The 139946-nt window shown below is 39.7% G+C and overlaps 13 protein-coding genes and 1 long non-coding RNA gene across 20 annotated transcripts in view; 8 read left to right on the top strand and 6 right to left on the bottom strand.

The window, feature by feature from the left end:
* Nucleotides 1-18752, top strand: part of dennd4a (DENN/MADD domain containing 4A) — a 28176-nt gene extending 9424 nt beyond the window's left edge. The window contains exons 10-30 of the mRNA XM_034686697.1: nucleotides 765-940; nucleotides 1274-1374; nucleotides 2978-3196; nucleotides 3615-3760; nucleotides 5788-5921; nucleotides 6196-6328; nucleotides 6732-6938; nucleotides 7041-7169; nucleotides 7282-7423; nucleotides 9702-9824; nucleotides 10776-10886; nucleotides 12339-12413; nucleotides 12525-13339; nucleotides 13424-13640; nucleotides 14169-14260; nucleotides 14342-14517; nucleotides 14747-15152; nucleotides 16096-16213; nucleotides 16510-16672; nucleotides 16761-16825; nucleotides 16935-18752. Coding sequence (XP_034542588.1) covers nucleotides 765-940; nucleotides 1274-1374; nucleotides 2978-3196; nucleotides 3615-3760; nucleotides 5788-5921; nucleotides 6196-6328; nucleotides 6732-6938; nucleotides 7041-7169; nucleotides 7282-7423; nucleotides 9702-9824; nucleotides 10776-10886; nucleotides 12339-12413; nucleotides 12525-13339; nucleotides 13424-13640; nucleotides 14169-14260; nucleotides 14342-14517; nucleotides 14747-15152; nucleotides 16096-16213; nucleotides 16510-16672; nucleotides 16761-16825; nucleotides 16935-17071 — 3885 coding nt within the window. The 3' untranslated portion in view covers nucleotides 17072-18752. The remainder of the gene's footprint in view (nucleotides 1-764; nucleotides 941-1273; nucleotides 1375-2977; nucleotides 3197-3614; nucleotides 3761-5787; nucleotides 5922-6195; nucleotides 6329-6731; nucleotides 6939-7040; nucleotides 7170-7281; nucleotides 7424-9701; nucleotides 9825-10775; nucleotides 10887-12338; nucleotides 12414-12524; nucleotides 13340-13423; nucleotides 13641-14168; nucleotides 14261-14341; nucleotides 14518-14746; nucleotides 15153-16095; nucleotides 16214-16509; nucleotides 16673-16760; nucleotides 16826-16934) is intronic.
* A 593-nt stretch (nucleotides 18753-19345) lies between these two features.
* slc24a1 (solute carrier family 24 member 1) lies at nucleotides 19346-26044 on the bottom strand. Its single transcript, XM_034686096.1, has 8 exons — nucleotides 25189-26044; nucleotides 23292-23400; nucleotides 23045-23125; nucleotides 21003-21091; nucleotides 20592-20837; nucleotides 20407-20496; nucleotides 20078-20244; nucleotides 19346-19966 (listed from the first exon to the last, which is right to left on the bottom strand). The coding sequence occupies exons 1-8, from the start codon at nucleotides 25972-25974 to the stop codon at nucleotides 19717-19719; spliced, it is 1818 nt and encodes a 605-aa protein (XP_034541987.1). The 5' UTR covers nucleotides 25975-26044; the 3' UTR covers nucleotides 19346-19716.
* A 2932-nt stretch (nucleotides 26045-28976) lies between these two features.
* LOC117814027 (sodium/potassium/calcium exchanger 1) lies at nucleotides 28977-32865 on the bottom strand. The gene is made up of 6 exons (XM_034685135.1): nucleotides 32857-32865; nucleotides 31438-31467; nucleotides 29934-30188; nucleotides 29751-29840; nucleotides 29370-29530; nucleotides 28977-29272 (listed from the first exon to the last, which is right to left on the bottom strand). The coding sequence occupies exons 1-6, from the start codon at nucleotides 32863-32865 to the stop codon at nucleotides 29029-29031; spliced, it is 789 nt and encodes a 262-aa protein (XP_034541026.1). The 3' UTR covers nucleotides 28977-29028.
* Nucleotides 32866-33370: 505 nt separating this feature from the next.
* Nucleotides 33371-38191, top strand: ints14 (integrator complex subunit 14). Its single transcript, XM_034685245.1, has 12 exons — nucleotides 33371-33460; nucleotides 33990-34276; nucleotides 34428-34535; nucleotides 34698-34853; nucleotides 35155-35273; nucleotides 35376-35518; nucleotides 35612-35704; nucleotides 35957-36101; nucleotides 36217-36350; nucleotides 36650-36768; nucleotides 37581-37646; nucleotides 37730-38191. The coding sequence occupies exons 2-12, from the start codon at nucleotides 34055-34057 to the stop codon at nucleotides 37961-37963; spliced, it is 1539 nt and encodes a 512-aa protein (XP_034541136.1). The 5' UTR covers nucleotides 33371-33460; nucleotides 33990-34054; the 3' UTR covers nucleotides 37964-38191.
* Nucleotides 38192-38277: 86 nt separating this feature from the next.
* On the bottom strand, nucleotides 38278-44921 carry hacd3 (3-hydroxyacyl-CoA dehydratase 3). Its single transcript, XM_034685246.1, has 11 exons — nucleotides 44684-44921; nucleotides 42026-42068; nucleotides 41865-41938; nucleotides 41595-41759; nucleotides 41412-41457; nucleotides 41158-41268; nucleotides 40932-41059; nucleotides 40705-40817; nucleotides 39144-39250; nucleotides 38927-39058; nucleotides 38278-38819 (listed from the first exon to the last, which is right to left on the bottom strand). Exons 1-11 carry the CDS (start codon nucleotides 44759-44761, stop codon nucleotides 38746-38748), a joined length of 1071 nt encoding a protein of 356 aa, XP_034541137.1. The 5' UTR covers nucleotides 44762-44921; the 3' UTR covers nucleotides 38278-38745.
* Nucleotides 44922-44939: 18 nt separating this feature from the next.
* On the top strand, nucleotides 44940-49670 carry ppcdc (phosphopantothenoylcysteine decarboxylase). The gene is made up of 5 exons (XM_034685247.1): nucleotides 44940-45201; nucleotides 46854-46949; nucleotides 47391-47519; nucleotides 47610-47778; nucleotides 49463-49670. Exons 1-5 carry the CDS (start codon nucleotides 45058-45060, stop codon nucleotides 49585-49587), a joined length of 663 nt encoding a protein of 220 aa, XP_034541138.1. The 5' UTR covers nucleotides 44940-45057; the 3' UTR covers nucleotides 49588-49670.
* A 15363-nt stretch (nucleotides 49671-65033) lies between these two features.
* On the top strand, nucleotides 65034-77985 carry c6h15orf39 (chromosome 6 C15orf39 homolog). Its single transcript, XM_034685473.1, has 3 exons — nucleotides 65034-65284; nucleotides 67306-70498; nucleotides 76255-77985. Exons 2-3 carry the CDS (start codon nucleotides 67348-67350, stop codon nucleotides 77277-77279), a joined length of 4176 nt encoding a protein of 1391 aa, XP_034541364.1. The 5' UTR covers nucleotides 65034-65284; nucleotides 67306-67347; the 3' UTR covers nucleotides 77280-77985.
* A 1085-nt stretch (nucleotides 77986-79070) lies between these two features.
* arih1 (ariadne ubiquitin-conjugating enzyme E2 binding protein homolog 1 (Drosophila)) lies at nucleotides 79071-96805 on the bottom strand. The gene is made up of 14 exons (XM_034685476.1): nucleotides 96167-96805; nucleotides 91978-92045; nucleotides 91690-91837; nucleotides 87071-87163; nucleotides 86165-86220; nucleotides 84437-84503; nucleotides 84153-84259; nucleotides 83990-84032; nucleotides 83113-83184; nucleotides 82843-82973; nucleotides 82588-82645; nucleotides 82037-82297; nucleotides 81073-81185; nucleotides 79071-80983 (listed from the first exon to the last, which is right to left on the bottom strand). The coding sequence occupies exons 1-14, from the start codon at nucleotides 96449-96451 to the stop codon at nucleotides 80899-80901; spliced, it is 1587 nt and encodes a 528-aa protein (XP_034541367.1). The 5' UTR covers nucleotides 96452-96805; the 3' UTR covers nucleotides 79071-80898.
* A 755-nt stretch (nucleotides 96806-97560) lies between these two features.
* hexa (hexosaminidase A (alpha polypeptide)) lies at nucleotides 97561-105439 on the top strand. 3 transcript variants are annotated; one of them, XM_034685474.1, is made up of 14 exons: nucleotides 97571-97943; nucleotides 98486-98590; nucleotides 98698-98763; nucleotides 99471-99517; nucleotides 99635-99745; nucleotides 99841-99942; nucleotides 100168-100300; nucleotides 100565-100745; nucleotides 101088-101174; nucleotides 101271-101343; nucleotides 103631-103811; nucleotides 104054-104144; nucleotides 104262-104369; nucleotides 104490-105439. In XM_034685474.1, the coding sequence occupies exons 1-14, from the start codon at nucleotides 97682-97684 to the stop codon at nucleotides 104551-104553; spliced, it is 1611 nt and encodes a 536-aa protein (XP_034541365.1). In that variant the 5' UTR covers nucleotides 97571-97681; the 3' UTR covers nucleotides 104554-105439. The 3 variants fall into 3 exon arrangements, 2 of the variants coding, with proteins under 2 accessions (XP_034541366.1, XP_034541365.1); XR_004631542.1 differs by lacking the exon at nucleotides 104490-105439 and having other exon boundaries at nucleotides 97566-97943; nucleotides 103631-103740; XM_034685475.1 differs by lacking the exons at nucleotides 104054-104144; nucleotides 104262-104369; nucleotides 104490-105439 and adding an exon at nucleotides 101812-101986 and having other exon boundaries at nucleotides 97561-97943; nucleotides 103631-103748.
* Nucleotides 105440-105581: 142 nt separating this feature from the next.
* nr2e3 (nuclear receptor subfamily 2, group E, member 3) lies at nucleotides 105582-117277 on the top strand. Of its 5 annotated transcripts, XM_034686036.1 has the most exons (13): nucleotides 105582-105672; nucleotides 107327-107463; nucleotides 111057-111103; nucleotides 111189-111306; nucleotides 113715-114033; nucleotides 114112-114140; nucleotides 114342-114492; nucleotides 114613-114716; nucleotides 115714-115965; nucleotides 116197-116384; nucleotides 116476-116716; nucleotides 116793-116898; nucleotides 117003-117277. In XM_034686036.1, the coding sequence occupies exons 7-13, from the start codon at nucleotides 114380-114382 to the stop codon at nucleotides 117133-117135; spliced, it is 1137 nt and encodes a 378-aa protein (XP_034541927.1). In that variant the 5' UTR covers nucleotides 105582-105672; nucleotides 107327-107463; nucleotides 111057-111103; nucleotides 111189-111306; nucleotides 113715-114033; nucleotides 114112-114140; nucleotides 114342-114379; the 3' UTR covers nucleotides 117136-117277. The 5 variants fall into 5 exon arrangements, with proteins under 5 accessions (XP_034541927.1, XP_034541922.1, XP_034541925.1 ...); XM_034686031.1 differs by having other exon boundaries at nucleotides 113715-114140; XM_034686033.1 differs by having other exon boundaries at nucleotides 105650-105667; nucleotides 113715-114140.
* LOC117814598 lies at nucleotides 114602-118821 on the bottom strand. Its single transcript, XR_004631597.1, has 4 exons — nucleotides 118780-118821; nucleotides 118008-118073; nucleotides 115817-115956; nucleotides 114602-114638 (listed from the first exon to the last, which is right to left on the bottom strand). It is a non-coding gene; the product is annotated as an uncharacterized LOC117814598 (long non-coding RNA).
* Nucleotides 118822-119706: 885 nt separating this feature from the next.
* On the top strand, nucleotides 119707-123961 carry stoml1 (stomatin (EPB72)-like 1). Its single transcript, XM_034685622.1, has 7 exons — nucleotides 119707-120091; nucleotides 121063-121169; nucleotides 121259-121408; nucleotides 122762-122965; nucleotides 123049-123259; nucleotides 123348-123548; nucleotides 123648-123961. The coding sequence occupies exons 1-7, from the start codon at nucleotides 119935-119937 to the stop codon at nucleotides 123842-123844; spliced, it is 1227 nt and encodes a 408-aa protein (XP_034541513.1). The 5' UTR covers nucleotides 119707-119934; the 3' UTR covers nucleotides 123845-123961.
* A 1508-nt stretch (nucleotides 123962-125469) lies between these two features.
* Nucleotides 125470-128541, top strand: LOC117814795 (cholesterol side-chain cleavage enzyme, mitochondrial). The gene is made up of 9 exons (XM_034686306.1): nucleotides 125470-125811; nucleotides 126077-126232; nucleotides 126344-126543; nucleotides 126666-126869; nucleotides 126982-127142; nucleotides 127236-127402; nucleotides 127581-127659; nucleotides 127761-127952; nucleotides 128040-128541. Exons 1-9 carry the CDS (start codon nucleotides 125537-125539, stop codon nucleotides 128160-128162), a joined length of 1557 nt encoding a protein of 518 aa, XP_034542197.1. The 5' UTR covers nucleotides 125470-125536; the 3' UTR covers nucleotides 128163-128541.
* Nucleotides 128542-129831: 1290 nt separating this feature from the next.
* Nucleotides 129832-136750, bottom strand: ccdc33 (coiled-coil domain containing 33). Its single transcript, XM_034686308.1, has 11 exons — nucleotides 136660-136750; nucleotides 135528-135727; nucleotides 135351-135414; nucleotides 132350-132545; nucleotides 131565-131653; nucleotides 131342-131473; nucleotides 131152-131245; nucleotides 130960-131084; nucleotides 130294-130368; nucleotides 130066-130182; nucleotides 129832-129984 (listed from the first exon to the last, which is right to left on the bottom strand). Exons 1-11 carry the CDS (start codon nucleotides 136708-136710, stop codon nucleotides 129940-129942), a joined length of 1188 nt encoding a protein of 395 aa, XP_034542199.1. The 5' UTR covers nucleotides 136711-136750; the 3' UTR covers nucleotides 129832-129939.
* Between the last annotated feature and the right edge of the window lie 3196 nt (nucleotides 136751-139946).

Here is a 139946-nt window from a genome sequence, read left to right as displayed (position 1 = left end):
CCTAACATTACACTAACTAGGAGTTTACACCTTCTCTAATGTATTGTGCCGAACATAGTGGTAACTTTCAGCCACATCCAAGCAAGCTGAATGTTTGCTAGTTAGTGGCTAAATGCTAACTTTAGTTGTTGCCTGACTGTAGCTTACTGGTTTTCAAATGTGTTGTTTTAGCTTGAAATATAAACAGATTTCCCTCTTTTTTGTTAGATACCCCATATGTATATGTCTTAAGACCTGGAACATAGCATTTTTGACGTTTTAACATTTTAAGGTGCATTTCGACCAAGAGTTCAGGGGTCTTTTAGCCCCAGAACTACTTTCCCCAGAACTAAAAGGTTCCTGTGCCCCCATTGTTGTCTGCATTTCGACCGCAGGCTGAAGTCCTGGGTAGATTGTGCAAATCAGGCCAGTGACATATGGAGAAAAAAAAATTATATTAAATAACATTTTGAAATCTTAATAAAAAACTAAGCTAGTATGCATTCCCAGGAACTCCCTCTGTGTTTCAACAACTGTGTAAACTCCACAAACACCGTTACGTTCAACCGAAAGTCCCAGGACCTTTGAAAAGTACTACCCCCTGAATTAAATTTAGACCCTGGTTCCTCCAGTCAAAACACACCTAGTTCAGGTGTGAAGTCCCTAATTCCGGGGTAAAGTTCCTGCGGTTGAAAAATGCCTTTAGATCTCCACCCTCAGCAAGAGGAATGGTTGCTCTGTGTACGTGCTCAATTTCACTAATAAAAATGTCTCTTCTCTATCAGATGATCTTCCCTTTCCACTGGCCATGTCCCTACATCCCTCTGTGCCCGCTGGCGCTGGCTGATGTGCTCAGTGCACCGTGTCCTTTTATCGTGGGTGTTGACTCCAGATACTTTGACCTCTACGTGCCCCCAGCTGACATTAGCTGTGTGGATCTGGACACCAACACCATCTCCCAGTAAGTGACCTCTAACCGCAACCGCCCTGTGATAGATGGCCACCTTCAACTCTGAGACAGGCAGCCTAAAATCATCGCTACTCAGTTAAGGTTTTTATAGGCTCCCCCCAATGTTATCTGCATCTTATGTAATGATACGAGCTGGAATGTGAAATGTTCTTACAGCAAAAGCACATTTGGGGTACTGCTGGAGTCCCACATCCATTTAGAAGCTTTTTGTGGAGATTAAACTGTCAGTCCTTGTTTTTGCGAATCCATCTTCCTTCTTATATCACTTTGCAGTATTTCATGATTATCTTCCCATGTAACAAAAACCACATGGTGTACTTTCAGAAAAGACGACAAGAAGGCTTTAACATGGAAAATCTTGCCCAGGAGAGCCTGCAAACATCTTCTGAACGCCCTGAATAAGATTCACCAGCAGCTGACCGAAGGTGAGTCCAGTCCGATGCTGCATCGTCGTGGTTTCATGCATAATTTAGGTTCACTTCTTGAGTCTGTTGAGTCAGCCAGTACAGTCAATTTTACAGGAAAACTCAATAGATGCTAACATTGTACTATAAAACCAGTCTATGATGTTGAGAGCATCCTGAGAGATTTACTGGATGAGGAGTAAATTGGTCTTACCGGTATATCCACTTCTTCTCAATTTACATTATCTGCATCGACAAAAACTTGTCATTTACTCTGATTTCCTGAATTCAAGACTCTAATTTAATGTTTTCGGCTTTCGTAAATTATCTCCCCAAGCAAAGATGAACTCATCTGCCTCCTCTACCATAGATTCATTTCTCTGTGATGTTTAAATATTGATGCAAATGATTATCAGCCTGGAAAATAAGCTCTTTGATTGTGACTCATTCACGTTTGCCTCTGATGGTGTTTGCTATCTCACTCCATGTTGGTTGACCTGAAAAAATAATGATGTAATATCAGGTGGTCTATTTTAGGCTTGTGAGGGAACCTTTAATTCAAAAACTATATCAAGAAATGAAACACAGTCGTTGTTTTCATTAGTGTTAGACAGGTTTTATAGTCATGCTAGCTGTGCAGCTTTATGTTTTATGTAAAGACACTGGATTAAGATGTTGAACGTGATAGGCGCTTAACTCGCTAATCACCAGCGTGTTAGCATAATCCTTGTAGCATGCTAGCTTGGTGAGTTTAGCTCTTAGCTGTAGCTCTGAATAAGCTCTGATGTGGCTAAGCTCTATGCTAGCTGTCTTTTGTTTATACTCGTTACATGTGCATTAATGTCAGGGTATACAGGTGCTGTTTAAGTATTATGTAGCTGGAAGTATGTGCAGGCTGAAAAGCTTTCTTAGCACAATAAATACTTTATTTTCTGCTCTGCATGTCCTTCTCCAAATATTTTGTGATAAATGCACTTTTGTGGTTTTTCACAAGAATTCTTTCCAGACAAGTTCTGGTAACACTTTACAATAATGTCACAGTTTTCTTAGTGAAATAATGCTAAAGTGATATTGAAGTAATGCATGACTCATGATGAATTTCAGTATGAATTAATTATTAATTCCTCTTGTTCACCATGAACTAATGATCCTGTCACTATGACTTCATGTAATGACAACATGTTTAATACATCATTAGTTAAGGTATGGTAATTAACAGTTACTTCATACATCAGTTCATATATGACCAACTTTGCTGGACATAGCCTACAAATATTTTTTTTAGGATAATTGCATATGAACAGTCTCGCAAGCAGATTTTTTAAACATCATATTTCTGAGAACAAACTGAATGGTGTGTATATATCTACAGTATATAAACACACGCACACACACACACACACACACACACACACACACACACACACACACACACACACACACACACACACACACACACACACACACACTAACACACACACACACACACTAACACACACACACACTAACACACATACAACATGACTTAAGCATTATTTCGCTAAGAAAACTGTTCCATTATTGTAAAGTGTTACCCAAGTTCTTTAAGTGCCTTGTTGTGAATTTATCTTTCTTGTGCTCTTAGGTGGTCAGCTTAACCGTGAAGACCTGCAGATGGAGCACACAGTGACTGACAGCGAGCTGAACGGTGGGAAGAGCCTCCACACTCTGGAGCTGGAGATCCAGGAAGCCTTCCTGCGCTTCATGGCCGCCATCCTACGAGGCTACCGCTCCTACCTGCTGCCCATCACACAGGCCCCCTCTGAGAAGACTACCGATGCCAGCTCCCTCTTTGACAGTCAAGGTACACTCAAGCCTCAGTCTGAGATATTGTGCTGTATTAAATCACAAAAGCCAGCTGGCAAGCTTTTGTTGCAGCACCTCAATGTAAAACATTGCTGTAGTTGGTCAGGTGGTTTTAAGGTCAAAGTTTGGCCTAAATCTCTGCTAGTGATGGCTGGTGACTTAGCTTAAGCCTCAGTGGAAATTAGGCTTTGATGACAAGGCGGAGGAGTCACCGTGGTTAATAGCACTTTGTCCCTGCACATCTGTGTGCTCTTATGCAAGCAGGGCAGTGGAGAACAACTTGTTTTATATCACAGTAATCATTTCCTTAAAATCTGCCTTCTGAAACAGCTTGATGAGTGAATGCAGAGTTTTGTAATCTCATATTAATGTCCTCTTGTCATGTTCGTCATTACATAATGTGTTTTGCTTCACAGGCTTCCTAAAGAGCCGCGACCGTTCTAATCAGAGGTTTTACTCCCTCATGACCAAAACTCAGATGTTCAGCCGGTTCATCGAGGAGTGCTCCTTTGTCAGTGATAAAGACGCCAGCCTGGCTTTCTTCGACGAGTGTGTTGATAAGGTGAGGTTTGCAGCTAATCTCTATTATGGATTTTCTGTGTCACAGACAATTCATCAGAAGAAGTGCACTGCTCTGCTGTGTGGGAACAAATTCTAAAATTACATTATTTAGTCTGAACTCCAACCGCCTGCAGAAAACAAAGCTTGGGCTTTAGAAAGAAGATGAATCACACGCTGTCCTCTTAAGACAGATGTCTTATTTAGGACCTGGATTAATTTGCAAGAGCTAATAAGCAAATAACAAGAACTAATAGAAGTAAACAAGGTGTAATTAACACCCCAACATCTCCCTGAAGCCTCTTTTTAATAGCACTTAGCTGTTCTCATCTTTAATTTTCTTTTCCTTTCAGTCTTTTTAGAGTCTTTCTCTGTTGTTTGTTGGTCTTTCCACTTCTTCTTCTGTTTATCTGCCTTTTCCTCTCTTTTCTGCTGCTCTCTTTTCATCATGGCTTCTGTCTCGTAGCTATTCACCACTGGAGGCAAGGTAAGATCCCAAAGCTTGTGTTGTAATCTTCTATCCCCCCCCCCCCTCCTCCTTTTTTTTAGCAGTATTATCATCAGATATGATCAAAATCAGAGTATTTCCCATTGCTATCAGAGCATGACTCAGCTCAGAGTTCCTGTGTGTATGTGTGCAGAATATAGCCGGCTACTTTGAAGTGAAGCTTAAAGTGCAGGAAAGCAAAGGGCTGGAATGTGAGGATGTGCTGTTAGCTGTCAGTGTCAGCAATCTGCATTATTGAACCCGGTGCCATTAAAATTAACCACACAGAGATGTTATGCAGAACAGTAAGAGACTCTAAAGTGACTCTTAGACAGTCAGATCAATTTTTTAAGCTTGCCATTCTTTGACTATGCTCACTTTTCTAGCTCCAAAAGCTCGTCTGAAATGTAAAAGAATGTCGTAGAAAGACAGCAAGAGATGATAACACCTGTCTGTCATTGAAGTCTAATCAAAGTGGACCAGTCCTACTCATGTAGATTGAATCATTTGGGGATCTAGCAGCTTTCATTAACATAACCCGCCCACTCACATTTTGTAACACGAAAACATCCTTCTCCCCTCCAAAAAAAAACCCTTTGTGCTTGCAAACTTGTGAAATCAGGATGTCAGATTTGCAGAGCTCCTGTATGAGTGCTCATTGTGGTCATTATTATAAGGAAGTGGAAGCATGGATCCGTTGTGGTGCTGAGGTTGACAACAAGTGCGTGATTGAGAAAGGCCTCATGGGTGTAAGAGGAAGGGCAGCAAGCGGAGAAACCCGGAGCAGAATGGAAGCAGGGGCAAATAGGTCAGAGGGAGTCAGTTGACTTAATCATCCACTCGACTGAGTGGAACAAACCCTATAACACAGCAGCACTTGGGAGTTATTCAGACGCTGCTATGATATTAATGTTTTAGTGAAGCTCATGTCTGAGATAAGCTGGTAATCGATTTAGATAAGCTGAGTCACTGTACGTCAACACTTCAGACTCTTAATGATCACCCAGACAGCTATTCTGCAGTGATTTCTCCCAAAAAGAAACATGTTGGCTTTACTGTGCACCACAAAGGAGTGATACCTCTGCTGTTCTGCTAAAGGCAGAGGCGCTTTGTAGCCTTTTCTCCCTACATCAGATCAGTCAAGAGTTCTGAGCTGGAGTAAATGTGGCAGTTTAATATCAAGCATTTCTGCCAAAGTGGTGCAGTTTAATGGTTTCATGTCCCTGGGGCAACATGGCTTTCATTTTGTCCAGGTCACTGCAGCCTAGATTAATGTAGTCCTGGAGGATTCACAGGATCAAGCTTCTTCCTTGGCAGCACCCTTATGATAACTAGAGTGGGGGCACAGCCACATCTTTGATGTAAACTGACTCATTACTGGCATCTGTTTGTCCTCACTGACCCTCAAATCAGATCCGAGGGCTCGTACAGCATCAGAAAGCCTATGAGCCTTCAGGCAGCATTAGCGCCTATAGATATGTGTTCACAGTAAAGCTCAGAGGCAACATGAGGGATGATGACTGTGTGTTTGTCTTGCAAACCAGGTGGACAGTGAACGCCCAGAGGAAACCCGACTGATCGAACTGGATGAGTCACATCGCAGTGAGCACACAGTCTATGTCAACCCTCCAGAGCTGCCTCCACTTCCTGAGGGAGAGGAGCATCCTCTGTGCTATAGGTAACACACTATAGATCCGTCTCTTACATAGACAAACAGTTCAAGTGCACTTCAATGATTTAATGCCACTCCCAAAGGAGAGACGTATCACACATTTTGCAGAATTTGCCACAGCTAAGGCTTTTATTCATTCTGAACCACAACACATCACTTTTAGATTACTTCATGCTTCAAGGCTGACTATTGTGCTTTTCTTTTAGCTTAGCTGTGCTTATGCTGCATTGGTGTCTTTTATTCTACTTTACATATTGTAATGGGTATATTTTCTCTGCAGCTACTCTGGGTTCCCCGTGCTGAAAGTTGAGCTTCTGGAGCCACTTGAGGGACCAAATCCTTCATCGGGAGGCATGGCCTCACGCCACAGTAGCCCAGCCAGCCCCACGGCCATCTTTAGACGCTCTAAACAGGTCAGCTGCATGCTTTGAATATCTCGCAAATCACCCTTACTTTTTATACTTCTTGAACATCTTGAATTAATGTTTAACAAATAACATACTTGGAAAATCATGATTTTTCACTCATGAGAGATAAGACATGAGATAACTTCAATAGTCCCAAAGGAAGTCCTAGATTGAACTTATTGCACATAGTAATGACCATAAAACATTCCACAGTGATTTTTTTTTACCATTTTCCTTTTTAGAACCATTTCATATTAAAAATATTAAATGTACATTTGCAATGTTGGAATGTCAGGTCTTTTAACTTACTCACCTATTAGCCATAAAGATAAATAAAGGTATAGCTGTGAATATCTGGTTGCCAAAGGGTGTTCAATCATCTCTACGTGATCTTTTTTTTTTATCTTAGGAGATCAAGTCAGCTCAAAGGATGGCCAAAACCCATTCATCTATGCCTCAGATGTGGTCCAAGTGTCTGCTGCGCCACTGCTATGGCCTTTGGTTCATCTGCCTCCCAGGGTTCGTTGGGAGCAGCCACTCTAAGGTGCGAGCTCTGCGCACAGCATACGACGTGCTGAGGAAGATGCAGGACAAGAAGTTACAGGCTCCAGATGAGGTAAGACAAACACATAGGTTTCTACATATCTGAATTGTTTGCTTAAAATTTGTAAGAGTGCAAAGTCCTGATTCTAAAAATCTTCGTTGTTTTTCGTCCAAGGTGTGCTACCGTGTGTTGTTGCAGCTGTGTGGACAGTACAGCCAGCCAGTCCTGGCAGTCAGGGTGTTGTTTGAGATGAAGAAAGCTGGAGTTCAGCCCAATGCCATCACATATGGGTACTACAACAAGGTAGGTGTCATTTGTGTACACAGCACCTGGCTATTAGAACTCTAAATTTGAACAGTTACATTGCAATCCAACCATATGTGACTGCTTATACTGGATATGTTCATTGTTTCAGGCGGTGTTAGAGAGCACCTGGCCCTCCACCACCAGAGGAGGCTACTTTTTGTGGGGGAAGCTGAGGAATGTGGTGTTAGGTGTGCTTCAGTTCAAGCAAGCAGGAAGGAAACTGACTCCACTCAGAGATCCTCAGCTGTCAGGTAAGAAAACTGAAGTCCTGACTCCAAAGCCTTTAGTTCAATGAAAAACACTGCTATATAAGGGATCATGTGTCGTGAACAAGTGGTAACCTCCGGTCTAAAAATATGAGTCCAATGCGAAAGTGCTAAAAACTGCAGTTCATCAAGGATCCGCTTGAGGCTGGCTCCGAAAGTACCGGAAACCACATACACACCAATTCAAAAAAGCCGATCTTTACAGCAGAAATAAACATGTTTACAGCCTGGTACAAAAGACGAGTGTAGTCTGGATAGCTCATTTCTCGATCGGCACACACTGTACAGGGGGGTGAATTTTTTTCTAACGCTGCAATTTCGAAGATACTGAGATTACGAGTCCTCCAATGAGAGGCACAGCTGACTTGAATGACAGGCATGGACCACTGTAGCTGTTGGCTAGGAAGTTCAAAGCCCGCCTCTTTACGTCACAATCACTCGACAGCAGCAATATGGCTCCAGACGCCGATTGGCCTCAAAACAGCACTTCAGAAACAGATGGGTGACGTCACGGATCCTACGTCCATATTTTAAACAGTCTATGGTTGTGAGCAGGTGGTTATGCAGATTGAAATTCAGACAGGGTGGGTAGGACCCTGATGCAAAGAGGATTGATTTGATATGACGTGGCTGATCAGGTTGTCCCTAGCATTATATTTACTTCAATTCTTATCAAACATTGTTGACTGTCATACTGTTGCCTTCAGTGAAAACAGCTTTTTATGAATATTAAAAAGAATCAAGATGTAAGGTTTTTAGATGTGCAAAACATTAGATATAAACCCAAACTTACACAACTGAAGTTTGCCAATCATACATCATCCAACGCAGTGGCGTAAAATTGTGTATGGACCATAGGGACGTGTCCCTACCAATCTCAACTAATGGCTGAAATGTCCCCACCAATATTAAGGTTGATGGGGGGAAAAAAAGCGCTTCATGCGACACATAAAGGGTTAAATCCGTTCCCACTTTGGCACTGCCTCCCAAATATGTCTTTGAGACCTGTCTGTTTTGGTTGGCTTAGCTCCCTGTAGGCCAGTGCTTCTCAAACTGTGGGGCATGATCGATAATATCGATGGCTGTAGCTGTGACTCGAGGCAAGATGAAGTAATATAAATAATATAACTCATGAAGGCCAGCGCTAATTGTAGTAAGATACTTCAATGAAAAACATTTAATTTCTGAAAAAAATTCACAATAAAAGTCCCCTCATGTCACATAGTCCCAAAAACTTTACTTTGAAATTGCTGTAACAGGAAGCAGCATGTTGTCAGCTGCAATTATTTGATAGAACTCAAAGAGTAAAATAAAGTACCTGTAGATATCAAAATTATATTAAAAGGGGAGGAGGAAAGGGAAATTCTTATAATACAGTTTTAGTAAGAAGCTACAAAGTCCTGAATCCTTTGGGGGGGGGGGGGGGGGGGGGGGGGGTTATACCTGGTATACCTAAGTCTAATCGGGTCTTCACTTATTTGAGATTCTTCATCTGTAGTTACTTCTCAGTGTTGCACAAAGTCAGTAAGTGATAGGCTCAAAGAAGAGGGTTTTTCTTTCCTCCTGTGATCCTTAATGAATAGAAATATAAACGAACAGGACCCTGTTGGAGCAGATGTTTCTTCAAGGCTTCTCTCCCGGTCTCATAACAAGGTTTATCCCGACTCCAGCCTCCGACAGCACATGCGGCTCCCAACCCGCTGTCCTTTAATGACACTAATTAAACAGAGAGAAGAGGTTTTCCTCCCCTGCAAGTCTCAGCTGACAGGTCAATCATGGTGTCAGTCCCTTATTCCCACAATGGCCCAGTGAGAGTCTGTTTAACATAACGGTGTGTGTCTGATGATGCTTTGCACCATGCTCTGTAAACTGTGAAGATGGCTTAACAGAGTTTATTTGCCCATGAGGACGAGTTAACACAGAAACTCATGAAATGAAAAAAAAAAAGATATGGACCAGCGTGACACTTGTTGAACTTTACCTAATCTAAACAACTGTGCAGTCAACAGTCATCTTTCAGAGCTCACAGCTACGAGTTCAAGATAAGACAGAGGAGTGAAATGTTGCTGTCTTTTGGCACACTCTCATCCTTTTATATTCATTCTGTGGCATTCAAAGCATGCCAGTAGCTTCTAAGCGATGATAAGGATTACAGCTCTGTGTTTATGTAGTGATTTTACACCAGCTGGTCTTATGATCCTGTTGGTACTCAGTCTTTTGTTTCCACATCTCATCCTCTCTCCTCTCTGTTATCTCACTTCAGACGGGAGTGATCTTGACACAGTCAGTCATGGTAGCTTGGACAGCACCAATGACTCTGCGGAGCGCACCTCCATCGACACTGACTTCACTAAAATGGACTCCAGTGATGATGGATTCAGCACAGGTAAGGAGCCAGAGCCAGAACTTCAGACTGTTTTACTCTCACACTTTGATTTTGTCACCGCTGCTGCGCTGTAGCTTACCTCTGGGGAATCTTATTTAACATTTGGTCTGATTTAATTTCCCAACTTTAAAGCAGTGAAACAGCATGATTCATAAACCTTTTCATTTATCTGGAAAAATGTCACAGCAGCAAAAACATTATGATTTGACAATATTGTGATCCACACATTGTGGCAAGGCAAGTTTATTCATAAAGCAGCATTCATAGGAAGTGCTTTGCAGAGTTTAAAAAAACAAAACAGTAACATAACAACATTAAAATAAAAATGACTTTAATCAATCAATCAATCAATTAGACTTTATTTATAAAGCGTTTTTCAGAACACAAAGACAAGCATTACTTTAATTTTGCAAAAATGTTTAAATGCATTGAGAAAAAGGACTGTTTGCCTCTGAGAAATGCTGCCAGATTCTTTACATTTTCTATAATGCACTGCAGATGAAGGAACGTTGAATCTACAGGGATTAAAGTTATCTATCACAAGCTTTAACACCAGCGATATCATGAATTTATACTCATCTCCCAGATTGTTTTATCCCTCCATGGCAAACAATTGAACAGAGCAGAAATTCTGTGAGAACAGAATAAATCACAGTGAAGGAGTTTTGTACTTTTTTCCTGCAGTGTGACCTTGCAAATATAATGCATTCAAAGACTGTTCCTCGCTCGCTACTCCTGCCTTTCTATTCTGGGAGTGTTGCGTGTTGTAAGCTGTGGGGAATGTCACCACGCTCGGCTGAAGAACAACTCTGAGATCAGTTGTTTCTTACAAAGCATGCGTGGAGACTAAATACCTGTATTTTTATTCACTCAGCTCCCTCTGGGATGGTAAAGTAAAAAAAAACAACTGACTGTTTATTTCTGAAGGATAAAACTTCTTATCTGTTCTAGGTGGACAGTCAGACCAAGGCTATGACTCACTGTCAAAAGAGGAGGAGAGGATGTGTGGCAGAGAGAGTGACAACACACCGCCGGTGGAGGACAAAGGGCCAAGACAGTCGAGTGAGTTAGAGCTCAGCTTCTATATCTCTAATCTTTGACACCAGGTTTCTTTTCTGCAGGAGTAAATCACAGCTCACAGGCAGCGAACCGAACACTCTCTCTTTAAAAGCCGGGGTATCACATCACGGTGTGGGTGTGCTGTTTTGGGCTCTCTACACGTCCATTTGCTGTTATAATTAGATGTTTTTTGGAAACAGATTCTGTTGATGGATGAATGTATTATGTAAGCAGGTCGTTTGCATGACAGGATCTGTCCTAAATTGGGTTGCAGATAACAACATGCCGTGTCTGGACCGAGCTCTGATCCAGCTGTTATTATAAGTAGTCCTCAGTACAAAGTTAGGGAGTTTCATCAGAGGACAAGTCTGCTTTAATATTTCAAGATTTACAAAAGAGCCTTAAGAAGCCACACAGCTGCCAACGTTACCTTTTTCTTCCTCACTGAAACTTTTATGTAGACATAAAATCCAACAATACCCTGTCCAAATATTTCTACACTGCAAGAAATGTTCGTCTCATTACTTGTCCAAATATCTCAATCTCATTACACTTGATAAACGCCTAAGTGAGATGTCAGGTTCAGATAAAAATCGTATTTCTTTTTTTTTAACTTTCTTTTTATTTCAATTTCAGGTTTACAAAAGGGAAAAAAGTAATACAATTAAATACAATTAAATATAAATAATAAAATAAAGGGAGGTTGTTCCAGGCCATTCAATAGTACAAAACAATATATATCATATACACAGATGAAAGATTTCAAACTCTGGTGTATGAGTTCCGTTTTTTCAAGTATTTCACACAGTCATCCGCTCATAGTCTTAAGGAGAAGGTGAGTTTTTCCATGGAATAAATTTCCTTAACAATTACAGTCCAGTCGTCATTTGTTGGTAGGTTTGTCTGCATCCACTTTTGTGTGATGGCTTTTTTGCTTGCAGCCAAGATGATTTTGTAAAGATACCTGTCCTGAGACTTAAGACCATTCGGCAATTTACAAAGATACAAAGTGACAAAGCAGGAAACAACTTCAATTCCAAATATTATCCTAATTTCTTTTGCCAGCTCTTCCCAGTAAGAATGGAGGAGAGGGCAGGCCCAAAACACATGAAAATGATCTGCCATAGCTGTACCACACTTAAAAATCTTATTTCAAGATATAAGAAAAATGAGCTGAATTTAGTTACAAGACTTTTTTTTAGCTTGTAATAAGATTGACTTTGCATCTGGACTTGTCAGATGAATTTTAATGAGATGTTTTGATTTATCTAATGAGACAAATCCACTTTGAGGGTTTTTTGCAGTGTTGTAGAAATCAGAAGAAACTTTTGGAATTACAAAATCTATAATCTTCTTCATATTACATACAGATTTTTTTGTAAATTAATTACTGCTAGACATCTTTATAGTCTGACCAAATCTCCCTAACACTTTGTCACATTTTAATCTCTATAGCACCTGAGATTGAGGTTCCAATCAGCAGCATCTCCACATCAATCAGAAGCTACAAATCAACAGATGGCAATGCAGGTAAGTTCAGTTTCTAAGATAGATCACAAACAAGCCACTATAGTTGTTTATACAGAGCTCTGACTCACTGTATTGGAGCTGAGTCTCTTATCCCCCTTGTTTTTGTCACAGGCAGCGACAGCAGGTCGGTTTCCAGCCCCCCGAGTGATGCGATTCTGTGTGAAGTTCTGCCAAAGTCAGAGAGGCCAAAGTCTCTGGATTTGTCAGGTGGAGCTGGAAGTCTGAGGCTCACCGTCCCTCAACTTGCTGCAACAAAGCAGCCTCACCTGCACGGAGTGGAAGAAGAGGAGACAGAGACAGAGAAACAGAAATGTAAGGAGGAGGGCAGCTGTGAGTTAGAGAGTCAGACTGTGCCCAGAGAGAGGAGTGTCAGCTGCAGTGCTGGGACTGTGAGGAGGACAGGTATAGAGAGAGGGTTTGATCCCCTGTCGCTGATGGCAACCGGTGCAGTTCAGCAGTGTGATCAGGAGAACAGTGGCACACCCACGGCCCGCCGGGACCTCGCTGAGGAGATCGAGACGTACATGAACAATGGCAATAGCCCCCTGAGCAGCCGCGCACCCAGCATGGACCTGCAGAACCCCTCAAGCCCTTCGTTACGCTCCTCCTCGTCTCCTCACGCCTCCCCGCGACCTCCCCCCCTGCTGCGATCCAACACACTCCTTCCTCTGCCTGTCAAACCCAAGGAGAGGCTGAGGCCATCACCGTCTCTCCCTCTTGGTGTCTCTGCCAGAGACAGAGAAAGGCCTTCCTCCTTGGTGTCACCCTCGTCACCTACTCCCTCTAACTCATCGTTCTCCATGGACTCTCTGTTCACTCCGACTCTGGACATCTTCAAGAGCAGCGTCATCTCAGCTGGGAAGGGTGTAGCTGAGAAAGCCAGCCGCTTCTACTCTCGTTTGTCCTCTCAGACTTCATTAACACAGGTTTGTGTTGCAAAATTTCTCACTTCACTAGTACTATAAAAAAAACTCATGATAGAACAAACAATGATTATTCCTCTTGTGCAGGATATAAACTGTGACCGGATCAGTGTGTCTTCACTGACCTCTGGAGAGGCAGACTGCTCCTCCCTGCTGGATAATGACTCCTGTCTGGACCCAGATGGCTTTACATCCCCTCAGCACAGCAGCGTGTCCCGGCTCAGGAGGAGCCCTGTTGTTGGTCACGCCAACCTGGGCAGCCCCAGCACCCCCAACAGAGTGTTCAGACACAACTCCTTCTCTGGTTAGTTGCACATCTTGTAATCCATCTGCATTACAAACACTGTTTCAACACAGTTTTAAGTTTTTATTTTTAATGTCATATATGGAAATGTGTAGTCCAAAGGAACATTTATCTTAAGTACTTTGCTATCTTTAAAAAAAAAATCTCCATGGCTTACAGGGGTGCTCATTAAAGTGCTGCTGTAACCGCAGCACTGTTTTATTTCCCATCTAAACAGTTCTTGAGAGTCTAAATATAGAGAGCTCAGTAATGAAGAGAGTCGGGTGTTACTCTGTGTGAAACTAGGCCAGGAGGCATGAGGGCTGATTCAGTGAGTAGGCTTCTCTGCACTTAGCCACACTAAGGCCCTGCGCTAAACACAAACATGTGAACACACACGCACATGTGCACGCATGCTCAAAGAGTGCAAAACAAACACCTGTGCCGAAAAAACATCCACTGATACATCAGATATTGATAGCTTTGATAGTTGTGTCTAATATTGGCTTGGACTTGTGTGTTAATTGTGTAATCCTCTATTGTATCCAGGTGGTTTGGCACTCCCATCAAAAACTCCTCACACTCCTGATTCCTCCCCTGACACCAAACGCTTTCAACCAACTCCTAATTACACCATAGAGGTAAGATACTTATGAACAGAACCCCCTTATGAGGTAGACTGAATCGAGCTATCATGATTAGATGTGTTAATTCCTTTTTAGGTGCAGATGTCCAGCTGCTCCCTCTGTAAGACGTGTGACTGCCTGGTGTATGACGAGGAGGTCATGGCCGGCTGGACAGCCAACGACTCTAACCTAAACAGCACATGTCCATTCTGCGGTACAGCCTTCTTGCCTTTCCTCAATGTGGAGATCAAAGACCTGAGACCACAGAGGAGGTAAAAGCTCCCTCCACTCAGACCATCACTGTATGAACCAAGTGTATACTCATATATGATAATCTTAACATGTTATTTCAAAAGGAATTCAGTTACAATATCGGATATAATGTCTTGAATTCTTATGCAACATTATCTATTTTTATTTTGCTAACAAAAGCCCGCTCAGACGGGAAATCTTTCATCCCTGTGGCCTCATTAAAGAGATCCACCTTGTGTCTCCCTTCAGGTCTTCTGAGGAAACTAATCCTGTTACAGAGGAGGTCACGTCAGCGGAACTCAATCCAGAGGCCAAAATGTCTACTGCGGCGGACTGCACAGCTGAATCATCGTCGGCCCGCCTGCAGGAGCAGCAGAGCAGTGGGAGTGCTGGGCAGAGAGATCAAGCATCAGCCTCAGCCCCAGTCTCAGTGCCAGCTCCAGTGACGGTGCCCTACATAAGCCCACTGGTGCTGTGGAAGGAGCTGGAGAGCCTCCTCGTTAATGAGGGTGATCAGGCCATCTCCTCCCCAAGCATTGTGGACCAACACCCAATCGTCTTCTGGAACCTGTTGTGGTACTTCAGGAGGCTGGAAATGCCGAGTAACCTTCCGGCTCTTATCCTGGCCTCTCATCACTGCAGCAATGGAGACCAGGTGAAGATCAGCCTGTTGATCATAAGACTTCCTTCATATAACTTTTTGTTAAAGGATAATTACACCTTTTTTTTTTTTATTTTGGCTTTTTCATGCCTTCATTAAGACATACACATTTTTGTTCTGAGTATGTGAACAGAACAACTTCATGTTGACACTAAGAGAGTCGTACTGATTTACTCATTTCATTGTCTGCAATAAATCAAACATGCATAGTTCCATGGATATGGATTATTCCTTTAAACCTTTTACTTCTTTGGTTGAAAAATAATTGGACTTTGGTGACCCCCAGTGGTCGTTTAAAAAACATACTGCAACAACAATTTATGCACGAAGAATCTCATTGATGAAACCTAAAGTGATTGGGAACATATTTATTTTTTCATACACTTGAACTTTCTACTTTCATTTATATACAGGTATTAAAACCTCCAGAGTCATTGGTATTCATATTGTTAATGTATGTTATATCGCCAGTATTGTGTATATTATTATCACCATCATTATTATCACAATTTTCATTTATTATATTAATCTTGTTGTATTTTTATTTTACTTTATTTATTTTATTTACTTATATTATTTATTTACTTTTCTTCTGGTCCTGTCTCTTGGCTTATATGGCTGTTCCCTAAAGTGCAATTTTAAAGAAGGGCCAGTTGACTTATATAACTGAAAAAAGAAAAGTGATTTTAGAATTGAGGTATTTGGATGTATATTTTCATAAAAGTAAATTCTCACCAGATGTGTAAACGACATCCTATTATCAGGTTGTTTTTTCGTTTTATTGTTTTTACTTTATTAGAAAAGAAAGAAAATGTCATGTTTTTAAGATGTATTGAAACGTGTTATAATGACAAGATATCTCAATAAAAAGAGAATTACAAAATGAAAAAAACCTCCAGAGTTAGAAGTTAATCTTCCTTTTGTTTCCACCTTGCAGACTCCTCAGAGCGTCACCTCCGAGGACAGTAAGCATGTGCTTGTGAGGATTATGTGGGACAACTTGAAGCTGCACCAAGACAAAGTCCAACCCTGCTATGTCTTGTGGAACACACACTGTAAGTTTATTATGTTTTTACCTGAACAGATAAAGGGTATAATTTGTTTGAACAAGAAAAATGACTTTCATAAAAAAAGTTCTGCTGGCAGCACTACTAAGTTTGATCAAGGTCAGAAATTTACATGCAAATTAAATAATGCATATAAAGTAACTAAGAGGATCATGCATAATTCAGTTCAGGATTCCTTTTAGTCATGCCACTGCTAATCAGGGTAAAACCTTCAGAGTTGATTTTCAGTCATGGAGATGAATGAGTCTTTGATCAGGGTGACTTTTATCTCTTGCTCTTTGCAGGTGCTAACTCACTGGTACGCTCGGGGCTCTGTGAAGAAGGGCAGCTTTTCACTGTGGAGCTGCTGCAGAGTTTTGTGAGGAGCATTAAGAAGAGTGATGTTTATCAACCCATGAGCCAAATCATCCAGCTGCTGGGGCCAGAGCTGGGTTTTAAAAGACAGAGGTAAGGGAACAAAGATGTCAGTATAACACCACGTGTGAAAGATGATGATGTGAATGGAAGGTCTGACAGTTTTCTTCTTTCTGTTAAGGAGTCTGTATCGGGATCTATTGTTCCTTGCTCTGGTGGCTTTGGGAAAACACAACATTAATATCAGTAAGTACAAAAGAATGAAAAAGACAGACGATAGACTGTTAAAAAAAAAATGGACAGCTAAAGGTGACACATTGTCTACACTGTTAACCTCCCTTTGTTCTTCTTTCAGATGCTTTCGATCGGGAGTACAAGCTCGCATACGATCGCCTCACCCCCAACCTGGTGAAACTGACACACAACTGTGATCGACCCCCTGGAGCAGGGGTCATGGAGTGCAGGAGAACTTTTAGAGAGCCCAGTCTATGAACTACTTCTTCTTTTTCATCCCACCTTGATATTCTGTCAGCCACAGACACTGCTGCTGTTTTCTTTGGACTCTGACTCCTCACACTCAGGACCAGCTCACCTGACCAGAGCACACAGCTATGAAGCACAATGGGAAAATGACACTTCATGTAAAGTTACTGCCATGAGTTTCTTGTATACTGTTAGAGATGAGAGGCGTGAAGTGATAGGCCTTGCATTTGTACATATGATAATATTCACTGTATTTTCAGTATAATTATAGTATATTGTTTGTACAGTTATTATACAGTCTATTTTATGACTTTGTTTCTGTCGAAGCTGTGAGTCAAGTATGTACAATAAGTGTGTGACACATGTTGAAATTCCTAAGTGGTCCTGGTGACCTTATTAAGACTGTTGTTGAGCGTGTGTGTGTGTGTGTGTGTGTGTGTGTGTGTGTGTGTGTGTGTGTGTGTGTGTGTGTGTGTGTGTGTGTGTGTGTGTGTAAGACAAGTACTAGCTTTTAGAGCCTCATGTTTTTACAAAGCACTTTGGCAGGATGAGTTCCTGCCATTCACCCTCATTGACATAATGCTGTAGCCTAGCAGGCTATACTTAAGTGACTTTTTATTTGACAGCTGCAGGACTAACTGTCCTGTCTAATATTTCCATTACATGCAGTGAAGGAAAGCAAGGACATTCCTCCTCATCTGAACCCTATGCACCTGGCTGCATAATTCAGATATGCTGGAATACACTAAACTGGATCAAAAAAATTGTAAACATAACATTTTTTTTCCAAATTAACATGAGTACTCAATTAATCTAATTTGCACAAATTTACATTTACCTTTTTTTGTATGAAATTACCTAAAGAACTCAAAGGGAATACTACTCTTGTGATATATATTTCCATTATTTTAACAATGCCTGTTTTTTTAAATGTAGGAGTGAATTACATATGTGTTATATGGGACCACTAAGGATGGATTTCCTTAAGAACAGTACAATCAAATTAATGATAGATCAATAAACACAAAACAAAAAATAACTTTTTGTTAGATTAACACATTTTAAATACAGAAATGAATTTATTGACACAGTTATGGAGATTAATAATGTACAGGGTATTTGACTCTACTGTTTTTGTATAATTCCTTTAATCTCACTTTATTGTGTAGATGTCGGCTTTAGACATTTGGACAACAGTGAACTGTTAAATGTGACACAGAGCAGAAAAAGAACAAGTTTGAAATGGGACTGCACTGAATTAAAATCACTGTCAAAGGTGTTAAGTTAGTAAAACGGCTCCAACCTGCCCTAATTCAAAACCACTTCCAAAAACTGATCGTGATGGTTCACTTTGTTAAGATTGTCTTTCACTATTAACTGACAGAAAGCTGCCTCATGTGATGAAGCTCCACAGATTATTTCTGGAGTTCCTCAGTGACTCGTGTTGATAGGAAGCTGGGGGGAAAAAACAAGGCTGGACTAAACTCCAGACTCACAGCATGTACATCTGCATTTTATTCACCTTGTGGATTGTTTTTTAAAAAAAGCACTGATGACCAAAACATCACTTGATGTCTACCTGTTATTTACTCAATGTGTCAACTCTAACAATGTTTATGATGTGTTATTTATCATTTGTAACACAGAAACTTATTTGTATGATTTTTATATATAAAAAAATAATTCCTGATTTCCTCCTGAGTCCATGGTTTGCTTTTATTTATGAATAAACACATTTATTCTATTGAAGTCACTTCACATTTTCTTCAAGCTGAGTGCTTTTGCTGCTATGATATTTTTTACAAAACTGTAATGGGTTCGAATGAAGCGTAAGTTCCCTGTAATTATAATAAATCAGTTCTTTGTGCCATTGTAGTCTAGTGCAGGGGCTCCCAAACTTTTCAGCCCGTGGCCCCCAATATATAGATGCCAAGGACTTGCGACCCCCTGTCCATCAAAGTGATTTAATGTGGCTTCATTTAACTGGTCTGCAGAAAACCACCCTACTTATATGAGCATGTGGCTGTGTTTCCTGTGCCTTTATGAATTCACCTGCTGCTACTGATGCTTTTGATAATTAACTGTTCACTAACCCTAAACTTAGGAGTCAGCTTGCAAAAAGAAAGGCAAAAAAAAACTCATCACATTTTCTATTTTCAAGGTTTTATTTCAAGTTTAGCTACTATTTTTGTCGATATTCTTTACTAAGATGGGTAAAATTTACTATTTTTAGATAACTTTAAAAAAATAAACATTATTGAAGACATCTCACAACCCCCCATTTGTGTCTCACGACCCCCCAGGGGGTCGGGACCCACACTTTGGGAACCCCTGGTCTAGTGTATTATACAAAATTCCCATTTATGAATTTCATAATTCCTATAAAATTCTACACATCCTAGATTTCTAATGCCTTTTTGTTTTGTAAACAGTGTAAAATATGTTTGCATCACTGTTGGTGTTCATGTTATTACACTTTTTTGAGAGAGGTTTTGCATCATTGGGTGTGATCTAAAAAAAAATATGTAAAAGCTGTGATTTTTGCTAAAAGTAGTTCTTCCACTGACAGAAATAAAGAGCAACTATAGCTGCTTTGACCAGGGTCATCACCTCTGCTTCAGGTCAAAGTAACAAGAAGTCCTCTGCTCACACGATCAGATGGACACGGGGCAGACAATGATGCGATCCTCCAGCATCACACTGAGCACCAGGAAGATAAAGTATAGCAGGAACATAGTGGAACCCAGAGTCTTATTCATGCTCCACTTGCAGGATGCGATGGAGATGATGACAATGAGGAGCATGATGAAGAGAAGCACGATGGCACAGAAGAGTCCGTTGCTGCTCACTGCCACTGGAGCAAAACCGTGGAAGACCGAGTACAGGAGCCATGGGACTGGAAGACTGTTAAAACAAAGGGACACAGCAAGGACTAGACAAACTGAACCACAGAGAAATCTACAAACTAAGCATTTGTTCAGCATTTCTTTTCTTATCTTGAAGCATCAAACTCACCCTACAGTGATGTCAAATATGTTACTGCCCACAGAGCTGGACACTGCCATGTCCCCAAGGCCTTTACGTGCCACAATTACACTGGTAATGAGGTCAGGTATGGATGTCCCAGCAGCCAGAATCGTCAGGCCCATAATCTCCTCAGAGATGCCGATGGTCTCACCAACCTACAAAGGAAAATCACAGCTTAGATTAGGAAGCGAATACAAAAATGGAAAGTTTTCTTAGCCTGACTAATTCAGGACACATTCTTTTTATTGTTTAAAAAACCCAAACAGGATTTAAAGAAAAGCATTTCAAATTCCATCTCCTGTGATCCTTAAACCGACCTGATGGGCCCACCACACCATGAGGTAGGAGAAGACAGCAATCCACAGGATAGAGCCAAGGAAAGTGACTGCGAAGAACTTTCTGGATTTCTGTTTGACAAAGTGAGAGTCATTTAATCGAAAACACACTATCTAGGCCCTATAAGACACCACAGCTGGTCACAGAGATGTGTCTGGTTCTCCACCTGGTTGCGGACATCAGGAACTGTGAGCCACAGAGGGAAGATGATGGGCAGCAGGAAGAGGTAGGTGGCTTGTTTAGGTAGTGTGTCAGGCCAGGCTAAAGACAGAGGTTCCTCCTCTTTCTCATCCTCTTCTTCCTCATCCTCACTGGACTCATCACTGTCTTCATCACTGTCATCATCATCATCACTATCAGAGTCCTCTGAGCCTCCTTTGTCATCCTCTCCTTCTCCTCCTGGTACATCCTCCTGAAGATACCAACATTGATGACAGTAGAGGCAGAAAAAGCAAAGCAACACAGAAGAGGACATTAGTCTGAGAATGTGTCTCTGTTCATGGACTCTTACATAGACAGGTATCAAAGACTGACTCCTGGGCTTTCTGATAACCACAACGATGTGGTTGGAGAGTACCTTCTTGTCCTCTGGCTGTTTCTCTTTCTCTGCTTGTGTAGCCGGGGTGGCCTCTGGCTCTTTGGTCTGCTCGCTTTTCCCCCCTGCATCTATGAAAGGAATCTAAGAGTGTTACATTTTCCTCAATATTTATCTACTAACTGCAGCAACTGCAATGCCAGATGTATAACTAATAATTCCAAATTCATGCATCAGACTACAGTAATAACAATAAGGAGAAATGTCGCACATTTTTATAGACCATCTTGAATAATATCTGTACACTACTCCCCTCGATACATTATTTGAAACCGTGTGCTGGAACTGTTCAGTGTGTTCTTCTGTATCCACTACTACTCTGTACACCTTATACTTTAACACAGGTCACAAACCTCCAGTACAGCATAAAGTGACTTTTACCATTTTGTTGGAGGCCCTGAAGTCCTCGTATTTTTCTTGCGTTTTTTGAAACTTTTGGAATAAGTTGTTTTGGGAAGCATAAGCGCTAGTGTACAGTCTATATGTGTGATGAACAAGGCAGAAATGAAGAGTTCGTTTGCAAAAACACATAACTCCGTTTTTATAAATTTTCAAAAAACATATTCTTTTTTGGTATAGATTCCTAATAAAGTTACATTTTCAAGATACCTCTGATTAGTAAAGTCATTTTGACTTAGTCAAAGCCACCCAACCCTCAGTTCATTGATAATACCAAAAGCTAGTAATAGAAAAAATGTGTTTTTTGAAACATTTTTTAAATTTTTTAATAGTGAGTTAACTGTTTTTGCAAATTAACTCTTCACTTTTGGCTCAAACATGCCATTCATTCTGGTAAAAAAAACAAAACAGGTGCCCATTTTGGTCTCTCACAGCCACATTTAAAGTAGTAGTAGTAGTTCTGAGAAAATACTTGAACACAAAGCAGTAATTTATTTAACTGGACTGCACCCCGAAGATGAATGATATAGCTAGTAAAGTAGCCAGCTAGTGTGAGCCAGAGCCGCAGTTACACTTAACTCTCCTGTTATGTTGCGGGTCAAATTGACCCTTTTTAAAGTCTATTTTAGGCAATATATGTCTTCAAAAGCAGCTAAATGCAGCATAAAAAATATGGGCTGCATGTGACAGAAGAGGTGACTTGTGTTAATTTATCAAAATCACTTCTTAAAAAAAAAAAAAATCAAATGCAAAATGAAATAAACAAAAATCTTTGTCATGTAAAACTATTGTATTTTTATTTAGGGCTTTCCAATGTACATTAAAAAAAGCTTTAACATTAATTTTAATGAAAAACGAGTGAGTTATCCTCATTGATCAATGATCTGTGAAAGAACACCAATGGACTACATCTTGATTTAAATGGTTAGTAATGGAGTTAAAAATTAGATTAAAAAAATGTGTATTGGGATTTGTTTGGGGTTACAACACTTTTGGATAATTGAATATGCCCAGGGTCAAATTGACCCAGGAACTTTATTGCTGTTTCAGAGAAAGGAACATGACAGGAGGGTTAAGCAATCCCATATCTTTACAATGGTAGCCTATTTGTAGTTATCAGTTCCACTTCTACGCTCATAAGAATACATTACAAAAAGTATTTACATGATCAAAAACTCTAATTACTGTAAAATAATTACATTTAATGGCAAATAATGGCAAGTGGAATTATTACCACTGTTACTCAATTGTGTGCACTAGCAAACAACTTATGTCCCCACAAGATAACCTGCTGTGCACATTAACTAATTAGCAGGTGGGCACAAGATACTCGACTTTGGAGCAACAGGGTTATCATTTAATTAGGCTTCAGGGGCTCGGTGGTTGTAATATAAGTTATAAGCTTGTATCACCATAATGAAAGGCATAGCATGGACACCTACTCTTCCTGCTTCAAGAGATTGACTAATTTGGTTCACTTGATTAAATATTTCATATTTGATGTGATTGAGAGCTTTGCCGCATAGAGCAGCACTTCAGCTTTCACAATCTGTTCATGGGCAGACTATGAAAGCTCTATTAAAGCTCCCTGATCAGTGGATGACCATCACATCCTTCAAATTTACCTTCACTTTTGTCCTGAGTTTTTCTCTCTTCTGTCCGTCTAGCCACATTATTCAGAGACACAGCCTTATCCTTAAATTTCCCTATGAATAATCAAACAAGCAGAAATCAACTTAGAATCAGTGGTTGGTACTCAGTCATGTTAATGTTCATCCATTCTACTGTGAGAAGGACTCCCATCATAAGAGCAGCATTAAAAGCAGACAATTATCAGTCAATCAGCCAGCCTTTCATTGTTTTGGTACTTACCTTCTCCTAGGGGGTCTAAAGTGTGGATCATAAGCTGAAAGATGGTGTTTCTCATGGTGCTGTTGTGTAAAGAAGCTGAGCTCCCCCCTCGCTGCAGGGAAGGCTTCAACTGGGGAAAGTCACGACAATCACTTTCAATAACAGACAGGGAAACATCAAATGTGTCTTAATGGAGGTCAAGCTTGAATCTGTCTTCTCAGGGAGGCTTGAGGTCATATAGAGATCAACAAGACATCAAATATCATCTTTAAAAATTGACACTCCGATGGCCTCTGGTTTAAAAATGTTTCTGTTTTTTACTTTGATCTTTTTTTTTTTTTTTTTACCTTTAACCGATTCTTGTCCTCAGGAGAAGGAGAGGCACTATCTTCAGCATCCCCAATTGTCTGCGTGCAACAATGTTTTTTCAGTTACAATCATCAGTTGGCAGAGATAGATGGAAGTACTGTGATTTTGGTAGTGCTTCATTTGTGAAATAAACATGGAACAATACTCTCTGTACATTAACATGTAGATATACAATGTAACAATTTTCCAAGTAGAATTCACATATATTTATTTATTTTAATATTTAACTATCACCTACATATAATTTTTTTTAGTAAAACTACCTCACGCTCATGTCAGCATCTTTGCCCTAGTCACCGCTGCACTATTATCATATATTATATTTGGCCTGTACATATTAGTCATGCCTATTTTTTATTCTTTTGTGTTTATAGTTGATGTTATTATATTTATATTTATATTTATATTTATATTTGTATGCCTTACTCTTATGCCTTGTACAAAGAGAGCACAGTTTACCAAAGACAAATTCCTTGTGTGTTCAAGCATACCTGGCCAATAAAGCTGATTCTGATTCTGATTCTTAGAATAAACTGTACTCTCTAGTCTTGTATATTGCTATTTAACACATTGCACACTCTGGGGTCTGATCAGTCTCTCATGTCAGTAAAAAGAATCTGCAGCACATGAACAGGATTATAATTTAGTTGAAGAAGACTGTAATGTGAATAATTATGCACATATTTGACTAAGGGTTATGAACAGTTGAGAAATACATTATGCATAATGTAGCAAATACCTTCAGTGTGCACCAAACTGCAGCTGTACTCTGTGTATATGAAGCCTCAGTCACAGTTACCAGGGTTAAATACTGTATATGTCGATGATACAGTTTGTACAGAGCCATGGCTTCTTGAGGGATTAGTTTGTTGCACCTGATCAGCTTTGGTAACTCAAGGTCTGTGTCATTTTACTCTTAGACACGCCATAATAATTAGTAATGCTGGTTTCTGTTCAAGTACGCAACCACTCTGCTTTTCATGTGTAAAATATAGAGAGAATAAAATGTCAATTTGCAAATATAAATGAAACAGTTGGTTTTACTTTTATGAATGTGCATCTGTGTAAAGTACCATTAATCTGACAGAACTTCTTCCACTAGTAACTTGTAAAGTAACTCTAATTAAGAGTTAAAGCTTCTGTGTGGAACTTTTGTTTTGTGTCACTTTCAGCGCTCCCTTGTGGACAAGGTATCTTTGCTTAGCCTGCCCTCTATATGCTTAAGTAGTGTCCTCTGACAAAAAGTATAATCCTGCTGGTTTTACAATCAAATGTGTCATTCATTGACAACATTTAATGAGGAAAATGTAAAATAAGGGCTGTGTCTTCAGCTGCCTGACTCACACCTACCCCCTCACACTGCTTTCAGGCTTTAAATACCAACATATAGGAATTGTCAGTCTTGTCACTGATGACCTTTTCTGCTTTTGTAGGTCATAAAGAGGCATCAGTATTAATTTCAGTCTTTTTCATTATTGTCAAAAAACCTCTCAGGAGCTTTAAGCTCAGAATTTGAACCAGGGTTTTGCTCTTTTATAGAAGTGCTTACCTTTTCCTCTTCCTCCACAGCGATAATTTTGACAATGTTCTTGTGTTTGTGGAGTTGTGTCTTGAAGGCTCGCTCTAATTGCACATTAAACTTCATGAAAATCACATAGACGGTATAACTGGTCACCAGCATCATGCTCTCCCACCACATTATGACATTATCCAAGAAGAACAGGATTAGTAAGATGAGGTCAAATATGTAGAAGGATACGTCTCTGAAAAGTGGCCACCAGGTTAGACGAAGAACCTCCCGTGAAAACAAAGCGCACATTCCTATCACAAACAAAATGTTGAAGACTGCTGATCCAACGATCGTGCCAATACCCACGTTACTGTGGGCGATGAACACTCCTATCAAAGAGGTGAAAAGCTCAGGGGCAGAGCCTCCAGCGGCCATGAAGGTGGCTCCTGCCACATCATCAGAGATGGCTAACTTGTCTGTGATTACGCCAAGAGCAGGAACGAAGAACTCATCACACACAATTGCAAGTGAAATGAACATGTACATCATCCCGATGATGTGGAGGACCACCCAGCCTTGTCTTCGGTCTTCTACAGAAAATATATCTTTAGGGTATTCGCCTTTAATGTGGGGAGCATCTCCAGGTGAAGCAGGAGTGATAGTTGTTACTGGAGGGGCTGGAGGGGCTGTGGGGGTCTCCTGCTCAGGCTCTGGGGCCACAAAGATGCATTGCACAAAAGTCCGGTTTGTGGTTGGAGATGGAGACTCAGTGGTGGTGGATTCTTTAAAATCTGAGGGAGAGCTCAGAGTATGTACCACATGCATCTTTTGTGTTGTTGGACCTGTGTTCTCGAATCCATGTGTCACAGTAAGGGGTTCATGTTGCCCCTGAGTCTCTGCTGGAGTCACCTCAACCTCCTCTGTTGAACCTTCATCCAAATCCTCTCCAACCTGAGGCAAGGACAAAGGCCCATACAGTCTGGCACTGATGGTAAGCTGGTAGAGGGTGCAGAGAAAAACCGCAGTGAGAAGAAACAAAACCCTGCTCAGCTGCAGTCGCTTTCGTCTTGTACAATACATTGTCCTCCAAAGCAGTGATGCCAGCTATACAGAATCAAGCAGCATAAATTTGTTTTGGGGGAGCAAAGGTCCAGCTCTCTCCCCAGCAGACAGTGGGGTCAAAGGATCCAAAACTTCAGCAGGGTGACTCATGTTACATCCTCAACTTCTGTGGAAAACCCAGCCTGTTGTGATAAAAGGAGACATCAGAAATGTGGAGGTAGCAAACTAGTCATGAAACGTAACTATTCATGCTCTACATACATAGTTGTCTGAAAAATTGTAATATTTATCAGCTCATTAACAGGTGGTTATGACTACTTTCTTTCCTTTTAAAAAACCTGACTGAACAAAATGTGGGACAGCAAAACAGCACAGTCGGACACAAGCACATACAAACCATTCATAAATACACATCAAGAGGAAAACTGTACAACTACTAAATATATATTATGGGGGCCAAGTAAATTCTACACAAGTTCTAAGAAAAAACAATGCAGAGATTTTACTTACAAGGATGCAAAACTCTGTTCAAGCTGAAATCCACAGCTGGGTACTGTAGCACAAGATGAAGTCCAAACTGATGTCAATGACCAAAGGGTTATGTAGGACACAGGACGAGTGTTCACAATGGATCAGCATAATACCTGAAGTCTTCTAAGAGGATTATGTGCATGTCTCGCTCTTACTTTATCATGACCCTAACATAGAAATATTTAATCTAATGTAAGACAATAAAAGTGGCTCTTTGGTCTAGTGCTGTTAAGTGGCATAACTATAGGAAAACAAACTGGTAATAGTCTCACACTCTTAAATTATGCATTGGTTATGCAACTGTGTAATGAATCATAATAATTAAGACAGGAACAGCAACAGGAACTTCCACTCCCATCCAAAATGCATATACACAACTAACCTTAAAGAACAGGAATGCAAAATTCTCCGTTGCAGGATTGTATCCCAGAGTTCACTTTTGTTTTAAGTTACACCACTTTACCTAGACAGACGTTAATGTGCACACAAATAAAACATAAGGAGTCTCTCAAAGACATTATTTTAGCAGAGCTAGCCTACTTTATCTGCATGATGGTAATGCTATTAAAGCCAATTTGGCTAACCTAATCTATTTTATCCATCTTTCTTCAATTCTATGTAAACATTATGTGCACAGCGCCCAGAGGTCTGTATTTGTTGTCTTTGAGGTAACGTTTAATGGTATGATAATGCAACTAGAATGAGCAATCCTTGCAGTATAAGAGCTAGCCCGGTGTGCTGCAGCTGCTGCAATCACTGCTGCCTATGCAACCTGAAAATTGCTGCTGCAGTTTTTAAATTTATCTTGCAATACATTATGGTACATCAAAAGCATGGTCCAAACTGCAGTGGACAAATCATTTGAACTCCACATGTGAAAGCATAATATCATAGTTTCTATTTATCGTTTCTGTCTGAAATATAAAATATATTTTTTCATATTACAGAGGAAATTGAAGTCTATAGAAGTATTCTTGTACCCTAGAAAAGAAAACATTGCCCAGATTAAATGTTATATTTATGTTTTTTATTTCAATGATTACAAAAATTAAAAAAAATTAAAAAATATGCAGAAAATATGAGCATGTTTTCAAGAAAGAAAATGTGCTTGGATACTATGTGTGTATAAACTATTCATAAACAAATACATATTGTAAAACAATAATACAACAATCCAATCCTGTCCCAACAATCCAAAGTAGACACATTGACTATTCAAGGTTGTCAGAAATAGTTCGCCATCTCTCAAAATTGTGGGTGTGGCAGACTGTCAAATTTAGAATTTTTTCTAGGCAATCTGCCAAAATTTTAAATCCTAATAATTCTCACATGCAATGTTGGATCAGGACCAGGGCAGTCATGCATGACAACTGCCCCAGCCTGAACGCCTCTATAAGCAAATATTCACCTATATCGTATAGCGCCCCCTGGCCACAGCAAGTCACATCTTACTTTGTGGTGTATAGCTCCTCCTCTATTTCTGTGACCTGTCGTTGAAAGGTGTGTCTGGCGATGCCTCAAACTCTGATGTCTCGCCATGAAACAGGAAATACTTATAGCTCCTTCATACAGAGTTCAATCTGTTTCAAATTACATACACATGATCAGGGTCCATCCCTCAACACGCCTATGTGTTCATTTCTCTCCAACAGTCATAGCGCTACCCACAGGAAATATATGGTACTGGCCTTTACATATAATATCCAATCTCCTCCAAATTTGACGTTTCATCATGGACCCAGCCTGAACTCATCTATGTACACATGTTGGTCATAGGAATAGCGCCACCTAATGGACACAATGGGTATTTACTCCCAGAACATGTTTTTAACATGCTTGTGATCACAACTCTTTCTATAATGATCTGTGATGAACAATCCTTCAGAACATATTAAAGTCACAGCACCACCTACTGGTGACAGGCAGTACTGCAATGTACATTATGCTGATAACTGCAATAGTATGCTCACAGTTTCAGCCTAGGCCTCATAAAACGCAGCAAAGTAACACCTGCTGAACAACAGGCGGTGGCGTACATCAGGCGGTGCTTGTGCGAGGGCCTGCTCATATCCGCTTGCGGTTTTAATTATAGATTTTACAGTTTAAATGTTCATGCTTTGTTTTCTGATTACACACTGTGATCAGATTAAAGTATAAGAAACCAAGAGAATACTTAATAATCAAAGGCAAATACATCAACACATAAAAAAGCACAAGAATATTAGAAAGATTTGTAATGATGGATAGTGTATTTTATAGTATATAGTGTATATACGATAATATACATTATACAGGGCATACGATTATTCTATACTGAAACATCACTCTAGTTAACTGGAAGATCATGTAAAACAGTAACATGGTGAAACCCAGCACCTTATTCATCTTCCACTTACAGAACGCAATAGAGATGACGGCATAGAGCAGAGGGAGAAGGAGCAACCCGATGACACAGAAGAACCCACTGTTGTTCACAGGCACTGGATCGAAACCCTGAAATGCAGAGTTGAGGAGCCATGGGACTGGAAGGCTTGGATGACAAAGACAAAGAAACAGAGAAGACAAGCATACCGTAAATTAATCCGAATTTTCTTTCAATTAAGACACAATAGGCTCTCTTAACTCACCACACTGTGATGCTAAAGATGTTACGGCCCATGGAGCTGGACACTGTCATGTCCCCCAGGCCTTTACGCACCACAATTACACTGGTAATGAGGTCGGGGATGGACGTCTCTGCAGCCACAACGGCCATGATCCAATGTGAGATGCCAAAAGTCTCACCAACCTACAAGTGCAAACCAGTGTTCAGAGTTTAAAGAAGCAACAGAATCAATCTTGTGTTTTGCCAAACTAAAATGAACACCCTTTCTGTGAGCCAAAATAGCAGTGTTTGTTTTTTGTTTTTTTTATCTCTGCTTTTGACGTGTTCTTTTTAAATCCTGAAATCCATCCACAAAAATAAAGCATCTCAAATTCCATCTCAAAATGTGACTAGATTGACCGACCTGATGGGCCCACCACAACATGAAGTAGGAGAAAACAGCTATCCACAGAATAGAGACCAGGAAGGTGATCACAAAGAACTTTCTGGATTTCTGTTTGAGAAAGTGCACAACGAAACAGTAAACCACTATGCTGATATATATGAGACACATCAGCTGATCATGGGGATGTCTCTGGGTTTTTACCTGCTTGCGGACATCAGGAACTGTAAGCCACAGGGGGAAGTTGATGGGCAGCAGGAAGAGGAAGGTGGCTTGTTTAAGACGTGTGTCAGGCCAGTCTAAAGACAGAGGTCTATCCCTTTTCTCTTCCTCTTTCTTTTTATTTACATTGTCACAGTCATTTTTGACACAAACCTTGAGGTCACGATCACTGCCATCTTCACCAATTATAGCATTTGTAGAGCCTTCTGGGCAATCCAGATCTTCACTCACACATTTCTGGGAGAAAAAAAAATTTCTGTTTCAATCATAAGACCATCATTTTCATTTTGTATTCATTAAATAGAAAACTGCATGTTTTTCTCAAAGATTTGTGATCAAATATTCACTCCACTGAATCCAAAGATTGTGCTACTAAGCAAATATGCTTGAATAAGAGACAATGTTGAATATTGCCTTAGGAGTCTTTACCTTTTCCTCTTCCTCGATAGAAATAATTTCCACATTGACCTTGTGTTTTTGGGGTTGGGTTTTGAAGGCTTGCTGTATTTGCATGTAAAACTTGATGTAAATCCCATAGAGCACATAGCAGGTCACCAGAGTCAAGCTCTCCCACCACTCTATGACACTATCCAAGAAGAAGATTATAACCAAGATGATGCAGAACATGTAGAAGGATACATCTCTGAAAAGTGGCCGCCAGGTTAGACGAAGAACCTCCCGTGAAAACAAAGCACATATTCCTATCACAAACAAAATGTTGAAGACTGCTGAACAAACCACAGTGCCAAAGAAAACATTTCTGTGGGAAACAAAGACTCCGATCAGGATGGCAAAAAACTTAGGAAGAGAGACTCCAACAGCCATGAAGGTGGCTCCTGTTAAATCATCAGGAATGGCTAACTTGTCTGTGATTACGCCAAGAGCAGGGACGAAGAACTCATCACACAGAATTACAAGTGAAATGAACATGTAAACCATCCCAAAAATGTGGAGGATAACCCAGCCTCGTCTTCGGTCTTCAACAGAAAAGAGATCTTCTGGGTATTCCCCCCTAATGTGGGGATTTCCTCTCAGAGAAGCAGGAGTGGTGTTGTTAAAAGACTCAGGGGCCACAGATGTACAATGAACATCAGTTACTTTTGGTAAAGTGAGGTTGGATGCTTCGTAATCTGCGGTATCCTGTCGATGTACCAAATGCATCTCCGTCATCAGTTGATCTGTGGACTTGAATGTATGTGTTGCAGTAAGAGGATCCTCCAGTTCCTGAGCCCCTCTTGTAGTCTCCTCAACTTCCCCTGCTGAATCTTCTTCCAAATCCTTCCCAACCTGAGTCAAGGGAAGAGGTGCATCCAGTCTGGCACTGATAATTGGTTGGTAGAGGGAACAGAGAACAACAGAGAAGAGAAACAGGACCCAACTCAGCTGCAGCCGCCTTCTTCTTGCACAGGCCATGTTGCTCTAAAGAAAACAAAAAACACAGTACCATAAATGAGTAACAGCAATGGGCAGTTTTGGCTTTCTTCACCTGAAGACAATGGAAGGACGGGATCTGCAACTTAAGAAGTGTACTTCATGAAACATCCTTTGCCTCTTGCCTGTTGTAAAAAAAATATGAAATGACATTAAGCATCAGGTTGAGTACCGGTACTTGAAGGCATTCAGTTTTAATCCTAAAAAAAAGCATAGTTAGGCCTATTTTTTATTATAATAATGAGGCTAACACACATATGTACATATGCATCTTATATTCATGTAAGATAAATCTGTAGCGTAGTGCCACATATTAAATTTTTAACCGAACAGCAACGCAGTAACAAGAGCTTTAGGACATTACCTTCACAGACGACTCTTCGTCAAAAGTTTCTGTAACGAAAACTCTCCATCAAGTAATCCTCATCCAGGGTTATAACTACTTCCCTCAGATAGGAGACTCCAACTGTTTACTCTGGGTAAAGACTTGCCCCTCGAAGTCCACGAGCCTTTTCAAAAAATGTTTTGTACAGTTCACTGCATAAAAACAACTACTGAGCTACAGACGCTCGGTTCGCGCGACGGTATTCATCCCAGCCTGCATTGCGCATCGAAGAGGGCGGTGTGTCAAAGATGCAGGCCGCGGGCCAAAACCGGCCCGCCAGGGGGGTTCCAATCCGGCCCGATGAACGACTTTGCAAAGTGAAAAAAATTACAGAGAAGACATTAACTGCAAATTTTCAATAAAAGTAACTACTATTTTAAATGTGTCCTCTGGAGGTTGAGGTATCTCACATGAAGTTATACAATACATTTTTACTGCTTGGAGTGGTCACAGAAAGTTCAGATAGAGACACCTTTACTGTTCTGTAAATTACGGTGACAATTAGCACGCTTACATCAAGGGTTGGAGCCCAGCATTAGCGTAATTGCGGTGGCAGTTAGCATGATTATATCAACACAGTTGAAGTCCACAACTAGATGTAAACCAGATGTTAAGAGAAATGTGTGTGCATCGTGGACATCACTTAAACCTATATAAAGGACGTGTTTAGTGGCCTTGGGGAGGAGAGACACAATCTGGCTGAGTCGTCTTCCCAAGCAGTCCGGAATGCTTGTTCGATACTTGTGTTGTTTTCTTGTAATAAACCTATTACTCTAAAAGCAAGCCAGTGTCACGAAGTTCCTTCTGCATCTACACATCACGGGCTGTCAATATATGACAGGGTCGCATACAATCATAGTGCTGAAGGAGTGCACCTGAATGGCACTTTTTTTCCTGGACTTTTTTTCTCAATGTGAGAAAATAGATGACTTGCTGTTTGCATAATCCAGTTGAGATTCATAAAGACTTTTTAGAGCACTATAAGATGATCCACTAACTACCAACACTAGCACTAAACCTGCATACAACACTGTCCGGCAAGCAAACTGTTCATGCTGGACCTAAGGGGTCCAGAATAATCAACTTTACCTTCTTCATACTGTGTTTGAATTAAGTATGTAGTATGACTGTTCTGTTCGATCTGTGTTGCATTATGCTATTGTTGTTTTTATGTATGTATGTATGTATGCACCAACGGAGCAGCGCTCCTAATTTCATCGTTTGCAAGTCACCCAATGACTATAAAGGCATTCTATTATAACCTACTTTTTTGCACTAAAACAAAGGGACAAATTCCCACTTCAGATCAACTTGGGCTGTATGTGGCCCCTGAACTGAAATTAATTTGTACAGTCTATTGTTGCCACACACAGGACGAACTTTCAACCGCCTCTGTTCGCTTTCGATAGGTATGGGCCGCCTCGAGCGAATTCACCGAATTCAGGTTGAATGAGACCAACAAAAACAAAACAACCTGAAACATGTAATGTGAATGAGCCAATATGAACATTAAAAGCCGAATTTTCCCGTTGACTCCTATGCTGATGTTTTTTTTTCTGCTCAGAAGTATAAAAAAATATCAAGTTAGGAACCTTTAGTTCTACCGCGCACTGTTGCCACCCGGACTGAAGTGGTGATGCACCGTACAACCCAGCACAATACAAACACTGGATGGCGAGTAAAACGTTGAATGGCACGTATAAATTTAATGTTTATAAAAGTATGAAATCACTTTATGAGGTGAACTCTTGGATACTTTATTTTTACGTTTGTGTGACAGTGTACAAGACGCGTATCTCGTTTAATATTTAGCGCTACCTTTCAGAAAGCTAGCATTAGCTAGCTGAACTACTAGCACACATTAGCTTAGAGTAACCTTCTGTGACATGACATATCTTTAAAGCTTGGAACATGATTAATGATCATTGTTTTATCTAAACTAACCTCACTATGACACCCAATAAAATAGGGTATACTAACAGGCTTAACTCCTGATAAAATATGTTTCATTTCCATAACAGGAAGAAGCGATAAAGACCAGATAATAGCTAATGGGGAAATACATGAAGTATTACATTGGCAGGGTTTCGAAAGTAGGAAAATACTTTCGCATGAGAAAAACTGTAACAAGAAGTGATTTATGCAACTCCACAAAACTTATTTATGCAACACAGTATTTCACTCCTGTCCTTACAACTGTCATCTTCTTCCTTTTCATTTAGAGGGAGCACACTGGAGGATAATTGAAGTCTGTTGAAATATCGGGTATCTCTATACGCAGTAAGCCATGCCCACCGTGGTCTTAATGGACGTGTCTCTGTCCATGACACGTCCTGTGTCAGTGGATGGCAGCGAGGAGTTTCAGAGGAAGAATCTGGCAGTCCACGGATTAAACATGTTGTTCGAACACATGGCTTCAAACTACCGCCTTGAGTTCACTACACTGATGGCCTTCTCTTCCCTCTGGGAGCTCCTGGTGCCTTTCACCAGAGATTACAATGCATTACAGGTAATGTGTGCCTTACATCTGAAGCTGCTTCATTAAAATGAAGCAGGTTTGCAGGTGTGTCTGAGTAACTACTGGAGTCTGATCTCACAGAAGTTGTCTGATTTATTAGATATATATATATATATATATATTTTTTTTTTTTTCTGTGCAGGAGGCTCTGAGCAACTTGGAAGATTATGACAAGACTTGTGTGGAAGTAGCTCTTCAAGGAGTTAGCAACGTGGTTGTGCAGGAGTGGGGCAGTGCCTGTCCCTGTCAGGTAGATTGGTCCTTTAAACAATATTTACACAACAGTGAAATAAAAATTGATTAATTATGACCCTATGTGGGCTAAACCAATATTCCACAATGGTTGCAGCCCCATACTCCCATGCATTGTTCCACTGGATGATGTTTATGCACTCCTTCCTTTGTCCTGCAGATGGTGCTGGTTACAGATGGATCTCTTGGTATTGGGAAGGGTTCCCTACGTCACTCCCTTCAAACATTAAAGCAACGTGGGGACGACAAGAAGTTCCCTTTGCCTTTCCCTTTCCCTACCAAACTTTACATTATGTGTGTAGCAAATGCTGAAGAGGTACTGAAACATCTTTGCTAGTGCATGTTTTTTTTCTCAGCAATTTCAGTGTAACTGCATCTTAATCTGAATATATTGAGTATGAACAACTGGAGAATGTGTAACTGGCTGCCATGCAACAAAAAGCCTCTTGGCATGTATGGAACCCAAAGCTGGACCCTAAACTAGGTCTAAATACCATAGATACCGTTGTTGGAAATACTCAAGGCAGGGATTTAAACACACAATTCAGAAAATTAGTGCTAGAGTTTTACCTGTTGAAAAAAAAAGAACCCCCTTAATTTATTTTTTTAAATTTCAGTTACAGATGACTGATGCCATGGACAACTTGGAGGAGCTACTTCATCTGAGTGGAGGGGATGGACAGATCTTCACTATGGAAGGAGCACTTTGCATGAAGAGTGTGCAGGCCATGTTTGGGTATGACTATTACTTTAAAGTAATCTTTAAAAAAAAACCTTTTCATGTTTTTTATGTTTTCTCAATATTCTTTGGCCTTTGTTTGTCTTTGTGTGTCTTTAGGAGGCTGATTGATTACGCATACTCTCCCTTCCATGCTGTCCTGCATTGTGGGAACTTGTCTTCAGATGTTCAGGTTTTCCCTCGACCTGAGCCTGTTGTATTAGATGAAGAGGTGGATCCCATGCCAAAATCAGTCAATACAGGTATTGGCTTCAAATTTGACACATCTGAAAATGATCAAGTTTATGTTTAGTTTTTTTGAAATAATAACCTCCTATTTTTTGTGTGTATTCCAGATTTGGAAATTGTGGGCTTCATTGAAATTGCAGATATTTCCAGCCCCCCTGTTATATCCAGACACTTGGTTCTGCCTATTGCTGTGAACAAAGGTTGGTGTTGTTAAAAAAAAAAAAAATCAACATTCACAGATAAATTGCCACACTAATTCTTACCTACAGTGTCAAAAAATGTAAGAAGTTGGTGAGCACTTGCACAAAAATCCTCTGTTTTGAAGGTCAACTGTGCCTTGAACAACTCACATTGTTCAAGTAATGCAAATTTAAGTTCAAAGTGAGCAAAAAATGTAAACAAGCGTGTCATTAATGATGGAATTGTTAATACGTTTTTTGTTCTTATTTCAGAGGTGGATGACGTTGGTACTGGAGCCACAGATGAGCTCGAGGAGGAACCCTCAGCCAGTCAAATGGCGGGCAAAAGTCCAAACTTTTGTGTTCTTTTACATGGCAGTCTCAAAGTCGAGGGCATGGTGGCTCTGGTCCAGCTGGGGTGAGATGCAACAACATTGTTCATATTTAGCACATTTGATTATAGGCTAGTCTTATTAAGTGTTGCTAAGTTTTATTCTTGAATGGGCTCGAACCGGTCTTGCTTGTTTTCTCAGGCCTGAGTGGTACGGCATGTTGTACTCCCAAGCGGACAGCAAGAAGAAGTCAAACCTCATGATGTCTCTGTTTGAGCCTGGTCCAGATCCTCTGCCTTGGCTTGGCAAGATCTCACATTTAGGACCAATATCAGGTAACTCCTCCTCACCCCTTTATGACACATGGTCGCTATGTTTGTATGTCATTTCCATGTGAAATTTACTAAGCAAACTGCAAATTAAATCGTTGCTGGACTTATTTGGGACATTGTAAAACCTTGCATTTGGGTTTAACTTATGACACACTAACCCATGGATATGTGAACGATAATTACTAAAGAGCAAAGTCTCCCTGATTGTGTAAATAATAAATCAGTTAATGATTTGCAGTTTTATTACCAAGGTAGACTTCTTTGATCTTGATCCTGACTTCACCCTGTCTCTCATATTTCAGAGGCTGCTGAAAATCCTTATGGAGAGGACGACAGTAAAAGTCCTTTCCCAGTGCAGCCAGGGGCCAAACGAAGCTATGCTCAGAATGTCACTGTGTGGATTAAAGCCAGTGGACTACAGGTATGCGACCTCAGTGTTAAAGCAGCATTGTTTGTTCAAGTCATTGGAGAATCAATGGTTGTTTTTAATTTGTGCGAGTCATTTTTATGAGGCTAGATGTTCCCGTGCAATGGTAAAAATGGGGTCATGTTTCCCCATAATGCAGTGCAGCAAAGACCTTTGAAATATCATACATTAGGTTTAAATGAGAGATAAGGCTGGAGTGGACTGATTAGCCAGCTAACAAATAAACTATATAGTACAATTACGATGTTATTACTTTGCCAATATTGTATACTGTTACTCTGAGATTACATAGGATATAAGATAAGATAAGATATTACTTTATTGATCCCCCGGGGGGGAAATTCAGTTGTTACAGCAACCCAGACATAAGTACAATCAAGAAAGAAGTTTCAAGAAGTACAAAATAAGTAAAAAATAAAATAAAAATAAAAATAAGTAAATTAAAATAGATAAATAAAGCTATAATATAATTTAGATATATACAATGTTACAAATGGAATTTAAATTAAATAGCAGTAATTACAGGCAGTATTAAAATGTTTCAGTAGTGACAGGTTGACATGGTGTGATTATGGTTGGTAATGACAAATTAAGCAATAAATAGAAATAATATTTGTATGTAATATGACCATGGGTTGTAGTTAGAATAGTAATTTAATATGTAATATGGTAATATTGATGCATGGTTTGAACCTAAACAATGTGTTTAAGTTAAAGACATTATTGAACAGTGACCATATCAAGTTGAAAAATTTAAGGAACATTTCTGGTGCTAATTGATTCATATTAATGCTGTCATTCTACAGACTGATGTCCAGAAGATCCTGAGAAATGCCAGGAAATTACCAGATAAAACTCAAACTTTCTACAAGGTAAGTTAAGCTAAACATGCTTTGAACTTCGACTTGTTTTTGGAAATATAAAATAAATACTCATTATTTATTTGATCTGTCAGGAGCTGAACCGTCTTCGGAAAGCAGCCTTGGCTTTTGGTTTCTGGGAGCTCTTAAAGGGGGTGGCGGATCTGCTGGAGAGAGAGTGCACCCTGCTGCCTGACTCTGCCCATCCAGACGCCGCTTTCCAGCTCTCACACGCCGCACAGCAACTCAAACTGGCCAGCACCGGCGACTCCCAGTATGCAGCTTTCGATCACAACATTGTTCCAATGCAGACTGACTTCTCAAGCTGAATGGTGGAATTAGTGAGAATGAACTTAAATACAGCAGCATCTGCTTCAAGGACCTTTATGTGAAATGTAAAGAAGTCAGATTCAACACGACTTACTTTCCTTTTGAAAGGCCTAAAAATGTCAAATAATGCATAATGATGTTTGTAAAAAATATTCACGTGTACAGATTTTATCAATGTCCCTTTGTAGGTCCTTTTCAAGAATGACCAGATTAAAACTTTGTTATTATTCAGTGTCACATAATTGCTTAGGAAAGACTTTTAAAGCTGGCATTAAAAGTGTATGTGACATAAAATAATAGAAAAAAAGAGACATTAAATTCTTCCAACATTTTTTTTAGAGCTTAGGGAACACATAATGTCCAGTACAAATTTCCTTGAGGTTTGTGGAACAATGAAATACAATAGGTGTAAAGAAAGTTGTCATTTTTTTCATTCGTACACAAATTACTGACTATCAAACGACAACAGCACAGTTTGTAATCCAAACAGCCAAAACAACTTCCAGGATAAGAACAACTACAACACAGGATCTGGATAGGCTTTCTAAAGGTCCTCACTCCTCAACAAAACTACTGACTTACATCTACGAGAACTCAATCACATGTCAGCTGACAGTACTGCACTGATGAAACATTACACCATAATTTAGATTTTCGTCCATTTCTTAACAAAAACTCGAACTGACTGAATGGGAACGTGGTGAATGAGGACAGTTTCAAAAATTTCTCCAGGAATAAGCAGGCAGCAAAGGTGTTTGAGAAATGTCGTTGAGGCTGAATCTCAATGTGCTTTTCTCTTGGTACGGAAACGCTTCTTCCTCTGTTTGTAGAGATGGCGGAAGTTGATAAAGAGCCCTGAAAGAGGTGTGGGTGGTGATGTTAAAACTTGACACCAGAACAAATTAGATAACACTAGATAAAAAAAAGTTTTTGAATATCTGCTTTTTTATCCGGAGACTTACCCAGAAACATGAGAACAAGATAAACGTAGAGGAAGTACGAGAAGCTAACTGAGGTCCCGATGGCTTTTGGAAGAGGAATCCTGAGGAGTTTAGTCTCATCAAAGATAGGAATGGCTTGTACCACAGCAACAGCTACATGGAGTTAAGAGATAAGATATACTTAAGCACTTGTGAGTTCATATTAATGATTAAATCAAAGAGAAGTAAACAAACTCACCTTCAGCTATGACACCTAAGGGGTACAGTGGAATCCAGATGGTGTAGCGCAGCCATGTCAGAGTTTTCCACTCTGTGTTGAAACAGCCCAGCATGTAAAATGGATACCTGGAATGTAGCATCATGTTAGTATTAGAGCAGAGAACAATGTAGGTTTCTATCAATCAGTTAGCTTGAGGCAAGATCAGAGCGAGACCGTCCTCATGACAATGAAGTGTAAACAGCAACTGTTACGTGGAGCCTTGTAACACGAAGTGCAGCATCAGATCCTTGGTAGTCTTTCTGTCCAATTGAGACTAGTTACTCTGAAAGTGATGCTGATGAACTAAGCAGATTGGCACTGTGCTGTTAGCTGACCGCATGTTGCATGAGTGGCTAATTCCCTATATGCCTTACTTCAACAGTTTTTCAATTTGACTTAAGGCGTTTTTCGACCGCAGGAACTTTACCCCGGAACTAGGGACTTTTCCCCTGAACCGGAGGAACCAGGAAATTTAGTTCAGGGGTAGATAATCTCCCCCCTGAAAAGCCCCTGCTTTGGGGGTAGTACTTTTCAATGGTCCTGGGACTTTCGGCTGAACGTAACGGTGTTTGTGGAATTTACACACTTGTTGAAACACAGAGGGAGTTCCTGGGAATGCATACTAGTTTAGTTTTTTATTAAGATTTCAAAATATTATTTAATATAATTTTTTTTTCTCCATACGTCACTGGCCTGATTTGCACAATCTACCCGGGACTTCAGCCCGTGATCAAAACACAGACAACAATGGGGGCACAGGAACCTTTTGGTTCCAGGGAAAGTAGTTCTGGGGGCTAAAAGACCCCGGAACTCTTGGTCAAAATGCACCTTTATGCACCTTTTTTCTGTTTGTTTGGTGCATATTTTTTGGTTCAATTGTCCAAAACCTACACAACTAGACTAAAGGTGATGTTAGACTAAAACGAAAGACACAAAGTCTCCCTTTTGTGAAGCTGGGACAATCTGATGCTTCCCAATCTTAGACATAATATAACAGATATAATAAATACAGCTATAAATCTTATGTCAAGAAAATGTTCCATTTAGAGAATGGTTTGTGTGATTTAAAAATATTTGCTGAACATGGCACATTGTGTTCACCCTCCTGTTATGTTGCGGGTCAATTTCACCCATTTTAAAGTTCAAAAATCTTAAGAAAAATGTAAAAAGTATTTTTTCTGTATGAAACTTCTTCTGCTTGGCTTAATTAGCGCAATCAACATATAGAATAATATATCAACATCACTTCATTAAAAATAAAAAAATAAAAAATCTATGTCACGTAAAACTATTATTAAGATTGAAAAATATTTATTGGGACTTTTTGGGGGTTCTGACACTTTTGGATATTTAAATATGTCCCGGGTCAAACTGACCCAGGAACATTATTGCTGTCCCTAAGAAACAAATATAACAGGAGGGTTAAGATTTAAAAGGTGATCATCATTTTTTACAAAGTGACATTACCATGCTGTTAACTACCAACAGTAATGTAAGGGGCATCAATGTTGACATCAATGACAGGCAGATGCATACTTACCTAAAGATCTCAATAGCGCTCCACAGATAGAAAACAAAGAACACCACTGGCTGATTGTGCATTTCCTCCAAACTACCAAAAATGATGAAGAGGATAAAGTTCCGCCCGACCACCTTAAAAAAAGAGCAAAACCCACAAAAAATATAACACATGATAAGTACTGGCTTACTGTTAAATGCATGTTTTCATCTTGCAAAGCATGTGGCGCCACAAATCCCAACCTGTACCTGTATTAGAGTTGGAATAACACCTGTCCGGACTACTCCAAAAGCTGCGTTCAAGACCTCTACTGCTGCAAGGATCTGGCAGAAGAACATTACATCCGATATGGTGTGAAATGTGTCATAGAGAGAATCTGAAAAGAGAGAAGTGTTACAATTAATTTAGTTAGTTTGGTGAAGAAGAGGACCTGAAATGAGAGAAACTTTAAGCCACACCAGTGTTTGTCTTTACCTCGGCCAAAGATAAAGAGTCGCACTGTCATGTTGACAAAGATCCATGAAAAGCCAAGAAACTGCACAAGGTTGTACATGAACAAGAATGCTGTTTTTAGGCTGACAAACCCTGAAACATTTAAGAGGAGAAATTATTGAAGCAACTAATAAACACAGCATGCTTTAACCAAGATAACCACACATCTTTCCCAAATATTACCCTCCAAAAAGCTTTAAAGTGTTGGGTTTGCATCCAACTACATTTGTTCGTACCCTCCTCTTTATGTCTGGAAGCCTTCAGCCTGTTCCTCTTCTCCTCCTTTAAAAGTAAAAAATACATGAAAGCATGTTATCTTCAGTCTTTGCCATCATAAAAAATGTAAAACCTTTTGAAAATATTGACCTTTCATTGTATTTATGCAGAAGTAAAATGCATAGCCCTGAATTAGCCCTCACCTTTTCCCGGATCTCCATCTCAGCGTCTGACTCGTCCAGCCAGCGGTCAAAGTCAGGTGCCAGAAAGACTGGTTTGCGCTCCTGCACTGTCAGTCTTTCCCACCAGCCTCGCTGCTCTTTTTGCACTGTAATATTCACCTGTCGCTGGGTGGACCTGTGGCTCACCTGAAATACAGGTTCAAGGTACAAGCACAACAAAAACAAAGTCAACAAAACAAAAACACTCCAGGGAAGTAGATATCTAGAAGTGAATTTAAAACAGATAAATACCTCTGGCTTTATTGGTAAATGAAACTCCAAGCTGAACTCATATTCATTTTGTCCTTTTGCACCGTGGCCCTGAGCTACACAGAAGATAATGTAAACAATGTTACAAATCATAAGGCTTTAAAATTATACTCACAATAAACTGATCATAAAGTGTACATCACCTCTGAACTGAAGCACTTTTTCATCGACATGGACATAGGTATTCTGTAAAACCAGATAAGATACAGATCATGAGCTTACTTCCTCTTACAGGAAAAGAATTCAAGCACCATATGACTAACTTATGTTTTATACTGCTGAACGGGCAGAAACACAACAAAAACCAACAAGTCTGAGCAGAACTGAAAATAAAGTTAAAGCTAACAACACGAACTTTGATACATGGTTAATGGTGAATTTGGATAACAGGCTATAAATAATTTCCCTGTTTGAAGAAACCAGAGGAAATGAGCTGTTTCACACTACCTCCTCCCTGATCGGCATGTGTTCATGTTACAGCCAACCTTATGATGCACTGAAGAATTAAACATTGGTTGTAAACTATTTCACCATAATGCCAAGACTTTTATCTCTCCTGTCTTATTGTTAATGTGCTGCTAAGGCTCCTCCCTACAGCTTCAAGTTTGGGATAAAGTGATATTATCGTTTGTTATCATTTGTTTTTGTCTCTTTTAATGGCACCTAATGAGGACTGCACCTTTCAATTACATTGTACTTGTTGCAATGACAATAAAGGCATTCTATTCTATTCTATTCTACATTAGGTGGGGCAACACCTCTCCTGCACCTGTCAACCAACCTCAACTGTGGGGGGTGAGGTGATGTTAGAGATGTCACACTCTGCCTCGTGTTTGTGGTCGTGTGTGATGAGGTAGATGCATTGTTATGAGCATGTTTGACTGCCTGAACTCACACACACTGGAAAAATGCCCCTCCGAAAACAAGAAAAAAAAGACTTATTTCAAGGTACTTTTACCTTGAAATAAGCAAAAAAAATCTATTTAGGAAACTGTGATCTTAAAATTAGCAGGGAGAACTTCTTTTAAGCAATATTTTAGCGGTATTTTAATGCTTAGTGTCTCAGAATAAGTCAGGAATGCTAACAATTTTGCACTAATACATTTCCTGTGAACTTCTTCATTTGAGATATATTCACCTTAATTTGAGTTGTATTATAGCTGCACTTCTCTGGGTTTAAGACCATCTTGAAACTTGAAAAAAAGATTATAAAGTTTAATTTGAGCATTTTGAGATATAATGTCTTCTCATAGTGAGCTGGATATACTAATATTCAGTCATGTTGTCTTCTAGGATAAGCCAGCTATGCTCTAAAGTAGGTGTTTCATTGTGTGCATGTAGTTTCAGGATGTATACTTTTGACTGATTTAGAAGAAACAGTGCCTGAAAACTGTGACGCACCCTTAATAAAAACAACTTTTCTTTCTTTCTTTTATCAGTGGAGCTGTTTCTGATAGATTCTCCAATAAAATGTGTTTACTTACATCAAGTAAAGGGTTTGTCTTAAATCAAGGTCTTCTACAAATAAGATCTCAGCTTAAAAAATGTATGAAATGTAAAATAAACCTTAGGTGCATTTCGACCAAAAGATCTGTGCACCAAACAAACAGAAAAAAGGTGCATTTTGACCAAGAGTTCTGGGGTCTTTTAGCCCCCAGAACTACTTTCCCTGGAACTAAAAGGTTCCTCTGCCCCCATTGTTGTCTGCGTTTCGATCGCAGACTGAAGTCCCGGGTAGATTGTGCAAATCAGACCAGTGACGTATGGAGAAAAAAAAATTATATTAAATAATATTTTGAAATCTTAATAAAAAACTAAACTAGTATGCATTCCCAGGAACTTCTTCTGTGTTTCAACAACTGTGTAAACTCCACAAACACCATTACGTTCAACCGAAAGTCCCAGGACCTCAGGTGGGAGATTATCTACCCCTGAACTAAATTTAGACCCTGGTTCCTCTGGTCAAAATGCATGTAGTTCAGGGGTAAAGTTCCTGCGGTCGAAAAACGCCTCTTGTTTCTTCTAAATTCCAACTCAAAACAAAATAGTTTCAAGATTGTTTGACTTAACAAGATATTTAAGATGTCTTAAAACAAGTCCATCTATCTTGCTAAAATGTTACTTGTTAAGTAAATGTATCTTAAAGCTGCTGTGAGGAACTTTTGATTTATATCAATTTTGGTGCCCCATTGTGGACAAAGTGATACCTCTTATCTCTTGTTCTGTACATGCAAAAGTTTTCAACAAAAACCTCACCCCGCTGTCTTTTAACAGCCAGATGTATCACTCAATGTGATTATTTGCAATGAAAACAGCCGAAAAAGGGTGTTTTTAAAGCCAAATGTCAATCATGTGGTCTGACACCTACCCCCTCTGAGCGGTTTAAGGCATTAAACATGACAACAGAGAAGATATCAGTGTTGTTGTTTATGATTTTGTTTGCTTTTGAAGGTCATAAAGAGGCATCAGTGTCGGTTTCAGTCTGTTTCTCAGCTGGTGAAAAACTCCTCATAGTGCCTTTAAATTAAGTGGGATGAGATATTTTGACTAAAAATGAGTTGATTTCACTTGGTAAGATTTTGAGTTTTTGCAGTGCACGTTTAAAAGTGCATGGTGAACAAGTATGGTGGAGTAAGATCAGACAGAGTGCTACAACCTAAAATGATCTATGTTTATTATCCAGTATGCAAAGTAAGTATGCAGTTACCAGAACACGTAACTCCTAAACTCCTAAAACCAGCAGCACGGCTTGGTCAGCAAATCTAGATTTCATAGTGACAAGTGTCTGCAGGTAGACTCACCCGAGCGTCTGTCAGCTCCACACGCAGGTAGATTTCCTCGTGGCGCTGAGCCCAGTAAACGAGGGGAGTCAGTGGCATTTCACCGTTTCTTATACACAGCCTTGTTTCATCAAATCATCCCATTCGGCAGATCCTGAATCCAGCCTCTCTGCTTCATGCTAATCCTGCTAAAGGCACATACTGAGAATATTCTGCGGACATGCGCCCTCACCATCTGTCAGCGTAGCTACGTGCTCGTTCATGAGACTTCGGGTGTGCTCTCCTCTGATTGGCTGGCGGAGAATGTTTACGGAAGTCACTTGTCAATTCAATTGAAGACATTTACAAACGCACGAAACGGTTTCTCTTCGACCCAATCTTGGTGATATGCTAATATGCAGGCAGAGGACTATGTTTCCTCACTGAAAACTGGTTTGTTGAAATCTAGTGGGACATTTTGTGTTCTTGTGGGCGTGACGGGAAGTGTTGCAGCCTTGAAACTGCCTCTTTTGGTTACCGAACTTCTTCAACTCCCTGAGGTGAGCTGTGTGGCATTTGTTTGAGAGTTTGTTTATTTTGTAACCCCAGCCTGCCTTTATTGACCACTCTGTCTCTTTTGGGTACATCAAATATTGGCCCATTCATCTACTCATCACTCTGCCTTCCTATGTGCGCACAAGCTCACTCAAACCACAAGATGGAGATGTGGCTTCTGGAAAAACCCCATTGTACTAATCATAGTCTTGTCATTCTATTCTTTCTTTAGTCGATTTTATACAAAGCTTCTCAAAGCACCAAATAAATATGTCTACAGACTATCTAAAGGTGCCTCAAATTTACTCAGAATTGTCAAAAAATGCATGCCAGTAAGCTGTCAAGAGAAAAGAAGACTTCTTAAGAAAGTGGTTCATATGTGATGTTTTGTGATACATGAAGTAGAGACACTACAAAGACTGTGTTGTCGTGATAAATTGGTATGAGAGGAAACTAGGCCTGCTACGAATCCTATGAATTGCAAGGTGTTCTGGTATTTATTACACAATATAATACGTGTGTTTGAATAGTATCCTAGAGGACAGAGTAATAAAGTTGTTTCAAAGTTCACAGCTTATTTGAGATCATATTTTCCAGAAGGAGAAATATAGAAAAATACAACATGCCCGGCATTATCATGTAAACATATGCCTTCAATTCTTGGAAATTTGCTGAGGCATACTGAAGTGTATAGGAGCACAGGAGCTGCATGAGGACCTAAGACTGAGATAACAGGGATTTCAGGGAATTCAATCACTTTCTGGCTTCTATGAGATACACTGTCAATGAAGACATGAGAAGAGAAGGACTCTCTAGACTTTTATCCCCATAAGACTTTCCCAAGAGCATGATAGTAAACATTTTCTTTGATTAGTTAACCTTCCTGTTATCTTCGTTTCCCAGGAACAGCAATAATGTGGCAGGGTCAACTTGATCTGGGGTATATTTAAGTATCCAAAAGTGTCAAAACCCCAAAACAATCCCAATAAACATTATTTTAGTATCATTACTAACTCCATTACTAACCATTTAAATCAACATTTAGTGCAATGGACGGTGTTCTTTAATTCTCACAGATCAAAGTTCAATGAGGATAACTTACTCGTTTTTTCTAAAAAAAAATAATGTTAAAACTTTTTTATATATACATTGGAAAGAACTAAACATAAATGCATTATTTTTTACATGACATAGTTTTGTTTATTTTATTTTACATTTTGAATTTCTTTCATTTTATTATTTTTTTTTAGAATTTTGAAATTTAAAATGGGTCAATTTGACCCGCAACAAAACAGGAGAGTTAATTACTTTTTAAAAAATATTTATCAATTTGTATGTTTGACCAGACCTGCCATCATAATGTGTATTAGTCTAGTGCTGGGTGTACATACAGTGCAGGAATGTGGTTGCATTTTTAAAAAAGCTGTCAGCTGACGAAGACCACTCAGCCAAAATCTTGTTATCTGTAAACTTTTTGTGACACTGATGAGGTGTTTGGGCTTATCATCTATTTGATACTGAATGCTAACCTGTTACATGTTTTAAAACATGAAGATACATTTCTTGCCCTTTAGGTGTATCTTCTTATTTTTCAATCTATTTAGCACCTGAGCAATATTAAAAAATGTTAATATCAAAGTCATGTTTTTCTCTTCAGGTGGATGTTAAAGTGGTCACCACAGAGCATGCCAAGCACTTCTACAATCCTGAAGAGGTTTCAGTAAAAATCTACAGCGACAAGGATGAGTGGGAGGTAACAAAAGACATATCCAACATTCCACTTGTATTACACTCATAGCTGGCAGTCTTTGTAACTTGTGCCACCTACAAACTGACTGGATTGAAAAATGTTTCCAAAAATTGATACGTAGACAATTTGCTAGATTTTTTTCCATTAAAGCAGCAATAGATATGGAGTGTGTCATAGGTTTCATGCAGTGTGTTTGGCTCCCCTTTGATACTCTAGAAATTAAAAAATGAAAGGATACTTTTAAAAGAGAAATGAATGTGCGGCATGGGTTATGAAGTAGTCACAAGTTGACACTTGCTGAGGTCATGAAAATGTCTAAATATAAAAACTTGTTAAGTCTTAGAAAAAAAGAGAAACCCTGGTCATAAGTGTCTGCATTGTCCAAATGAGAGAGGAAGTGGGCGTGTCACTGGATGCAAGCCTAAAGGCATTTCTTTGTTGTAGCTGTGGACTCAGAGATCAGACCCAGTGCTGCACATTGACCTACGGCGTTGGGCAGACCTACTCGTCATCGCCCCTCTGGATGCCAACACTCTTGGGAAGATTGCTAATGGCATTTGTGACAATCTGCTGGTAAAAATGTGAAATCATAATCATAATCTTCTTTTCATGATTTCTATCAAATCATTTGTAAGTTGACTAGTTTTTTTTTTATCTTGGTAGACATGTGTGGTCAGAGCCTGGGATACCAGTCGCCCTCTTCTTTTCTGCCCTGCCATGAACACAGCCATGTGGCAGCATCCTGTCACGGCCCAGCAGGTATCCAGGCTCACAGAGTTTGGATATGTGGAAATCCCCTGCATTGCTAAGAAGCTAGTGTGTGGAGATGAAGGTAGGTTATAAAACCAGGGGGGAAAAGCAGAATCAGCACCAGTATTAACTTCCTTGTTTTGAAAACCGAGAATGCAAACCCTTTGTCTAACCAACCCAATAACAATACAAGAAAACATTAAAAGTACTAAAAGAACACCTGTATGCTTAGTGTTGCAAAAGCAGCTTCAAAACAGCGTGTATCCTGGAATCCCCTGAAATCATTAGAGGGGAGTAGACTTGGGTTTAAACTTTGATTGAATCCAGAAAACAAGGGGTGCTGAAGTTGAAGCTCATATTTGGAGTGGGTTGAACCAGTTGGCCATTTGTACACAGTGTCCACCTTACAGAGACAGCAGAGGAACCTCCCTTGTTTGAATGTCTGGCAGTATAATTGTTGTGTTGTAACAGTAATAAAATGCACTTGATAACTAGTTTTGTATGGGTCTGTATACGTACTACAGAATATGGTTGCCCATGTGTCTTCTTCACTTCTTCTACTCACTTTCCATGTCATAGAAATGCTCTGTTTTGATCATTTCTCTGCCTGTGCTTTGTCAAACATTCATCTTTACACACTAGAATAAAACCGATCTTCAGATGCCTTGATAGCGATGACATATCAACCCAAAATTGTTATTTCATGATTTATCAAACTTCTAATAATTCATCATTTTTTAAGTGCATCTACCTACATAATATATATTCCAAGAAATGTATCATCCCTAAGAATTATCCACTACAGTTGTCTTACTTCAGTCAAGAGTCAGCTACTGTTGTCATTTCTTCACCTCCTTTTTTTTAAAAATGAGTTAAGCTAGGGTTAAACTGAAAAACCCTTTCACAGTACTTCACATCCATTAGCAGGATTTTTTGTCCAAGGACTGGAAGTACTTGTGGGTTTTAAATAATTATTTCGGGAGATTAAAGCAGAGGATACACTGGTGTCAGAGGGTCGCCTGAGGAGAGGGGCACACTTTTGTGAAAGGGGTTCTTCAGGATGCAGGCTGCACATTTTCTCTGTAACTCATAGACCTCATAAACTGCTGTCATGTGACTTGTATTAAAAAAACAGCATCCTTCTCACAGTAAATCCTCCACATTGAGACAGTGATTGACTCTTTATTTACTAATTCTTTGATTCATTTGATATTTTTTCCACAGATCTTGCTATGCTTGTTAAGACTTAACATTGCTCTTTTGAGAACTGTATTTTTCTCAAGAGCATCGTTCACAAAGTCAGTAAACCTTTTAAAGAAACCTTTTAAGTCATAAAACTAAAGTTGCAAAACTGTGCAGATCAAAGAAAGAAAGTTCTTATGTAGGTTAAATAAACCACAGATTAGCAATCTAATACCCTTTTTATCAGTCACTTCCCTGTCACGGCCTCCAACCAAAACATTGATCTGTAAGATCTTTACTTGGAATCTGTTATAGCTGGAATTGTTTATTTTGCCTCAACAGCATAGGATCAGTTCAGGCAAGCTATCTAAACAACATACTTCGAAAGGTCGAAAGGTCTATGTATGGATACCCTGTGAGTTCAGATGAGAGCATGTTTAACTAAGTGTTTATGGGTACAAGATTGCCAAAATGGGCATAAAAAGTGTCAATTTGTTGTGTTTTGTGTTTCCAAGCAGCTGTCTTCTTGTTCCTTCCATAAATAAGATGTTTTTCTAACTCTGCATATCTTTGCTTTGTTGCAGGTAAAGGGGCTATGGCAGAGGTTTCAACTATTGTCAGTGTAGTCAAACAGTATCTTCTGAAAGCAGATGAGTCATCCCAGATTACTCACACACCACATCCTTGTGTAGAGTCACCTGGCACCTGAGACAAATAGAGAAAGAACCCTGACTTTTAAATTCCTCCATACCTATGGTGTAAACGACTGTAATAAAGAACACACAAACAAGACTGTGTCTGTCTTGGTTTTGTTCTTGAAAATGCAAAAACACTCCTCAGTGAAAACTTAGAGGATTGTCTTGAGGGTAACATGTCACATAATGATGTGATCATGTCTACACAGACAGTTGATATATACAGATATTTTTTTGAGAGTTAAGCTCTCTTTCATTTTTTACTGTGCTCGTTTAGCTTAGTCATAAGTTAGTCATAACACATTTATTTATCCCTGGAATCTCCCTTGATAAGTACAGTGTGAGAGAACGCCAGCTCATCAGGTCACGCAGCATTTATGACTATATTTTGACAGGTCATTCTAAGTTAACTCTTCCATGCTTCCCTGTATTTATGGCACTGACTGTATTTTTGCCTCAACACACCCCTGATTAACTCTCCCACGGTTGTTTTCACAAAGTTATTGTTTTAAACAACCTTGTTTGGTTTGTATGGGTGTTTACAGACCATTATTTATTGGCATCTTCCTGACTCTTCTGTAAGTTGTTATTGTACCTGTTGTAGCAGGACGGCATGTGCATACACCCTTCTTTCTATTATAAGGTCACCCCATATACATTTCTGAAATTGCTCAATCAAAATAATCAGACAGATTAAAAAAAACTCCTTTAGATTTATAGCTTTTAAAAGCAACACTTGCAGCTAAAAACTGTTTGAGCTGCTTGCTGTAGAAAACATAACCATCAGCCAAACTTGTTGCTTAAATTCCTTCTGTTTTCGGACAGACTGTTAATCCCAGAAAAACACTTTTTTTCTTTACTGAAGATTCTAACTCGCAGCTCACATTATAATTCTAAAAAATTCTACAAAAGGAAATTGGCAAAGAAACAGAGCCAGCATTGTGGTAACTGTTTGACAAACCTGTTTATGCTACTGCTTTACTTGGCTCTTCAGATTTAAGGCTAGGTACCTCTGAATTTCCCTAACTGCTTGTTCTTTTAAATACAGCTTTTCCACGGCCTTTCAGCAAAAATATGTCAGGTATGGGGGAAGTTCTGTGATTTGACAAACTTCTCTAAGTAAATACAAGAAACTTATTCAAGGGTGAGGATGTTCCTGCTTGCCAAACTAGATATGTTTACTCCAAGGCTATAAGTCTTGACATGCTTGATTTGCCATGTGATGGTTTAATAGGTTCTGTGCGTGTCAAAGTTAGAAGGTAAAAGATTACTGTGTTTGTATTTTTCTTTTTTTCTTGATTTACTTTTCTGAATAGCATAAAGCCTTGCAAAATTATTGAAACTGAAATATTTGACTGTTTTAGGATAAATATATGCTCATTTAAATTTAATGCTCGCAACATGTTTCATAATAGTTCAGAAGAGGGACAACAAACACTGAAAATGTTGCATCATGCCAAAAAAGACACACCTTAAGGAACATCTCCCAACTAATTAGGTTGAGTTGGAACAGGTTTGTAACATGACTGGGTACAAAAGGGCATACCAGTGAGGCGGAGTTTCTCTGTTGTTAAGAGGGCACCAGGTCCACCACTCTGTGAGAGACTGCATGAGAAAATAATTCAACAATGTCAGAATAACGTTCCTGAGCAAAAAAAAAGGAAAGAATTTGGGGATTTCATCATCAATAGCTCATTATATCAATAAAAGACTCAAAGAATCAGGATAAATCTCTGTACAAAAAGGGCAAGGCGGAAAACATATACTGATTGGCTTGATCTCCAGGCCCTCAGGCGACAATACATCATAAACAGACATGACTCTGTGGTGAAAATCACTGCATGGGCTCCAAACAAAATCACTTCCAAAAAACATTGTCTTTAAACACAAAGAAGGCGACTTTAATGCTTAACTAACAGGTTTTGGAGCAACCTATTCTGCCATCCATACAATCCCATTTTTCAGAGAAGACCTTGCATATTCCAGCAAGACAATGCCAGACCACACTCACATATTACAACAGCATGGCTCTGTACTAGAAAAGTCTGGGTGCTAAACTGTACTGCCTGCGTCCTGACTTGTCACCCAGTGAAAACATTTGGCACATCATTAAACAAAATGCGTCAATAGAAACCCTGAACTGTACAGCAGCTCAAATCCTACGCTAGGCAAGAATAGGACATTTCACTTTCAAGCTCCAGAAACTGTTCTCACCACTTCACAAACATTTGCAGTGTTGATAAAGGCAGATGTGATGCAACACAATGGTAAACATACCCGTGGCCCAATTTTTTAAAATGTGTTACTGGCATCAAATTTAAAACCTGTGTATATTTTCCATAAAACGATAAAAAATGTTCAGTTTCAACTTTGTACATGTTTTCTTTGCACTATTACACTTTACACTTTTTTCAAAACATGTAGGGTTTGAATGATTTCCTCTTTTTTTTATAACATTTTGCACAGTGTCCAATCTTTTTTGGAATTAGTTTTTTTTAAATAAACTGGATTTGTGACAAGGGGAGGTGACTTAAGGGAGATGTACTTGAGAAAACTCAATATTTGGCACTTGAAAATCTGTAAATGCATGTTTTATGAAGTCACCCATCATAGTGTGAACAACATTTCTCCTATTTGAGTCTGTGGAAGCTGTCATGGCTCCTCAGGGGTTAATTATGAGATTCAATGTCGTGGAAATTCTTCCCGCAAGGCATGTTAACAGACTGGCCTTACTGCAGGATTCATAACACAAAAACTGTCAGCTGACGTATTGACTGCACATGCTCAATAGCTCTATGTTATATCATCATTGACTTATTTTACCAAACATCAATTCTTATTTTTATCACAACAGACACTATTTCTTGTCACCTCAGTTTAGCTTGAATGTTCTAAAAGATAAAGCCTACTAAGGAGACTTGGAGATATTTAAGAACATGCTTTTTAACCATGACTCTATGAGCCAAAGGTCTCTTAGTGATGAAAGCCACAGTTCGCACCCTGTCAGACATGTTTATCTTTGTGAAAAGTTTCCATCTTCTCCCTGCGTAAAAAGTAACCATCTGGATTGTGTCAAGAGAAGACAGACAAGAGAATGTCAACCTAAACCTGCCAATGGTTTGTTTATTCTAATGAGAGGGTGCAAACCCTGAAAAGTGTCTTAGCTGTAACAAACTGACAGGGACAGAGTTTAGGCAATAGGCGATGATGTTGGATTAACGTCTCTTATGTAATATTACAAAGTTGGACAAAGAGTACACAGCACACAGCACTTTGTCCTTTGTAAGAGGTCAGAGTGGATACACAAACATTATCCAGACAGTTTAAAATGTTAGGCTTGTGAAACGGGGTCAGACTATCTACGGCACTGTTGGTATAAAGCTGCTAATTAAATTTCTCTTGGCAGGAACACACCTTTTGTTGTTTTGTTGCACTCTTAAAATACACAGATGACATTCTGATCACATGCATCACTGGTGAATCAGTCATTAGTTTCTCTTTGTCATTAAACTGTAATTTATTACCACATACTAACTAATTCAATAAAAGAGCAAACCCTTCCTCCATCATTATCATCTCACAGATCAACCTTTTTTGTTTTATTTTCTCTCCTGTTAGTTATTTTTTAACTTGGTTTATCTCCTTTTTCACCATATCCAAGGCAAATGGGAATGGGGAAAAAGGGAAATTTGGTTTGCAAATAATTGAGGGCATTGCTACTGTTGATCCATCGAGGTTGCAGCACATGGAGTCATTTGAATGGCTGTCTAAGGGAAAAGCATCCCTCCCTGAACCATAACTTGTCCTACTGCTATTGGCTGCCATGTGATTCTGTTAATGATACCACAGGAACATTTCATCAGCCAGAGAACAGAGGGGAGTGTCAACTTGGCCTTGACAGCTTGGTGCAAGAGTGTGCAGCCTGCCGGTGCCCTCAGTGGGATTAAACATGTTCTGAAAGCAACTATGGACCAACCAGCCAAACTGCAGACAGAACATAGCCACATTCAAACTGATATAATGAGAGGTGCACTTAAAAGACCAAACATAAGACTATTTTATTACAGTTTGATAAAAAAATGTTTACTTTAAGATCTTTCTGTAAAGTTTCCCAAAAACGTTATGACACTCTCAGCTTTATTGAACTTCTTTGCTTTGTGATGTGCAGAACAAAACTGTGAATCCTAACCATCCTCATATTATTTCTGTTGCTAATACAAAAACCCAAGAGACTCACCCAGCAGCTTCACAGCTCACTCACCATTCCTGCCGTTAAACCGTCCTTCATTGTCACTCGCGTTAAACCACTAATTATTAGTTTGGCATTCATCTTTTCAAACTTGCACGATACAAACTAGTATCCCCACTTTAAAACCGATTAGAAGCAATAGCTCAAAGTTTGAAATCCAACGCTGCTTAATGCTCAGACCTCTCAGTTAATATTGACTCTTTTTAATCAAGTAGTGAAATTGAAATCAGACGTCATAAGGAGAGATAGATTTAAAGTCAAATACACAACCAACATACAAAAATATACAATCTTAACATCAAAATAGGATGGATGAAACTCTATAACAGGAGACTTGTTGGATGTGCTGTAAAGTTGAGGGCCTCTTGGCTTGAGTGTGAGTGTTGCATTAAAGGATAGTTTTAGTGTATCTGTTAATGGCATGGAGAGCTGCAGCTGAGGGACCTAAAAGAACTGCATGAACCTCTGAATTGAATGTTTACAAAAAAGAAACAGACTTTACCTGTTAGACATCCACATTGCACGCTGCAGTCTTACCTTAGTACATGGAACGTCATCAATGAATTACGTTCACATCATATATTGTTCTCTGTGGCAGTATGTTGGCATATTCAGGTGCAGGTGCTTGTGTGTTGCAGCTTGAGCATTTTGTCTCCAGGCTCCACATGTTGTTTGTGACCTCTGGGAATGTTTAGCACTGTTTCATCAGATAGTACAAGCCGTTCTGCTCCCTGTGTCACCACAGCTCACCTTACTGACAATTAGGGGTTTAAGAAACTTAAACATTTCACTGATCTGCTCAGGAGGGAGTAAAGATATGTACGCTATACCATAGGTTACGCAAAAAAAGGATTATGGAATGTTTAATTTGTCATTTCAGTTGTAAATAACTAAAAGCATATTGTTAAAGTCATCTGCAACAGATATAACACTAAGAAACATAAAAGAAATAACAGCCAAACTACTTGTGCTGGGGGAATATACCACAAAGCGAGTTCAAGATACCCAAGCTTTTTTTGAGAAAGCTGACTCCACTGAGCCCAAATCTCCAATTAGAAATAACAGGTATCACAAAGCTATTATCAACTTTCTCAGTTAACTCAAGCTGTTTGCTTCATGTTCTGTGTGTACTGAGGTATCTCACATGAAGTTATACAATACATACAGTTTTTACTGCTTGGAGTGGTCACAGAAAGTTCAGACAGAGACACCTTTACTGTTCTGTAAATTACGCTGACAATTAGCACGCTTACATCAAGGATTGGAGCCCAGCATTGGCATAAATTACGGTGACAGTTAGCATGCATAACAACAGAGTTGAAGTCCACTACTGGATTTAAACCAGATGTTAAGAGAAATGTGTGTGCGCCGTGGACCTCACTTAAACCTATATAAAGGACGTGTCTAACAGCCTTCGAGGAGAGACACAATCTGGCTGAGTCGTCTTCCCGAGCAGTCCAGAATGCTTGTTCGATGCTGGTGTTGTTTTCCTGTAATAAACCTATTACTCTCAAAGCAAGCCAGTGTCACGAAGTTCCTTCTGCATCTACACATCACGGGCTGTCAATATACGACAGTACTCATTTCATTTTGATTCTTTTTGTGTGAAATCTGGACCCAGTCCGGGGCCAGACATGGACTAAGTCCGGGTCCTGAAGGCTACAACACTTAAATATTTCTAATCTATCTGTGTTTTTCTGTTTCCAGTTGAGTCCAGCAGAGTTGAATCAGAGAACTGTATTTCTTCTTAACAGAGTCATAAAGCAATGAGCAGTTCTTCAGAAGAACTGAACCATTACAAATGGAAGAGGATTTTATATCTTTAGTCGTGGGCGTAGAAAGATGCCTCTCTCTGCACTCTCTCCCCCATTAGTAACAATCCCTTTTTAATGGAGTCCGCATTCAGTTAGAGGAACCCCTGCTTTTGTGATCAATGGTGTCCAGTTACAGGCTAATTTCTCATTAGCGTGGCCACATTTCCTGTTAAAACCACAAATAGCTCACTACACATTTTCCAGTCAGTGAGGCAGATTTGGCCTCTGCCCATGTTGATCTTTCCTCTTAATACAGTTATTCTAATTCAATATAGCTTTTAATGACTAACATAATGGTGCTCCGATTAGTAACATATGGTGCTGATTATTTGAATTCAATCAATTTTTAAATGAGTGATAAATGAGTTACATATAGCATTTAACTTTCAAGTTGGAACATGTTAAATGTAGGTTTCACAGACACCACATTCATTCACATACTGCCAGTGGTGGACGGGAACAAAGTAAATGTACTTGAGTACTGTACTTAAGTTCATTTTTGAGTATCTGTACTTTACTTGAGTATTATTTTTTGGGGGAACTTATTACTTTTACTCCACTACATTCAGAAGACAGTTATTGTACTTTTTACTCCACTACATTTATATCAGTGCTCTAGTTACTCACTACTTTAGCTTTGAAGTCAGCTCATGAATTTCTGAAATCTGATCCCTAAGACAGTAAAATGTGTTTGTGTAGTTCTGTTTGTCTCAGTGGTTTAGTCGTACCTGTATACACAGAGCAAATTTCACCCAGATCAGGCATATCATTCAGAGGTGGTGATGATGGTTATAATTCTCCACCTTAGCGCCCATGACCATATCTTCAGCCCGTGTTAGAGATTTTTGAAATGATACGTATCATTTGAAATGTTCTCCCTGTTTCCCACTCTGCCCAAAAATACAAAAAGTCACTGTCCAACCTGAGAAAGCGTGTTGAGCTACTTAACGTTTGTTTCATTTCAGATGAACATTTCAAACTAAGTTGTCTGTGCTTGGAGTAACTTAGTTTCTGTTTTTATTCCATGGTATAGTTTTTAGAGATTTCAGGTAATGTTTTCTAGATAAACAGAATGTAACAGAATGTACTCCTATGTAGTCTTGACTGCATTTATGTATTTTGAAAATACAACGTTTTAAGATTCTTTAAGAAGTACTTTGAATACTTAAATATTTTTAAAAGCAGGTACTCAAGTAATAATCTGACAGAGCAACTTTCACAGGTACTCAAGTAATAATCTGACAGAGCAACTTTCACTTGTATCGGAGTAATATTTGACATGGAGTGTCTATACTTTGACTTAAGTAATGAAGCTGTGTACTTTGTCCACCACTGCATACTGCTGAAATCTAGTCGTGATACTTTACTCCAGTCCCCATAAAGTACACCTGCTCTCTAAACACAGCCGCTTTCCCCACCCTTTCATTCTGCTGCTAACTGTCCTCATCAGCACTAGGTCAACTCACAAAAGTTCTCTCTCTCTCTCTCTCGTTCTCTCTCTCTCTCGTTCTCTCTCTCTCTCTCTCTCTCTCTCTCTCTCTCTCTCTCTCTCTCTCTCTCTCTCTCTCTCTCTCTCTCTAAAGTTTTCAAGTTTACACACCAGGTGAGCCGCGTGCAGGAAAGGTTGTTGATAATGACATCGCTTATCTAAACTCCAGCATTTCATCAAGGTTGATATGAAAAGCAAATGCAGCTGGTCAAGAATGAAGCGGCACGTGAAGCTCTTTCATGTGGGGTCAAGATCAAACGTTAGCAAAATGCACGAGAGCCTCTCAGTTTGAAGTTATAAGTCTACAAAGTTTGTTAACATACATTGCAAAGACAGAAAATGACACTAAACAACAATTTATTCAATATTACGTTAAAGAGTTTTAAATACATTACCTTTGAAGACTCAGACGTTGCTTGAAGTTGCTTTCTTTGCAAACATGCTTTCTACCCTTTTTGTGCAAGATGAAGTCACAACATTTAGAATGTCCTCACTTATTGAGCGGGTATTTATTTCTTTCAGTTAAGTTTAGTTTGCAGTAGATGTAAGGGAAGGTTGTTAAAGGGTTTTGAATCATGAGAAATGGGGTTATGTGCAATTTTGTCACTATGTAAAATGTGGAATCCAGGATTGGCTGCTTCCTGGATTTGACTGTGTTGAAGCCAAACGTCAACCTCTGGTCTAAAAATATGAGTCCAATGCGGAAGTGTTAAAATCTGCAGTTAATCGAGGATCCGCTTGAGGCTGGCTCCGGAAGTACCAGAAACCACATACACACCAATTAAAAAAAGCTGATCCTTACAGCAGAAATAAACATGTTTACAGCCTGGTACAAAAGATGAGTGTAGTCTGGATCGCTCATTTCTCGATCGGCACACACCGTAGGGGGGAATTTTTTTCTAACGCTGCAATTTCGAAGATGAGAGATTACAAGTCTTCCAATGAGAGGCACAGCTGCCTGTGGGAACGCTGCAGCTGTTGGTGAAGTATCTGATAGGAAATAAGTAACGGACGTAAAACAAGTCAAAGAGAAACCTATGTTGCCCCAAACATTCAAGGAATTTGGTTGAGACCCGCTTCCAATTTAGTGACATGCATGGACAAGGTTTGTAATCCTTAGGCTAGCAGAGCCCAGGAGGGTATAGTAGATAACTAGAGATCAAGATAAGTTTGGGCTTTGTAGTAGGCTATGTTATTGGTTCGCAGACCTATAAAAGGTGCTTGTCAACAGCATTCTGGGAGTCAGCAGATTTGCAGAGCTGTCTTTCAGGCATTCCGCTGTGCTTGTCCGATACTGGTATTGTTTTCTTGTAATAAATGCATTACTAAACAAGCAAGCCAGTGTCACGAAGATTCCTTCTGCATCTACACATCACGGGCGGTCCAGATACGACATTGGTTAGGAAACTCAAACTCCGCCTCATTACGTCACACTGGCTCGACAGCAGCAATATGGCTGCCACCGCCGATTGGTCTCAAAACAGCTCTTCAGAAACAGATGGGTGACGTCATGGATACTACGTCCATATTTTATAGTCTATGGTTGAAGCAGAGAAGCATTAGGTTCAAATAAACATATAATTAAACAGACAAGGTGCAGTAGACTATGACACATTTTACAAGCTTTAAAATAATAATAAATCTCCTCGCAGCAGGTAGAAAGCGAGGGCAGAGTGTCCTCTGTATAAAAAAAATGTTAAAGCCAGGTAACATTGTGTCATGTGCTTTATCATGTTTACACAGCTGCTGTTGACAGACATCTAATTGTTGACGTATGAGGTTAGTGGCCACGACAGAGTGCAATTCACCAGTAGTGTTTTTTTCTACAATTTAATTTGTCAGATGAAAATAAAAAACGTGTTGTCATGACAAAATTTAGTATATGAACGTAACATTCTGAGGTGGAGGAGAGAATAACCTTTGAATGTACTGAGTATGCTCCATGTCAATAATTGCCAAAGGATCAGGAGATAAAAGGGAAGAGATCAAAGAAAAATCAAATAGTCTTTTAATCTATGTAATCATTCACTACATTGGTCCTAGAAGTTGTGTTTGGTTATAGATTTCTGTCTTAGAAAGCTGTACTATCATAACTATGTGTTTACTTGTCTTTCCATTTTAGAAACACATTTCAAACAGAGCTCCCTATGTGTGTAGTGCATCCCTTTTTCAGTATACTACTGAAGATTTGTGTTGCTGTACCCATATGGCACCCTGTCAGCCCCCTGATGCTTTTTGTTGGTTAGCCTTAAGCGATAATGCCATAGTAACTGGAAACGGAGAAGACGCAAAAGTGCTCCACAGAGACATTTCACTGCCTTGAGTCAAACCCCCCTGACAAGCGCTTCTCTACCTGCGAGGCCACAGGGACGGATGGAAGTCACTAACTTGTCTAGACTAAACGGTGGCGGTCCCATGAGATGTGCAAATTAGCCTTCAACTCTCAGGTGGAGAGGGACATGTATGATGCAAGTGGAACAAGAGATGAACTCATTTAAAGAGCAAATGAAGCCAGTGGAAGAATTTAGGTTAATAATAGTGCTGATGTGCTTCTGCATTATGTTCTGTATTTATGTCTTTTGAATCGATGCTGTAAGGAAATGCTACCTGGCTGAAAATCAACTTGATTACAATACATTCAAAGAATGTTCTTGTTTTACAGGAATTTACTGGGAATTGTTCTTGGCTGAGCATCTTGGGTTGCCTAAGAAAAAGTACAGGAACTGAGATTTGAAATGTAACTGATACAACACAACTGCATTTTATTATTGCTCATTTCTTACTTTTAGAGTACAACTGGCAGTCTGTCCTCTCACCACAAATGGCTGAAATGACACCTGCACAATCTTTAGTCAAAAGATTCAGATATTCTTAACCTTACATTTCATAAAATAATATCCAAAGCTTCCTCAAGGAGATTTTATTTTACGTTCAAAACTGAGCAGCAACCATAGACTGTATAAAATAAGGATGTAGTATCCGTGACGTCACCCATCTGTTTCTGAAGAGCTGTTTTGAGGCCAATCGGCGGTGGCAGCCATATTGCTGCTGTCGAGCCAGTGTGGCGTAAAGAGACAGAGTTTGAGCCTCCTAGCCAACAGCTGCAGCGTTCCCACAGGCAGCTGTGCCTCTCATTGGAAGCTCTCAATATCTTCGAAATTGCAGCGTTATTCGAGAAATGAGCTATCCAGACGACACTCGTCTTTTGTACCAGGCTGTAAACATGTTTATTTCTGCTGTAAAGATCGGCTTTTCCCATTCATGTGTATGTGACTTCCGGTACTTCCGGAGCCAAGCTCAAGCGGATCCTCAATGAACTGCAGTTTTTAGCACTTCCGCATTGGACTCATATTTTTAGACTGGAGATTGCTGCTGGGCAGCAACCTCTGGTCTTCGGAGATAAAACCAAGTTGGAATTGCTAAAAACTCCAGTTCCTCTAGTGTCCACTTGAGGCTGGCTCCAAAAGCTCCAGAAGCCACATACATACCCATTCTAAAAAGCTCATCTTTACAGAAAAAAATAAAAAAATGTTTACAGCCTTATAAAGATGATTTGGTCTGAGTAGCTTATTTCTCTGTTTTTGGGGTGACATTTTTTATAGAGCTGACTTAACTGACAGGCAGGCACACTGTAGCTGTTAGCAAGGAGGCTAGAGGCCTGCCTCAACTCTGCCCCTTTGCCACATGTTAGGTCCCCTGAAAGTTAGGTTGAGGCAGCATTTCCAATATGGCAACCACCACCACTGGGGTTCAAATCTCAGTTTCAGAAACCAATGAGTGATGTCACTGAAACTACATCATGTTTTAGACAGTCTATGTTAGAAAGGTGGTTACACAAAGCTTATTAATTTGTGTGTTCACTTTGTGTGCCAACTTTAACACATTGAAATTTTGTCTGTGTCCACATTTATCAACCTAAAGCAGCAGTATTGTTCAATGTTAACCAAAACTAAGTTTTAAAAAGTCTGTTGCATAGTCCTGACATTGAAAGTGTTATTTTGAAAAGATCAGAAGCTGGTTTTAGCTAGCTAGATTGTATCATATTCATAGACTGTATAAATAATGGACGTCACTCATCTGTTTCTGAAACCCTGTTTTGAAGCTAATGAGATGGGAAAATACAGACATTATAGTGTTAGTGTATAGAGTGTTATTCCTGTGTTGATTACAAGGTTAGAAAGACACACACACACCAGACCTTCTGTGATTTGCATATTCTTATCTGTTCGCATGGCTGAGGAGCCAACCAGGGGGTGAGAAGTCACGAAGCTGACCAGGAAGCAAGAGGTCGTAAAAAGCTCTCTGCTTTGTCTCACAGATCGTTGAATTGGTTTAACAATTTGGTCATCTTATACTCTGAAGAGAAGAAATACCATGCTGGATCTTCACTCTTTGGTGAGCTTTGCAAAGCTCACCGAAGGCCGGAATAAAGCTCACAAAGACGTACAAAGTTAATGTTGTTTCAGAATGCCAGGAATGTTATGATAAGTTTGTGTGACCCCTAGGTCAATAGAGCTGGGGGCCAGTGCTAAAGAAGATCTGATGTTAAGACAAGTTTGTGATGTGTGTGTGTAGTATGTCACCAGCACTCATACTTATACTGTATAAGGCTGTTTTGAACAGCCATCAGGGAAACAACAGATCTGTACATCTACACATCACGGACGGTCAAGATACGACACTTTAAAGGTAACAAGCATTACAAAATTAATCCCCCCGTACAGTGTGTGCCGATAGACAAATTAGCTATTCAGATCTAAATAGTTTTTTGAAACAGGCTGTAAAAATGTTTATTCTTGCTGCAAAGAACGTCTTTTTTTGAATGGGCGTGTATTTCGTTTACACAGTTTCTGCAGCCAGCCTCAAGCTGATGCTCGATGAACTGCAGTTTGTAACTCTTCCGCATTGGCTTCATATTTTAAGACCGGAGGTTGCCGTTGGATTATTCTCCATTCAAAAGTAAAAAAGTCTTACGGGGTGCTGGTGGCCTAGCAGTCTAAGCGCCCCACATACAGAGGCTATAGTCCTCGTCGCAGAGGTTGCCTGTTCGACTCCTGACCACTACCATGTACTGCATGTCTGACCCCCTCCCCACATTTCCTGTCTCTCTTCAGCTGTCCTATCATAAAGACCAAAAGCCCAAAATATATAACTTTAAAATAAATGAATAAATAAAATAGTCCATCTGATTTCCTGCTGTTGTATGATATATTTGACATTTTTCAGGTCCAACATAGAAAACATGCATGGATGATGAAATGAAAATAGAGATTCTATGTGAAACACAGTCCTCTATGCTTTGGCTAATAGTCTTCTTCTCCTTCTATAACTTGAACTGTGGCATGCAACCTAGAATTCATTCAGAGGAAGTCTATCTTTCACACTCTGTTCATGTCTATTAGTGGTAATGACTGGTGCCTCTGACAGTACCACAAACAACCCTGTCTCTCCTACTAACCTAGGCTATTGTTGTAGCTAATATGATGTGGTAGTAAGAGTAGTGGTAATAAAAATGAACTGCTATTTCAGAGTGATTTAACAATGTTATAAAGTGGTGTTGTGTAAAAACTGAATTGTGGGACGTGATACTGGATAAGTGAGAAGGCTAAACACTGTTTCACCCTTTCCTTACGTTCTGAGGTAATGGCTAACCTTATTTTAATTTTAGTCGACTGAAGTCAACCATTAACTACATTAAGATGAGGTCAATGCATTGTGGTCTGAGCTGGATACTTCCTCCCCAGGAACTGAGCCATTTGAATATATGTCATGTTGTGCTTGTATTCATATTAAATAATCATTTATGCAATTGTATGTCACACCTGTACTCTGAGGTATTACAGAGATTTGACTTTTCAAGGAATGCATCCATAACAGTGTGGATACTGCATCATGCTGCCATGCTAGACCTCGTCTTATGGCAAACCCAACCATCCCGTCTGTCAACGGAACCGAAGCAATGTTTGCTGTTGTCAGAAGTTATCTATTTATTTATTATTTTATTGTATAGGGTTAGATAGCTGAAAAACCTCTATTTTAGACTCATGGGAGGAGTTTTGAGGTGGTCATATAACAAGCTAAAATGATTACTGATTCATCTATATAACCCAAAACCATCAGCAGTCAGATTGGTTGTTTCCATAAAGCGATTTTAAATGCTTGTAACCATTGCAGTGGGTACTAAGTGTCAGATAAAGTGGGCTACAACCAAGCGGCAACCTCTATGAAGCCCATGCAGAAGTGTTTTTAACTGCAATTCATCGAGAATCCGCTTGAGGCTGGCTGCAGAAACACTGGAAAACACATAGGCATGAATGGGAAAAGGACGATCTTTGCAGCATTAATAAACATGTTTACAGCCTGGTTCAAAAAACGGCTTGGCTCTACATAGCTAATCTCTCTATCAGCACACACTGTACAGGGGTGAATTTGTTTCTAACGCGACGGTTCAGAAGATATTAAGATTATGAGTTTTTGCCCAAATAAGGACATGACTGACTTGACTCCCGGACAGGAACACATGTCTGTTGGCTAGGAGGCTCAAACCCCGCCTCTATAGGTCACAGTCTGCCTGGTTGAGTTCTGCATTTCCAATATGGCTGCCGCCGTCGATTGGCTTCAAAACAGCGCTCAGGAACAGATAGGTGACGTCATGGATACTACGTCCGTATTTTATACAGTCTAAGGCTGCAACACACCTGCCAAAGCAGCCTCTGTTGAACTATTTTTAAAAGAAAGATTTACAATGAGTGATATGTTGGTTAAAATAAAATAATATACATTTTTTCATTAAAAAAATATTATTACACATACAAGAAAAGATCTGCAAAGAGACTAAACAAAGGCCTTTGCTGTTTTGTCCACATGGGGCACCAAAATCAGCACAAACAGAAAGTTTACCACAGAAGCTTTTAAAGCAACTAAATGAGCCTATGCATGATGCTTTTTTGTCTCGTTTATTTTGTTGGAAAATTACATTTTGAAATCTTAATCCCTTATTGACCATCCTGTCATGTTAATTTCTCAGGAACAGCAATAATGTTCCTGGGTCAATTTGACCAGGGGCAAATTCAATTATCCAAAAGTGTCAGAACCCCAAAAAATCCCAGTACACATTTTTTTTTAACTCCATTACTAACCATTTAAATCAAGATTTGGTCCGTTGGTGTTTTTTAATTCTCACAGTTAGAACTGTTTTAATGTACATTGGAAAGCCCTAAATATAAATACAATAGTTCTGCATGACATAGATTTTTGTTTATTTTATTTTACTTTTTTTTTTTTATGAAATGATGTTAAGCTTACATGATGTTGATAAATTAACACCTCTTCTGTCACATGCTGCCCGGATTTTTATGCTGCATTTTGAAGGCATATATTACCTAAAATAGACTTTAAAAAGGGTCAATTTGACCCGCAACATAACAGGAGGGTTAAGAAACTCCAGAACTGCTATTTAAATGAAACAGCAATTTAAAAAAGCAACTATAGCCTTTAAAAAAATATATAAATAGGCTAGTCCTAAAGTAAAATGTCACACATACTTGTCAAAGAAAAAAAAACCTTTATCTTCAACGGAGAGAAATAATTAAACAGTCGATTAGTCTGTCTCAATTATAACTTACAGAGAGTATCTTAGAGGAAAGGGACTAAAAGTCCTGTTTTTCGGGACAAAAGAGAAAGACATGAGAAGCCAGGAAAGAGAACCTGCCAGAAAAACAGGCTGAGTCTGTGTTCTATGTCTATGAACCAATCGAAAACGACACTATGTTCACTTAAGGTGGCATCAGCAGCCTGCAGGCCTGGCATCAGGACAAAGCCAATAAAAGTGAGGATGAGAGCAGCGGGAAAACATCACATGTGCGTTGAAAACAAATCGTGGATTGACAGAGCGTGAGACTCCGCCTATTGATCAAAGACCGTCCTCCTCCCTTTTGTCTTTTCTTCAGTTTGTTAACTTCACCCAAAGCCGCGTTGACTGCGCACGAGACGCTCCTACGTCTTGGGAAGGCACTCTTTTTTCATTTCGTGGGAATTTTGGTAACACATAGTTCTGACAGTGTCCTAGCAGGAGAAGAAGAGACTTTACGCAGTGTTTTCTTAAAGTTTTGCTGCATGGATTCTTCGTTGAAATCATTAAAGGTCATCACATCAGTGAGGTAAGAACATTTAACGCCTAATCGTTCAGTGATAGGTCAGTCTAGATTGCGACACATAGTTAAAGTGTAGCAAACACACATTAATGGTGCCATCTAAGACAGCATGACAGCATGACATATTATGAACCTCCACCCCATTGTAACTTGTGCAACGCATCATTGTGTGAAAGTGTGTGTTTTAAGCCCACAGTGTGGTTTTGATCTCACCGTGGTTCACGGCGCGTTCACTGCCTGTATGGAAATGACTCGCAATATGATCGAGCTCTCGCGCGTGTAATATTTCCATATTATTTGCGCCTTATTTATTTGGGAATATTCATAAAGGCAACACAAAGAGATAAACTGTTTTCATTCAACCCCCAGTGAGGAAAAGTTTCATAACTCTTGGACCTGTCGAATATATATAGTTCTCTAATTTCCCTTTTTATGTCGAAACGTGAATCCTTATCGCTTCTATTGACACCAAGGTGCCATAAAGAGCTTTTTTTCCTGATGTCACTGAGGACTTTATGGAACTTGATTCATAACCTTTACATTAGTTTAGAGTGACGTGCCTAATCAGACTTTTCTCGCGTGCTTTAGAGTGTTTGGCTGACGGTTTGGACGGTTAAAAACATCACACTTAACCCACAAAGAGGAAGGAGAGTGTGGATTCACACACACACATACACACATACACACATACACACACACACACACACACACACACACACACACACACACACACACACACACACACACACACACACACACACACACACACACACAACCCACTGCAGCTATCAGCACTGCACAGTTTCCTCCACTCACAAAAACCACACATCTCATCTCTATTTGCAGATATAGGCATCGTTTTGTACATAAAGGTGTAAACAGGATGCACTGATCACATCTGGTAAGCACGCATGGACTTGGGTGTCTGAGAGCCTGGATCAGGTGTTAAAGTGGTTTCTGTGGTGCTTATTTCACACCATCTTTATCACAGACTTAAGATGTGTATCAAAGGTGATCTCTTAGTCTTTTTAAATTCAGCTTGCCCGAAGCTCTCCATTTGAACACCAGTGAAAAAGGCATCAGGGGGGTGTTTTGCATTATGGTCTGGTAGGTATAGGGAAATGGACTGGTTTCTCCTACAGTAAGCTGAGTGTCACACTGATGTTAGCCACAAGCTGTGTCATTATGGTGCCTTCAAGTATCTATTGGAGAAGTGCATGAACAAAAACTAAAAAGGAAGTATGGTATGACTGAGAGTTTGGTGTTAAAATAAATGCAGAATAGAAACCATACAGTCCACTTTCGTATCTGGTGAATGGACAGAGACAAGACAAAATAGGACAAGTTAGATCAGGTTTGATCTGATCTGATTTCAAGGGAGACTGAAGCTCTTCTGTGGAATGGTGATGACACATTCTGGCATATCCTGAACTAAATACTACATGAATTCAATCCCACTTTTTTCAAGATAATCCTTGCATTTGACTTCTCCTTTGGTAGAACATCTGAAGTGAGTCAGGCAATGCGGGCAGGAAATAGCTGGGATGACATGCAACAAATGTTCATAGTTTGGAATTGGTTCTAGTGGCCAGTGTGTCCAGGACTTTTCCTCAGCACATAAGAACCCTGGACTCAGTATTTTTTAAGTGCAGTGGGATATTTTATCAAACCGATGATCAGGAATGTTAGAGTCAGGAAAGTGAGCTTTGACTTGTTTAGGCGTTAAGTTGTGAATCACCCCCTCACATCCGCCACCCACACACACACACAAACACAGACTCACACAACTTTAGGACACTTGTTGAATTTAGCTTCCTCCACTGTGCGTCAGCTGATATGACTGTATATGATATACATGTGATTAGCCACAAAATTAGTAGCGGTTCAAAATAATGCCTTTGAGCTAGGTTGCTATCCAGTAACTCTGTAGTTTATTGAAGCGTATTAAAATGACTGATCCCTTGAAGTAGTTCTGGACATTGAATAATGAACACGAGTGTCTAATTTTCGTTTTGTTCTCTTCACAGGTCTGGAACCATTTCAACACATCATCAAAGCAAGGTTTCGACATGATGAGCAGCCAGTCCGTTCAGAGCCCTATAGGTCCTTTTTTAGGAAGAAAGATGCCTTTGTATGATGGGACAAGACTGGCAAAAGCCAAAATGATGTCTGATTTACAGGGTATCCCGACGCTGCAGTACAGTGGGGCTTATTTTACTTATGACCCGAAAGGAAAGGAAGCAGTAGGGTTCACTCCTCCGTGGAGCAACTCAAAGACCTCTCTGCTCGTTGACAGAAATCCTGTGAGTCACCTCTCTGGCATGGAAGGACAAAACCATATATTTTACAGGCAAGACAGCAAATCTTCAGATGAAGGCCATTCTTCCCCCCTGCATCATGCTGCAGTAAAACAGGGGTTTAAACAATATGCTAAAAGTCCTGGGTTGAGCAGCCCTGTAACTGCCACAGCAAAGGCTGGTAGGAAACAAAAGAGTGGGGGTGAGACTTTATCTCCACCGGCTGAAAACCCTGTTTACCTTGCAATTCCTAAGCCAGTTTATGGACTTAACCCTTGTTGTAATGAGCTGGGTTGTGTGATAGGACATCGGTACAGTATGGAACATGGTCCTCTGAGGATACCAAACCCTGTTTATGAGCATGAGTTGATGCAAACTGATGCTCACCATGCTGAAAGAGGGAAAGCACAAGATGCACTGCTGCAGCAGAGAGGCCTGCAGCTTGAGCCTGGTGCAGAAGCACTGAAGAGGATGACAGTGGGACCATACAGCCCAAGCAGAGTAAGGACCCTTCCTGCTATGATGGATCCAAACTGCCACAGCTACCCCTGCACCCTGCCCCACACTGTGTTTGGTTCTTTAAGTGAGCAGAGCCAGCGCTTACAGACTTCTCCCAGAGTCTTCCCCAGTTTCTACCCCTCCCATCCTACATACGAGCATATGACCTCAGAGGTTTATCAGGAACATTCTCCCATGTCCAAATATGGCCAGCTAACACAGCACCCAATGTTTTACTACCCCCAGGCAAATGTGGAGGTAGAAAACAGGACACCGTGTAAAGACATTGGCAGTAAGCAGAGGGAAGGAGTCCCTGTGATTGTTAAACACAAAATCTCCAACCACAGAGAGCATTACATGGTGCCCCAGTTGTTTCATGGTGAAATTCCTCTGCGTTTGTCGGATGAAACTTTGCATCACCATGCCTTCATGAGGAGTTTGGAGCAGCCACCTTATGCAGCTTCTAGATTTCACCCGAATCCCAGCCACTTAAGAGAGATCTTGAACTCTAACCGTGGAAATGGTTCCCAGCCAAGTCATTACTTAGATCTCACGATGCAACCTGCACCCAGCGTACACAAGGACAAACCCAGTCCAAGCCTATCACAGACCAATTTGCCATTCTTACATGTGGATCAAAACAGCCCCCCTAGGCATATAAGCCAACCCAGCATCTCACCGAACAATCATGTAAACAGATTTTTCCCCCCGCCACTCACAAGCCTGCACTTAAACCGACCTGTCCTCCCTGCCACTAGCTTGAACATGGACAGACTCCAGGACTATTCCTCTTTTGAAGCCCAGGTTAGAAGTCCTATGCAAGCAGAAGGCCTTCCTGTGTCCCCAGGGGCATGGCTGCCACACTCACTCTACCACAAATCAGGTCAAATCCACTCAGCATTACCAGGTGGTGCAAGTGTCCCAATACTGATTTCTTCCCCTGCTGTTGCACCAGGAAAGAATGACAGCCCCATGCCTAGATCAGGCTCCGCCTCCTCTAAAGGGTGTTTAAAAAGAAGCATCTCCCACTCCTCTTCCCCTGAGAAAATAAAAGTAGAGGATAGAGAATTATATGAGGTGGAACATTTCAAGAAAAGACAGAAGATGAAAATGGAGAGTGTAATACAAAAAGATAAAACTGACTCTCCTCCTATGCCGGTTATTGACAATGTCTTCAGTCTGGCACCTTACCAAGCATACCTGCAGGCCCCTGGACTGTTATTTCCCGGCAGAGTGTCTCAGAGGACTGCCCAGTCGTCTGAGCTCAGGGAGGTCAAAAGCAAGCCAGACATCAAAGAGAAAAAGCCGTGTCGGGATGAACAGCAGCCTGTTGTCTGTCTAGTTTCCAAAGAAATCGATTCAGATACTCCAGCAGACAGACATCACCCAGAAACCTCTGAACTAAAAAATGTTAAAGTGGAAAAAGTAGATCCATCAAACACAGACCACTCTGGCAAGACTTGCATTATCCCAAAAGACTTCAGTGCTGTAAAGATCAAGAAAGAGTATGAAGATAATGTCTCATCCAACAGAGTGCCTATGTTGGTAATAAAGAAAGTCGATCCTGATGAATTTGAATCTAAACCCTTAAGGGAAGTGCAAAATGAGACTTCTAATGAGCCTAAACTTTGTAAAGAGACGGCAAAGGTGGATGCTTCTCCTCTGAGTGATACATCAGTCCGGCAACCTACACCAAGTACTCCACCTCAAACCCCTGAGAACAGACTGAAATTTAAAAATATCCCTCCCCAGTGTCTGAAACTTTCCAAATACAACATCATCTTCAATGGTACAAACCACTCTCGCCCTGTTCTGCCTCCAGAACAAACATCTGTGATACTAAAAACTGAGTTTGTACCAGCACTTGAGCCCCTAACACCAGTCCGCCAGCACTTCTTTGAGTTGCACCAGTCTCTCTGCAAGCTCTTATCCAAATCTGTGCTGGCCTCTTCAGAGCAGGACCTCAAAACCTGGCTGTCTCATCTGGAACTGACTGAACCAGCATCTCCCACAACCAAAGTGAAGAAGGTGTCCTGTCTGTTGGGGATTGAAGCCAGAGAAGTCTGGCTCAATGAGGAATTGAAGTTGGCTCTCCAAAAGCTACAAGAAAGGTTACGAGAGTACACGGCTCAGGAACGCTGTCCTTTCCCACACGTCATGCGGACCGGTGCGGTGTTCCTCCCCATGCTGGTGGTGAAGGAACTGCTGTTCCCGACAGTCCAGGGCAGCCTCATCGACCAGGTCCTGCAGGAGCATAAAGTGAAGCTGAGACCCACCACACTGTCTGAGGAAAAAATCCTCATCCAGCTCCACAAACGGGCCTGTTCCTCGAGACTCAGGAGGCTGATGTCTCTGAAACACCTGCCTGACATCTACGCAGATGTGGTCAACCTGATGTACTACACCTGTGTCTGCAAACACCTGGGTGAGTGCATGCTTGTACCACCATGTATGTAGAGCATTGAATGAAAGAAGTGAAGGATATTTTTTTAGTCCATTAAAGATATTTCCATCTGTTTGCCTCATGACCGTTGCTCTGAGATGTTACTACAGAGTTTTACCCTTTGGTGATGTCAAGCCAAACAAATAAGGGTAACAGTTTTCATAATTAACCCTTATGGAGAGACGATGGACACAACTTCTTACTGCATCATCAGTGAAGTAAATCCATGTCTGAGAAAGAGAAAATAAACACATTACAGACTTTTGTTTCACATATTTGGGCTGTGCCTCTACATGTCATAACTTTTTGAACATTTTAACCCTCCTGTTATGTTGCGGGTCAAATTGCCCCTTTTTAAAGTCTATTTTAGGTAATATATGCCTTCCAAACCAGCTAAATGCAGCATAAAATCTGGGAAAGATGTGACAGAAAAAAAAAAAAAAAAAAAAAAAAGTAAAATAAAATAAACAAAAATCTATGTCATGTAAAACTATTGTATTTATATTTAGGGCTTTCCAATGTACATTTAAAAAAAGTTTAACATTAACTTCAATGAAAAACGAGTGAGTTATCCTCATTGAACCATTATCTGTGAGAATTACAGAACACCAATGGACTAAATCTTGATTTAAATGGTTAGTAATGGAGTTAAAAAAAGTATTTAGAAAATGTGTATTGGGATTTTTTGGGGTTCTGACACTTTTGGATGATTGAATATGCCCTGGGTCACTATTGCCGTTCCAGAGAAACAGACATAACAGGAGGGTTAATCAAAATTAACTGATATCAGGTTATTTTGTACTGAATACAATCTTTTTTTTCCCCCTCCCAAAAAAAAATAAAGGAAAGTTAGCTTAGTCTGTCATTTCCATGGCTCTGCTGTAACAGCTACAACAAATATTCCACAGTGTTGGTTCGTAAAAAAGATCCAGAAAGACCATGTGGAAGAAAATGAGTGGCGTTAAAATGTTAGGCAACTGAAGTATTCCATTCAAATACAAAGTGGTAAATAAAGGTATCAAAATGTGTTCTGGTTTTGTGAATATTCATATCCATCAAATCGAACCAATCTAGCTGGATCCCATTTTAGAACCCACAGTACCAGGTCTTCAGCAGTAGGGAAGTAGTCTGTTTTTGTCAGCTCATTGAAGTTTTATTTATTTATTTGGTTGTCAAGCCAAACGAAATGTTGCTTTTAACCTTGGTCATGCAAAAGGAAGTGTAGTCACCTTTTATTTCGAAAGACTTGCTGATATTATTCATTTGTGCAGTTATGTAGAAATTCCTCAGAACTACTTCTGCTTATTTACCCAATATTTCTGTTTCATAATACTTTGGAATAATTTTCTTAACATCCATTTGAATCTTGCATCATGAATGCTGAAGCATCAGCCCCCCACAGATCTTCCGGATTTTATTTTACAGGTTCATTTTTTGACTGTCACATGTTCTGTGTTGTGTGAAACCTCAAACATCCTTCGTTGTCCTTCTGTCTCTATTATTTGCCCCTTTTTTGAAATGAACAGAATAAAAGGGATGGCAAATAAACATACATTTTCAATATAAAATCCATTTATTTTTTACAGAATCAACTTCATCTGATGGCCTAAAGAAAGTCCAGGTATATGTACTTTTTATCTTGACCCCCAATCTCCCTCCTCTGCTCTTCTGATTAGACAGTGGAACACTTCTGCTAATTTCAGCAACTAATCACAATAATTTGCATGATTGCATTGTAATTGTCATGGGATGGTTGAGGTGAAAGATCTGCCAAGCTGAGCTCTTTGCAGAAACATCAAAGTCGCCTTCATGTGAGTCGATTGCAGTAATGAATCTTAAAAGACAGTGAAGCAGGCTGTTGGATCACATTTCCAGAGGGAGGAAGTGACAGCCCTACACTTTAAATGTGTGAGAAACCATTATCTTGAGAGAAGTTCTTTTTCTCAGAAAATGATCATCACTTTTCGACCTGACCACTTCCCTCCAAAGCATCGTTTCTGTTTAGTCACAGAGGGAAGTGGACCTTGAGAAGTAACACTGTGAGAAAATGGTGGCATATCAAGAAGTAGACTTGAAATATTCTGTATTACTGTTGTCAACAAATTCCATGAAAAGAAAAGAGCTGATAATGTTTTTCTTTGTTTCTAAATATTTTCTCCTGAACATACGGTTTCCCTTTCTAAAAGCTCATGATTTCTGGAAACAGACGGACACATTTAAACTAATTTTGCTAAAAAAAAGCGGTTTAAGTGGCATATTTGGTAGGGCAATGAAAAAATATCTATGTAGCAAAGTGTTGCGGTATTAGTTTTCATGATAAGATATTGATTTTCCTGCCCCTCACAATATTAAAAAGGTCTAATTATTTAAATGGATTACAAAATGTATTATCTTCCCATCATACGCCTGTAATCACAAAGACCTCCGTGCCTGTAGGTGTCACTGTTTGGCCTGTAGGGTGGCTCCTATAGCCGCTGCAAGCAAGAGAGAGAGCAATTGTGGTCAAGAGATAGAAGGGGAAGTTAAGGCAAAGGGTTCCCAAGCTTTTCAGCCTGATGAGGCTGTTTCCGAAACGGCCTGCTACATACTACTTACTAATGTAGAAGGCAGTAGGTATTGCCTACTACATACTGCGTTTGAATTTAGTATGTAGTATGACTGTTCTGTCCGATCTGTCATGCAGCATGCTGAGCCAGACTTCGCTGGATTTCCGGTTTCGGAAAGCGGAAGTAAACAACGGCGAAGCCGATAAATAAAAATTTAGCATCCATTTATGATTTAAAAAGTTAGGAAGTGGTTTATATGTAATTTGATAACTTTCACAGCACCCAAAAACGGATTTCCTCCCGTCAAAAAATGAGGAAAACGAAAAAGCAGAACGAGCGCTGTGCATTATGGGAAACAGTACGCAAGGCAGACTGGTCCGATGCATACTGAGCATAGACTGTAAAAAATATGGACGTAGTATCCGTGACGTCACCCACCTGTTTCTGAACGCTGTTTTGAGACCAATCGGCAGCAGCAGCCATATTGCTTCTGTCGAGCCAGTGTGACGTAAAGAGGCGGGCTTTGAGCCTCCTAGCCAACAGCTACAGTGTTCTTGCAGGCAGATGTGCCTCTCATTGGAAGACTAGTAATCTCAATATCTTCCAAATTGCCGAATTAGAAAAAAATTCACCCCCTCACAGTGAAAGGACATTGAGAAATTAGCTATTCAGACTACACTCATCTTTTGTACCAGGCTGTAAACATGTTTATTAATGCTGCAAGGATCGTCTTTTTCCCATTCATGTGTATGTGACTTCCGGTACTTCCGGAGCCAGCCTCAAGCAGATCCTCGATGAACTGCAGCTTTTAACACTTCCGCATTGACTCATGTTTTTAGACCGGAGGTTGCCGCTTGATACTGAAATATTTTCCCGAATCAGTAGACATCCGGGGAGTTTTGGCATACTGCAGATTTTGCTCTTGTTCACATACTACTTACTACATACTGAATTTTGGACATATCAGTACGTACTGCTAGTATAGTAGGCGATTTCGGAAACAGCCCAAGATCCCCCAAAATAACCATCCTAAGCCAGAGGCTTGGGACCCACACTGTTACTTGGTGTGGTTAAACGTTATTTACAGCCATGGGCAAGCGATAACAGGCTAATCCAAAAACAGACTTTAGAAACTGAAAGCCAAAATACTATCATTTTATTTCATAGTTATTTAAAAAAGGTCGAAAGCAGAATGTTCAGTCTGTTGCGGTGATAGGATATACAGATTGGGATTTGCATTCATTTGAACAGATATCTTTTTTAATATTCTTATAATAATGGATAAAATTAACAATTTTAGATATTCAGAAAAAAAGGTAATTTTTTTTTCGAAATAACCACTTTTTTGGATAGGATCTCACAAACCCCCCCCAGTGGTCCCGACCCCTCTTTAGGGAACCAATGAGTTAAAGGAGCTAGCTAGCTATCTTGGTATCAACTCAGGTATTTATCTTGTAACTAGTGTTACATGGATGTGTAAACTTCTGGTATAGGGATGACCCTACGTTCTAATAAATCAGAATGGAACTTTTGAATGAGATAGTTATGTATGGGATAATGTACCTCTTTGTACCATTCGTACAGTTCTGCTTGTTGATACCATAGACATATAAAGAGTAGGCGCCGCATTGGCTGCTGGGGCGCAAGAAATACTGCCGCCATCTTGGTCCAGTCATCCTACCAATAATCCTACTTGTAAACGTAAACTGAAGCAGCAGAGAGTTCAAGGTGCCAGAGCACTGTGCGGCAAAATACCTATCATACATTACATGTATCACATATCAGAATATTCTATTACTGTTAGGCCCACTATGAATATTAAAATACGCCGAACCATGTATCCTGTATCATACCTACATGTATGATGTTTGCAGAAAAGAAAAAAAACGCATGAAAATCAGTTTAGTATTCAGTGAGTTATGATTGATTAAATACGCTGACACTGAATTGCACCTGCCAAACAGATTACACTGAGTGGAGCAGGTGACTGGACCAAGATGGCGGCCCCACGGCTCATCAGTGCCAATAGGTAGTAGCGGTAGATGCGGCGTCTACTCTTTATATGTCTATGGTTGATACCATATCAACAAGCAGAACCACAATGTGATAGAACTCTTTTCTGCAGATTGAATTGCCATGACAAGTGATCAGTTTGCTTCTGGTGTTGCTCAAATGAGCGAAAGTTAACAACTGTTGTTAAGGGGTTTGGACCAATCAGAATTTAGAAAGCTGGGTATTTAGATTAAATTATACAGCAAGCCAAATTCTCCGCTCAACCTTTACATTTTCAGTAAAAGTATGTACAGTACTGAGATACATTTTGTATTGTTACCCGTTGATCGTGTTCTGTATCATATCGAGAGGTCCTCATCAACACCACGCCCTAACATTTCATGCCCTAATGACTATTTTGGCCCCATTGTAGTGATGTAGCGTCTTTCTTATGTTAGGTTATTACGTTTTGGGATACAACTGGGGTCTTCAGAGCCATTCAAGGCTTTGTCATCCCAAAGCCTTGAAGAGGGATCACTTGTTCTTTTTTTTTGGTCTTTTCATTGTATATGTTGACACAAACAAAAATCAGAACATCACCAGATGTTTCCTTCAAGTAATTTTCACTTTACGACTTCCAGTTATTTTTTGATTTGGCACATGTATCTACTAACTCAGTTGAGCTTGATTGAATTTCCGTTCACTGCTGACATTATTAACAGTTCACATGGTCAGGCAGCACTGTTATCTGAAGATTTCCCCTCTCTTTCTCTTTAATGCTGTTTCCCTCACTCATAGCAGCTGATTCCCCCCCAGCCTTCATGTTCACTCCCACGGCCTTCTTTTCTGTGTCAGTTTAAAAAAAAAGGAGTGTGTTTTGTAAAGGATCATGCTGTCCAACAACCATGTCTGCTGTTATTAATAGAATAGTGTCTCATTGTTCTGGTGTGCTGAATAAGTGCTATGGGAGCATTGATTTTAAACCTGTGTATGGTGGTGCTGGACTCTGTTATTGCTGGCTTGCTTTTTTAGGAGGGTATCTGTTTATTTGCATTTCTAAGCAACAGCCTCCTGTATCTAATCAACTGAAACACCTCTCTTAACCCTCACCTTCGCATTTTCAGCTGCCTTAAGACCATATATCTTGCTTTTTTTCTTTGTTTTTAACCTCTTCTAATTACTATAATCCCTATGTTGCAGGATTAGATATGGACAACCCTGCTAACACAGAAAAGGATGAAGGTTTTGAAGAAACTATCACCTGCGAGAAAGCTGTAACTTCAGATATCATGGCGTCTCCAGCCTCGCCCGAAGAATCGCACCCTCAGAGACACCCAAATGACCAGGGAACTAGTATGAACAGGAATAGAATGAAAGGCAGGGTGAGGACCATGTCGAAGCGTTTGTTTCTTGACAACAGTTTGTCAGAAGAGGAAGAGGCGGCTGACACAGAAAAGACCGTGAAGAGGATCGCTCTGAATGTGGTTGCAGAAGAGGAATCTTCTATTCCACTGAGCTCAACTTCTGAGAATTCATGGACTTGTCCTTTAACCTTAGATGAACTCTCCCCATCTCAGAGTGACACAGAAGTGTCCTCGAGTCCTGATATTCCGTGCTGGGGACCAGCAAAACCTCCAGTTAGATCCAAAAACTGTTCAGGCGTGATTCTGAGGCTCAGAAGAATGTTTAGCAAAGATTTAAACAGAAAAAACGCCTGCTACCAAACCATATCAGACCCTGAGAACTCTCAAGCTCCTGATTGGAGTAGAGAAATGAGCAGTGAGATGGAGATCCACAGGAGGACTCCCAAGATAACCCACAGGTGGCAGAGAACAGGAAACTTCTGCCACGCCTTGAGACCCCTCAGTAGCTCTTCGAAAAGAAAGCACAGATCGTTTTTAAAGATCAAATACTGTCCCTATCTGTCGGCGTGTCACAGCGCTGAAAACAGGAGGAGATGGGTGCTGCGCTCTGCAGTTCAGACGGCACGCAGAGCCATGCGGATCTACTACCCGGACCTAGTTGGAAAGAGGATTCGGCATCTGTATGAAGAAGATGACAAATCTGAAGTGTGGTACATAGGAGAAGTGTTGCGGATCCATGAAGCCCACACAAATCCTTTAAAGACCATATTTGAGGTGAGGTATGACAGCGAGCCAGAGTGGAAGTACTACCTGGAGCTGCTGATGGACTATAAGAAAGGCTGGCTCAAAATTGAGGAATAATTTTTCAACCTGAACATCTTGGTACTTATTTAGTGTTTGCCAACAGCTCTGAATTCATGAACAGTTTTTCATTGTTTCTCTTCGACTTGCCAGCAACAGGTTGATGAGCCCTGAATATCTGTCTGGCCTCCTCAGGAATGAGGCTGGACTGGTTATGTGTTCATATTGAGGTCACATTCTTCTTCACCTGAGAGCTACGGGGTCGATTTGTTGACACAGCCTTCGCTTACATGCAGCAGCATCCTGTAGATGTTTTAAGCCCCCCGACCAATGGCATTTAAGTGTGTTCAATGATTGGATGGTGGCAACATGAGAGACATCTTTACTGTTTCTGATCTTGTTCACCAAAAGCAAGTTTCTTTTACTTTGAGTACTTAAATTATATTGAGTTTGAATTGATGTCAGACAGTGAGCCACATGTATGTTTACAGCAATAGATTGACATTTGTTGATCCATTATGAGAATAGATTTGGACCCTGATGACGGTTGTTTTGATGTGTGTATGTGATGTAGAGTAGACATGAGTGAAGAACTTGATAAAGCTGCTCAAGAGTTCTTTCTTTGATGCTATTGTTTTAAATCACTGTGAACCTTTTCACCTTGAGCCTTTTTTTATATGGATTTTGTATAAATTTTCTTACATGTATATAGAATTGTTTTAAAAAAGCATTCTTACTGTTTTCAATAAATGTTTGTATAATTTTGCATTTGGTATCATTCAGTTGTATATGTTTTTTTTTACTTTGGGATCTTTTGATTAAGTTATTTTAATAAATCTTTTGATTTAACATGAAGATGAAGTCAATCTTGTGAATACATGATTCTGTTGAATGAATTAGGTCTACTCATCAATGATAAAGAACATGCACGTTTTTCTTCCCTCCATCACATCAGTGACAGGTCTTTGAAGTTAGTATGCCTTTGACCCCATCATGTGGCAGGATGTTGTATATTCTCTTTTAAGCATCCAAGTCGCTGTTCACTTTACAGACTACTTCTAATGATGGTTCAGCTTTTGCGAGTGACTGCCACAGTGTATGTTCAGATCCAAAACACATGAGATGTTTGTTGTGGCTTACTTCTTTTAATATGGCCGCAGCTGCTGCTGCAACAAAAAAACATTGCATCTGTTATCAAACAACCACCCATTCCAGAATGACGTTTGCAACATTTTGCTCTTTAATATTTTCTCCAAAACAGACAACTAGTTTTTCCCACATTTTTACACTAACAGGAAATAAAACAATTCTGATAGCATAAAGAAAAGATATGTAGAAAAGTATTAAAAGTTTTTGGATGTCTTAATGTAATGTAAGTAGCTGCTTCAGTTGCTTCAACGTTATGTCCAAATGTTCATGAACTACTAGCAGACACGATGAAAACAGAGTGATCCCTGGAGAGAATATTAGCCTAATGATCACACAGCTATAGCCGGTGTGTTATCTGTAAGGGAGCTGAGGGGGAAAAAAAGCCCATCTTTTATCATCATCCATTCAAAGTGTGTCATCATCGGTTACTTGTGAAACAAAATTAATTCAGAAGTGACATCATACAAACAACCACCCAATCGTTATCACACAATCTGCAAGTAAAAGTAAAAACTAACATTTTTTTAAAGTTATTAAAGTAACCAAATTAATTTCATTTAAATCCGGAAGACACAGCCCTGCCAAAGTCTGTGGTACAGTACATTGCAAAATACACAGCGCAGAAATGCATCAAAGATGTCTGGGTAATTAATATGACTGAGACCAATCCTACTCTAATGACTCACACAGTACTCCCAAAAATGAGATTTCTCATGACATTTATTCAAATAAACAATACAGTTTATAATCTGCTAGGATAAAATAATAAGTTTGAACACATAAGAAGCATTAGGGAGAGAATACCCCAAAGATCTGAAATTGGGTTAAAGGATGTGTTTTAATGAAAGCTGACACTTTGGTGTCATCTTCTGACTTGCATCAGTGCCTGTTTATTCATGTTCCCTCCAGTCAATCTTGTGAAGACTGCCATATTGCAGAGACATGAATGAGCATTTACAAGCAGAGAACTTGACACCCAGAGCAACCACCACATTGAACAATGCAAACCTGGAGGGGCACTGACATTTCAATGTCGAATGCTCAACCCATGTGCGAAAAATACAGTCTTTAATGCAAAAGCATAACAATGTTATAAAACAGTCCTACAACTTTTAGAAGTTTGCCCTTTATTCCTCATCTGCCTAAGGATCCTGCAAGTTAATCTGTGAAGTGTAGTTTAAAGCGATGTTCAGTCTCACTGCAAAGTAGGAGATCTCTTCAAAGAGGCATGGCCACTATCAGCCCCCACGCCCTTCCAAGTTCTCCCTGCAAGAGTGATGCAAAATGCCTGAACCTGTTTGACAGTGATCCAGTCCAATAAGCAGCACTACAGAGCAGTGCTGGTAGTACATTCTATTACCCTCATTCAATCCCCAAGGTGCAAGTTGAGCTTTAAGAGGGCAACCTCAAGCCACATCGGGAAAGAGAGAAAAAAGAAGAAAAAAAAGAGTGAATGTCACTCAGTTTGGCTCTTGCAAATAATTAGTATAGTTCTTAAATGTCAAACACCTCTAAAAACAACTAAGAGGGTACGGTAAAGGTTAGAATCGAGGAACACGGGGCCGGAGCGTTCTACCTTACCTTTGATTTGTAAAACTTATTTTTCTCTTGGTTTTCTATATTGTCTGTGCACTTTTACCAAGTCTTCATTAAGATCATTTGGCAACTAGGAGAAATTCTTTCTATCAGTCCCCATTTAGAGTTACTGATACAGTGTAACTTGTGCACTGCTCTGACGAGACTGAGGATGATAGGGCGAATGCCTTATTGCCAAAGACCTCCCAGCTCCCTACACTCTATGGAGGGAGTAGACAGACTCAACCTACGTGGCAAAAGTACACCTTTTTCAATATTGGTAAAGAATAAATATTTCAAAATTTCAAAATTATGCAAACACGTGCCACTCTTGCTCTTTAACTTCCATGCAATATGGACTATTTACAAATTGAAAAATACAGATTTACTATTTTGTTCTTTTGATTTTTTTTTCTTCTCCCCCCTGAAATGTCTTTGCCCCTTTGCAACCAGCATTTCAACATTCAGCCACCTCAGATAAGGATCTCACCACATAATGCAGACATGGCCAGGACAATTAAAGCTGTGTTGAAAAAAAAACAAAAAAACATTTTCACACTAATGGGAAAACAAAAAAATCAAAATCAAAACAGAAAAGATTCACAAGCAAAAAAAAAACAAAACAAAAAAAAAAACAAAGAGAAATAATATCAGGTCAAGTGTAGGGGAGGTGTTACAATACAAGCCAAAAGGATGTATTTGTTGAAGATGGATTTCTGCTTTCTCAAGACTCCACTCTGTTGCTAACAATACTGTAGTACACTCTTTTATTACTCTACCTTTTATTTAAATATAATTTACTTTGAAGATTTTGTTAAACAAATCCAGGAAAATGATGCAAAAAGTGGTTGGTTTGCCAAAGAGAGGCGGCAGAAGGCCCGTGCTGCCCTGTTAAATTGCATCAGCGCTCTAGTTTGTCAAGATACTCAAGAGTCCTTTGCATTGGGACGTGTCCTCAATCCTCAATGTACTCCCACAGATCCTTCTCATAGCCTTCATGCACGTGCTGTAGCAGCACTCTTCGCCTGCTCTCACAGTATCTGCAGGGACACAAACATTTTTTAGAAACCAAGAAACAAACAACATCAAAAGATTAAAAGGTAGAGTGTGTGATTCCTCTCAAATTCACCTGTACTTATCTTGTACTTTCTGCTTGATATCCTGCAAGGAATCCTGGGAGATGTCTCGCTCTAGGTAGCCAGAGAGCACCTCAGTGGCGTTTTCCAGGTCTGCCTGGTTGTTCTGATGAAGACAAAAAAAGAACTGTCACAGCATGGATTAAGAGACCTAATGCTGACTGTCCATCCCGATGTGTTCTTAAGTTTAGGGTTTCCTGCTTAAGCCCCGCTCGGACTACAGGGAGTCAGGCCCCGCTCGGACTACAGGGAGTCAGGCCCCGCTCGGACTACAGGGAGTCAGGCCCCGCTCGGACTACATGAAGTCAGGCCCCGCTCGGACTACATGAAGTCAGGCCCCGCTCGGACTACATGAAGTCAGGCCCCGTTCGGACTACAGAAAGTCTGGCCCCGCTCGGACAACAGGAAGTCAGGCCCGCTCCGACTACAGGAAGTCTGGCCCCTATCAGACTACATGAAGTCTGGCCCCTATCGGACTACATGAAGTCAGGCCCCGCTAGGACTACATGAAGTCAGGCCCCGCTAGGACTACATGAAGTCAGGCCCCACTGGGACAACAGGAAGTCTGGCCCCACTGGGACAACAAGAAGTCTGGCCCCGCTGGGACTACATGAAGTCTGGCCCTGCTCGGACTACATGAAGTCAGGCCCCGCTAGGACTACAGGAAGTCTGGCCCCGCTCGGACTACAGCAAGTCTGGCCCCACTCGGACTAGATGAAGTCGGGCCCCGCTTAGACTACATGAAGTCGGGCCCCGCTCGGACTACAGGGAGTCTGGCCCAAATTTGTTCCATCTGCACCTTCCAACACTGAGGTGACAAATGTTCTGGACCCTTTTTTGTTTATTTATTCTGATGCTTGAGAAAACTATGATTTCTTATATTAAGACAGGCTAGATGAACACTTGACACCATTTTTGATTTAATTTTTTTTTTGAAGATGGCACCCTGTAACATACCTCAAAAATAATGGACTGGTTGTTCTTCTTGAGGTAGAAGGCAAAGACGTAAGTGAACATGAGTGTGGAGCGGCACTGGCACAGCACATCCACAGCCTTCTTCAGAAACTGCACCTCGATCCAGGACATGTTGTGCTGCTGCATCTCCTCCATCTTCTGCTTGACCTGAGCGTAGAGCTTGTGCTCAAAGCGCAGGCTCTGCATGTGGTTCATGTAGCGGTTGCAGTAGAACAGGTACCTCTGCAAGGCTGCCCTGGAGCGCTGCACAACACAGAATTAGACTGGATTTAACTCAAAGCATAATCAACAATACTTGTGCCAGAGTTCAAATCTTCAAACGCACTGAGAACTGGATCATAAGAAATGAAATATCTAAATCATATTTGCTAGAGTTAGAGACAAGACTCCTTTCTCAGTGCAGGAAAATGGAATAAGATACTTATCATGAATCCAACACATCAAGGATTTTGGGAAATAGAAAAAAACTTTAACAACAACAAATAAAAAAAAGCCTGCAGTGATTTTGGAATGCAGTAACAATCAATTTGTACCTCTTGAGCGTCTCTGGCTGCCTTGGCATCATCTTCATTGTAGCGATTGCAGTTGTACCTGAAAGGTCATTGCCTGGTTAGAACTATCGTTATGTTTTCCTGAATACTGTAAAATACAACACTTATGTTCAACAGTGATCTTTTGTCATGTTTTGTTACTGTATGTGATTGTGGAAACACTAACAACAATAAGAAGACATACTTTGACATCATTCAAACATGGATCCAAAAGTAACACTTCTTTTTTGTACTCACCAAGCTGAGCCGTGGGGTTCCCATGGACCCAGGCAGACCCAGCAGAACTCGGCTTTGCAGTTCTGGTTCCGACAAACCATGTGGTTGCAGCCACCATCTTTCTCAATGGTCACATGGCATTTAGGACACTCCTGTTAGGAGGTGAGAGATGATTAATGAGGGTCTTACTGCTTCAATTGAAAGTAGTGACATTTATCTGGGGTCATCACATGACTCCCCTACCAATATACTGTTAAACGAACAAGACAGCATTACTAATTCCCCTCCTACCTTTGTATTTGCTGCAATCCAGTTTGAAGTTTCACTGTCATCATCACACTTCTTGATCCATTTTCTCAGCCACTACAAAAAAAATTAAATAAGAGTCAGAAATCATTCTGTTGCGATGAATGCTTATGGAAACGGAATCTCACTCGGGATGCTGATGAATAGTAGGGGTGTAACGATTCATCTACTACAGGGATGTATCGATTTATATTCCTACAATCCGACTACATTGATTTGTGCTCAGCAAGTTGGCCTTAGGGACGACATGTATCGATCCAACATCGTTTTAAATAAGGATGCACCGATCCGATCTTGGTATCGAATATCAGCTAGATCGGACTCAACAAGCCAGGTCGGATATCGGTGACAAGGGGCCGATATATAGTGTGATCCATATTGGCAGATCTATTCATCTCAGTTCTATGCTTTTCTGTTTTTACAACAGCCATGTGTGTCTCCTACGTCATCAGCGCCGGCAGGTCTGTGCATTTTTGCCCGGCAGAGCATGATGGAGGATAACTACAGAGGCAAGGTAACATAGCAAGGTAACATCAGCTATGCAGAAGCCTCAGGCCTTGTTTGTTTATATCCATAATTAATTTATACCTGATTCCCTTACAAGAAACAACAGGAATCTAGGACTTTCCAGTATCAAGGTATTTATTTCACGGTCACACTGTTTGAATTTTTGGCTGAAAAGTTACTGAATCGATTTCAAGTCACTGAATCGGTTTGGATCGTATTGTTCTAAATGAATCAATATCTTCCTTTAATCGTATCAGCAACCACAAATCGTGAATCGAATCGTTGTTAAAAATAATCGTTACACCCCGAATGAATAGGTTCATTTTTCAGAAGTGATAAAATGTTGACCGCTTACCTTACACTTGACAGGATCATGCCAATTCTCTCCACAGTTGAAGCTGCATGCAGGGGAGGAATCACAAGTCAAAATCACATCATGTTACACAAAAACAAATGAGCATCAAAGATTCGCACTCATTCATTGTTGTTTTAACTGTTGTTTCCACAAAGTGTCTCACCAGAACTGACGGCCACACTTGCACCTCACTGGCTTGGCATCTGGATACTGGACTTTGACAACATGATGGCAGTCTGGTGCAGGGCACCACTTTAACAGTCGATTGCACTTTGAAATGAGAGTAAAGACATACAATTAAATCATAGTTTAACTGACAGTCCCGCTCAAAGATGTTCCTGCTATTTCAAGGCGTGCATACAAAGATAAACTAGCAGTTAAACAGCATCATTTGAGGTTTGATATTCTTTATATTAGTAAATAAGGGAGAAAAATATGGAAGCTTACCTCTACAAAACTATTCGTAATTAAATGCTGGTACTTCAACTTTACTTTTGAATCTGTTATGAGGCGCCTGTAGGAGAAGCCAAATCATTTATTAGCCTTAAAGCATAGAATGGGTGACTTAGGTTAAGTTTCCTCTCTTCAAATTCAATGCACTGCACATCTTGTAATCAACAATTCAGAAAATAGGAAAATGACAAACCAATTCACATTTTCCTGAGGTGCTCAAGTTAACACTACACTGTTAACATTCATTCACCTGCAGATAAAGGCTATAAACCAAAAGCATATCATATAAATACAAATAAAAACTAAGGCTATGTTCACACTGCAGGTCAGAGGGACACAAATTGCTCATATGTGACTCACATCAAATGTTTTAATGACAGTGTGATCAGCACTTTCTTATGTGGTCCAAAATCAGATACAGGTCGGATCGTTGAACATGTGACTGCAATGCTTGAGCGACACACATCACAGTTCTGCACTGGTGGGATATGGAGTGAGTCAGTGGAGTCAAACCTTTTCAAGTATTTGAGCTGACACTACTTTACTAGCAAAACGACAGCACATCTAAAGAAATGACAGAACATAGCCACAGTGTCAACGAAAAGTGAAGAACCTTAAAGCCGGGTTTAAAGAAGCTATGGACTCTCACCAACGTACGGGTTGTGGCCGGATCACCTGCCCGTTTTACAATGAGCTTGACCTCTGGGTGTTAAACCCAGCTGTCAGTCATTAGAGCTGCTTAATAGCTCTGATGATGCACCTGAAGAGGAGCCCGAAACTCTGGAGAGCAGAGCCAGAGCAGCTGGCAGCCACAAAGCTAACTTTGAAATAGGTAAGTTAACTTGCAGCCCCTCCGCTGATTGGAAACCTAATAACATTGTTGTCTTCCAAATCCAGTGACATCCTGAGCCCAGCACTACTGACTCAGACTGCACATCTCTGTGCTGACGTAGCTGCCATTGCTCCACAGAAAGTCATTAATAAAATGTTGACTCTCTTTAACCCCTTTCTCCTCACTGTCATCTTCTTGTAGATTTACCAGCTTCCACTGCACATCAACTTCAGCATAAAACCATAAAGACTGTGCTGCGTGTGGCGTCTTTGTTGTTGTTATTTTGCCCTTGTGGCTCAGATTGGGCCTGTTCACATGGGAATGTTATACACAGACAAAGAAAAACATATTCGAGCAATCAAACAGAATTTAGCATTGAGGCCTGCAGTGTGAACACAGCCTAGTGCAGGCTACATACGAAGAGAAACAACAGGCATTTCACGATGAACCCCTGACAGGAGAAGCACATGCTTCTGTGTGTGTTGCACCCTGAACTGGTCAGTTAAAACATCATTAGCTCTCTTGATAGCTGGTCAGTTCAGAATGTAGGTTAAGACAATTACTGTCAGCTTAACAGCTAGTAAAGGAGATTAGTGTCCATTCTTTCAAAATGAAGGTATGTATGTACAAAGTTACACCTTCTCTACCTTGCAATGTAGATGTGTTAGAATATTTCATCGCAATACAGCAAATTATTTTTCTAAGTGAAATATATCCTTGTCCAGTAGTCTGTAACTTCACTGTATTTCTAGATGCTGGTATTTAAAAACAAACAAACAAAAAAAGCATGATGCATTTTTTTTCCAGAAACACTGCATTAGTCACAAACATGTACAGCACAAGCAACCAATATGCAGGATACATCAAAATAAATACAAACAGATACTCACATGACTGTGTTGTCATCGACCAAAATGTCACAACTATGAGCGGGGCAAGAAATGGTCTGAGGGGGAAAACACAGAAGGTAAATCATTAGTGACACAGTTATGATCCAGGCTGCATATATTGGGTCTAGTTGACACCCCAGTGGGCTGAAGGTGTCATGATAAAGATGGTACTCTAGTATATGCTCTGTAGCTGCCCCAGGGTTCAGGAGTTTTGGCGAGGGGTACACACCACAGTAGAAAAAAATGACTGGCCAGGATATCCCCTTTACTCCCAGCTTGTTTATTTTGGGTGATCCCTCTGCTCTAGGTAACCTGGCTCCACCACTTGCAGACTGGACCAAGTCTGTCCTTATGTTAAGAAGGAAAACTCTAGTTAAAGAATGGAAGGCCTCCTCAGCATCAGCTTTATCTTCATGGCACACCTCTCTTGGTCAGCTTGCTGCCCTGGAAAGATTATCATACAGGCTTCTAGATAGGGTGGAGGAGTATGACTTGAAGTGGGGGCATTATCACTCATTTTTAATGTCTGACTGAAGATGTTCCCAACTCAGAAAAGAGGAGAATGATTTCAGTTGAACTACAATAATGATGTAAACAATTGTGGAAAGACTGTGGTAGAACCCCAAAAGAAGCACTGTAAATTTTTAAGCTGTCTGTGCATCTGGTTTTATTTATTTTTTGTGTATGTAGTTGTTGATGCTATGATTATTATTTTTCTTTGTATGTAATTGTATTGTGTTTATTTTAGTTCTAGGTGGTCCTTGCCATTCAGGGTGCCACTGTTTGTTTATGCTTGTTCACTGTGAAAATAAACAATACAAAAATAAATCATAAATTTTTTTTTTTTTAAAAAGGGGGGTAACATTGATCAGTACCTCGTACCCTGAAAACATTTAGAGTAAGTACCTGTCCCATTCCTTCTTCTATGATTTTGGTGGTCAGGTAATCTCCCCAGCACTGCATGCAGAACTTGTGTCCACACTCCAGGCCTGTAAAGTACTGAGAGAGACAAGAACCTTGTAAGTAAGGCACACAAGACATCACAAGATTATTACTGTATCAAATGTTGAAGATTATAGGAATATTACGTTTTAGCAAACTGATCAAAATAACCAATGAGTATTTCATGTGCTCATGAGCAAAGCCAAAAATATTCAAGAGGTTTCTTTTGCAAGTGCTCAGATCAGATTGCCATTTCAGTGGCTGTGGTCAGGGCCCGGTGATATGGCCCAACAATAAAAACTCAGATAACACCAAACTTGAATGGCTCAAAAGTTTTTTAGCCCTTGGGCAATTAGCTAACCTTGGTGGTCATCAGGGGAGTAAGCTATGAGCAGGACAACACCTTGCAAAACCTAATCATCATTAATAAAAGTCACTGTTGGACTCATGTGAGGCTGCGCGTGGTTCAATTGGACCATATGTCTGTTGCAGTGGGAAAAAAACGACATGTGGTCCAGCTCTCGACTGATCTTTTCACCTGCACAGCTGTACAGATGAGGAAGGGCAACTTCAACAAAATACTGGCAGCCTGGTGGCACATACCTGGGTGTCGACAGTTTTAAGCATGTAGATACACCAAGGCTTTTCCACTGTATATTATGGCCGCCATATTTTTGGTGATAAGCAGGGTGACTGCATCCGTAATAACTTTCAACCATGTCTTTCTTTTCATATGAAATGAAATCAGAAAACGATTCAGCTAAGGTTGGCTGCTTATTTAGCAGGTGTTTGTTGGCTGTAGCGGTTTTGTGCACCTCAGTGAGATACATCTCTACTACTCAGCTGATTGCCTCGATTTGAGATGTTGAAATAAAGTGGTTGTCCTGCTGCTGCAAACTCAAACTAGTTCCAAAGGACTGATGAGACTGAGAACAAACTCTTCATCAACGCTAGAAGTCATGATGTCGTGTGTGTGTGTGTGTGTGTGTGTGTGTGTGTGTGTGTGTGTGTGTGTGTGTGTGTGTGTGTGTGTGTCTGTAGAAAGTAAGTGAGGTGGGAGGGTTTGAGCAAAGAGGGCCCAACAATATTCAGAGAGAAAATTTGGATTTTCTTTCCTTTGCTTTTTTATTTTTTAAATATTACCAAGCGGCAACCTCCGGTCTCAAAATATGAAGCCCATGCGGCAGTGTTATAAACTGCAATTCATCAAGAATCCGCTTGAGACTGGCTGCAGAAACACCGGAAACCACATACACACCAATTCAAAAAAGACGATCTTTGCAGCATTAATAAACATGTTTACAGCCTGGTTCAAAAAACAGCTTGGCTCTACGTAGCTAATTTCTCTATCAACACACACTGAAGGGGGGGTGAATTTTTTTCTGACGCGACGGTTCAGAAGATATTAGGATTACAAGTTTTTGCCCAAATAAGGACATGACTGACTTGACTCGCAGACAGGAACACATAGCTGTTGGCTAGGAGGCTCAAACCCCGCCCCTTTACGTCACACTATGCCTGGTTGAGTTCCGCATTTCCAGTATGGCTGCTGCCGTTGATTTGCTTCAATGCAGCGCTCAGGAACAGATGGGTGACGTCACGGTTACTACGTCCATATTTTATACAGTCTATGAATAGTACCAAATCACAGATACAATATCTCAATATATTCAATGTATTGCTCAGCTCTGGCTGTGGTAATAACACAGTTGTCAGCAGTTAAGTACAGTAGGCAATGATGCAGCCTTTCCAAAACAGAAGCACCATAAACTAAGATCCACCATCTCAACCAAACTGTAGCAACATGTATTCTGCTCAGTTACTTTGGTGCATTTGGTCACTGAGGATTGTAAAAAACTGAAGTCTGGACAAGCCTTACCTGTTCAGCACTGACTTGATCTTTTTGGTGATTCATCACTACTACAGTACTGATTGTTTAAAATAACCAAATGCCCTTTAATTCATGATGGGACTCTTGGGGTCAACTTGCTCTACAAACATTTTCACTTCCTCTGCCAGTAAGAGGCACAGCAAGCACAATACTGTTTGCTTTGGTTCAGTACAGTGTGGTGCGGTTAGGTACGCCAACTGAACCCCTGGGCAATTCACACAGGAAGTGTGTTGGCTCTATGACGGCTTAATTTTCTTTTTTTTGGCGTGCATGTTGACAGATCAGCCTGTTCATTCAGCAGCCCGTCTCACATGTGTCTCACATGCTGAACATTTAGAGAATAGAAGGCTCACTAATTTTTTTTTTCCACAAGCCATCCATGGATCTCAGCCAAAATACACACACAAATGACACATTGAAAGCCTTATTGGCTCTGCATCTGCTATATTTCTGTCAAAAGCATGAATAAGACAGTATGGAAGCACTCCCAGAATCCTTTTCAAAGCAAAAGTTTTATCTGTGGAAAGGTATTGTTAAGGTAGTAAGTTGAGTACAAACTCTAAAAAGAAGAGGCCAGAGCAATATCTGAAGCTAAATTAGTTAAGTTTAACAATCATTAATCAATTTAAATCAAGGCTATCAACTACAAAGAGGGCCACACAGGAAAATGGCTGGGATATGTGGGCCACAAGAACTATTTTGTAAGCTAATGGATACAAAGGGTGCCCACACTAACCCTAGTGTCTTAATATTCAGAGAATCTTATTTTAATGGAATTAACTAGTCATCCACATTCCTTCTCTAAAATTACTCAGAAATGATAACTTTCACCATGTATTGCTTGCTGTGGCTGGCCAAGTTAACATTCGGAATAGCAAGATATAAAAAATATTTGAAATAATATATACTCTGCTGCCAGGGTTATCACGCACACCAAGCCCGGGCAGGACATCACCCCTACTGGCTCCCTGTTAAGTACCGCATCTCCTATAAACCTCTCCTCCTCACCTACAAGTCCCTGCATGCCCTTGCCCCCCCAATACCTGGCTGACCTCCTCCACCAACACACTCCATCTACCAACCTACGGTCTTCGGACCTAGGTCTCCTCTCCATCCCCCGGACTAAGCTGCAGACTTTTGGGGACAGAGCCTTCGGTGTGGCAGCCCCCACTCTGTGGAATTCTCTCCCACCCGACATCCGCAGCGCCCCAACCCTGGACACTTTTCAGAAAGCAGTCAAAACGCACCTTTTCCTCAAGGCCTTTCCCCGTTAGATATCCCCACCTAACCCCCAGACCCCCTACCTGACCCTGTGAAGCAACCTTGGGTTTCTTGAAAGGCGCTATATAAATACCATTTATTATTATCATTATTATTATACAGTAGGTTGTTTAGCCCAATATAAAATCCACTTTATCTACATTAATATGGTGCTTTCCTCACAGAAACCTAAATCTGCTGATCATGCTTCTGTTCTCTCCCCCATATAAACTCACACACACATTTGCACATCACCTTAAATTATTTCAAGTGTTCATGTGTTTTCACCTGTGAACTTTTTTTACAACAGCTGAGTTGCATGAGGAGGAAGCTTGACGTTGTTGGCATATCAAACCGATCAAAACCTATGTAACATGTTGGTTTTGATCCCATACATTCGGCTGCCCTTACTAAACAATGGCATCAGTTGAAGTTACACAGGAGAATTCCCACAATAATCAGAGCATTTACAGAAGCGGCGTGATAACTATAATATCGAGCACTGTGTGCGTCTGTAACAGTGAGGTGAGGGATGGGCAGAACAAGCAGAAAGTAAACTCATTGAGTGGACATCCGGTCTTCTCTTGAAAAAAATAAAGAAATATTAAGCCTCTTGTGAAGACAGAAAAAAAAAGATAAGGACTGACTATCTGGCATGTTTCGTTAAATAGCCATGTTTAAGTTCTACTCTGGAAAAAAACGACCGAAACGACTGATGTCCTGTACAATAAAGCAGTGTGTGGTGGCTGGCCTTGTTCTGTGTGTGCGGGCATGTGTGCATCTGTGTTAAGTGTTATTAATGTTATGTTTAATGTGTCAGCCCAACCCCTCATAGCTCAGATACCCAGGCAGCAGTTGTAGCTACCCTGAAATGCGGTAAAAACGCTGCAGTGTTATCTTTAAATCACACAACTCTAGTGGTAAAAACATTTACCCACCACATGGTGCATCGCCTTCTGAGAATTACTTGTCAAACGGAAAACCTACTCACATTTTGCACTTGGCAGGTGTTAATTTCAGACCCTGGCAGTGATGATAAAGAGCTGATAAAAATCGAGAGTGAATACAGTGGGCGTTCTTACCTAGACTAAGATATTGCGTCTCTAATTAGGGCTGATTGGAAGAAAAAAAATAATCTTTTACAAAGATGTCACCACTTATTGGTGTTAAGTCAAGTTACCTTGCCCCCTTTTCAATTGCTAGTCCTGAAAAACAATATAGAAAGAATACAATGTCATAATGACGAGCCCTCAGTTTCTGTCCCCTTGCGTTATAGAAGTTGAAATGTGCCCTTGGTCTTGCTTGCTGTATTAAGCCAAGATGCAGCTTCAGTGTCTAATTTTCAACAAAGTCTCTATTGCAGTAGCACAGCTCAGATCTGAGCACACATTCCCCTTAGAGCAGCCATTGCTGCTGTCATGATGGGACTCACAGAGTTGGGGAAGTTCAGATAGCAGATCTGACATGGCATGTCCTGTGCCGATGATCTAGTGTTGATTGGAGGACGGATGCGAGGCTTCTTACTGGGGTTAATTACGTGACACTCGGAGAAAAGCTTGTCAAGGTTGCCATCAAAATACCTGCAGAAAATGAGATGAAGAAATGACCACAGTGTTAAAAAGGTATCAAGTGAGTTGAGTTCTCCAGGAACATCTCAGGGAATAGACTTGCGAGTTCAGAGTTTAACAGGCAGCAAGTAGAAACAGGAACTTATTCTTACCTTTCCATGAGCTTCTCCTTATCCCAGTTGAAGTGACTGAGAAGGATGCGGGTTATCGTTGCAGGATTCTAAGAAGAACATGAAATTGTTTGTTTAGATATAAAGAATAATTTTACATTTGACAATTTCTCAATCGTGACCTTCCCTATTGCAACTTATAATTAGTATTTTTTTTCTCAATAAGAACGAGTAGGCAGAAAACTGGACAGTGAGTCTGAAGTACTTTTCTGTTAGTATTATGAGCCATCACTTTATAAGACTATGTCTGCGGAGAATATTTTTATGAGCCTGATTGTTAATAATCAGTGTTAAACATGTACCCGTATTCAATACCGCCAGTCATATGCACTTTGTTGCTGTAGAAAATATAATTTTGGGGGAAAAAACATATTTGGCATTGCTTTTTGACATAAGAATAATAATAATGGTTTTCTTTAATTGATTAATAGATAATCGATCGTTAACATTTCTAAAAATCGCTCATGGAAAATACTTGAAATGTACATCCCTACTTCAGACCTTTGGATAATAATAAGCCTCGTACTTGACCAGAAAGGTGATGTATAAATGGCTAACTTCAATGACATCAGGATGACACTGACACAAGCCCACACTTGCATTGCCACCCTATGACATCTGTTGCGTATACCAACATCAGTACAATTCAAATTGCCATTTGACTTTGCATTATATTTGTTAACAAGATACTACTATGCTCATATGATAGCAAGACTCTAGTACAGTAAATCACTGTAATACTGTAACCGCACTGTTACGCTGTTTAAGGCTACTCTCAACTAAATGGATAGGGAACATTAATCAGCAACGCTCGTCTTGAAATTGTTCATGACTACCTCAAGCAGGAATGAACAAATAACATTATGTAAATTATGAATTAGGGATGGGTATTTCAAGCCAAAATACTATTCGATAATCATTGGCATCTATTGGACGATTATTCAAATTCAAAAGCATTACAACTGTGCTGCAGCGGGGAAATTCTTCAAATGTCACTAAACAAGACAAGTTTAGGATTGTGTTTGGTCACGGATTGATTAGTATTATGTGGAATATGAATAGAAACAGATAGCAGCTTCCTAAAAACTGCTCCAAAGTATAACTGCAAAAAACATCACCTGATGTCCTTCTGACGGTTGATAGTGCTGTTGACAAACTAACCATTGAATAGAAAGACACAAAACTGCTGTTGGTTTATAACTGATCTGATATAAGTTCAATGGAAGAGTAAATTGTGATTAAAATCACCTTTTCTAGCTACTGATGTTGCCACAATGATGTATTCCAAGTGTTACAACAATTAAAGGCAATGGTACTCATCAATCTGAAATACCTGGATACAATGATACAGGTCAGATACATAGTGTATGCATGCTACAAGGCACAATTCAGCAGGTCCACAATGAAGCAAAGCATTTGAAGTTTGATCGCAGCAATTACATGATAAGCAAACTGTGTCATCGTTCAAACACACAGTTCTTATTGTACTCCATCCTGATGAGATCAGAATACCAGAGCAATTCAAGTCACAGTACTATGCTCGATAACTCTTGGTGGTAATCGGGGTATACCATCATACAGGAGTCAAGTTGAGATACATATGTGTACTTCAAACAGAAAGTATTTCAAACAAGACCAATCCTCAAAAACAGATGGTAGTATTATTAATCTTATTCAGATGCATTAGGGTTGCAACTGTTGTGAAAGATTCATACAGCCATGTAAACACGTCTGCTGTTGCTCAATGAACAGACAGGAACAGGTGAAAGATCGTGTCGCACAAAGAAAAATAAATCCCAGATATAATCATCTGAAAGTACAGCTGTCATTTCAAGAGGAGGCACTGACATCATTGTATCAATAAGATGACAGAAATTCACATTTCTTGGGGTGAACCTAACTATAACTAATGCAGTCGACCACTACTAGAGTAAATCACACCGGTGTGAATGTTAAAATGATTGGTTTCCATGTATTTTCTTAAGAGGCTGTAATTTGGGATGCGTGACTGACCTAAATAAGATGACATGTTTTCCAACTGTTTAGTTTTTGCCCATTGAAACTAAATATTACAAATGTCTATTCATGGAAATGTTTGTGCAACTTGTGCCTTTAATTTTTTTTTTGGCTCTTTTCTGTGCTATCCTTTACAACACATGAAACCTCTCAGAGCCAAAATAACTATAAGATATGCCTCTTGCAATTTTACCCCTGCAAATCTGCAGTCGCTGTACAAAACCAGTCACTGACATGTGAAGGTACAGACACTAGCATTATTCTAAGGGAAATAATGTTCAACTTGAGGGATCTGGAATACTTTCACATTCTCAACATTACAGCTTCATTGACAAATGTTTGATTTACTTTAAAAATGTGTGTAAAAATCTGAAAATTATAAAGGTAGACCTCAAAACTATTAATAGCAGAATCACCATGTCAGATGTCTTTGCTGTGGAAACAACTGCCATGAAGCTTTACTTTATCCACTGCAGATAATTCACCCCTTGTGTCTTGAAGCTTGCCAATAGTATAAGAATGAGAAAGAAAAATACTTGTGTATAAAACACAACACTATGACTTAAACACGTACATGGTTAGAGGCCTATCAGAACCACTTTCCATTTTATTCTGTAACCAAGTTAAGTGAAAGGAAATGGAGGCCCAAGTTGATGATAAGGCGAAGGGCTCCACTGGGTTTCCCTCACATCTCATTTACAGATGAATCCAGAATATAAGTATTGTTTGTGTGGTGCAGTCAAACAGTTTTGAAGCCTATTAATGTTAAGTTAGGTTAACTAGCACATAACTTGCTAACCAACTCGATGACCAAGCCTTTCCACCAACATTAAATAATGACACCGTGGATGCTGTTTGACAAATCAAGTAGTGGTCAGATTCATTTATCTGATTTATTTATTTGTATTTAGAATTTTTAAGGTTAGTCTTTAGGTTTCTATATTTATTGTCCTTACTGTCTTGTTGTGTCCTTACTGCTTTGTTGTGTCCTTACTGTCTTGTTGAGTCCTTACTGTCTTGTTGTGTCCATACTGTCTTGTTGGTAAGTACAAGTGTTCCATTCACCACGTCAAATTCCTTGTGTGTGCAAGCTCACTTGATAATAAAGATTTATTGATTATTCTACTTTCACATTCTCAAAATTGAAACCTCATTGACAAATGTTGTGATTTACTTTTTAAAAATGTGTGTAAAAATCTGAAAATTATGAAGGTAGACCTAAAATCTATTAATAGCAGAATCACCATGTCAGATGTCTTTACTGTGGAAACAACTGCCATGAGGCTTTACTTTATCCACTGCAGATAATTCACCTCTTGTGTCTTAAAGCTTGCCAATAGAGAAAGAAAAATACTTGAGTATAAAACACAAAACTATTACTTAAACACGTACATGGTTAGAGGCCTATCAGAATCACTTTCCATTTTATTCTGTAACCAAGTTAAGTGAAAGGAAATGGAGGCCCAAGTTGACGGTAAGGCGAAGGGCTCCACTGGGTTTCCCCCACATCTCATTTACAGATGAATCCAGAATATAAGTATTGTTTGTGTGGTGCATTCAAACAGTTTTGAAGCCTATTAACGTTAAGTGAGGTTAACTAGCACATAACTTGCTAACCAACTCGATGACCAAGCCTTTCCACCAACATTAAATAATGACACCGCGGATGCTGTTTGACAAATCTAGTAACGGTCGGCTACATTATTCTGATGAACGTGCTCCGAGTGATGGTCGTTGGCTGATCCTAGAACTTGAGACGTTATTACTTTCCGGGTGGGATAACGGTTAACGTTTGCTTTTTAGCAGGCTAGCTAACTTGGAAGCTAACATTAGCTTAGCTTAACGTTTCTGCCAACTTATCAATTGGGATCAGACTACTTCCTGGAGTGAAATTCGAATTTCATGTGTCATTTGAATTTACACGCTTAACAACTTAAAATTCTCTTAATTTGAGATAAACAGTAACCCCAAGAGTAAGCTACATTGAGAAAAAGTAGTCTCGTGTTAATCGTATCACTGTTGTGAAACTGCCAACTTCCAGCAAGTAAACTACTCCTAAAAAAGCTAACAGCTAAGCTAACGTCCACGGCCTGTTGACGCTCCAGCCGAGCATGGACCCCGGTCTTTCCTGACGCTCACATACCAAAATACCTACCTGGATGACCTCGTTGACCTCCCTGATACACTCCACCATATGCTGGAGGATCTGTTCGGCAGTCAGAACCTCGAAGCGGTAGTCCTCCTCCTCCTCCTCGCCGGGACCGTGGCCACCTCCACCAGTTTCCCCGCACTCATCTCGCTCTCCACCGGCCACCACGGGATCGACCAACTCCACCTCTCCGAGCTCCAGGGTGTCGTCCTCGGGCTCCTCTTCGGCGCTGTCCTCGCTACATTCGTCTTCGTCGTCGTATTCATAGTTATAACCCTCGTCTGAGTCCATTCCTAGGGTGGTTATCAACTTGTGACAAGCACACCTAAAGGTCTACAGTGTGTGAAATGTTGGTTGCGGAACAATACGAAAACCAAAATTATCCGAGCCTGTTTTTCAGCTGCAGCGAAAATAACAACAAAACGTCGCCGCTGCTAAGCCAACAAAGAGACACAGCGTCACCGACTGACGAGGGCCGTACGTCAGATGGGCTGTACACGAAAATGTAAAGTATAGAATTAGAAAATATTTTAAACTCTTCTTTTGTCACATTACATTTTTGGAAACACTTTATAACTGAAAATAATAATTAAAGTGTAGTTTACACACCGGTGAGTGCGGTTGCCTGCAACTTAAAAAAAACACCCACTAGCGTCTTGATTATTATTTTTTTTATCATTTTCATTATTATTATTTTAACCATTATTATTTGAATCATTGCTTTAACATATATAATCTTATTTGATTATTTATTTTTTTGTATTCACCTGATCTTGTTAACGCTACCTTATTTTCTTTCGAACTTTTCTTTCCACTATTACTTATTTTATTAATTTTACTGTATTGATTATATTATATTTTTTAGTATTTTATTTATAATCCTGCCTTTTATAATTTTACAATATCTGTTGTTTTCTGTCTCTGTTATTATGTGAAGCGCTTTTGTCTGCATGTTTTTTATGTATGAAATGTTCTATATAAATATAGTACAGTTGAGTTGAGTTGAAGCAAAACATAAAAAAGATAAAGAATAAGCAAACTATGGGTTTAACAGCTCATTGAAAGCTTCGTTGGTGTTTTGACTTCACCAACCCTATGACTATCAAACACGAGGCTTTCAGGCAAGGTAGGCCCTCTTCTTTATTATATTTGATTTTTTTTCCCATATAGTTTGAGTTTACATAGACAAGCTTCGAAGTTCATTGTATCATTAAAAATAAAATAGAATATTAGGTCTATATATTTTTCGTGAATTATGTATCAACAGTCAATATATGGTAAAAAAAAAAAAATCACCAGCAGTGTTACATGCATTTTCAACGGTGGTCAATCGGCCATTTTTGACTTGTATTTAATGGATGAATGCTTACTGGGCTCTCATTTTAATAGAAATACAGAGGTTAGAGGGAAATGATCGCACCGCACCTTTCAGTCCCGGTCATGTGACTGCAGCGTCCGAAGCCACCTGACTAGCTCGATAGTTTGACAGTGCAGTTGCTTCCACCATCGGATAGCGGAGTCATGTATGTGGATCGTTCTGGACGATGTGGCCGTCCGATTTTAAATTCTCTTGTATTAATTATCCTGCAGGTGGGCTTACACACAGTGGAAGGAGTATGGCCACTACCGCAGTCTTTCATCTCCTCACCAGAGCAATACCGACTTAACCCTCAAGCTTTCTACTTTGGATACGGAAGACAATCAGCTGCACAGCCAGGATGTACTGTTCTGGATACAGCATTCAAGAGATATTTTTCTCTGATTTTTCCAGACTTTTCTTCTGGTGAGTTTAATAGTGAGGTGGATATGGGGCTGCATTATGAAGTAAGTTTAGGCTACACCTTGCTCAAGGTAAAATGTCCATAAATAAATATCCATAAACTTTTTGACCTGAATTTGCCGTGTTTTCTAAATGTTGGCTTTATATGTAGTGTAAAAACTTTGCCTTTAGTGTGAGCATTTGATTGTAAACAACCCACGGATTCACAACTCCAGTGCTGTGTAATGATTGGGCAGAAATACAGAGCATAGTGTTCCCAGGTTCTGCTTTGAACGTTTTGTTTTGTCATGATGGCTTTTAAAGCAGATCAATGGGCTTTGTTGAAACAGCAATTCATCTCTCAGGCTGTCGTACACCTGCTCCAAACCTCCACAGTGACAGCCAGCCAGAATAACAGTTTCATGTTTGTTTTCCAAATAGCAAAGGTTTTAGGATAGCTACTGGAAGAATGGCTGAGCTAAACATGGCAAAAATGGAAGAGTATAGGCAATACTTTCACTTCTGCAAAAGTAGCCAAACAACTTGTGACCTTTAATGACCAACAGGTTATGGTGCTCTCCGATTCAGTGCAGACAAACCATTTGGTGTTGAAATCAGTGTTGACCGTGATGATTGTGAAGATTACCCAAATGAGAACTCTTCTGAAAGATGTAAGTATATCTGAGTAATACCCCCACAGGCTATGTGAGTGTAGCTTCTACCATCCCCACTGAGCAGGTTTGATGTATTGTCTTACCTGCTCTTATTTTTTTTGCAGACAACCTGACTGTTTCCAATGGACGTGCATCTCTCAATGCGGAAACTGTGTGGGGTGCTTTGAGAGGTGATCCACTTTTGAGTTGCAAACATGACCAACAGAAAACTAGTGAGCAAAGGCGAATAAAGCATGTTCAGCTCCAGTTAGTAAGAGAAGGACAAAACCTGTTTAGCGAGTTGCACAGAATTTCTCATGCTGCTGAACACTGAAAACTACCTTAACCCTCCTGTTATGTTCGTTTTTCTAGATCAGTAATAATGTTCCTGGGTCAATTTGACCCGGGGCATATTCAATTATCCAAAAGTGTCAGAACCCCAAAAAATCCCCAAACATTTTTTGAACCAAAGTTTTAACTCCATTACTAACCATTTATATCAAGATTCAGTCCATTGGTGTTCTTAAATTCTCACAGATCATGGTTCAATGAGGATAACTCACTCGTTTTTCATTCAAATTAATGTTAAAACATTTTTTAATGTACATTGGAAAGCCCTAAATATAAATACAATAGTTTTACATGACATAGATTTTTGTTTTTTATATTTTACATTTTGAATTATTTTAATTTTATGAAGTGATGTTGATAAATTAACACGACAACTCTTCTGTCACATGCTGCCCAGAGTTTTATGCTGCATTTAGCTGGTTTGGAAGGCATATTGTATAACATAGACTTTTAAAAGGGTCACTTTCACCAGCAACATAACAGGAGGGTTAAGGTGTCACTCTGATACATGTGCTGATGTGATTTTATGTCCTCTGATTAAGCGCAGGTCTCGAAACTCTCAGTCAGCTGGTCTATCAGGATGATTATGGCTCAGTAAGTCAGAATATGCTGCATCTTAAGTCATTACTACCTCCACTCACATATCATAACAACTTGCTCAGTGTTTTGTATGATAACAGATTTTTTTATGTCCATCTCTTGCTTTTTCAGTCTTATGTGAACAAAACTGAGATTGAAGACTTCCCTCGTTTTCAGTTCCGAGCTATCTTGTTGGATACTTCACGGCACTACTTACCAGTGCAGACCATATTAAAAACTCTGGTAATCATCAGATGACATAATAAGATCTTCAGCCTTCTGTTTCCATGACTCTTTCCACCATCACTGGTCATTGACAAATCTTTCTCTCTTGTTAGGATGCAATGGCCTACAGTAAGTTTAATGTGTTTCACTGGCACATTGTTGATGACCCCTCCTTCCCTTACCAGAGCCGCACCTTTCCAGACCTTTCAAGTAAGGTAAGTCATGTGGATTAAGAGGAAGCAGTGACAGAGTATAAACCACCACTTCAAGTCATGTGCATTATATCTATTCATAGTCACCCAAAAAATGTATCTGCATTTTACAGGAAAACTAAGATAATCTTATCTTTTTTACCAGGCCTACTGCATGTGAATTAGTAAGGTAGGAGAGCACTGAAAGGTTGCATTAACCCTGAACAAAGACTTCTGGCTCTGATTCAGGGGGCTTTCCATCCGATGACTCACACCTACACACAATCTGATGTGAGAAGGGTGATCTCACACGGCCGGCTGCGGGGAATAAGGATACTTCCTGAGTTTGATTCACCCGGCCACACCAAGTCTTGGGGAAAAGGTATCATTCAAAAACCACATGAGCCACATTTACTCAAAACCAAATGTTTTGTCCAAATGATCTCAGCTCTGTGCTCTTCAACAAAACACTTGGAATTATGCACTGTTAGGTCCAACGGGAATCCTTTATGCTATAAGGCCAAGACCATAAAAACACTCTTAGGGTCGCTTTAATGCAAACAATTCCTGCACTCAACATACATGGCAAAAAAAGGTGTTTAAACTTGTGAACTAAAACTGACTGAAATCATTTTTTAAATCTCAGGACAGCCTGATCTGTTGACTCCCTGCTACAAAGGGAGCACCCCTTCTGGAACATTTGGTCCTGTGAATCCAGCATTACCCTCCACCTACGAGTTCATGACAAGTCTATTCAAGGAAATTTCATCAGTGTTTCCTGACTCCTACATCCACTTAGGAGGGGATGAGGTTGACTTTACATGCTGGTGAGCTGACAAAACAGTTAAATGCAGGCTGAATGTAGTGATTGAAACCAGGATATTCTAGTTTTGATGGCTGTTTGGTTACAATCTTGCTGAATTTTGCATAGAAATACCAAGAATGTCAGCACAAGGAACATCTCCTTCTTTTTTTATGCAATGTCCAACTCTGTTGTTGATGCCCTTCAGTGTCAGTCAATACTTACATGCATCTGTTCTACTGTGTTTTGTTGGGGAAAAAAAGATGTGTTTAGTTGTAATTAGGTAACTTTGAGTTTCTGAAAAGTTGTGCCTAAATAACCAGTATATTCACATACAGATAAAGACTTCCACTTCCTGTTTGAATAGGAGATCCAACCCAGATGTTCGCAAGTTCATGCAGAATATGGGATTTGGCTCAGACTTCACCAAACTTGAAGCATACTACATGGAAAAGTAGGTTGTTAAAGGAAACATTCAGTGTGGAAAACTCTGCAGAATACACTAACTGTCAAGTAACAATTTCATTTTCATTGTCTGTAATATTTTCAGTATTGTGAACATCACTTCATCTCTCAACAAGACCTCCATAGTGTGGCAGGATGTGTTTGACTACCATGAGAGGGTAAGTACACCAAAAAATCTTTCCTTCGTGGTATGCAACAAAACTAAATTCCTGCGTCCGTTCATACAGAAGAAGAAGAAGAAAGGTACTTTATTAATCCCCAGGGGGAAATTCAATTTTTTCACTCGTGCTATTTTTGGACATGCTACACATACAGTTTTTTGGTAAATACATACAATCATGCACAAACATGCAGTGAACATGCTTAGGGAGAGATGTCAGAGTGAGGATACTGCCATCAACCAGCGCACCCCGAGCAGGCTCATGTTTTTAAGAGATTTTTTTCAATTCAACAGTTTATCATAGGTTAGCAATTTTCATCATTCACATTTAGACAAGAGTATACACAATACCAGGTTTTGCGCCCAATGACCAATACATTTCGAAAGTATATTGTTTAACAAAGTCAAGCAGATGTATCGCACAACCAGTCCACAGAATCTGATGGTGTACAGCTTTGTGTTGCAGCACAGCTCTCTATCAGTGGTGGAGGTATGGAAACAGGGCTGTTACCTGTGTGAGGTGCGCAGGGTTACCGCCTCAGGGCTCAGGGTGATTCTGGCCTCTCCGTGGTACCTGGACAATCCAGGACCCACACATAACTGGGCCCGCTACTACACAGTGTGGCCCCTCGCCTTCAAGGGTTAGAAAATAACCTGTGTGCAGTGTTTGACTGTAGTTGTGATCTCTGCTGTGTTTTTTTTCTTACAGTGACTTAAAGTAAAGTTCTTTCCCTGTCAGATTTAGGGAATATATACAGCCAACCAGTGTTGCAACACAGGATGGTGTGTCTATGTCCGTGTCACTAGGTGGCAGTGAAGACTGTTTCTCATGCCTCATGGTGACAGACGTATCCTGTGTCCCATTTCATCATCATATACTAACTACACACAGAGTGAACTGCCAAAAATATGATCAGAGTACATACATTAATATGCTTTTAAAGGCACTTTTGGTAGTTTGATTAATGTACAAACAGAAGTTAACTAGATTACTTGCATACTAGGAACATAATGCAGCAATGAACTGGGACACAGCTACACATATGTATGATTACTGTGCTACAAGTTAACAAGGTTGTCTGATGTACAGCCCCATGGGTAATTTGCACACTCTGCCCTTGTCAAAGAGAGGAAACAAAACACCATTTGAAGTAATTAAACAAAGCTCCTTACACAAATTGATTAATGTAAAGGCAGAAAAGAGGGAGAGAAAACAATCTGAACTGAGCTTTAGATAAACTGTGTGTGAATACATCATGATTACTCACTAAATATATATAAAACTATATACTTTACATAATACTGTACTTGACCCTGGAGGAAATAGTTTTTGCTGACTTTTAAAACATACATACCAGGCTCACAGATTTACAACGTTAATGTTATCCAATAAGCAAGGTAGCAGAAAAATATTCCTTTTCATGGTTGCTTCTGAAACAGGATGTTGAATGTTACAGTTTCTTATAACTGATTGCGGGTGGAAGTGTAGCATAGGCGTTTCTAGCCCATTTTTGGGGGTGCTGAAGCACCTCTAAATTGAATCCCAGAACCCCTAAAATTTGAGAGATTTTCATTTTTTTTTACTGTATGTCCTTTTTAACAAGCTTTAAGTTTTAAAGTTTTAAAACCATTCAGTAGTTGGTTGAAACGTAATATTTTAATAACAAAAATACAGCAGCTCCACCGGGTTTTACATGTTGTGCATTGCATTTCAAATGAAAGTCCAAAAAATAACTCCAAAGTCAATTTTTGGTATTTTTGGTACTCACTGTCGGGGGCTGGTTTACTCCAGAAACACACATACTGTTTATGTATATGTTGAGGAGCTGCTGTATCAAAATGAGTTGTCTTTCCTCAGAAATTAGGGTTACCATATGTTTCTTTTATGATTCCAATCCATTTATCTTTTGCTGTGGCTCAGCGTTTAAATAACCTTTATCAGATTTGATGGTTTAGTCACAGACTTTCCCAAAAAGTGTGATACTTTTCTTTCACAAATGTGGGAATGAAATTGCATTAAAATGTACAAAACAGTGAAATTTATCTTGCACGGCTCAGCACCCCTAAACATCCGATCCTAGAATCGCACCTGAACTGTAGCATAGTTTTGTATCAACATATTGTTAAGGACTCAGTTAGGCTGAAACATTTCCCCTTCTATGAAATCTTAAGAGTTTTTATAAGTCTATTATTTAAATGATAAAACTACCGATTCACACAAATCAATCAATACAGCAGTAGAGCAGCTCAGTCCAAGATGGCATGTTGTTTGTCACTCTGCGCAGATTCCTAAGGACACAGTGCTGCATATCTGGAAGGGCGTACCAGCTAAATATCAGGAAGAGCTCAGCAGGATAACCAAAGCTGGCATGAGGGTCCTGCTGGCAGCCCCTTGGTACATCAACCATATTTCCTATGGCCAGGACTGGCACAACTACTACACTGTGCAGCCACTGAACTTTTCTGGTGTGTGCATGGAACAGTAATATCACATCATATTATTATTGGCTTTTATGCTGGTGATGGTAGGTGGTGATGGGGACTACCAATCAGAATGGGCCGATTTCTTCTCTCGACTTATTGAGTTTTGACTTGAAGTGGTGTGCTTAACTAAAACTGAAGATTTTGATGAGCAGTATAATCGTTACCGGTGTCTCCATAAAGAAAAACAACTATGTATTTAACATTTTTTTATTGTCCCCTCACAGGTACAGAGGAACAGAAGAAGTTGGTGATAGGGGGTGAGGTCTGCATGTGGGGAGAATACGTTGACGCAACCAATCTCACTCCACGTCTTTGGTAGGAAATTAAGAAAACCCTGATATAATCAAAACATTAAGGTAAACTTATTTTGTAATGCAGCAGCAGCTATGAGAAATAACTCATATTTGTCACTGGTTGCTCTCCAAATCCCAGGCCAAGGGCAAGTGCTGCAGCAGAGAGACTGTGGAGTAATGAGAATCAGACCTTCAACGTGAACAAGGCTTTTCCTCGCTTGCAGGATTTCCGCTGCAAGCTCCTGAGGTATGTTACCTTAGCTTCTTTGGCCCTCTAAAGATATTACTGTTGATATACCTCTTAAAATACTTCTCATAAATTCAGCTTTATAACATAATGATGTTTTTACTTCCCTGTCTCCTCAAGGCGTGGTATCCAAGCAGAACCTCTGTTTGTGGGACACTGCAAACACGAGTACCAAGGTATTTGAAGGGTTGGATGGACGACTCCCACACTGCAAGATTTTTCTGGAAAGCTCTTGAACTTGCTAAGTGCGTAGTTGGCTTCAAAATAATCTTGAGTGGTGCCTTTTAAGTGATGTGAATTCTTCAATAGATACTCTGTCTTTCCAATTTTTAAGTTCTGTGTGTTTACACCGAAATGCTTTCTCAGGGACATACTGAGAAGTGCCTGGATGCAAACAATTGATTGGCCAAAGCTTGAGCAAGTGCAAGTGGCGTCTTTACAGCAGCCAGGGAAACACATGATCTCAGGAGAGTAACTGTGGATCACTTTTTAATTTGGCCAGTCCTCTTTTTCATAGGAGAAGAGGAATGTTCAACTTAATTAGATACTACAATTAAGCTGTACAGATTTCAAACTTTGTTCTGAAAAATATAGTTTTCAGGCTTGTGAGAAAGTTGACTGCTGGTTGGAGGTAAATAATAACCACAATGATAATCAAAAAGAAGACTGACTTTCAAAATAAAAAAAATGATCTTCTGCCCAGCTTTGAAGTGCCTCTTATGATGGCCTATCACTTTGGCTGCAGCTTGGACTTCTCACATTACCTTTATTTTTTATTGTTTTCGTATAAAAAATGCTTTTATTTTGTATTTTCTGTATAAATCATTGAAAATGTACGCAAAGATATTCCTCTAAGGACATCATAATAGTTGTAACTCAATGTGAATTGTACTTGTACTTTATGTAAGGGGACAGCTAAATATACATATATGTGGATTTTTATTTTTCATATAAAAAATGACAGAGTGCCACATTTAAGTCTTGGACTTAAATCACATAATGTTGGTGTGTTTCTGTTTTATGTTCATCTAAATTGCAGTGAAATAAAATTCTGACTGAGATCACCTATACAGGTTGTCACTTCACATGATGTTATTATACAGGTTGTTTGGCCACACTGAAGAATCAATCAACAGCATAGTTCACTTCTGAACTGGAGAAGCCTTTCACATGAGAGGCAGATGCTGCAACAATTGGTTTGTCTGTCTTACAATTTTTGTCCACAAAGGATGAGAAGTGAAACATATTCTTCCTTTATAGATACATCTGTTCAGACACCAGCCTTTGTCAACACCAAAGTAAGGTACAGTTTGAAGTTTTTTCTGATAGATTTAAGATATGAAGCATTTCAAACTCTATACAATTTGACTTAGCTCTACAAAAAGCATTAGTTCTGTAGCCAAACTCCTGGAGAAGGGTGATTCGCTGGACAGCAGCAAGAGGGACCTTATTCCAAGCCGGGTACAACAATAGGCCTGTCATTTTGAAGGTAATTTAAAGGAGCAAAATGAGCCAACAGGTCCTCCCCACATCCCCTTTAAAATATAGAATATTATTGGAATTGGAATGGTACTTAATGGACAGACAAGGGTTGGTTGATTATTGCATTATTGCACATACATTTGACAATCACATACGAACATACTTGCATGCAAGCACACAGACACACATGTTTAAGATTTCCTTCGATTACAGCAGGCAATAATCCCTTGTCCTTGTGATCCCCACTCAAACCTGCAGTTCAACAACAGCAGAAACTATATGAAGTGCTTTCCGTTTTGACTTATTTTGCACACAAGTATTTCTGTTTTTGTGTCAAACTTTTTAAAATGTGTTTACAGTACTTATTATTGTTCCAAAAATACTACAGCTTACTGTACTCACAAGTTACAGTTATTGATTGGTACAAAGATCTACCGAACAGGTATAATGAAGACACAATTACCCTCCATATTTTGTAACATCCCTTTGACAGTTTAATCTTTTTTTTTTCAATTAATACATGGGCTACTTTGGATGTCACATCTATATCTGCACAAACTACACTTTTAGGAAAGTAAATCACATTATTTTGATATACTGTGTGGATGTGGACTCAATTTTCAGCCCTTATCATATAAAAGTTAATTGTCACCCAAAAAGGTCTTTCTTATATCTGATTTTCAAACCACTTCATTTATTAGACAACCTTTCCATTCAGTTCCAACACTTTCATGTCTTGGAATTACTGAGAAGAACAAATAAACACACATTTAAAAAGTTAAATAAATAAAAATGCAGGTGAAATTTGAAAATTCAATTACTGCAATCAAATATTATCAAGCTGTAGTCAGTTTTGAAAATGCTAGCCATCAGCTTTAGAAGACCCTGACTTGTCAAGCAGAGCAGATCCCTCATCAGAGCCATCAGAACATAAGATTTCCCAGATTAAGAAACCAGAGGAGGTCTAAATTAACACTGAACACCACCAGGAGCTCTTCTTACTGTAAGTTTACTGTAAAGTGTAAGCCTATAATAGTTCTGCTCACACAAAGAATCTCTGACTCATCACTTGAGGCTTTATTCAGCTCAGGTCAGCCTCATGCTGCTTGTTAAAAAGGTGTGTGTCGCCCTCTAGAGGTGAAAATGGGAACGACTACATGTAGATGTACATTTCGGCTGTGATGCCACAACAGTTGACAAGATTCATCCCTGTGATTCTAAAAAAAGTAAGCCACCTGAGTTTAAGCAATGTAACATTATTGGTGTCACTTAGATTTAGACATCCTATCATTTATAATGAGTTGGTTGATTTATTAGTGGGAGTTAGAATGAGCTTCTTCTCTGCAGACATGACAGCCTCAGTTTCTTTACCAGCAGTCACAAGATTTTAACAATCTCCCTGATGTTACTTTACCTGTTGAAGTGAACGGCATGACTTTGATATGGACAGACTCTGCTCATTGTGTGGATTACAGTGGCAGCAGATGGCAAGGCGGGGCAATCCTTGGTATCCAAAGTGCTGACACCTCAATCCTTCTACTTCATCTGGACTTGGGGAAGGAGGGGTGTCACAGAAATGCTGAACTGAACCATACAAGCTTAACCACACAAGGTTGGTTAACCATTCACTGTGGCTACTTGAAATCAGAAAGACATGCTGAGCGCAGTGTAATAGAAGCTGATGTTGTAATAACAGGGCGGGGATGAGATTATCCTGCCGGGACAGTTAATGGACTTTAATCTCTAGATTTGTAACTTTGCATTATAGGTCATGCAAAATATTTTGAATTCAATTTTGTTTTGTTTGGCCTCCCTTTTGATGCCAAATGGTATTACTAGTTTTACCACAGTAGTTTAAAAAAATCTTATTAGGGGATATACAGTATATTTAAATGAAAATAAAAGCACACATATTCAGTAACAAAATATTTGATGCCAATTTAAGTCACATGCTCCTTGCATTTTGCCAATTACGTGCCAATGATGAGGATGCCAACAATTTAAAAAGTTAATCTCACTCTTTGACAATAGCTGACATTGAGGAAGATTATATTAAAAGCTGCTTAGGGTGACATAAAGATTTGCAAACTTGTACAAAAGGGAAATTCCCTTAAGAAAAATAACGTTTTGTCTTGCATTTGTGTGTCTGCCGCATTGCAACGGCTTTCTATATCTTCAGATGCTTTGAAGAGTTCATTTGCAAAATCAGATAACTCAGTTTTTATACATTTTCAAAAAACATATTTCTTTTTGATTACATTTTCAAGATACCTCTGATTAATAAAGTCATTTTGACTTAGTCAAAGCCACCCAACCTCAGTTGATTGATAATACCAAAAGCTAGTAATAGAATTTTTTTATTTTTTTTGAAACATTTTTTCATTTTCAAAGTGAGTTAACTGTTTTTGAAAATGAACTCTTCTGTCTATAATAAAAAATATTTTGTAATACAACAGCACTCTTACTCTAATAACCAGATGATCTGCCAAGCATCTAACCAAGGATTTTACTGTGATGTGTGTTCAGTCACCTGCATTGCTCTGTCATCATAAATATCTTCGCTAAATATATAATCATCCAGCCAGCTCATGCAGCTAAAGATTCTCTGCAACTGCACAACAATCACAGAGCTGAGGAGCGAAGAAATGTGACAGTTATCCCTGCCGGCCCTGGCAAAACCTCAAAGCAGCTCTTTGCTGATGGCTGCAGAATTGTATCTTCCCCCCTGCAGACAATTGGAGACAGAGAGTGCCATGATCATAACCTTTAATATTACAATTTGCTTGTGGAAAGCTTAAGGGCAAAAGGTATCATCCTTCATCACAAACAAACTTTGATCCGACACATCCAAAGACGATTGTTGAGCATGCGGTTTACATGGCAATTGAATCATTGCGTAGGTCAGTAAAACCTCTGGCATGTGAGTGACACCTGTATTATGTCATCTGATATGGGACTCTAGAATACCATACTTAGCTCTGCTTAGCATACAAGGTACTGTGGGCCAGGCTATACCAGGGCATGGAGACCTTTAGGCATTTGTCAAATAATCCAGTAGAAAGGAAAAGCACTCAGTGAATAAACTCACCCCATAATACCCTCACACCAATATTCATGCTCTACTGATAAGATGGATATACTACCGCAAGGCCCCAAATGCCCCCCACAACCCAGACATGAGGATAGATGGGGATAGACGGACAGTGACAGCCTGTGCGTCACCAGGGTTATCAAATGGGCACCTTCCTTCCCCAGTGTTGCATCAAATTAGGCTCACAACCCCATGAGGTCCAACAGTTAGCTCCTGCATCCCAGAACCATCCCCCCTCTGTCCTAGGACTCACACTTGACAAAGAAAAAGAAAAGAGAAAATACAGAGAGAGGAGTTTGTCGAGAAGAGTTAGAAAAGGGACAGGGAAGGTAGAACAAGGGTGTTGAATCTGCTGACCCCCAAAGGGTTGGGTTATACACTCTACCTCACCCTTCATCCCCATTGTCAAGAGAGGAGAGGAAGAGAGTAAAAACGATGTAGGAAAGAAGACAGGGAAGTTAGGCACATTCAAGTCAAAGTGTTTGACACCATCCAAGCAAAGCAAAGCAGTTTTGCATTGCAGGGTTAATATAGAAGTGAATATAGAGTAAGGAAATGTAATGTTGCAATGGAAAATGCACTAATACAACGTGCAGGGCAACATTCATCAATGTTGACTCAAATTTAACAAGGCTAATTAAAGTGCAGTGGATGGATTTATGGTCATGTTAAAAAAAATAATAATTTCAGTATATTTATAGTCATCCTTTGTTTGATTTTTAAACCTTGTGTCTGTCTTCTTGATCCTGCTCCTTGTGTTTTTCGCCTTATGTCAACCCTGCTATAATTAGTTCACTGCAAAAACTCAAAATATTACCAAGTGAAATTGTCTCAATCTTAGTGAAAATATCTTATCCCACTTGATTTAAGATACATTTACTTAAAGTAACATTTCAGCAAGATAGAGAGACTTGTTTTAAGACAACGCATCTTAAATAACTTTTTAAGTCAAACAATCTTGAAACGATCTAGTTTTGAGTTGTAATGTAGAAGAAACAAGGTTTTTCTTACATTTCATAAATTTTTTCAAGCTGAGATCTTATTTGTAGAAGACAGATAATCTTGAATTAAGACAAACCCTTTACTTGATTTAAGTAAATGCATTTTATTAGAGAATTTATCAGAAAACAGCTCCATTGATAAAAGAAAAAAAGAAAGAAAAGTGTTTGTTTTAAGGGTGGGTTACAGTTTTCAGGCTCTGTTTCTTCGAAATCAGATAAAAATATACATCCTCAACCTACATGCACACAATGAAACACCTACTTTAGAGCATAGCTGGCTTATCCTAAAAAACAACATGACCGAATATTAGTATATCCAGCTCACTATGAGAAGACATTATATCTAAAAATGCTCAAATTAAACTTTGTAATCTTATTTCAAGTACAAGATGGTCTTAGACCCAGAGAAGTGCCGCTATAATACAACTCAAATTTGGGTGAATATATCTCAAATGAAGAAGTTGACACAAAATGTATTAGTGCAAAATCTACTCTCTCATTTAAACTATATAAGACTTGCAGACCCCAGTAAACACTTCTATCCCTGTTTCAGGATATCAAACCCAAAATCAGACTGCAGAGTTCAAATAGCTCAGTGTGCACAAGGGGGACTTCCCTGGTTTGTAATCCTTTTATACACCAGTTTAGAGTAACAGAAAGAGCTTTGTTTCCAATACCATGATGTACCCCTAAAATCAAGAGTGACTTAAGAAGGATTACAGACATGATCGAGTTCAACCCTTGAACACAGCAGACAGTCACAGCAGTATCTTTATTGTCTTTGCTACTTTTGATCTGATTATAGAGCTGAATAAATGGTATTAGCTGTTTGGAATAATGACTACAGACATCATTCTAGCTTGATGGACAGAACAATACCTAACAAATGTTGTTGTTTTTTTCTTCTTCTGTGTGGATATCGACTGTGTTATGCAAAAAGATGATAATAAGAGGGATAAGTTTCATGACTTGATAATTTCAATTGAATTTGATAGCAGTGTTTCTAGACAGGCAGGAGCCCCAGAGAGCAGGCACCATATGGCACCAGAGTGGAATTAAGGATCAACTTGTTGCTTTTTCAATCTCTGTACTAATTGTTTTTCTTCTCATCAGCCTTATTTTGTGACCCCCTCCAACAAGAGGAGTACATTTCAAGAAAGGTTAAGCTACTTTACTGATTTCGGGTGGCTTTATCCCACAAAAGTCATTAGTGTCATTGACAGGACGTCAATGGATGTTTCACAGGGGGAATGTCTGTAAACAGGGGTGTCATCAGGCATTCTTGGCCCAATGAAAATACATCACACTGGGCTCCACCACCACAAACCAGTTACTGTAACAACACATCCATTGAACATCCAAGGTATAGAAACGTTCACTCTATTTCAGCTACAATATAATAATCCGAATGCTTTATGAATGTATGAATGTATGAATGTAAAACTTGTCTCAATCTCACGATGAGACACTGTGTAAAATCTTGATAAAAACAGATTTTGATACTTTTCAAATAATCCAAATCCCACATTTCATTGAAAATAGTTAAATGGCAACATATCAAATGTTGCCACTTTAAATTGGATTGCTTTCTGAAGAAAAAAAAAAACACATTTTAAATGTGATCCCTTGCAACATGTATCAAAAAGTTGGGACAGGAATAAAAAAATACTACTTAGGTTGATTTGCAACAGATTAGTAACATTAATAGAGCATTACAGAGAGGCTTCAACAATGTTGGAATAATCTGCCTCAGCATAAAATTGTAAATAATTTGAGAATTGCATCATCTACAGCAGGGGGTCAAACTCATTTCAGTTCAGGGGCCACATACAGCCCAAGTTGATCTGAAGAGGGCCGGACCAGTAAAACCATAACATAATAACCTATTAATAACAACTACTCTACATTTGTCCCTTTGTTTTAGTGCAAAAAAAGTACAAGTATATTCGGAAAATGTTCACATTACATGAACTATCTTTTCACATAAGCAGCTGTTGTATTTTTCGCCATAATGAGTCTCATAGTGGGCCGAATATTTTACTCTTTAAGCCCTGAAACCTGCCGCAAACACACCAAACACACAGGTTACCCATTCATCTGACACAGAGTGTAATGTTCACAGCAAAAGGACAGATAGATTATAATAATGAAGAAGGTAAAGTTGACTATTTTGGACCCCCAAGCTCCAGAATTAACAGTGTTCTTGCTGGACAGTGTTGTATGCAGGGGTGTAATTCTAGTGTCAGTAGTGACGGAGGAGCACACCTGTTACACATGCACATGTATGATAAGCACGCGCACGATATGTGACTCCTTTCAAAGAATCTGGATCCACCGTTCAAATGTGACAAATGTACATACACGTAAACTTTAGTGCTAATTGGATCATGAAGCACTCTAAAAAATCTTCATGAATTTCAACCGTATTATGCAAACAGCAAGTAATCTAATTCCTCACTTTGAGAAAAAAAAGTCCCGGAGCGCCGTTCTGGTGCGCTCCATCAGTACTATGATTTTGCTACCCCAAGAGGACAAATTTGAAATATTAGGCCCTTTTATTGAAAATTTGCAGTTAATGTCCTCTCTGTAATTTTTTCACTTTGCAAAGTTGTCGCGCGGGCCAGATTGTCACCTCTGGCGGGCCGGTTTTGGCCCGCTGGCTGTATGTTTGACACCCCTGATCTACAGTTCATAATTTCATTAGAATATTCAGAGAATCTGGAGAAATCTCTTTACAAAATGGACAAAACTGAAAACCAATACTGGAAGGCAAAGATCTTTCAGACCTCATGCGTCCCTGCATTAAAAGAGATATGACTCCAGTGGATATCACTGCATGTGCTCAAAATCACTACAAAAAACTACTGTCTGTGAATACAATTAATCGCTGTATTCACATATGCTGGTTGAAATTGCACCATTCAAAGAAGAACAATATAAATCACAAATCAAAATTTTACATTCTTTTGGGAAGTCACGTACACTGGTTTCTCCTCTTTAAAGAGAAGAAGGACCACCCAGCTTGATGTCAGTGTACAGTTCAAAGCCCTTTTAGGAATGGAGGGAGAGGGATTTCTCCTTACCTCCTCCCTTCGCTCTCTCTACACATGCAACCAACCCATGCATCAATCTATTCAGCCATCGCCAGCTTTCAAATCGAATACCTTCTCACCTTCAGGCAGCAGTCCTAACCAATATGTGTAGCCTGTCAGGGCTTAGTTGTTCAGGTTTATCTACTTTCAAGTACATTAAAGCAGTTCAAAAGAACGGTCCAGGGGTACAAAGACAGAGCTTCTAGCTACAGGCAGCTGAGCCCTCAGGGGATACAAACCTTAAACTCACCAGCTGTGAGTGAGTCTACCACCACGCTTATGTGCTGCCTTGGAGGACTTTGTTGCCCAGGTTTATCTGCTTTCCAGTTATTGTAGTGATTAAAAAGTGTGGTCCATTCTCCAGTGGTAGGAAGCCAGAAAAATCTAGTACTAGACAAATGGGCCAGGATCCAAACCCTGGCATATAAAGAAAAGTAAATACAAACAACAAGAGACACACAAGAATAATTTCCTATTATCACTGAATGATATCACTTTACAGTGCAGATAAGTTGTAAATGTATAGTTATGCTTTGTCAGAGTTCACCTGTTTCATACAGTTATGACTGTAAGTGGTGTGACTGATTGATTTAGCCTTATAGACGGTAAAGATTAAGGGGATGACAAATCAGCATTTGCTTACACAGCGCTTGGTGCTAATCTCCTTGTGTTCTTTCAGAAAGCCCCAGACGACTCAGACTCACACACTCCTTCTGGCACAGAGAAGGACAGAAGAAGACCAGCAGAGATTCTATTGACCTACCATAACATCAGAAACGACCTGCTGAAGGACAACAGCTCTGAATCGATATCAACAGAAACTTTCTGGATAAACTCTCAGATGATCTTGGAAGACATTGCACTTGAACTATACGCTTTAGAGGAAAGAAGAACAAATTCAGTATATTTTTTCCTGTGTGGCACTGACCTGTGTCAAAACTTCATTTGAAAAATATTTCAGCCTGGCAACCAATCAGAAACCACTTGGTACAGAAAAGGTATACACATTCAGACACAAGAGTACGTGTTAAGATGGAGGACCAGGTGGCTGAAATCAATGTGTTTTCTTCTGACAGCTCTGACTTCACTGATGGAACTGGAACAGGTGAGACTATTGTAATTAATTGATAATACTGAATGAATAGTGATGTCCCAATTTTTTATACTGTGTGTTTTGTGTACAAAAGAGTAAAAAACTGAGAAATTATATGTATGAATACATGGAAAATATTGCAGTCTTCCTCTGTTCCTTAAACAAATGTGGAATGATTTTAAGTTTTTATTCCTGTCGTCTTTTTTTCTGCAGATAAATATTCAGTCCCAGGTAAAGGACTCGGCCATGGCATGCTTTGTAAAGTGTGTTCTGATTCAAGCAGCGGCAAACACTATGGCATCTACGCCTGCAACGGCTGCAGTGGCTTCTTCAAACGCAGTGTCAGACGAAGACTCATCTACAGGTGAGCGAGAATTTAACTTATGCTTTAGTAAGAAGTAGGAAAGTAATGAAGAAAAGCAACTATGGACAAATTCGTTAAAATAATTATTATATTTATTCAGAAATAATGTGTTTTGTCAAGGTGTCAGGCCGGGACTGGCAGGTGCCCTGTGGACAAAGCTCATCGTAATCAGTGCCAAGCTTGTCGACTGAAGAAGTGTCTTCAAGCTGGAATGAATAAAGACGGTAAGAAAACGCTCTATAGACTCACTGGAAAAAATGCCCCTCCAAAAACAAGAAAAAAAACTTATTTTAAGGTACTTTTACCTTGAAATAAGCAAAATAATCTGTCAATAGAACAATTTGCTTGTAAAGATTTCTTAAAATAAGAGGTAATATTTAGAAAATGGTTATCTTAAAATTAGCAGGTAAAACTTATTTTAAGCAATATTTTACCAGTAGTTTAAAGCTTAGTGTCTCAGAATAAGCCAGGAATGCTAACAATTAGTATTTTTTCACTCCAAAAAAGATTTTTGCACTAATAAATTTCATGTCAAATTCTTCATTTGAGATATATTCACCCTAATTTGAGTTGTATTATAGTGGCACTTCTCTAGGTTTAAGACAATCTTGTGCTTGAAATAAGATTACAAAGTTTAATTTGAGCATTTTGAGGTATAATGACTTCTCATAGTGAGCTGGATATAACAATATTCAGTCATGTTGTTTTTTTAGGATAAGCCAGCTATAGACTAAAAATGAGACAATTTCACTTGGTAAGATTTTGAGTTTTTGCAGTGCTGTTTTTGTCGAGTAGTTTTTAAGTAACAATTCTCAACAAAAGTGAAAGTTTACATTTGGAACAGGTGTAATCATAGTCTTTATTTCCTAAGACCTATCATAGATTGACCAATTTGCAAACACATGATAGTGTGGAAACACTGTCAAGGAAAAACACAGGCCATAAGCCTCATATAAGAAAAACAAACAGGTTAAAGCCAGCTTTTTGAAGTAGTAAGGGTGTCTGCCTCCCTTACACAAACCGGTATGATACTACAAGGGATGGGCTTTATAATTGGAGGCCCTTCCTCCCATACTACTATTTGATACTTTAACAAACAAAGCAGACTGAAGGCACTGAGTTCCCATAGGCCACCATGAATTTATCTTTGCATATACTTTCTGTTACACCACAGACCATATGTTTAGTAGGTCATTTATCATTTACTTGTCCTTTTGGCAGCTGTGCAGAACAAGCGACAGCCCCGAAGCACAGCACATATCAGTCTAGAATCCTTATGTGTGGACACTCAAAAAGGGCATCTAGCGACCACACGCAAGCTCACCTGCTCTGCCACCAACTCATCAGTCATCTGTAGACCCGTGGTCACTTCCTCTGCCACCATCCAACCCTGCAGCAACCCCAACAACAACCATCGCTTAATGGTCAGCCTGCTGACTGCAGAAACCTGTGCAAAGCTGGAGCCTGAGGATGGTGAGATCATATAACCAAAGTTACTTTGAGATTGATACAACAAGTCCCTTATTTGATGGGATAATTTAATAGAAGAATCACTTGAGTGTTCAGTTTTGCTACTTAAACAACAAGTAGAAAGTGCCTCAGAGGATGATATGTCACAAGAATTAAGGATTATCTTATCTGAACTGCAATGATGCACCAAAATTGGACAATATTTACATGTTTGTGTGACTCTCTTTTTCTCAGTGGAGGAGACTATTGATGTGACAACCAATGATTTAGAGAGAGATCAGACTCCTTCGGACTGTCGTATGTCCCCATACACCTCCAGTTGTTCTGAGACTGTATATGAAACATCAGCACGGCTTCTCTTCATGTCTGTCAAATGGGCAAAAAATTTGCCTGCTTTTGCGCACTTGCCATTTCGAGACCAGGTGAGACCGACGTAAATATTTTAAAGGGCCCATTTTGACATATCATAAACCATGAGTGAGGCTAATGGCCTGTTTTCTGTGACATTCTCAGGTGATTCTCCTTGAAGAATCTTGGAGTGAGATGTTCTTGTTGTGTGCCATCCAGTGGTCCCTCCCTCTGGACAGCTGTCCTCTTCTATCCCTGCCTGAGCATTCTCCTCCACAGCAGGGCAAGATCTGCCTCCCCATGACTGACCAATGCATCCTGGAAGGGGTCTTTAACCGCTTTAAGGCCCTGGCTGTTAACCCCACTGAGTTTGCCTGCCTGAAAGCCATTGTCCTTTTCAAGCCAGGTGAGGAGTCCCTCCCAGAAAGTTGTATTTTGCTCTTGAACTGATGTGTAACTTCTGTCTTCTGTTTGACTTGCAGAGACACGCAGTCTCAAAGACCCAGATCAGGTGGGGAATCTGCAGGACCAGTCCCAGGTGTTGTTAGGTCAGCACATCCATTTGGTGTATCCCAATCAAAGTGCCAGGTATGGTTTCAAACATATTATCACATGAATTAACATTTTAGGTTTTCATTAGAAAGCCTGAATAGAAACATAACGTTCACTCCAGTTTGTTTTTGTCCATTAAGGTTCGGGAGACTGTTACTCTTGCTGCCTTCACTCCGCTTTGTGAGCCCAGAGAAAATAGAGCAGCTTTTCTTTCACAGGACCATTGGGAGCACACCTATGGAGAAGCTGCTGTGTGACATGTTCAAAAACTAAACAAGCATCAACGGACACCAGTAACAACTGTTTTTTGTAAATAACACAATTTTTGTAAGGATTTTTAAAGCAATTTAAGTTGATGACATTTGTAAGTTTTTATTGTGGGTATTGCTTTGAAATAAATGTGGAATTGTTGTAATTGTTTGAACCATTTGTTTGAACCAGTCTTAATCTTTGGCGATTTTTTTTTTTTTCAAAAAGGCTAATTATGTGATTTTACACAAACAGAAGTGCTCACACAACATGACATTCTCTAAAAGGTGCTGCACAAAACAGGCACCATGCCGTATAAACACACATGGCTCATAATTATTGAATATGAAAGACGGTGCAATTTATATGTATATTTATGGTTATGTCCACACCAGAGAGCTCTGACAAGTTTAATTTTCATTCGTTAACTAGGTCACTTATAAGAAAAAGTAAAAATCCCCCACTTTTAAAAATATTGTCAAAGTACTTGATGCGTGTTTGTAAAAGAAAAAGACAGGCATCCTGAATGAACATTGGGGGTGTCTGTATTAGAATTTTTTCTAAATAACTCCAGTTTCAGAGATCTTTAATCTCATAATTACAGATCATAATTTGATTTGAGATTATCAAAATCACATCAATAATATCCAGAATGAGTTTTAACTTTAGATATTGGAGATAACAATAATGACTACTAATACGATAAGTTAAAAAAATAAGTTAAGATAGACTTTATTGATCCCCCATTGGAGGATTTTCTTATGTTACAGCAGTTTTCAGCAAGAGATTAGAATAGAAAAAAATTAGAATAATAAAAAAATAGAATAATTAAAGGTAAAAAATATATCTAGAAGTTTTCTCCAAGGAAGAACTCTACTGCATAAATCAATAATTACCATTCTGGACTGGAAGAATGGCGTTGTGGATATCTGTAATTACATCAGGTGTGTTCTACAGTGGCCCTGAAGGACAAAACACATTTACAAAAGATGAAAAACTTTTACAAAGTTGAAGACAAATTTACATTTTGGTAAACATTTTTACATTATATAAAAGAAAATTAGATTAGAAAAACACTTATACCAAGGCCAAAACAAATTTACATTTGAGAAAACAAATTTACAAAAGATGATACACTTTTACCATTTCTGAAACAAATTAACATTTTATTTTTACGAAAAGGGAATGTACCAAATACAGTAAGTGATCTGGAGGTGATCGAGTGAGGGGTCATTTAGTTCGTTTTGATGGAGAGAAACCAAGCAAAGCGACATAGTTTACATATTAGGACATCCTCGGGTCTCAGAGAGAGGTGTCCGTAGGGATGGGTACCTTTCACATTTGAACCGATACGGTACCGATACCTGGTACCTGGGAATCGGTACCGGTACTTAACGGTACCAATTTTCGGTACTTTTGTGTTTATGTGGTAGTAAATGTTAATTTTAAAAAAATGAAATCGTTTAATTGTTTAATTTAACATATTTATTTAATTTAACATGCAATTAACAGTAACAGGATTATATAGGTGATTAGATATATAAGCTGACACGTGCTCGTGGCGTCTAATTGCTCTTTCTGGAGTTTATCAATGAACACACCTGAATGCCTAAGGAAGGGGAAAAGTCAGTTCTCTGTCTCTTTATAATAACAGGACACACAACTTACTTGTTGGGCATTCACGCACACAGGAACGGTTTTAAACAGGGCAGGTAGTCGGAGCGAGAGAGTCCGTCTCAACCATAGACCATAGTCTAAAATAAACTTAATCCTGCAGTTCTGCCTCGCAGTGAGTGCGCGCGCCTGTCAGCTGCAGGCTCCGTTTGGCGCGCTCCCGCGCAGATGCAGAGAGCAGAGAGCAGAGAGGTTCACCCGGTCAGTCTTGAACTTTATTACAGGGCGAAAGTATGGAAACTCACCTCCTCTTCCACTCCCTCACAGTCACAGGGATGCGTTCAGGTACCGAAACATGGTCCCGTGCGATTTTACGTGAGTCAGTACTCGGTAGTACCGACGGAATTCGGTCGGTACCTTTAAAAGTACCGAATTTGGTACCCATCCCTAGGTGTCAGACCTCAGATAAAAAAGCATAATGTCTCCGGAAAAGCAGATTCAGATGATACGGCCTCAGACCACATCGCCTCAGACTAAAAAGAGTCAGGCTAAAAGGACTCAGACTTAACGGTGAAAGTGTTCCGTTGTTTGTAAAATTGTCTTTAACTTTGTAAAAGTGTTTCATCTTTTGTAATTTTTTTTTCCTTAAATGTTAATTTGTTTTGGCCTTGGTAAAAGTGTTTTGCTGATGTAATTTTGATTCATAAAATGTAAAAATGTTTTCCAAATGTAAATTTGTCTCCAACTTTGCAGAAGTGTTTCATCTTTTGTAAATTTGTTTTGTCCTTCAGGGCCACCATATGTATCTGTTATAAAATACTCAGTCTATCAAATTGTCAAACTACTTGCCTTAACTACAGCAATATTCAACCACAACATTTTTGAATAGGAGTGAATGGCAGATAAATGCAACAACAACTCTGTCCAGCTCAGAGACTGTTTACATGGACACTCAAGTTACACAAGGGGGCGTTACTGAGCAGACTTACTGATGAATACACGCCGTGAATAAACACTGAAGAATAAGAGCAGGAGCAAAACACGGAAGAATGTTAAGTTAGCTAAGGTGCTAGCTAACAGGAATAATTTAGGCTGATAACCCTAACAATTTTATGTGAACGAGGCGTTTCTGTCTGATATCTGCAACGGAGATTTAAGATTTAAAGGGCGTTTTTGTAAATAATACAGAAACTACTATTTTAGCGTACAATGTTTAGCAAATCCTATCAGCTGCTCCCTCAGAGGGACTCAATAAGTCCGAGGACTCCTGGTTTGTTTGTGGACTCTGATGGCTTCACACAGCGTGGATACCACAAAGGACTCTCCTTTGATAACATGCCAAAGGTTTCTGAGGATGACTTCTCAGGTATGTAGAGAGCATAACTCAGCTGGCATTAATTCAACTATGAGTTTCAAGTGCTATTAGATTTAATAGATGCAGCCTAGTGTCATGTAAACCAGCCTCTAATGAAAAAGAGAGATCATTTATTTCTAAGTATTTCACTGGTGTGTATTTCACCAGAGTCATCTTTCTTTTGTTTGAACTGTAAATTATTATTGTTTCTTATTTTTTTTGTATTTATGTATTTTTTCTTCTCTTTGTTGGTTATGTGTTACTTATACATAATTTGTTAACTTGTGGTGAACAAAGAAATACTGAAAAAAATGTAACAAAAAGTTGAATGACAAAAGTTATCTAAAATAGTAAATTTTACCCATCAAAGTAAAGTAAAGTAAAGAATATCGACAAGAATAGTAGCTAAACTTTAAATAAAACCTTGAAAATAAAAAATGTAATGAGTTTTCTGCCTTTCCTTTTGCCAGATGACTCCTAAGTTTAGGGTTAGTGAACAGTTAATTATCAAAAGCATCAGTAGCAGTAGGTTAATTCATAAATTCATAGGAACAGGAAACGCACATGCTCATATACTGTAAGTAGGGTCATTTTCTGCAGACCAGCTAAATGAAGCCACATTAAATCAAAGTGAGAGGGACAGTGGTGGGGGTCGCGAGTCTTGGGCACCTATATTTTGGAGGTCGTGGGCTGAAAAGTTTGGGAACCCCTGCTCTAAGCTGTCAACGTGATGCCAATGCCTGATCCATCATATTTTTCTTTTAAAATCTAATCTCTGAATTTGAGGAAATTTTCTATTACAGACAAGTGAAACAATATACACACAGACTTTGGTCAGAAGACTTTGTTTTTTTTTACTATAGATCTGCCTCTATAGCCAGACAGACAACAAATTGTTTTTTTATACAGACTGAGAAGCTATGACTAGGTTTACCTGATGTACTTTTAAACTCTAACTCTCTTTTTGTTTTACTCTTCAAAAGACTCCTCCCAGGGATGGCTGTCTTGGATTTGCAACCTTATAGTCATCTTCCTCATCTACATCTGCACCTTTATAACATTTCCCATTACAGGATGGTTCGTATTAAAAGTAAGCTACATTCATCCTGCATCAACTACTGCATGTCCACTATCTAAGAAAGTATTCAATCAATCAACTTTGACTCTTTTTGTCTGTAGACAGTGCCTAACTACCAGAGGATCGTTGTGTTTCGTTTGGGTCGAGTGTGCCGTCCTAAGGGACCTGGTATTGTCCTTGTGCTGCCGCTCGTTGACCAGTGGCAGAGAGTTGACTTGCGCACAAGAGCATTCAACATCCCCCCATGCCAGGTATGATGAGTGGAGAAATGATGGATATTAATTTGGGAGATAACAACAAGAAAGATTCCACACTAGGGATGCACCGATCTGATCCTGGTATCGGATATCGTCTAGATCGGACTCAAAAAGCTTGATCTGATATCGGTGACAAGGGGCTGTTATATAGTGCCAATCCATATGGCAGATCTATCCATCTCAGTTCTATGCTTTTCTGTGTTTACAACAGCCATGTGCGTCTTCTATGTCATCAGTGCCTGCTGGTCTGTGCATATTTGCCCAGCAGAGCATGATGGAGGATAACTACAGAGGCTCTGCAGTTTAGGTGCATGTCACGCTTCTTTTACTAACAACTCCGCCGGAAACTTGCAACATGTGCAGCGCTAATGTTTCTTATCCACCGCTGAGGTTTACAGCAAAATTGTAATATCTGTTAGTTATGAAGATTAACTCACCTAACTGCTGGTACACATTTATAATCTCTTGAATAATGATACTGCCAGTTTAAAATTTTTTATTTTATTTGAAGTTGCCAAAACATGATTCTATCCTCACATTAAGTAATAGGGATTGTTGAATCAATACCAGGATCGGATCTGCTAGTGTCGGTATCGGCAGATTCCAAAGCCCAGGTATCGATATCGGTATTGAGACCTGAAAAGTAGGATCGGTGCATCCCTATTCCACACTATAAAAAACTTTTGAAGATAACTGCTATTTGTAGACCCGTCAGATTGCTTAAAAACCTTAATTACCATCTAGTAAATCCTTGATACATTAAGTTTGCCAGGCCATGAAAGACTTGTATAGATGTTTTGAATTTAAATATGTCTACAATATCATTCTGATAATTGTGTGTGATCAGTTTGTCCAGCAGGTGGCACTCTTGTTACACTGTTGATGAAAACTGCTCAATGTAAAATGGTGTTTATGACTCTGAATTGTGTACCAGCCCATCTGTTTAAACACATTTTATAACTTCATTTTTAATAGTTTAATGCCCTCAGAAAAGTTTGGGGGTTGGAAGATATTTTGTGTTCCCTCTCTTACTAATATTACTTCCATAAACTTCACAATGATACGCAAAGACATATCATATAACAGCTTCTTTTGAAATCTTAATCACACGTCACAGTTATGAGTTTGTTGCCACATTACCTTTGCCTTTATGGAGGATGTTTCACATTCACATCACCATATTGCAACACAGTCAAGAAGTTAAGCAAGACTGTTATTCTCGGCAGTCTGCATTTGTCTGTTAAATCATTATGAGTGGAGAGTAGCTGTTTCCATATTCTTTAGTTTGAAAAAAGTTGTCAAAAGGCAAGTTCTAGCATTCCTGTTAATGTAACTCTGCTCCGACAGGTAGATACTCGGGATGGCGGTTTGCTGTCAGTGGGAGCAGACATCCAGTTCAGGATCTGGAACCCTGTCATGTCAGTAATATCAGTCCAGGACCTGAACGCCTCAACAAGAATGGCAGCACAGAATGCTTTGACTTACAGCCTGGCCAAGAAGAGCATCAGAGAGATCCAAACTGAGAGAGTAAAACTGGGAGAATATCTTGTGGTGAGACAAAATTTAAACTCCTCTCTGTTGTATTTTTTTCCACTGTATCATATCAAAGTGACATCACTTCCTGCTCTGTGCAGATGGACATTAATGAGCTGACTCGGCACTGGGGACTGGAGGTGGACAGGGTAGAGCTTACCCTGGGCACTCTAATAAAAGCACCAGAGGAGAGTCCCTCTGCACCCTTCATTATGCCTCCATCTGTGCCTGGATTGGAAGGCCTCGCTGGCCCCATTCAGCAGCTGGCTATGCACTTTCTGGGCCAGGCTGGCATTTCACAGCCTAAACAAGGTACGGATCCATGTACACAAAAGTTATTTTCCAAAATGTACCAGTTGTGAGAATGTTGTTTAATAAATGTGTGCCTTTCATTCCTCAGAGGACAGCATAGCTTTCACAGATGAGCTCTGCAGACCTCTGGAGGCCGCTGTGGTCACATCAGATTCAGTTGAAGAGCTGCTTGGTGGGGTGAGACTCCTGCTCTCTGAAGCTTTGGTCCAGCAGGTCGGGGCCTGCTTCCAGTTTGACATCAGCTCAGAAGATGGACAGCATCGCAGTTACTATGTGGACTTAAGCCAAGGTGATGGTTCACATACAGTACAGCTGTGAGACAAATCCATCATCTAGCAGTTTCATCAATATCTGATTTGTCATTATCTCTCTGTGTTCTTGTGTGCAGGTAGTGGTGCAGCAGGAGCAGGATCCATGTGCAGAGAACCAGATGTGACTCTGAGTATGAGTGACAGCGACCTTCTGGCCATGTTCCAGGGCGAGCTGCGACCATTTGCTGCTTACACGAGTGGCAGACTGAAAATCCAGGGAGACATTAAGACTGCCATGAAGCTGGAGGAACTCATAAAGCTACTGAAGAGATAATTTTTAAAACAGCTTTTGTAAAAACTATTTATTCAACCTTTTAACCTTGAATTGTAAAATAATACTTTTCATGTATACACTGTGTAAAAGAATAATATTAAAGGTCTTGTTCCATGACTGGTTGATGAGTTTTCTTTTCACAGGCGAAGTGCAAACTGAAAATGATCTCTCCAACAGTGCAGGCTCTGGCCAAGTTAGACATTTAAAGTCACAAGAAGTAGCAAACTTAACAAAAAATAATGAAGTGGTTTAAATAATTCTCCAAGACGGCAAAAAGGAGCCGCAGGAGTTTGTCTGTGAAACTCCACACTTTGACAAGCACTTAGCGGACAAAAGAGGTAATACGCAATCAGATAAACATGTTTTTTATGCTCTTACACGCCTGTTCAGACTGTTAATTACACTGACCTTGTTACAGTTAAATGGAGGAGGTGAAATCATTACTTCTGGAAAAACTGCACAAATTATAAATTAGAGCCTTCTTTTTGTTTCCTGGAGTGATTATAATTACTATAAACTACATTTCTATAATAACTTCAATCAAAACAGCTTGTTTACAAAGACAACAAACTTTCTCTTCATGCCTTATTGCAGGGGTGCCCAAAATACGGCCTGGGGCCAATCGCGTCCCAAGGTCCATTTATGGCCCCGAGCTTCCATCTTAAAATGTGTTATTTATAGCACAGAAATAAATCACCTTCTGAATCATCTGTACATTTTCAGTTTCTTTCAAGCACACAAACAAAACTAAAGTCAATCCAGAAACGTCTCAGAAAGCTTCATATGGACTACTTGTCTGAAGCCAAAGCACTGGGAATTCTGCAAGACAGCAATAAAGAAGAAACACAAGAACTCTTAAGGTTGACAAGTTTTCAAATGAATGTTTTTATCACGATGTGAAAATGTCAATGAGAGTTCAGAAGACACAAAAGAGGACACAAGATAAGATCCAAATTATGAAATTGTACAGAAAAGGCACAATTTGGTGCATAAAACTTGTTTAGAACTAAGGAAAATAAAGATTTTTTTCTTAAAATGTCGTCTGCTGGTCAGAAAAGTCTTAAAAACAACATGAAAAAGAAGTGTGATGAAATCCAGATTGTGATCCTGCCATAGAAAAATAATGAGACAATATTTTTTTTCCCACATTGCCCGACCCTAATGAAAAACATTTTCCTCCAGAAGAAGATAAAGTTTGCTAATGTTTACGTGGCTTATTGAGAACTGAGGACTACCTAGTTACTCATTTATTGAGACATTTAAAAAAATAATAATTGTTATAAAATAGAGATTTCATATGTAACTTTTTTATGATTCCTAAGTCTCAGTAGGAGCCAATGGCCCTGAGGTATTCTGACAACCTCAAATGTGTCCCTCTTTGAAAAAAGTTTGGACACCACTGCCTTATTGTATGTAATTGACATACTCTGAGTAATTTCTGTGAAGCTTTTTTCTCCAGAAACATGATTGCAGGGTTCATGATACAATTTAAAATGTTGATTAAGGATCCGGTTCCAGACACACTGTGCTGCGGGTTATTCTGTAACCATGTCTTCAGGTTTAGCTGAACAGCCTTGATCAGCTCACACAGGGGGGCTGACTATTTAGACCAGCCTCCCACTATTGCACCAGTTGTAACTGAGCGCACCACTGTAGTGGTAGTTGTGTAGCAAAGTGGTCTTTTTCCTTGTCATGATGGCGAGGTGGAGTGTGTGTCGCCGGCCTGTGATGCTGCCTCTGTCCAAGATGGACGAGCCGACTCCAGCAAGAGTACGCTGCAGCAGCAGCATGCCTGTTATCAGACAGGCGTATTCAGAGAGCAGCAGCATTGTTCGGCCTTTCGGTGAGATTCCTGGACTTTGGAAGAACGGGGTGTCTAACTTGTACAATTTTTGGAAACTGGATGGCTTCAAAAACCTTCATCGCATTATGGTGCAGAACTTCAACACTTTTGGACCCATTTACAGGTACGAGGGGAAGACAAGGCTTAAATAGATATGGGTGTGACACCATTCTTCCTCTGTCTATGTAAATAGATAACATGCTCGCAAGTAGACATAACAAATGATCACAACTGTTTTGCGAGCATGTTCTTGTCCAAATATAAAGTTTTTTGTTTATTAAAACATGTCTGACAATCTTCAAGGTCCTGTTTCCTGAAAACAACCAGCTGATAAGAGGTTTCCGCCCTTTCTTCCTCTCACTTTGTTTCTCTCTGACTCTGTATGTCAGAGAAAAAATAGGTTATTATGAAAGTGTAAATATCATCAATCCTGAAGATGCTGCCATCCTGTTCAAAGCAGAGGGCCACTATCCTAAACGGCTGAGAGTTGAAGCGTGGACATCATACAGAGACTACAGGAATCGCAAATATGGAGTTTTACTCAAGTATGCACTATTTCACCCCCCTCTGCCTGCTTAGATACCACTCAAGCAGTACTTTTTAGTCCCATCAGACTGTGCCCTGCTAGTTTGAGTTACTATTCAGTTTTCTTACAGGGATGGAGAGGACTGGAGATCAAACCGTGTCATTCTCAACAAGGAAGTGATTTCTCCTAAGGTCCTGGAAAACTTTGTGCCACTCCTGGAGGAAGTGGGCGAGGACTTCGTGGCCAGAGTACACAAAAAGATACAGAGAAGCGGGCAGAACAAATGGACCGCTGACCTCTCCCAAGAGCTCTTTAAATATGCACTGGAGTGTAACCGACCTTTATCTCTCTTTGTATTCAGGAGTCATTTGCTGCGCTCACTTTGTGGGCCACTGCAATGTTTTCCTGATTTATTGCTTGTCGTTGTCTGATGTTTTCTCTGTTCTACACAGCGGTGGGTTCAGTGCTATATGGGGAGCGTCTTGGTTTGATGCTGGACTACATTGACCCTGAAGCACAACGTTTCATTGACTGCATCACCCTCATGTTTAAGACCACCTCGCCCATGCTGTACATTCCTCCTGCTCTGCTGAGGCAGGTTGGTGCGAAGGTGTGGCGAGACCATGTAGAGGCCTGGGATGGGATATTTAACCAAGGTAGGACCATCAAAATTAGTGTTTTGAGTCAGATTATAAGTCGGATTATGAGTTGGTATTTGAAAGTTATGGTGCATTTCTGAGTTTCATTTATATTCTTTTGGTGATGTAGCGGATCGCTGCATCCAGAACATCTACAGGCAGCTACGCAAGGAGACCAGCACCCCGAACAAGTACCCAGGAGTCCTTGCTAGTCTGCTAATGCTGGATAAGCTGTCCATTGAAGACATCAAGGCCAGCATCACTGAGCTAATGGCTGGAGGAGTAGATACAGTAAGAGATGTGACTCAAAAATAATTAATTTCTTAAAAACTTACCTTTGCACATTTCTATTTAGTCTGCCTCTTCCTGTTTTGTGTGTTTCAGACTTCCATCACACTACTGTGGACATTGTACGAATTAGCAAGACACCCTAACCTCCAGGAGGAGCTGAGAGCAGAGGTGGCTGCAGCTCGGGAAGAGAGTCAGGGAGACATGCTGGAGATGTTGAAGCGGATACCACTGGTGAAAGGAGCTTTGAAGGAAACACTTAGGTGAAAATATGGTGTATAATGCCATTCTACAGAAACGCTAGGGAGTAAATTGTAGTTACGTCAACTTATATTGTTTTAATGTTCTTCTGATATTTCTCAGGTCTTCCAGCTGAGCCATCAACCAACACTAAGTTAATAATCGTCATTATATAACAGAATTTTCTCTATTATTTCTCAGGTTACACCCTGTTGCTGTGAGCTTGCAAAGATACATCTCGGAAGATATCATCATCCAAAATTACCACATCCCATCAGGAGTAAGAGTCTCAGAAATATCATCATGTTTTTAACACTTCCAGGAACTGAGAAACTGTTTAAAGCATTCAGGCTGGCTGACTTTTTATGTGTTTATTTTTAGACCCTGGTACAGTTAGGACTGTATGCCATGGGCAGAGACCCCAAAGTGTTCTTTCACCCGGAGCACTATCAGCCCTCCCGCTGGCTGAGGACAGAGACACACTACTTCAGGAGCCTGGGTTTCGGCTTTGGCCCCCGTCAGTGTTTAGGACGCAGGATAGCTGAGACGGAGATGCAAATCTTTCTAATCCATGTGAGAAATCATTAATTGAATTTATCATATCCTGCAGCCTTTTATACACTAAAATTTGACTGTGTGCATTATCTCATGTCTTTGCAGATGCTTGAGAACTTCAGAGTGGAGAAACAGCGTCATGTGGAGGTGCAGAGTACCTTTGAGCTTATTCTCTTACCAGAGAAGCCTATCATCTTGACTTTGAAGCCTCTACATACCAACCGATAACACTGAGTGTCAGAGTTAACTGCCCTTAATTTGTACCTAACACTTCATAAAATATTCCAACCTTACTGTAGACTCTGTTAGAGTGAAAACATGAGGAAGGTAAAAGTAAGAGAAGTGCACAAACAAATTACCTCACATATTTCATAACTAGCAAACAGAATAATTATATGTGGTGTATATTAACAAATCATAGTAGTGATGATGGAAATGTGTAGTCTGTGTGTAAAACATGAGGAAAGCCTTGAATGTACAGAGCCCATTACTTGGTTGCATTTTAGAAAACCTCCTGTATCAATATAAACCAGTGAGGAATAAAACTGCACAACTTCAATATATGTTCTGTGATGTATCATTTTATTAAACACATTATTGAAAAACACTTCCTGTATGGTACTTGAATGAAGAGTGTGTCTAGAAGAGTCAGAACAAAGCATGGAGAAGCAGCATTTTGTTATTATGCAGCACAGACCTGGAATAATCTCCAAGATAGTATTAGACAAGCCCCGACTCTGACCACCTTTAAATCTAGACTAAAAACGTTCCTCTTTTTGGCTGCTTACACTGCTCAATAATGGATGCAAACCCATTTTTAAACCTTAGTTTTTATTTTTGACACTACAAACTTTTAATTTCTTTAAACAAACTGAGTTTTAAGGAAGTTTCGTAACTAATTTTATTTTACTTTATTTCTTTCTTGATCTTAGATTTTAAAATATTTCATGTTTCCATGCTTATATTTGTTTAACCCTCCTGTTATGTTGCGGGTCAAATTGACCCTTTTTAAAGTCTATTTTAGGTAATACATGCCTTCCAAACCAGCTAAATGCAGCATCAAAATCTGGGTGGCATGTGACAGAAGAGGTGTCGTGTTAATTTATCAACATCACTTCATAAAAAAAAAAAAATCTAAATGTAAAATATAATAAATAAAAATCTATTTCATGTAAAACGATTGTATTTATATTTAGGGCTTTCCAATGTACATTAAAAAAAGTTTTAAAGTGAATTTTAATGAAAATGAGCCAATGGACTAAATCTTGATTTAAATGGTTAGTAATGGAGTTAAAAATTAGATTAAAAAATTGTGTATTTGGATTTTTTGGGGTTCTGACAATTTTTTGGGGTTCTGACCATTTTTGATGATTGAATATGCCCCGGGTCAAATTGACCCGGTTCATGTCATATTTTAAATTGGATATTTTCTGACAAGGTATGGTGTTATGGAATTAACCTGATATTGGATCTACAATTAAATGTTGGGCATACAGGCATCCTCCAGGGGGTGTCAAGAGGTCTGAGCCAGCTTCGGGCTGCGACTCGACACAGAAAGATTCAATGTGTGAGTCTTAATCCTTTGGGAGAAGTTCTGAGATGAACTGAATAATTAAAGGGTTCATTTCGGTTAAGACAAGATCAGTTGTGATTCTTTGTCCGGCGGGACAGTAAGACTCTGCAAGTTATGGACTTCAGAGCTGTGAAGGGGGATGATTATTTATAATAATCCCTCGTAATTTAAATAAATAATCAGACCCAACACTTTTTACTATGTACGTTAAGTTACATAAGTACAGAGAGAGAGAGTAGATCAAACATAACTGGCCGCATATAAAATTAAAATTTTTGAAGTGTTTTCTGTATGTTTTTGTTGATTGTCACTGTTCTGGTTTTTGTTTTTAACTCTGTAAAGCACTTTGAATTGCTCTTTGTATGAATGGTGCTTTGTAAATAAACTTGCCTTGCCTTGGGTTTGTGTATGTAAATGTGATGTATTCACAGGTTATTTCACAGGCTTATGCTTCCTCAGTGCCTCTGATACAGACTTCTGTAAGAAGCAGAGAGATTCCATGTCAGATTATTTCAACATGATTTCATTCAGTAAAAATAGCTCTTACCCATAACTTACTGATGTGTCATTATGAAAGATTGTTGTTGATGTCCGGACAAAGCCGTGTCTGTGCTCACTCAGTTTTGTCAACATTTCTTGTTTCTGTTTCCCCCATTGCTTTGAGTTCTCCTCCAACTGTACAAACACACAAAGAAAGGATGCTCTTAAGTGTAATTAAAGGACTTGTGTGACTCAAAAAGAAAATGCAACATACAGCAAACAGATTTTTTGGGGGGGCATATTCACCTGGGCCTCAAGTATTTGGGCTCTTGCCTCAGCCTGCTCCACTTTGTGAAGTAAAATCTGCCTCTCATTGAGTGTCTGTATGGGGCATGATGCAGTTCACAGTTAAAGTACAATTTGAGATTTTGGTAACTGCAATACCAAAATTGGGGAAAAGAACAAGTGTCTTCCCTGTCCTCCTTTCAATTCCTCTCTTTAGACTCTTCTCTTTTTTACCCTCCTCTCTTCCTCTTCATGAAAATGAGGGATTAAAGTAAGGTGAAGCATACAACCTTCCCTTGTGAGAGTGAGCCCTACCCACAACAGGCTTGTTGCCTTGACTCTACCTTCCCTGTCCTTTATCTCACATCTGTGTACAGACCCTTATCTCTGTTTTCTCTCTTTGTTTTCTATATTGGTGTGTGGGTGTGTTGGGAGGTGGTTCTGGGGCTGAAGCTAGCTGTTGAGCATCCCTGAAGTGTTGCGGGCCAAACTTTGATGAAACACTGGTGTAGGGAGGATCCCATTTGATAACCCTGGTGATGTGTTGGCTCTCGCTGTCTATCTATTCCTGGTTTTTGGGGCCATTTGGGGACACTTGTCATATTTAACATCAGTTTTCTGTATTTGGATTCTAGATGTTGAAATTTACCCTGCAAGGACACTGGCGTGAATACGATGTTGAAGTACCTGTTCTGACTGCGGGATAATAAATGCGTTAGGGTGTTGACGAGTCCTGTCCAGCTCTTCTCTGAGGCGTCTGTTTTCTTCTGTCAAGGCTGACTCCTTCTCGTCCTTTCTTTTTTCCATCTCACCTACACAAAATGAAGACAAGTCTTTGCTTCTGCAGCATCATTTTGAAAACACTCTGAGTCCACTCACCTCTTTGCTTATTCACCACCAGCATTTTGTCAACACTCTGCTTATTCCTCTCCCTGAGGTTGCTGTCCAAAGCTTTCTCCATCTTCTCAATGACCTGAAATATTGAGTTGAAGAAAGTGGAGAGGATAATGTAACATGCCCTGTTATAAATTTAGATACAAGTAATAGCAGAGCAAGTGCTGTAGCAAACCTTTGCCTGCTGTTTCACTGTGGCCTCTAGGGTTGCCATCTTTGCTAAGTGACTCGGGTGATGTTGCAGAAAATCCTCCTGCTGCTGGTGGACTCTCTGGAGCTTTAGCAGCTCCTTCTCACCGTCATTTTTCTGCAACACATAAAAAAAAGACAAACCTTAAACTAAATAAACACTTGCATTAATTGAATTTGTACAATGTAGGTATATGTAGCTCTCTAACCTTGATCAGGTCATTCTGCAACTGTTGGATCCTGTCCCTTTGAGAGGCAGCATTATTGGACTCAGTGGCAAGCTTGAATTTCAGAGACGCTTCAAAACACAGGAGGACAATGAGAACACAATACGTTAAAACTGATATAAATACATTTACAGTGATTTTTGTTGGATACATACCAAATATGAAACTGAAAATAACAGCAAAGTGTACACAAGGCAAGTAAAACATTACATTTTTAAGAAATAAAACTGAAATTTCTATGACTTTTCCGATTTGTAATATGTAGCATGTCAGTTTAGAGGCTTGGACATTTAAACATCATCGATAAAACTTTTGAAATTCATTGACTTTTCTCTTGGATGGGACTTCAATCCAGCTCTTTGCTTTGCAGCCAGCAGACAGGCCATCAGGGACATCCTTTCACTGAGGGTCACAAACTGTCCTTCAGGAGATAAGGGATGTACCACCCACACAGCTTATCAGGGTCCCTGGCCTAAATGAGCTGTCTTATCATAAAACGTCACAGTCTTCCTGGGAATAGACACTCACAAGGATTAGTAAGCACATAGTGAGCTGTCTTCCTCATTGCTGCTTTTTATGCCAGAGAAATGCCCTTAAATCCACAATGAACTGAAGGTTCAACAACTGCCTGGTGGATATATCATTTTCTGACATGACTGAATCCAAACATGTTTACTTTAAATTTTAACTTTTAATGGGCTAAACCAAACATTAATTATTGCTATTGTTTTTACAGTGGGTATCCTTAATACTCTGCTGTAGCTAACCTATATGCTTAGAAATCTCAGCTTTGGCCATTGAGTCGATGTCTGAGTCATCCAGCGGATCTGTCCTGAGGTCCTGGTGCAAAGACAGGTCAATGCGGAGCTGGCTGTTTTCTGCCTCCAACGTCACCATCTGTGTCCTCAGCACTATGATGTCCTCTGCCATTCTACTCATGGCCGAGCAGTAGTTTTCAGCCTCCTGATGTGGAGAGATGTGGTCAGTTTCAGATTCAAAGCTGTGCAAACATGAGGATGTTTGATTAGGAGTGTATTAAATTAATACATCATTCAACCATCAGGTACAGTAGTTAAAAAGATATTTGACTAGATTGTAGTTATACTATTAGATGAAATGTTAAAAATGAGTAGACTTGTACTCTTGATCCAAACACCATGACTATCCTGATCCCAGAAGACAAGTAGACTCAGGGTGGATTTCAGGAACAAATTTAAATCAAACTTATCTCAAAAAATGAATTTTGTCACACGGTACAACATATTAATTTTGTCGTACACTCTTTAAAAGATATACAGCTTATATTTAGCCTTGGGATACATTGGGCTTTACGGTGATATGGTAGTTAAAGTAGATATTAAGACGTATTGTAACTCTGTTAACCACAGCGATACAGCCGACAGTAGCACTAACAATGGCATCCTTGATTGTTTTTACAGATGTTCCTTGGTTAAACCTGGATCCAAGAACCTAACACTCAAACTGGGATCTTTGCAGGTTTTTATTTACATACTTTTGCGTAAATGAAATCTGGTTTTGATGGCCCTCTAGAACTGTGTGCACAGTGTATACATTATAATACTATAACTATTTATTTTATCTGTTGTTGGTCAGATTAAGGTCTTGATGTTCAAAGGAAACTGAACATGGAAGGCGATGCTTTCATTCATTTATTCTGATTGGATTTCTTCCCTTTAAATTATGACACGTGATCTCATCCTGGTCTTGTTCATCCTCTTCTTTTGAACCTATCTATCTTTTGAACTACACTGTGGTATAAAGATCACTGGTAACCAAGATTTAGCATTCTTTTAAATTATATATTCAGATTAGGTTGATCCAGTTTAGTAGTTCTTTGAGAAGACACAATGTGGCCATGATTGCCAGGAATAAATGTATTGCTCTAATATGGAAAAGCTCAGACTCTTTCTATGTGGCTTAAAGAACTTTCCTCTTACATGGCTTCAGAGAAAATGATGTTCAATCTGAAAAGAAAAGCCTTTTCTGAAAAGAAAACCACACCTTTTCGATAAAAGTTGGTCTGATTTCAGGAACCACAGGAGTAACACTTGACAGTTGTTAGTGAAGTGATAGCAAACTTATTTGTCCTTTTCAGTTGTTACATGTACAAAACTAGTTAAGTGTGTTTATCTGTTTGTTACTCTGTCTATTGTAAAAAAAAACAAAAAAAGAGAAGACACAACGTTCAAAAAAGATGGGTTGGCTGATCCTGGATGGCAAACTTTTTTTTTTTTTGTCTAAATGGGATAATTTTGGTAATGTTTAATTTTTCCAGATTCATTTCTGTAACGCTCATAGTTAAAGTCCACTAGTCGGAAGCTCAGGAAGACCATCAATGTTAGTGTGAATTGCAGAGATGACGTAAAACTATATACTCCAATAAACAGTAACACTAACTGTGTCTGGACAACAAAGATGATGAAAATATCCCTATAGGAACCTGTTTCTAAATGTTTCTTTTCATCACCACTAGATGTCTCTTAAGCTCCATTTTTAAGAGTTGTGACTCCAGGTTGGAGTAAACAAGACATTTCTGAAGGCCACATACTAACAGAATGTAAAAGCATTCCAGCAGCAGTTACATATTACATGTTCTGTATGTTGTGAGGCTCGGGGTCTTAATGCATTATGTATATCTCCTGGTCTGGATAAGCACATAACACAAGAAACAGGCCATAACTGAGCATAGAAAGACAACAACATGCCATCAAGTGTAAAGCTGCTGTGACTGACTGTCTATGGTCTCCGCTTAATGAACTCATATGTCGGGCTCCAAGCACCAATGGAACAATAACACCCTATTCTCGTAAAGTTTTTGATCATGCAAGCACAGAGTGGGAAATTTGGTTAAATCCATCAGAACGGCTTTCCAGCAATGGAACTATTTCAGAGCTCTGTTGCAAAAACCTTTCCCTGTGAAAGACATGCACGTGTTACAGCTTATTGTCCTCCTTCACAGGCATATTGAATGAGCAGAATTGAATGAAGGCTGAGAGTGGGGTCCAGCTGCATGTAAGGGGAGGGGGCGATTGGGGTATACCAATCTCAGATGAGGTGGTTGTGACTCTCGTGGGACCGTAGGGTGAAATTGAGCATCTAATTGAAAGGGCAGGGACGGGGTGACAATCATGACTGTAGATGAAATGGTGTCTCTGCTAGGCGGCCCACAGGCATGATGGGTAGAACGGCTCCCCATGATGAGTGTGGAGAGTCCCATCATGTGTCGAAGATAAAGGAAGAGTCTCTAACTATGAAAGTTCCCTCCCTATTTAAAGACATTAAAGAGGCCTCGCTGCCAGAAATATTGTCACTTTAGGATACTTGCACCCCAGACAGGAAGGAACTGGATTTCATTTTGAGGGTGTGATATCTTGGCAGGTTTTCTTAACCACTATAAGTGTCATTATCTATGCACTGTAGTACTTACAGTCTAAAATTGAATTTTGATGAGTAAATGAAATTAAGAAGAAAACCACACAGCAGAAAAATGCAATTATTTATGTCATTACTATGGAGCTTTTGCATAATTTCTACAGAGTCAACTCAATTCAGCTTGGTTCAAAATCAGTCCAAGGGATGCTCATCTTTTCCACTATCCTCTATTTTATGTCCCAGCTTTGTGACCGTGTCAGTGTCGTATCCCCTTACACTACTGTCCCCCTTGTCAGTGTTCACTAACTCAATGTGACAGTGGTGATTGCCTTTCTAATTGACTCAAGAGTAAAAGTGTCAGTGAGGTTTAATCACCTTAGTTTGGAGACCGCTGATCTCTGCCACACGGGGATCAACCTCAAAGTCATGCAGGGGAGGTCTAAGGTACGAACACAGAGATAACTCAGTGGTGAAATGAATCCATTAAAACCCTCTTCATACCATGACCATCACAATTTATCCCTACTTCTTGCCTCAAGTTGTTTGTATTACCGTTTATGTGGCTGACGAATTTGATAGGTGTGGTTAATATTGGGTTTGTTAGCCTGTGTTGCCTCTGGCTTCTTAGCTAGCATCTTCTGTTCTTGTTTGGTTTCTCTGTGGAGCTCAGTTTTCACTCCCTTCAGGATGATGCGGTTGTTTGGTAGGATCTGTGCCAGGGCATCATGGGATGGGAGGTTGTATCTATGTTTCTGAGAGAGGAAATCATTTTTTTAATATCAAAATCTATCACCACACAAAGAAAAATCCCGATGTGTTTCAAGTTTAAACAACATATTGGATAACCCATTAGCTTATGGGGCGCCGTTTGTAAAGTTGTGCACACAGAAAATAACAGCATCATTTCACCACATTTAGCTCTAAATCTAAATATTAAATATAAATCTACATGTTAAATGTTTCTCCATGATCCTAAATATTTAGCTGATATGCAGATTCACACTGCCGCCTAGCGGAAATATTAAAACAAAAGCTTCATAAAGCGATACAGACTTAGCAATAGCGACTGGGTCAGTATTGTCTGAGTATTGTGAAATCTCTTACTGGCATCCAAAACCGCCTTTAAAACATTTACGGCGGGCCACAAAGGGGTTTCACAACACTCAGAGACAGAACTGTCCCAGTCTTCAAAAAAGTGTTTGAACTGAAATACACACCAGGCAGCATTGAATAAGAATTATGTACACATCAATGTTAGGCTTGTTTTCATGACAATATGGCAGGATAACCTTAAATGCCATCTGCAATGTAAATGTTATATCTACTACTAGTAGGTAAAAGCTTTTATCCAAAAATCCGTGTAGCTTTGACCTCTCAGTACTCACTGATGTGTGTGTATGTGTGAGGGGGTGGCCTGGTCTCTCCACCTTGTCTACCTTCATCTCTTGAATACAAAGTCTGTTACATTACTTTGCATACAGTACAAACTCCATAACAAGAGAGCACTTAGTCAGTAATCGTGCAGTCCTTCAGCTATGAGCCGTGCATATACAATGTACACTGCCAATGATTGCTGTTGCCAGGGTAGCACATACTCAGAGTAATCACATGAAATAAAGTCATTATCTACTATCCTCCTACAGCTTCTACCTCCGACACAGATACTTCCACACTCCACGCCTACCTGTACAGCTTCGGGGCTGCTGAGTGATTTTGTCTTTTTTGATGCCTTCATCCCACAAAAAAATCCAGTCCTTATCAGAGGAGCGAGCACACAACTGATGGAGGAAGTGAAAGTTGGAGCTCTGTCATCAAGTAAGAACAATCAACCTGTAACCACAACACAGGCCCTAGCAATTTTCAGGAACCCTGTTGTGAACAAAATAGTGAAGTATCATATTTCATATTTAAAAAGGTCAGAGCAACACAGTGGCACACTCCTCATATTTCCATTTGGCACCTCCTTATCCCTCTTTTGCAGTTGTGTAAAATAAGTTTCAATGACTACTGGACTACTTCAGTACAATATTTGCTTAGTTGCTTGTTTAATAATCCTAGTTTATGCTCATGTGTACTTGTACCTCACAACGTATGGGGGCAAACATTAAATGATTGTCTTGACAAATTCTAGTAAACACAACTATTAGCATTAATGGAGGATGACAGTATTACCTGCAATGGAGTGTTTCTACAGTGTTGTTTTGCTTCTCTTACTCAAGTCAAATATCTGAATACTTCTGTCACCACTGTGCTTCTCTCAATCTTTGCATATTGAAAAAAAAAACTGGACCTTGTGTTTATACCTGGAAACAGCGTGGAAAAATCAATGGAATCAAAGGGAGGTTCCTGCTCAGTAAATACCAACCCCCACATGAATTCTGTCTGAGCCTGGATAAGCAGATTGGTGGTGACTGACTAATGATTTCTATGTGACAAGCTGTGCAGCACCTGTGGCTCCCTCTGACTATTTATTCCCAGCTTCACTTTATGCAGCGAGAATCTGATGTCAAATCAATGAGGCTGGGAAAAAGAAGTCTTTTGTTTCATCAAGAAGAGGTGAGATTAAATTGAACATGCTGAAAACACTGAAAACTATAAACTGGCCCAATCAATGAACACGTATCTCCAATTTGATTGTCAGGTGAAGTGAAATATAAATCTACTACGAAAAATTAACCTTTAAAAAATCCGTTATGGTATCTGGAACATCTGTTGTACCCAAAATTATTATCATTAGGGCTGTTACTGTTAGCTCACTAGAATTTGCAAGTTGTCAGAATAATGTCTTTAATAACTGAATAAATGTTCTAGATCCATCCATTCATTATCATATTATTTTAGCCTGTACATATAAGTCATGCCTATTTTTTGTTCTTTTTTGTATTTATAGCTGATGTTATTGTTATTACATTTTTTTATTTTTTTTATTTTGTATGTCTTATTCTTATGCCTTGTACACAGAGAGCACAGTTTACCTAAGTCAAATTCCTTCTGTGTTCTAGCATACCTGACCAATAAAGCTGATTCTGATTCTGATTCTGATTCTGATTCTGATTCTGATTCTGATTCATTATCTTGACCGTTTATCCCGTTAGGGGTCACGGGGGGCTGAAGCCTATCCCCAGAGGTGGTTCTGGGGAGGGGCCAACAGAGGCCAGTGACCCTGTAAAACTGAACCTGGACCCCCCTGTGGCCCTCCCTCCTCAACAAACAAATATTATACAATAAAAAACGCTTCGGTATCGCGCTGATGTTACAGCCGGAACACATGCGTGTGGCACTTGGTTCCAGTCCCTTAGAGCGCTAAGGGACTCATGTTGAGTGTAAACAGCCAAACAGCTGCTGTCAGTCTGCATTTTGATATAGTACACAGTAGTATTTAGGTCTAGTATATAGAGATGCACTGATTTTTTGCCAGTTTGTTCTCAGCCGGTCCTCGCCCTTCTCAGTCTCTTTTGTCAGGGTTGAATGTGTCCCTCTGACAACACCCTTAGCCCCATCCTGGCCCCCCCAGTAAAATTGGTCTAGAACTGCCACTGCCTATCCCAGCTGGCTTCGGGCAGAAGGCAGGGTACACCCTGGACAGGTCGTGAGCCAATCACAGGGTTAACGCAGAGAGACAGACAACCATTCAAGCACACACTCACACCTACAGGCAATTTAGAGTGATCAATCAACCTGGTAAGCATGTTTTTGGACTGTGGGAGGAAGCCGGAGTACTCGGAGAGAACCCATGCATGCACAGGGGGAACATGCAAACTCCACACTGAAATGCACCTGCCCGGCCGGGGATTTGAACCAGGAACCTTCTAGGTGTGAGGCAACAGCTACCCACTGCACCACCATGCAGCCGAGGCATACAGTATAAATAAAGTTTTCCTCGCCTAATGTGTCCATGAACATGTTCGTATGCAAATGATTGTGGAGCCTTCAGTAGCACAGATCAATAACTGTCCTTTTGGGTTGCTCATTAGCAGTGAGGACTGGTACAGGCAATCATTAATGGCAAAAGATCTGATTAAGACTAAATGAAGAAAGTGGGGGAGGGGAGGAAGAACCACTTCATTACCTCCACATATACTTGATCACTTTATCTATAAAGTCCCTCCCTTTGCATTTCCTTATCAGGCAATGTTTTGTTGTTATATTTTGTTTTTTGTTTGTTATATATTGTTCATGCTATAAACCTAATTTCTTAAGTCCAAGTTTAGGGACTACAAGGGCTATTTTTACCTCAAATTGAGGTCTAATGGAATATGAGAAAAAAAAAAGAAATAGAAGCAAATAAAGTAAACTACTATATATTAAACACATTTTTGTTCACATGGACATGCATGAACCTGGTCAGAGGCAACATAGATGTAGTAAATCAAAACTCAGATAAAACAAACAGACAACCCTTCTCGCCCGCTACGCTCAGCCTCAGAAAGGCGCCTAGTGCTTCCAGCACATCAGGCCTCAAAATCACTAGCTCGACTCTTCTCTTCTGTTGTCCCTAAATGGTGGAATGAATTGTCCAACTCCATTCGATCTGCAGAGTCCCTCTCTACTTTCAAAAGACAGCTAAAGACCCAACTCTTTAGGAAATACTATGCACTTAGCTAGACTATTCTCCACTGTTGTCCCCAGTGGCAGATCGTGTCATCCAGCTAAAGTTGACTCACACTGTCCTGCTCTACTCTGGGAACCTGTGTTCAGCTCTTGAGTGACCCAGCACTTGGTACTGTGGTCATTATTGTGGTGATGTTGAGTTAATTGTTTTTGATGATAATGGAAGGTCTTAAATTGTTTGGTTGCTTCATTGTAGATGTTCCTTATTTTACAAAAAAATAAAATAATAATAAAAATCCTTATTTACTTTTGTGCATAGCCTTCACGCTGCTTGGCAGTACCTGCATCCAAAAACACTTTGTAACTCTTACTGATCTTGTTTCCTCTTGTCTAGATCTTTGCTTGTGTTGTTCTTGTTCT

The sequence above is a fragment of the Notolabrus celidotus genome, chromosome 6, assembly GCF_009762535.1.
Source record: "Notolabrus celidotus isolate fNotCel1 chromosome 6, fNotCel1.pri, whole genome shotgun sequence".
Lineage (NCBI taxonomy): Eukaryota > Metazoa > Chordata > Actinopteri > Labriformes > Labridae > Notolabrus > Notolabrus celidotus.
Note: the sequence above shows the minus strand (reverse complement) of the source record. Positions and strands in the feature narration are given on the sequence as shown.

Coding starts and splice junctions, on each gene's coding strand:
- hacd3 (XM_034685246.1), bottom strand. CDS start 44,761: ATGCCACTGACTCCCCTCGTTTACTGGGCTCAGCGCCACGAGGAAATC. Junction 41,458..41,594: donor AGATGGAGATCCGGGAAAAG/GTGAGGGCTAAT, acceptor TTACTTTTAAAG/GAGGAGAAGAGGAACAGGCT. Junction 38,820..38,926: donor TCTTGTTCTCATGTTTCTGG/GTAAGTCTCCGG, acceptor CACCTCTTTCAG/GGCTCTTTATCAACTTCCGC.
- c6h15orf39 (XM_034685473.1), top strand. CDS start 67,348: ATGATGAGCAGCCAGTCCGTTCAGAGCCCTATAGGTCCTTTTTTAGGA. Junction 70,499..76,254: donor CTGTGTCTGCAAACACCTGG/GTGAGTGCATGC, acceptor CCTATGTTGCAG/GATTAGATATGGACAACCCT.
- LOC117814795 (XM_034686306.1), top strand. CDS start 125,537: ATGATGGCGAGGTGGAGTGTGTGTCGCCGGCCTGTGATGCTGCCTCTG. Junction 126,870..126,981: donor GGATGGGATATTTAACCAAG/GTAGGACCATCA, acceptor TTGGTGATGTAG/CGGATCGCTGCATCCAGAAC. Junction 127,953..128,039: donor TGCAAATCTTTCTAATCCAT/GTGAGAAATCAT, acceptor ATGTCTTTGCAG/ATGCTTGAGAACTTCAGAGT.
- LOC117814027 (XM_034685135.1), bottom strand. Junction 29,531..29,750: donor TGTTGTGGTGGGCCCATCAG/GTCGGTCAATCT, acceptor TTGCACTTGTAG/GTTGGTGAGACTTTTGGCAT. Junction 29,273..29,369: donor ATCTTTAGCATCACAGTGTG/GTGAGTTAAGAG, acceptor TTGTCATCCAAG/CCTTCCAGTCCCATGGCTCC.
- arih1 (XM_034685476.1), bottom strand. CDS start 96,451: ATGGACTCAGACGAGGGTTATAACTATGAATACGACGACGAAGACGAA. Junction 87,164..91,689: donor ATCTGAACTTCCCCAACTCT/GTGAGTCCCATC, acceptor TGTCTCTCTCAG/TACTTTACAGGCCTGGAGTG. Junction 83,185..83,989: donor ATGATCCTGTCAAGTGTAAG/GTAAGCGGTCAA, acceptor TTTTTTTTGTAG/TGGCTGAGAAAATGGATCAA.
- nr2e3 (XM_034686034.1), top strand. CDS start 114,068: ATGGAGGACCAGGTGGCTGAAATCAATGTGTTTTCTTCTGACAGCTCT. Junction 114,717..115,713: donor AGCTGGAATGAATAAAGACG/GTAAGAAAACGC, acceptor TCCTTTTGGCAG/CTGTGCAGAACAAGCGACAG. Junction 116,385..116,475: donor ACTTGCCATTTCGAGACCAG/GTGAGACCGACG, acceptor TGACATTCTCAG/GTGATTCTCCTTGAAGAATC.
- ppcdc (XM_034685247.1), top strand. CDS start 45,058: ATGCAGGCAGAGGACTATGTTTCCTCACTGAAAACTGGTTTGTTGAAA. Junction 45,202..46,853: donor AACTTCTTCAACTCCCTGAG/GTGAGCTGTGTG, acceptor TTTTCTCTTCAG/GTGGATGTTAAAGTGGTCAC. Junction 46,950..47,390: donor GCGACAAGGATGAGTGGGAG/GTAACAAAAGAC, acceptor TCTTTGTTGTAG/CTGTGGACTCAGAGATCAGA.
- ccdc33 (XM_034686308.1), bottom strand. CDS start 136,710: ATGAAGGCATCAAAAAAGACAAAATCACTCAGCAGCCCCGAAGCTGTA. Junction 131,246..131,341: donor CAGTGAAACAGCAGGCAAAG/GTTTGCTACAGC, acceptor TCAATATTTCAG/GTCATTGAGAAGATGGAGAA. Junction 131,085..131,151: donor GGTGGTGAATAAGCAAAGAG/GTGAGTGGACTC, acceptor CATTTTGTGTAG/GTGAGATGGAAAAAAGAAAG.
- ints14 (XM_034685245.1), top strand. CDS start 34,055: ATGCCCACCGTGGTCTTAATGGACGTGTCTCTGTCCATGACACGTCCT. Junction 35,519..35,611: donor GCCAAAATCAGTCAATACAG/GTATTGGCTTCA, acceptor TGTGTATTCCAG/ATTTGGAAATTGTGGGCTTC. Junction 36,351..36,649: donor ACATTTAGGACCAATATCAG/GTAACTCCTCCT, acceptor CTCATATTTCAG/AGGCTGCTGAAAATCCTTAT.
- stoml1 (XM_034685622.1), top strand. CDS start 119,935: ATGTTTAGCAAATCCTATCAGCTGCTCCCTCAGAGGGACTCAATAAGT. Junction 121,409..122,761: donor TCAACATCCCCCCATGCCAG/GTATGATGAGTG, acceptor CTGCTCCGACAG/GTAGATACTCGGGATGGCGG. Junction 123,549..123,647: donor CTATGTGGACTTAAGCCAAG/GTGATGGTTCAC, acceptor TCTTGTGTGCAG/GTAGTGGTGCAGCAGGAGCA.
- slc24a1 (XM_034686096.1), bottom strand. CDS start 25,974: ATGCATGTGGTACATACTCTGAGCTCTCCCTCAGATTTTAAAGAATCC. Junction 21,092..23,044: donor AACTCAGGACAAAAGTGAAG/GTAAATTTGAAG, acceptor TTCCTTTCATAG/ATGCAGGGGGGAAAAGCGAG. Junction 20,245..20,406: donor TGGTGTGGTGGGCCCATCAG/GTCGGTTTAAGG, acceptor TTTCCTTTGTAG/GTTGGTGAGACCATCGGCAT.
- hexa (XM_034685474.1), top strand. CDS start 97,682: ATGTATGTGGATCGTTCTGGACGATGTGGCCGTCCGATTTTAAATTCT. Junction 101,344..103,630: donor TGTTTGACTACCATGAGAGG/GTAAGTACACCA, acceptor CACTCTGCGCAG/ATTCCTAAGGACACAGTGCT. Junction 104,145..104,261: donor AATCTCACTCCACGTCTTTG/GTAGGAAATTAA, acceptor TCCAAATCCCAG/GCCAAGGGCAAGTGCTGCAG.